This window comes from Amblyomma maculatum, chromosome 1, assembly GCF_055883805.1.
Source record: "Amblyomma maculatum isolate TAMU_Amacu chromosome 1, ASM5588380v1, whole genome shotgun sequence".
NCBI classification, from domain to species: domain Eukaryota; kingdom Metazoa; phylum Arthropoda; class Arachnida; order Ixodida; family Ixodidae; genus Amblyomma; species Amblyomma maculatum.
Genome location: NC_139344.1, coordinates 457,924,878 through 458,069,056, shown reverse-complemented (window position 1 = coordinate 458,069,056; position 144,179 = coordinate 457,924,878). Strand labels below are relative to the sequence as shown.

Sequence of the window (144,179 nt, the reverse complement as noted above, 5' to 3'; positions counted from 1 at the left end):
GTCAAAGGTACTCATGTTTCGGTGTCGTTTTCGCGCAGCGCCCGTATTTTCGCACGGCTGTCGGCTGAAGTTCAGGTAAAAATAACGCGAATCGCCGTCGGCTAAAAGTTCGGTCACGCGATCACGTTAATTTCGGTCCAGTGACCACTGCGCGGGCTTTTTGCTCTGGTGTTCTGTAAACGTCGGTCGGTTACCGGTCACGTGTTACGTAAATTTCAGTCCAGTGGTCACTTGCGCGGCTGTTCTTGTTCTGGTATTTTCTGGAATCGTCGCTCGGCTCGGCTACACCCCGAAGTTTGCACTTCTCCCCATCCGCATAGCTCCACGCATTTCGTCCGGTGCTTCTGGGTTGTACGCACGTGCACTTGGCTCATCCGTTGCGCGCTGCGCTAACCAGGGTGATTTTGTGCTTGGCGAACTTGTGTGTCAATTGCGGATAACTAGAGATGATGGACGAGCTCCTGCAGAGCCACTCGAGCTCGTAAAAGATGAGCTCGCGTCAAAAGGGCTCGGATCAGTGTATCGCGCGAACCTGACAAACGAGGCAGCCGTCAACGAATGGCTGGAAGCCTACAGCGTCGAAACCAACAAGTCTTGGATTGTGCAAAAGGTTCAAAAGGATGGAGAAAGATACGTACTTTGCCGATCAGCCAGTATTGCTCATAGCAGTATATTTCAATCATTGTCAAATAATTTATACTCGGCTAGTGCTATATGTGGGTTGAATTTCAGTCAATTTAACAAAAAGTGGAGCTACATTTCTCGCTTATACACTGGAGTCGAAAGTACACGAGCGCAATATATTAGGCGATAGTTTCCATGCAGACCAATGCAGTTAGCTGGCAAGCGCGAGAGAAGAGGCTTTTGAAGGAAGTCATCACCTCGAAGCTAAATGACTAATTGTAGAAATGATGACACAAAGTGCTAGTCACATGCCGTCAATCTGATAACTTTCCCTTGTAAACGTTCGTAAAATCAGTTTACAGAAAAAAAAATCTTAGCCAAAGAACTTATACTGAGTGAACATCTAGTGAATATCTGCCGCAAATGTTAATAATATATCATTATAGTATACATTATAATGTCCACGTTGAAGAGAGTAGAAAGTGGACATGTACCCAATACCCACATATGCCCACACATCTCTTGATGAGATATTAAATGATATTCTGTAGATATGTAGCCAACATCTTTTTAGGGATCAGAGCAATTGCTGAAAAGTGCCAAAGAAGATAATTGTTTATCCAAGGTAAAAATTTCCTACTGGTTTCTTGCGGGGATCCTACTAGTTCCAGTAGTACTGGTTTATAAACGCATTCCCCATAGCCACTGGAATCGGTAGCGGCTGGGTCTCCCTGCAGAAGGTCGGTTGGGTGCATTGGTTCTGGTGGGCCTGTTGACCTATGAAAATCTTGGTGCAGCAGCTGCCTAGGACCGCACTATCAAAATGAAGACAAGGGCAAAGGTTTCATAAGTATGAATCATACTTTATTATTTTCCATGTCTACAAAAGTTCTGCAATCTGCGTGGACACTTTTGTCTTGCTGTGTGGTACTGCTGCAGGTGTTCCAGCTTCAATCAGATGTTGCAATGAAGTTAGCTGCACAGCAAGATTTTTTTCAGAAAAACATACAGCACCACACTACTTTAATTTGAATATCAACAATTTGGAAAGCAGCCATTCAAGAACAATGCATTTGGATTACGTTTGTGTACTTGCATCGCCAAGGGCTTAGATTACTTCCAACCAAAGCCATCATCTCAGCTTTTAGACATTAGTTGATGGCATGGTACCCTGCCAATTTAACAGTCAAACCATTCCATATGTGACACACCACAAATTGTTAGTGTTGTGCTTCGCATGCTATACAGCTGCTTACAGTGCGATCAATCATGTTTCTGTCTAGTTTGAGCTTTTTCAGAATCAGTGCGTGGCGAGCCTGTGTATGCATTTGGACCAGAATATGAGAGTGAAAGTGTGTGCAATGACAACTGGTGAATGTGGAGAATATGCACTTCATGTGTTATATGTAGACTATGCGAGACAAGTGCAATCCACTGTGCGCGTGGTCTTCTCTATAACTCGAACCAATTCACTGCACTACAACATTGTCATCAACCATTTGTATCCTCATTCTCCTTTTATTTCCCTTTTCTCCCTTCTCTAGTGTGGAGCAGCACGCTAGGGTCATATTGCTGCTGGCTGAACTCTCCACCTTTCTTTTCGTTGAATTATTTTCATCGCTATCTTGCTTATTCATTGTGCTTTGGGCCTCCTTGCAAACACAAATGTGGCTATTTGCAATTCAAAGTAGGTTCTTTGATGGCTGCATGGCTGCCCAGTGTCATTTGTAGAACTGAAGTCACATCTGCCACTTTTTCCTGCCGAAAAGTTGAAGGCATTTGCAGTAAAACAAACTGCTTCTGCATAAATGGTTTACAATGTATTGCTTGCCGTGCATTTACTAAACAGCAAAGGCATTCTTTTACCTAAATTTAGAAGTGTATTTTAGTTTTGTTTAGTATAGTGTCCCAAATTGACTTAGGCTTTGCAGGATTCTGTAGTGTAGGTCTCCGGCTCATTTTTGACCAATGATTTTTTTTTAACATGCACTGACATCACACAGTAAATGGGTGCCTTACATTTTTCTCTATCAAAACATGGTCACTATGGCTGGGATCGAACTCAGGTCCCTCAAATTTAAATGCCTAAAACTGGTTGTTTCATACTCTCTCCTAGACGACTTTCATCGGGGTAGCCTTGTAGTACCTAATTTACTATAGCCACAAGTCCTTGTAGTACCTAATTTACTATAAACACACTTGTGGCACATGATGATGACATTAACAAGCGTTTCTTTGAAATGTTGGATTGCTAGCTGACCAGTGTGCAAACCATAAGGGAGTGATGTCAAAATACTGTGGTTCTCCCCTCTTCAAGTGTTGCTATAATTTGTGAGCTTAATCCTTTAATTTTGTAGCAATGATTCCTTCTTCAAAAAGATTGGTAGGCATAATGGTGCATGTACAACATGTCACCTAATTCAGAAGCTTTTGAAGCGGCTGTAAGATAGTTTTTGAGATGTATACAAGGAATAAACAGTTGTTGTGAAAACCAGCACTTAATAATTATTTGACTCAATATTGAACTGCACCATTCTGCGTAAGCATGTTATGGGGTGCCCACAACTTCAAAAATAAACACTGTTGTTTCTTCTTGCCATGACACTTGAGCAGAATACCAATCACATACATAAAGAGTTACAAAAAACAAATTACACAGCATGCTATGCCACTGCCTCTGCTTAACAGGTGCAGTTAAGTTAGCTATTGCGCTCAACAAATGCCTATTCAACACAGTGCTCTCAAACAAGCGTGAGTACTTTAAGAGGGTGGAAATTCTGGCTGGTTGGTGCATGATCTGTGGCTAAAAACAGCGCTAACACGAGACGAAGCAGACGAAACAGCGTCGTGTCCCCTCTGCTTCGTCTCGTGTCAGCGCTGTTTTTAGCCACAGAAGCGTGAGTACTTGGTTATCGAGTTCACCTAATATCCCACTACTTTCAGAATCAATAGTTTGACGTCGCCAGATTATGCATGGGCTTCAGAAAAGGGCGGTTGCCGCTATGACCAGGGCGCCGTAATCATGCGTGCGTTCACAAAACGAGAGCATGTTTTCATTTCAAGGATTATTACCGCTAATTTCAGAAAACTGGCTTCGCTGTTCCAGCATGTTGCCATATGAAACATTTCCGTATTTAAATGCCGGAAACTGGAAAAAGAAAGAAAAAAAAAACAATCCTGAGTGAAAACAGCTGCTCACAAGGTAGCATAAAATGAGAGACGGCCTTTGAGATGTAATTTAGCATCGATAGTAGTCTGCATTAGCCCTTGGGTAGGCCAGTAGCTTTAGCATCCTTAGCGAAGACCCCCGAGCAGCGATGCAGCATCACAGCAAATGTTGCACAAATACACCACGTAACCAAGTTTTTTTTTTATCTCTTTTTTCCCCCCCTTTTTACCCCCCATATTCCAGCGGTACTTATCTAAATATTGCAGTGCTACTAACCAAGGCACTTTCAACGATCAGTGGCTCCAAGGCATAAGGCGAGCTCCAACGGCGCTGCGCAGCTTTCTTGGAATCGACACACTTGCACATCCAGCACCAGCACAGTCGGCATCCAGCATGTTTAGGCAGCAAAAGTTCAGCAGTCGTGGCTTCACAAAATCGCTTGCTGTCAGAGTCAAACACCAGACTTCGAGATGACGGCCAAGACACTTGTTTCGAACTGCAAACATCACAGTATCCAGCATCCAAATGGCACGGCTTGGGCCACTGCATTTATAAAGCCTCAAAACTGCGGCCGCAGCACCCCATAAGCCACAGGCACTACCACTAAGCCATGGTAGAAGGATACGCGTTTGTCTGGTTAACCAACGCCCCAATGCCAGCGTCGGCGAAGCAACGGCGCGAGCGTGTGCGCCGCCATCTTCCTTTGGCATAAAAAAAATAAAAACAAGCAAAAAACAACTTAAAGGAAGTGACGTCGTGTCACGTGCTTGTGCGTCAGAGCGTCGTCTGCTCGAGTGCTCCTACGGGATATGGTTTGTCAATACGCGACCGGGCGCCTGTTGTATGGCGTCACCGTCGCCTTGGCAGAAAAGCGCCGCCCGCGGCGGAGTGCCGAGGCAGCTGAGCGGTGCAGTCGTTTCCGTTCTGAGTGGCGTACTAGAGCATTTCTCTACCCGTCGTTTTGCAGTGCGGCTTTGAGCTACTTTGAGTAATCGCAAGGAGTATTTTTCTACCAGAAAATCTAGAAAAAGGAAAGGGCCTTCCTCACCAGGGCGTGCATGCGTGTTTTTTTTTTTTTTATGTGTGTTTGTGAAAGCGCTCGGTGCATGTTACTTCTGTTATAACTCGAAAACTCCGCGCGAGCGATTTCACCATGCGCTAGAAACGCCTTCGTTAGGTGCTTGGAGACGACTTCGGAAACGGGTTCTGCGCCTGCACTGCGCGTTCGTCTCATTTGTGTTCTTGTTGAAACCCGCCTGAAGATCAAACACCGCCGAGCCGTGTAGTGTAGTTGTAATGCTCAGCGTTCATGTAAAATGAAAAAGATGCTGCACCTGTCTTTTTTTGGTAATAGGCTCGAATGATTCAGAATAGTGTTATAGCAGATGACATTCCGCCTTCAAGCTTCCAACGAAAGCTGGAAAGGGAGAAACAAACAAGAGAGGCAAAAGTAGGATTATCTTTATGTTAGGAAAAGCAAACAAACATACTTCCAGGACTTCCTGCAAAATTACGCTACAATAGGTCGCTGAACCTGGCCTTATACTATCAAACGTAATCCTAATATAAGCGAAATGAGTAATAGCATTTAAGCATCATTTTTACATATACGACAATGCTCTGATTGAACAGGCCGGATCCCCAGGTGGTCGAAATTACTCCGTAGCCCTCCACTATGGCTCCTCTTTCTCTCTTTCCACTTTCATTCCCACCTTCTTCCCTTCCCTTACGGCGCGGTTCGGGTGTGACAGTTATTGCGCCTTTCCCTTCCTGTGAACCAATTTAACTTTAACTTTGAACAGGTCGGAGCTGCTGCAGATGACTTAGAAAATGTTATGCTATAAATACGTTTCTATCGACATGCTGCGGAGGTCGCGAAAAGAAAAAGATTTCTCTGCAATGAGCGGCCCTATTTTTTCGCGCACCTGCGAGGAAACAGAGGTCTTGGGAGTATTTGGCTTTTGCTTATTTAGGCGTTCTTCCAGCGCAGGACGTTCAATGCGATTGACCGCAGCTGCTTTGAGCATTTCAAGGCAGTAGTTCAATACTGCCAAGCTGTTAAATACAATCTTAAAAAAATAGGACAGTGTGATGTGTTGTAAGATACGCCAATGACAACTACAAAGACGTTATATTGTTGAAGGAATCCCTATGATGGCTCGTTCGCTAAGGTGTTCTACTTTCTCAGCGTACCACGAACTTTCGGGGTATACCTGACCGCGACACCTGATGAGCGTGAGGGGATACGACCATATAGTTAGTTTTCTATTTGCACATCAAGGATTCCGGATAACTGAAAGCCATTCCTTTTACATACCTTGTCACAGCAGCTTGCCGGACTGCCGCTATACCTGTTTACAGAATTTGCCATATAAGAAATTTCTCAGAGGTAAAACGGTTTTGTCTTACTGCACCATAATCAGGAAATCTCGCATTCACTAAAATGCTAATGAGAAACACTGTATTTAGGCGAGCCAGGAAATAGGCGCTGCTGAGAAAATGCATAAACCTGTGCCAAGTACAACGTGAACGCGAATTAAAAAAAAAAGAAATATTTTCTACTTGAGAAGAAATATGTGCGGAACCTATTAACACTCTAAACGGCAATCTGCGTGCCTTAGAAATTAAAAAAAAAAGCTATGTTCATGCGCATTTCCAATAATTAAAATGTGTATATTTCTCGTTCGGATATGCCACAAATAAATTTTAAGAATATCAAAGCAGAGCTCTCAGAGCATTTTCATTGGTTGACAAACGGAGAGAGGAAAAAGGACAAGATCATGGTAATAGGAATTATTCATGTCTCCTATCTGCTCTTTCTCTTAACAGAAAAAATAATTCTCTATAACTATGTCAGCGAAAGCAGCTGCACAAACATTGCATCTGCCCATCACTGAAGATGGTAACGCGGCGCGAAAGACGATGGTGACTGCCTTTTCCTTTTCCGTGCTGGGGTTTTCTTCTCCACAGGCGGCGAAATGCTAGCGTTGCAATCTACGCGGCCGGGTTCCTTCGATTTCCAATTGTCAATAAAGGGACTAGAGATGAAGGAGCGCGACTTCGTCTCTGGCAGTCTTGTGCCGTCACTCTTAGGGAAGGATTTAAAACATCCGGCACTTTCCGCGACCACACAGTAACCAAATACGTAGATGCGTGCCTCTGTCTTTCAAAGAAGCGTACTTAGGTCACCCGCCTCTCATGCTTGTGTGGAAACCCGTAGAAATGAATCGACTTAAAAGCGTCCTACGAATTCGCGTAGCTGCCAGTGCAGCCAACAACTTACCATGTTTCGCCAGCCTTGTTTGGCCATACTTCGTTTCACCAGACATTTTCAGACAACTAGACAAACGTTCTGTTCTCCTGAGGATATATTCACGTACAGCATCATCTAAACGTTAGGATTTCTAATTTCCACACAAACCAACGACAAACAGCGCGCTCCAATGCGCCGGCTCGGGCCGGCGCATGCCAGCAATGAGCGCTGCGCCGAGAGGCGGCGCCACCCGTTCAGCTGTCCGGTCCCTATAACCGAGAGCAAAAGGCGCATGGCTAGAGATACTGGCTTGGCAGACACCTGAAGCTGCCTTTAACGCGTCGTCTTCCTACAACCCGGGATCTGCCGACACCTTATCAAAGGACCTAACCAGAAGTGAAGTCCTGGTAGTCTGACAGAATTCTGCCTATAGTTTTTCACTATGTACCACATGCGCACCTAATAAATATCCATGAAACGAACAATTCTGGCTTTTTTGTGTGAATGCATGTACACTTTCAGCATGCTGTATATATATTATTAGCTGCGTGCAAAATACCTGTACAAAAACAAACTCAACCCTGTGTTTGGCGCATGATGGCCTTAGCTACCTCTGCGCCGTAACACCCATCAAATAAAATAAATATTCACAAAAAAACATTAAACACTACTGGGATTGCCTGGGTGCCAATTACGCAAAGCCTGTGGACAAGCTTGGGTGGGCGATGTTGGTCAGCCGATGAGCCTAGCTGGATAGCACTTATTAAAAGTCAATGAGTAAGCTTGGTTTTAACCATTGGATAGCCAGTGAGAGTGGCTGAATGTAGGTTCCATAGGAGCCAGTGGGTATGCTTGGGTGGAAGGTATTGGCACGGCCGCTTGATGAAAGCGCACTGGGTGCAGCCTGCTGCGTCGCGCCACCATCAATGGGCAAGAGCATCTTTGGAGAGTTTACAGTTGCGCCAGCTATTTCTGCTGAGTTCGCCACTGTTCGGGGACGCGTCGCCGCCGGGGTCTCCGGCTCTGAGCGCGCGGTTTGCTTCCTTTCTGGACGCGTTCGCCTCGTGTCTGCGTGGCAACCGCGAACTTTTTTGTGTGCGCGGGTGCAAGCACGTTAACGTTGTGTTTGTTTTTTAAGCCGAAAGCTGTTCTAGCTCATGGAGCGAAACTCTGCGCAGAAGCTGTGGCTGTAATCGGACGTGCAAGGACGGAGATTAAAAATGAAAGTGATTGATGGTGATAGGTAATCAATAATAGTTATAAATAGACATTGATATAGGTAATTACTAATGCTAATAACTAATAATGATTAATAATCACTAAAATGATTTGTTATGACCAGTGTATCAAACTATGACATGTAATGGCCGCAATTGGTATAGGTAATGACTAATGCTAATAACTAATAATGATTAATAATGACTAAAATGATTTGTTATGACCAGTGTATCAAACTATGACATGTAATGGCCGCAATTGATTAGAAAAGAGTGCATGTGCTCAGCGATGTGTGGTAATCACTATAATAGCTGGGCATGACTCATCATTACTGCTAATGACTACGAAATGACCAATATGTGAAAGGATGACATGTAATGACCACTGCTGATTCCAAATGAGTAACCTGCTTAGTTATGAGTGGTAGGGGCTTCAATGACTACGCAGGCAGACTCATCATGACTGCGAAACGAACAATATATCAAACGATGACTTGAAATGACAAACTGGGGCAAACAATGAGAGGCAAATGATAGGACAAGGGCTTCCGCCGTCCTCCGCTTACGAGCATCTAAGAGGCTCTCAAATTTTATCTCCTGGGCTCGCTTCAGACAAAGGCAGTAGCGAAGAGTGGAAATGCATTCGCTTCCTTTGAAATGAAATCGGCGCTGAGGTTAAAAAGTCCAGATGCTGAAGCATAATGCCCTATCAGCTGACATTGAATTTGCTACAAAGGACATGAGGTAAGATGGAGTCCAAAGTCAGCTCTGCCCGCACCACTAATGTATCGCTCGGAGGGAAAGTTCCGCAATTCGAAAAATAAATGAATAGGTCAATGAGACAAAAGTTCTTGGTTGAAAGTTATTAAATAAAAGGGGGAGGTGCTACTAAAGCGACCCACAGCCGAGGAAGCGGGCCCGGGGAGACCCCACGTATCTCCCAATAAAGATAGTAATAAAAACTTTCGGCGCATATACATAGCACCTTGATGTAGACCGGCTCTATGAAGCGCGCTTAGTTCGGCCATGCAAAATGCGGGAAGCCATGACGGATAGCCTTCCGGCGTAAATGTTTAAGGTCTCCAACTGCGTCGAAGAATCCAGGTTATCATGTAGGTTTAACCTAATAAACATCTTCATATTTCAAACGTAACATTTGTCAGAATGAGATAGAAAGGTGGATTACATGTCGCATTTTCACAGAGGTTGCTCACAGTAGGACAATATATTTTTATTGAATAGCGCGGTCAGCTTAGAACAGGTTGATATCAATTTGTGTATAAAAGCTGTATGCAGGAATGAGTAAATGGTATAAAAATGACACGGAATTCGCGACATAGTTAATTAAGTGGTTATGCATGAGGCTACCATGGCAGCTGAACAGCTTCGAATTGATCACAGCCGGGTGACATTTTCGTGTGACAAACAACTTGATCCGAATGCAACATCACAGTAAAGCGAGCTCTCCAATCGAGCGGCCTTGACCTTCCATCACGTTGTTTTTCGGGGTACACTCCAGTATACATCGTTGCTGAGTAAGCGCTATGTGCTGACATGGTCACACTAGACATGACAGTATATACTAATTCGTGTCGCCAAATTGTGTGAAGCGGAGCTTTTATATCCTTAAAATAAAAAACTTCTACCACGCCGACGCCTCCCTGAAAGCGCAGCCAGGCGCAGCTCTCCGCGCGCGGCTGTCCCCGAACGGTGGCGCCGCGGCGGTGGCGACGCGAAATAGGCGCCTCCTGCCGGTTTCGGGCGACGTAGCAGGGCGCACCTAGTGCGCTTCCATCGAGCGGCCGTGGTATTGGGCAGCCGTTGCGTGACGCTGCATGCCAAAAAATAACGTAGTCTGCCGTTGGTGGCCATTCTTGGAAAGCAGTTTCGCACGGGTAGCGCCCCAATGAAACACCATTATTGGTCCCAATATTGGGGCCGATTTCCCCCAATATTGGGCTGAAGGCGGTCCATTGACGGCGTGCTACTTGGGAAGGAATGATAAATCACTAATTAATGACTAATCAAATAATAAATAATTGATTGAATAATAATTATTTATGTAAGTAATAATCAATTACCACCTATTTCATTATATAGGTAATTAGGTAATGATCTAATTGACCCATTAATAATTGTAATTAGTGCCAGTTGCGTACAAAATGTTGCGACACTCGAGTTTTCGCCTTCGCCCCGCCAGGGTGCAGCAGTGGTAACGCCCGACTACTGCCCGAAGTTCCCAGGTTCGAACCCGACCACGGCGACTGCGTTTCGATGGAGGCGAAACGAAGAGGCGTTGGTTGGTTGTACAACTTTTAATTCCATCGAATACGGGGAGTCGCGTGCCCGCGGATTAGAGGCTGGCAAGTAGCCCTTAAATTCCCTTGATAATTTGAAAGTAGCGACACTCTCCTCCGCGCCGCGCTTTCCTCCTCGATTCTCCTCGCGCGGCGGCGGCGAGCGCTGCGCACGACACGTTTTTTCCCCTTGACGCCCGCCGGCCGGCCGCAGCAGTGAGTGAAGCGCGAGCTTTTGGGCCAGGTCTGCGCTCCAGGAGTGCACAAAAGTTTTGAAAAATTGCGAGAAAAGCATTGAGAATGCCGAAAGTAAAGTTCATGAATTGATTGGTTTCTTCTTAGAACTGTTTGAATGGGGAATACTGATAAACAAAGCTTTCAGGCGAGTTCTGTGCTACAGACACTTTTTAAGTCTCATGATAAGGTTTTACTTTGTGCACTTAATCTAGTACTGCCTCTGACTTTGTGTTTGTTTTTTTTAGAGCGTGAAATCTGTCACCGCGGTAAAACTTCGGAAAATGATCCAGGCTGGTGTTTTGAACTTCAAGATTAGAGAAGGCTAAAGCAGGACTAAGTCTATTTCGCTACTGTCAAGCTATCTCTGTAAGCATAGTATATGTCACGTGATCAACCATGAGATTGGATTATTGGTAATTGTACATGTGTTTCGATCAATTACTGGGCCAAATTAATTGATATTTAGTAAATTGCAATTAAAATCTAAATTTTAGCTACAACATCGAACCGTATACCGTTGGAAAGCTTAGGCCAAGTGTAATGGCACTGTGCTAGTTAGCGATCCGCGATAATCTGCGTTCATTAGTTAATTTTGTATAAAACCAAATTTTGAGCTGTTCCTTGCTGCTTCGAGGCAAGGAACAGGTTTGCCACGGCAATCTTGATATGATGCTGATGGAGGAATTAAATAATTTTATGAGTACGCGGCCCCTCACTGACTTCGCGTGTGGTTAAAAGACAGCAGGGTACACTGGGAGAAGTGGTGGGCCCTATTGCAGATACACTGAAGTTCTGGGGCAAGCATGCTGTGGTCTCATGCGCTGTGTAAAAGAGCTTGATTTCATTGAACGCAACAATCAAATAAAAAAATTACAAGGTGCACATAGGTCTTCAACGTGCGGAAATGAGAAAGAATATAACTGCCAATTCAATAACTATCGCTACCCTATCTATCACTATATCTACTAATGCCAGAGACCTATCGTAACTGTCACTATCCGCAACGAACACTATCACCTCCCTATCCGGACCTATTACTATAATTTACTATTATTATCCGTAACAGTCACCATCATTACCTATCACTATTCATGACCATCACTATTTAATCTGATGCCGTCCCATGACCCATTGATATACTTCAATATTCATTGACTTACGTTGTCAGTCATATCTCTATTATCTCATAATATCTGACGAGACAACTATACATTGACTTTTAATTCTTATACTTTCTTGTTTTCTCATAAATGGAGGTGGGAAAAGACCAAGCCACAGAAATAACTGACTACTATCAGCGCGAGGTTCATGTCTGTCGAGGAGGCTTCTTTTAATTCAGGACAGGTCGGTGAAAGAAAATTGATGGAACTGCGTTTGGCCTGTTTTTTTTTTTCGAGTTCGTATAATATTGACGGCTCAAACTGGTCTTCAGTGAAATGTAGCTAGAACATAGAGCGATGAGATAATTACTCAGGCTAGGTGAAAAAAAAATCTTCTTGCATACAATTGAAATCAGTAATATGTTACAGTGTTAAGAATTGTTGCTCGCAAAATGTTCCCCTATTTTTACATAATAACTATAATCATTATTGATTGTTTAAGTTTCGTAAATACAGAAAATTGATGCAATGACTCCGGCTGATTTGACATCGATGGGATAACTTTTCTCGCAATAAATGAATACGCGGAATCGCGCTTTTAGAGCTCCAGCATTCAAAGCGAAGGTAACCTGCCAACGCCTAGTAGTCATGGTCAAAGTGAAGCGTGTGTGATCATATGAACACCTCCTGCACATTGGCCGTATCCCTGATAAAACGAACGCATATTGTTTAACCCACGCGTGCATCGAAGCATGTCAAGACACATTCAAGAATTGAAAAAATAAATGCCATACGACCTAACTAGTGCAGATTACCCGCAATACCTCGGGTTTACTTGCCAAAGAGTTTTTCAGGGCCAGCATTCATTGCTCCCGAGTAACCGACGCACACTACAAGTGCAAGCTGGAAAGGCTAGCTCCTCTACAAGCCCGAATTTTGATTTTTAGTGAAGGAGGCCAGGGATCCTAGCATAATCGCGACAAATGCAATCGAGAGACTGTAATTTTCCAGTTATTTCTGACAGCAAAAAGCAGATTATAGCGCCCTGTTTCTGACTGTACAGAAGTCGAAGCGTGTTAAATTATGGAGCCTTGGAGCCTCGCAGAATATTCAGCATGCTGCAGAGGACAACCTTATTTTTATACAATGAACATGCTGCCGCCGCAAAAATATTGAGGAGCAAGCAGGAATAAAAAACGCAGCTTCAGGTGACGCGTTATTACGGGGAGTGAGAAAGGCACCCGACGTCGCAAACAACTCTGTTGTTTCTAGGAATAAACGTCTTTCGACTAATCTTGTGAATCCATTGACTCGTGCGCAAGCCGTCACGCTTGCCTTGAGATATCATGAATACCGCATAACCATCTTCAGGCCGCTTGCTGCAGTTGTACGCGCAACAGCACGGCATACAGCTTGCACGCTGCAATAAAAGCACAGCGCGCAATATTCGCTCGCCGAGACTAGGAGAAAAATGGCGCGAAGGAAAAAGAAAACACAAGGAAAACGCCGGACGCGCGTTCGTTTCTAAGGGCAACGGCAGGGAGACCAATCGTCGCTCAGGAAATCGGGCGGAGAGCCGGCCTTCAGCGAAGGGGCGAGCAAGGGGCGAGGAGGAGGCGAGGAGGTCGCGCGGCGGCGGCAAAGTTCAATCGTTGGCGTAACTTTCAAAGTATCAAGGGGTTTTAGTAGCCCTTGGCTTGTTGCGGCCTCTTCCGCCGGATGGACGGTGCGGTGCTGGATCGCAGGGTCCGCGCTTCGCAGCAGGGTATCCCTAAGGTCTGGTAGCGCGTGAAACGCCCAGGCCGGGTTTATGAACGTATTAATTTGTAGCCGCCTCCACGCGACAGCTTCTCTATTACTTAGTCCCAATTTATAATGGTCGATGATTTCCCCCTAATTTTGCAGACGCTCGTCGTATGCCTAGTGTTCGGGGGGCTCGACGGCTACCCGGAAGTAGAGAGCTCGGGCTAGCTCGTGAGCCGCCTCGTTACCATGGACGGCAGCGTGAGCGGGTGTCCAAATTAACTGAATTTTCCTATTTATCGTTCTTTGGGTGAGGATTTTGGCCGCCTCCGGCGATATCCTCCCCTTCCCAAAATTTGGAATGGCAGTTTTGCTGTCGCTAATTATGAACTTGGCTTCTGTTCCTACGCAAGCTAGCGCTATCGCAACTTCCTCCGCAGTCTGTGTTGCGGCCTCTGATGGCTTGCGCGGATACCTGCGCCCCTCGGCCATCGACTACCGAAGCTACCGCCGCACTTCTGCCACTTGCCGCATCAACATAGACTACTTCTTTTGCTCCCATGTTCTTGAACCGTCGCTCTAGAGCTTCGGCTCGTTTGGCCCTTCTTTCGACATTAAATTCTGGATGCATATTTCTAGGGAAAGGGGGACTACCAAGTCATTCCTGATTTCACTATTAATTGTGACTCTTTTTGAACTCCTCTGTCTGGGTTGAGGCCTACTTTCGCAAGAATTATCCTGCTCGTCTTGGTCTTGCAATGTTGGAAAGTAAATTCAAAAATAAAGCGGAATGAGAAAGAGCCTGCACCAGCTAAGCTATATCAGTCTTAAACCAATTGAAAAAATAAAAAGTGGGCACGGTAACACAACTACATCCTAAGGGCTCAACAAGCACAGAGGGTGGGCTTACCTCGCAGAGCTGGTTTATTTAATTTTTTTAGGATAGTAAACAATAAATATGCCCAAGGACACATACATACATACACATAGCAACATAACACTAACAAGAAAACGCACACACACAGAAAAAAAAGGATAATAATGGTTTATTATGACAAGGGAAACCGAATAACTTGTAAGACGCCGAGAAGTGAAATGGACTGGGAATCTGGAAGGCAAGAAAAGAGGGGAACAGAACAAAGGCAGGAAAAGAGCACAGAGAAAAGGCAACGGAATAAAGTGGACAGAATGTAGAGTAGAGGAAATTTAGGAAGATTTACAATTACGGTAACATGGAAAATTTGCTATGCAAAATACCGATATTTACACTATGTAAAATATGTACAGTATCTACACTATTTACATTGCTATGCAAAACAGCGATAATTACACTATGTACAGTGTATACTGTATCTACACTATTTACAATTTATACAAGGCAAAAATTGACATGATGAATATAAAGTAAAAATAAAGCATAGATTCAAATAAAAATAAAGAATTTACACCATCTGAAAATGGCATGAGGGCGAGCACATGTCGTGCCCACCTCATTTGGCTCGACGAGCCCTCAGCCAAGGTCAGAATGATGTAAAATGATTGAATTATTTAGTGTAGATTTTTGAAATTTTATCTTGTGTAATTTGGGAGTGTTGAACTTATAAAGTTAACCAATCTTATTAAACACGCACAATTCTTGTTACTGTTTAGCCAAATTCTCCATATTATGTGATTGTGTTCTGGTGGTGCAGGTGGGATGAGGTGTTGTCTGTATTGTAGTGTTAATGGACATGTGGTGAGATAACGAATGACTGTACCCTCTTGGGCACCGCATGGACAGTGTGATGAGGATGAAAGGCCGAAACGATGAAGATAATGGGGGAATCGGCCATGACCTGTGATGAGTCGTGTAATTGATTTCGCAGGTGGAAACGAGATGGGGAGATTATTCGCATCAGGAATGAAATTGAAAATTCCCGTGCCCTCGTTGTTTTCTCTCCACCAATTGGCCCATCTCGCGGAAACAACTCGACGGAATTCTGCACGGACCACTGCTTTAGAAGCTAGAGCCAATCTGGTCTGGCCCGATCTGTGTGCTCGCGACGCAACTATATCCGCGAGTTCATTGCCAAGCACTCCTGCATGTGCAGAGACATGAAATAGTCTCATCGGCCTTCGTATGATAAGTGATTTAAGCAACTGTTTAATTTCGTGAATATTGGTGTTTGAAGTTTTAGGTGCAGCTAGAGTTGCAAGGATCGACAGAGAGTCTGTGTACACGTGCACAGCCGTCGATCCCTGCAAACTCTGTACATAGCGGAGGGCTTCCTCAAACGCTATTTGCTCTACGCCACATGCACCAGTTGCTCCTTCAACTCTGAAGCGGCCTACAGATGTTATTCGGCCCGCTGGTGACAATATGACATAGGCCGCTCCGGCTGAGACAGAGGTGTATGCGCCGTCCGTGTAGACATGGTAGACGGGTGACCACGCCTCGGCCTCCGCGCCGTCCCTGTCCAGACGAACATGCGCAAACGAAATAACCTCAGCCGGGTGCACGAGCGAATCATCAAAAGGCGCCTCCACTTCGGATGTGCGATGAGGTCGTCTAAAATTGACGTCCAATCTCTGCATGAACAGCGCAAACTCTGCATTGAACCTGTCAAGATCCAATGCGAGCGGCGGCGCATGCATTAGAATTTGGAGCGCCCTTGTGCTCGTTGTTGAATATGCTCCCGTTAACGCCAATAACGGGGCACGCTGCACAGAAAGCAGCCGAGCACGCATACCTGAATGGGCAGTTTCAGTCCAACAGACATGGGACGCATATGCGAGCGACGGGAGAACGACCTGTCGGTATAATACTCTTCTGTGCTGCGGTGCCGGTGTGCCGCTAAGGCGCATGAAAACACTGAGGCGCGCAGCAAGCAGCTCGGATTTCTCCTTGAGAAGGTCACCATGGGGTATGAAGGAGAGAGTCCTTTCGAAGACGACACCTAGTATCCTGACGGAGGGCTTGAATTGCAAGCGCACTCCGCCGAGGCGTACCACAGGTAATGTGCGCCCCATTCCACCCCTTGGGGGAGAAATAAGGACGCACACCGTCTTCTCCCTTGAAATGTTCACTCTCGCCTTCTCCGCCCATGTTGCCACTCTTCCGAGTGCGTTCTCTGCCAATTCCGTCAGTGCTTTGCGGCCATATGCAGGCACAAGGATGACGACGTCATCCGCATACGCCTGCACCCTCTGGCATCGGCAAGTCGAGTAAACCGCGCACCACTATATTCCAAAGCAGCGGCGACAACGGAGAACCCTGCGGGCTGCCTAAGGTGGGACGCGCGACCGCGTCTCCCGCATGGGAGCGGAAAACCACCTCTCGGTCGGATAGAAATGACCGGAGCAGTGCGCAGAGATTTCTCGGGAACCCCCAGTCACCGAGAGAACTCAGGACCAAAGGGTGCCACACGCTGTCGAACGCGCCGCAGAAATCGATGGAGATAAGCAGTGCGTGTAGGCCGCTATTCTGCATGTCTCTTAATTTAGTTACGAGCGCGTGTAGAGCCTGAACAGCTCCGCGCTGTCGCGTAAAGCCGAATTGGTGAGGATGGAGCAAATTTGTTCGCGATAGAAAGTGGTATAGACGACCATACAGTAAACTCTCGAGCACTTTGCCGAGTGCCGAATTCATTACAATTGGCCTATAAGAAGTGAAGATCTCCGGAGGCCGACCTGGCTTTGGCAGGAATATAATGCGTTCCTTCCGCCAAGCCATTAGAAAATGACCCAGTTTCAGAGACACATTAAAAATAAAGAGGTAGAAATTTGGATGACGCCCCCAGAGTTCGCGTACAACGCGCGGTGTTATGCCGTCCAACCCAGACGCCGTTCCCAACCTGACTCGGGACACCGCCATTTCAACCTCGCCAGGTGTGAATGGGACGACGTCCGGTCCACCTAGGGACGGGCAAGCAGCCTTGACACGCATCGCCCTGTGGGCGTCGCTATCATTTTGGGGTGAATCCGACGCAACCTGACTATCTAACAGCGTCTGTGCTGTTTCCAGCACAGAAGATGTCATTGAGCCGTCCGGTTTCTCGATAGAAGGTAAAACGATGGGTGCTGATTGTATTTTGAAAGCAATTTTATACGGTAGCCCGAATATGCCTGATTTGATTGATTGCCTGGCCAATTCTCTTAGGTACGAATTACGGGCTTCCGATACCTGGGAACGAAACTTTGCCAATTCGGTGTAATAAATTTCACCGTAAAATTTGCGAATTTGGATTTCCGATTATCTTTGATAGCGCCTTCTCATAGCGCGCACCCTAGAACGCTCGATAGTCAGACCGGTCGTCCACCATTCATTCGAATTGTTAATCTGAAATCGGGAAGTCGGACGAGTTGTTGTTAAATTTCTTTTCCTAAAATGATCGAATAAGAATTGAAATTTAGTAATTATTAAATCCAATGCCACCTGAGAATTCAAATTTGCTCGAACAACGGCATCCATGAAGTGGGATGTAGAAAGTGCATTTAGTAACCGTGTTCTGCCTCTATATGTTAATCTGCGTTGTTTAGCGTGTGTTGGTTGGCCAAACCGAATTTCAAAGTGTTTGTGTTCAGATAGTGTTCTGGTGTCTGTTACTGTCCATGTGTATCCTGCCCTGACAAGTGTGGGTGAAGCTAATGTTAGGTCTAACCAACTGTCAGTATAACTTGTTGAGTATGTTGGAAGGGATTGAGGGTCGTTCAAAATGACCAGGCCGGAGCTCATTGCGAAACCGAGGAACTCCCCTCCTCTGGCATCGCACAGCTCCGGACCCCAGGCGGTATGCTTGGCGTTGAAGTCGCCTGCCAATACCGCCGGAATCCCCTCCATTGAGATGAGTGTGTGTCGTATAGTGTCGAGTGTTGAAGTGCATATGCTGGTGCATATGCTGATGTTATTGTAAATGATGCCGTTGTTTGTGAGCATTTGATTGATGTAACATTTGATGAGGTGAACAATGAAAAGATGTCGTAGCGTGTTGTTGTAACAATTATTGCGGTTCTTGGGTTGGATGGCGCCTTGAAAATTAACCAATCTGATGGAATCCCCGATATGTCGCTTCGCCTCGTGTACGGATCTGAAATTAATGCAAAATCTATGTCGGCCTCTTTTAGCCTATCTATTAATGCAGGTGTAGCGTTTTTGTAGTGGTCTAAATTGACCTGAATAATTGAGAAAGAAATTTGTGGATTCATTTTAAAATTTTAAAGCCGAATAAGAATTTGAAAAGGGTGTTAATTATTGGTTGATGGAAAAATGTAATTGTAAAAGAGGCGAGAGAAAACGAGGGGAAACGACACAATCCGGATGACAAGCCGCATATCCAATAGTGAAAATTAATCTAAAAAATGAAAATAGTGATCTTTGGAATTTTTGATAAAGGCGCCATCTCTGTGCGTGGTTAAGGTGGTTTGGGGGCGAGAGGGAAGGCCGGGTGCAATGTAGGGTTTCGAGGAGAGCTGTAATTGATTTTAAGAAAGGAGAGAAAGAAAAATGGAAATCGGAGGGCACTCCTTTGCCCAAAGTGAGAAGGAAATTGTGTGTGAAGGTATTGGAAATGGATGGTATAAACCAGCTCTCCTCTAGAAAACGGGGACAGAGTGAATAAATGTTTTTTTCCGTTGCGTGTTGCAGCAACGGCGATGAAAGTAGAGAAAATCAGGAAACTCGGCCTCCCTCTCGCCCTCGTTCAAACTATGTGCCTTAAGTATCGGCATAATCTGTCCTTTGCCGCATCCTAGCTACTCTCTCCTGCAGTATAGGGCAGGATTTATCTCCTGTCCTGTGCGGCTGGCATTGTCTTCCGGCACGGTGGCAGACCGCGCGCGCGACCGCAGCGTCCGATGCGGCTAGAGTGCACGCCGCCGCCATGTGGTTTCCTGCACATTTTGTGCAGCACGCACGCGACTCGTCCGAAGCCGCCCGACAATTTCTCCGCGATTGTCCGTATTGGGCGCAGAATGTGCACATGGGAACGTGGAGGTCCTCGGCCACCTGCGCCGAGGACCGCCCAATAGTGACTCGTCCCTTTTGTATTATTCTGCGGAACGCGTCGGGCGGCACCGAAACGATGTGCGTCTTCGTGCCGTCCCTGGCACGAAAATTGTATCGGCGCGTGCAGGTCGCAGGGTCAAGTCCGAATTTTTCGATATCATGTTGGTTATTAAATTTTCGTCCGCAACGTCGGGATCTACACCCCAGATTCGTACGTGTGGTCGACGTTTTTCGGGGATGCGTATGTTCATCGCGTTATTTGTTACCGCGCTGTTTCGTATGGCTGTGCGCAGGTTTTCGATCGTTTGGCGGTCTTTCGCGACTATCGTAACGCCGGTCTGTGTTGTTCTTACAGTTACGGGCCCGATGCCCGCGTCCTCGGGATTAATATTTGATTTAATTGTCTGAACGACCTGAGTTGGTGTGGTCGCCTCTGGCGACGTCGCAGTTATGAAGGCCATGTGGCCCGCCACTTGCCCATTTGTCGATGTTGGCGCCGTCGCAAGTGGTGGTGTCTGCGCTGACCGTGGCGATGTTCCGACAATTTGGGCGAATGTCGGTTGGGCCGCTGGCGTCGCCAACCGCAGGCGGCACAAAGGCCCGTAGCCGGACCTCCGCCGTCGCCGCCCTCTAGCGCAGTTCGGCACTCTCCCGCCGCTCCGCCGCCTACATGCCGCGGAGAACTTCGCAGCGGCCTCGGGCATCTGATGCCAGCGCATGATAATCCGCGCAGGCAATCACGACGTCCGCGAATACCTGCGTGATATATTTCGGGCTTGGACCCCGACCTTGTGTTCAGGAGCGCTCATAAAATTTATGAGACGCTCCTGAATTGATTTGATGCGATCGAGCCGCGGGAGGGGCTCGATGAGTCTTTGTGGCCGGAGCGACCCTCCACAGGAGGCGAGCCCTCCCTGGCGTCCGTCTCGCCCGCCGCCACGAGCCCGGGCACATCCGCACCGGAGTCCGACGCCCGCGATCCTCCGGCCGGGGAAGCACCGGGCCCAGCAAGCGGGCTGTCGTGTTGGCCACCGCCAAGTGCGGCCGCATCAACGGCGGGGTACGCGGGGAATGAAGGCTGCGCCGGATCAGTTCCCGCGTCAGGAATCGCCAAGATAGCGGCGTGGGCGCCGACCGGGGAAGCCCCGGGCTCAGCGGGCGGACCGGGAGGTTGGTCTGCCGCGGTGGAAACTTGCGGTGGGGAATCACTGGCCGACCGCAATTGGGGCTCTTGAAGTGCCACAATGGCCGCATCGCCGCCATCCGAAAATGGCGACAGCGGCGTTCGGGCCGCGGTCCCGGGCGAACAGCGGCCGGAGCCGGAATCCGGCGACAGCGGGTGAGCCCCGGTGGCACCCGCGCCAGAGGTAGTCACCCGGCCCTCGCTCGGCAAAGCACCAGGCCGCGATGTTGTGGCCGCAGATTGGTGTGGCGCCCCGGAGGGCGACGCAGGTCGCGATGACTTTGTGGTCGGCATGGGAGCGGTCGCGGGGGACCGCCTACCCGGCCACCACACAGGGCAGGGCTGTGTCGAGGAGCCACGCTAGGCCCAGCGAGGCCAGGCAAGCGCAAGTCCCAAGCCCGCGAAAAGCGGGCGAAGGGACGAAGCCGACCTGCGTAGGTCGCGGGCGAGGTCGGAGAGCTTGCGCTGCGCGATGGAGGATAGGAACCTACCGGGTAGTAGACCGGCAGGTGTCCGCAGTGTATGGGCGGCCGATGCAAGGCCACCGTCACAGCCGAGACACAAAGTCCAGTTCCGCAAAAAGCGGGCAAAAATACCGCCCGCGGGTCCGCAGGCCCGCAAGTGGAAGTCGCGACGCCGTCCGCGACCGCAGCAGGAGGGCCCGAGAAGCACCGCAGGTAGGGATAGACTGGACTGTGCTGAAAAAAATTAGGCCTCGCAGCCCGGAGTTAGGCTGCAGGCCGATGGAACACGGACGCGAGCCAAGCTAGCGCGAGCACCGGGAGCGCCGCGAAAACACGTCCGATCTCTTTCGAAGCCGCTTCGAAAGCAATGTTCGTCTCGGTCGTGCACTGCCTCCGCCAATTCTGCCCACGTGTTATGCACCCCGAGTTCGAGCAGTCGTTCGCTCGAGGTACCCATGGGCAGTCCTAGCGCCTTCTTAACGCATCTTCGAATCAAGCGGTCTAACTTCTCTTTTTCGCCTTCCTTGATGTCCAGGTAGGCCGCGGCGTAACTGATTCTGCTTATTACGTATGCCTGGATTAGTTTTAGTAAATTTCTCTCCTTGAGGCCTCTTCCTTTAGTGGCGACGCTCCTCAAGAGCCCGAGGGTTTGCATCGCTAACTTTCTAATTTTTTCAGAACCTCTCCGTTATGGCCGTGGGATTGAATGACCATCCCCAGAATCCTGATCTGATCTACTTTTGGCATCGGCTATCGGCTATTGGCATGGCTATTCTGCTCAGCGATGATCCTGACCGTCAGCACTGGCTGGTGGGGAGGGCCAGCGCAGCAGCAGCAGCCAATGGACTACCGGACTAGGCGGCCCACTCACATGTTCTGAGAATACTGAATAAATAAAGATGTTTTCAATCAATCAATCAATCCCCCCACCTGAATATGAAACTCCCCGCTATTCTTGCAGCCGAGGTACTTTGGGTTATAAACGAACAACTCAGATTTATGCGGGGAGCACGAAAGTCCCCTTTTTGCCGCGTAATCGACAATGATGTCAGTCGCTGCCTGCAGGCCTTCTTCCTTACTCGCATCGCCCCCATGGTTAATCCAGAGGTTAATATCGTCCGCATACATGCTAAAATTTAGCCCCTTCATTTGGTTAAGTTTACCCGGAAGGCCTCTCATTGCCACGTTGAATAGGAAAGGCGGGAGCACTGAGCCCTGCGGTGTGCCTTTGCTTCTTAACTCTATCGTAGGAGATTCTAAATTTTGAAATATCATGCAGGCTTTTCTGCCCGATAAGAAGTCTTTTATGTAGTTGTACGTTCTCTCCCTACTCCGAGCACTTCGAGCCCTTCGAGGATAGCCTCGTGCCTGACATTGTCGAAGGCCTTGGTGAGGTCTAGGCCCAGGATCCCTTTTACGTCTCTCGACCGCGAGTGTATGATATAATGCTTTAGTCGGTGCATTACGTCCTGCGTGCACAAGTGTGGTCGGAAACCGACCATTTCGTGCGGCCGCAGGTTGTTTTTCTCCATGAAGCACGTTAATCTCGTCTGTATTACGTGCTCCAGCAGCTTCTCTACGCATGAGGTTAGGAAAATCGGTCTCAAATTTTCCAATTGCGGGGGTTTTCTCGGTTTGGTTATTAGTATTATGTTTGCCGTTTTCCACTGATCTGGCAACTTGCTCGTTTCCCAAACTTTTCCAATGAATTCCATTAGAAGACTAATAGAGTCATCGTCCAGATTCCTTAGCATTTTATTGATAATCCCATCGGGGCCCGGGGCTAATTTAGTTTTTAGTCTTACAATTTCCGCCCTTACCTCTGCCTCCGTGATGGGGGCGTAAAGCACCTCATTGGGTGTGCCACCGTAGCTTGGGTGTGCCACCGTAGCTCGGGAGTGGGGAGCGCTGGTTGTCTGCAACATACGTTTTTACTAACTTATTCATAAACGCCTAATCGTCTCCTTCAAAGACGTGTCTGACTTTTGCCAATCTTATTCCCGATTGCGTTTTTGAATTTGTTGGGTCCAGCAGATGCCGGAGCATGCCCCACGTTTTGGAGAGATTCATGCCTCCCTCCATTTCGTCGCATCTGCTGAGCCAGTTTTGTTCGCACAATTTGATCGCGTAGCTTTCAATTTTCTTGTTATGCCTCGCGATTCGTCTTCCAAATTCTTGTTCCACTTTTGTTTCTTCGGCCTGCGTTCCATGCATTTAGCGTCCCACATGTGGAGCAGTCGGCTATCTGCTATAGCGTCGTTTCCAACCAGCGTCTTTGACGCCTCACCAACGTGGCGTTTGAGTGCCTCCGTCCATTCCTCAATGTTCTCAATCCGTTCTAATTGTGCGGTTGCCCTGATTTCTCTAAATTGATCCCATTCCGTAACGGCCGGTTGGCACGCCCTGTGCGTCTTCACGCCCTCTTTGAGGACCGAAACGACAATGAAATGGTCACTGCCAAAAGTTTGCTCAGAATTTTGCCAGTCTAAACCCTCTAAGTTTTTTTGAAAATGTCAGGTCTGGGGATGTGTCCGCGCATACACTGTTACCCGTCCTCGTTGAATGATCGGAATCCGTATGGAGGGTGAGACCTAGCTTGTGCGTGTCCTCCCATAGCTGCCTACCTTTGGTGTCCATATAGCATAGCCCAATTCTTGATGTCTGGCGTTAAAGTCAGCAACGATCAGCAAGGAATTATTCCCGGCCGCCTTGATGACTTTGCGCATAAGGGCCCTAAATTTAATTTTATTTTGCTTGGGTGAGCTATAAATGTTAAGAAGGAAGACTGGGATCCTTCTTTAGTCCCATTAATATCTCGAGAAATACGTTCTCGGTATCTCTCGGATACAAATCATGTTCCTTCACCGCTACATCGCTCTTGACAAAGGTCGCCACCGTCGATTTCACGCCTCTATCGCTGTTGAAAACCTGGTATTCCATTAGTTTGGCTCCCTTCCCTGTTTCTTGAAGGGCGATTGCAAGGGGGGTCTCATGAGTAGAACGTATTGCTGCAGTAGCGCTCTCTTGCGCTGCAAGCCGCGACAGTTCCACTGCCAAAATTGGTTTTAATTTACGCGCCTGGCCATTTTTCAGCTGGGTTAGGGTTTGCTCGACATTCTGCTGCCACGTGTTGATGGTTATGAGCTCGGTTCGAACTCTGCACTTCCCTTGCGAGTGCCTGTACCTGGCTCTAAATCTGGTTCATGAATTGGGCCATTTGGCTCATGAATGAATTCAATTTTTCGTCTAGCCTATTTTCGAGTGCTTGGAACGGGTCTCATTCATTAATTTTTCGCTTCACCATAGGCGGGCGAGACGCCTCAGCCGCCATTTGCTCATCCCATTTCGCCGGTGGCGCCGCTTGTGGCGGGGCGACTGGCTGAGCAGATGGCAGCTGCTTCTCGGGAGTGGGAGGCCCTTGCTTTTCCGTATGCTGTTTCGAATTTTGATTTTGCGTCAGCTTTTAATTCACCCCCTTAAGCTCCTCAATTTATTTTTTAACAATTTCAACTTCCTCGTCTTTCTTATCTTTCCTAGGTTTAGCCTGGGAGGCCCCGCTGTTGAAGCTTACATTTTTCCGCTCACCGCTGGCGTTCCGCTTGGTCCATGGGTTCGCCGCGTCTCTCGAACTCGAGCGTCTCCTGGACCCAGACCTGGAGCGTCCCATGGAGCGAGAACTGGAACGCCCTCGCTGCAGCGGTGGCGTCTCGTTGGCGGTAGATTCCAACCTTGGGAAGGAGTCTTCTCTAACGCGGAAGTCTCCTCCTCTTTCTTGCTTGACTTTCGGTCGCCCTCTGTTGTCGTCGTGCGCTGGCTTATCCTTGACTTTTCGCTCCTATTGCTTCTTCTTCACCTCGTACGGAATCCTGTATATTTCCTTACATTTTCGGTCACCAAGCAGGTGGCCCTTGCCGCATAGCTGGCACTTTGCCTCGCACTGGTGACCTTGCGGTGGCCTCTCCATTCGGCAGCTTATGCACTTGAGGTTGCTCGGGTCCGGACAGACGTCCTCCCTCTGACCGAGTCTGCGAGTCTTCCACAGGCATCGCACACTTCATTTTTGTGCGGTAAAGTTGACACCGCTGCGCCATCGGAGTCAGGCGAACCCATCGGGGTACTTCTCTCTCTTCAAAGAGAATTAGTACAATTCTAGAATTTTTGCCCAATCTCCGCACACCCCAAACTGGCGGGTTGCCGTGGATTATCAGCCTCTCCATGATGATCTCGTCGGTGTAAGTAAGTGGCACGTCATTTAACACGCCCTTGCCGCAATATTCCGGCGTCGCCACGTAGGCAGTCAATTCGATCTTCTTCCCCTTGAACACGAGGTGGGTTAGGCTCGCGTAGCGTCTCTTCCTTTCTGCGCTTGTAGTTGCCACGAGGATCGAATGCTGCTTAATATTCGTTGAGATACGTCCTTCCCGGCCTCGCCCGAGTGGATACCAGCTGCCACGATTATTGCGTCAGCCAAGATTGCTTTGCCAAACTTGAGCAGACGCACGAGGCCGCCACGTGGCCTCAAAATGATCTTCTCGGCGCCATCGGGTAGGCGAGCATGCTGCTTTTCCACCGATTTCACATCCATTTTTCTTCCAGCATGCCTCTCAGTAGGTCGCTGCTTCTCAACTTGTTGCACGGTCTTCTCGAGCGGCACATCGCTTCTTCTTGGTGGTATACCATTGGCCAGGCACTTGAAATTCCTCCGGATCTACCGGCGTTCCTTCGACAATTTCCATTTTTTTTAGCTTTAGTCAGCTTCACGAGGCTAGGGGTGGATCCCCGACGGGGCCGCCGCAATCCGCCGCGAGACGCTAAGCCACGTTAGGCCTAGCTTCAGCACGTAGTCCACCGAACAAAAGTCCGAAAAAATCGGAAACGAAGTCCCACCTCGTAAAAACTGGTATTCCTGTGGTCCTCTTGATGCGTTCCGTCGATTCGACACAAAATTCAAAAACGCCGAGCCGATGAATTGCCCAAAGTAACCGAAATTGGCAGTGCCTATGAAAGGCACGTCCGCTCGATTCAGAGGATCGGGCCCCCTACCGTCGAGGAGACGGAATTACGCTGCGCCGTCTGTGGAATGTCAACGCGCGTCGAAGAGGCGTCCGTGTGCTGTGCGGTATACTCCCCTGATGGGGCTGGGGCAGGTAGGTCACCGCCGCTTGCGGGGAGGCTAGCCTGCCACCGAATTTTTATCTGTTGTAGGCCGTCATTGCACCTGCCACCGCTTCGGTGGTGGACGACGGCTGTTGTTGCGGCGCGTGTCTTTCTTTCCCTCTTCCTTTTTTTCTCTATTTTCTTCTCTGTCTGCACGAGGCAGCGGAGGTGGCTCAGCTACAGAGCCAGTAGCAGGCCCGTGCATTTTCTTTTCGTTCTTCTTACAGCCACAACAACAACATGTCAGCGCACGTTAAAGATCCCCAGGTGATCGAAATTACTCCGTAGCCCTCCACTACGGCTCCCCTTTCAGTCGTTCCACGTTCACTCCCTCCATCTCTTCTATAACGGCGCGGTTCAGGTGTCCACAGATCGTGTGACAGATACTGGGCCTTTCCCTTCCTATCAAACAATTATTATTTTTCGCCTTTGGCTACCTTAGTCGCGTCCTTGTGCTGTACGATTTCAGCGCACGTTAAAGATCCCCAGGTGATCGAAATCACTCCGTAGCCCTCCACTACGGCTCCCCTTTCAGTCGTTTCACTTTCACTCCCACCTTCATCTCTTCCCTAGCAGCGCGGTTCAGATGTCCACCCCGCCGGGGTGGTGCAGTGGTAAGACGCCCGACCACTGTGCCGGAGTTCCCGGGTTCGAACCCGACCGCGGCGGCTGCGTTTCGATGGAGGCGAAACGAAGAGGCGTCGTGTGCTGTGCGATGTCAGCGCACGTTAAAGATCCCCAGGTGGTCGAAATTACTCCGTAGCCCTCCACTACGGCTCCTCTTTCTCTCTTTCCACTTTCATTCCCACCCTCCTCCCTTCCCTTACGGCGCGGTTCGGGTGTCCACAGAGCAAGTGTGACAGTTACTGCGCCTTTCCCTTCCTGTGAACCAATTTATTTATTAACAGATCGTGTGACAGATACTGGGCATTTCCCTTCCTATCAACCAATTATTATTTTTCGCCTTTGGCTACTTTAGTCGCTACAGACTGTCCTGATTTTTCTTTTCCTTCTTGTTGTGGCTGTAGGAAGATGGAAAAGAAAATTCACGGGAGTGCTATTGGCCCTGTAGCTGAGCCACCTGATTTGTTTATTTGTTTATAGGAAAGAAAAGGCGCGGTAACTGTCTCACTCGTTTTCTGTGGACACCGGAACCACGCCGGAAGGGAAGGGAGGAAGGTGGGAGTGAAAGTAGAAAGAGAGAAAGAGGAGCCGTAGTGGAGGGCTACGGAGAATTTCGACCACCTTGGGATCTTTAACGTGCGCTGACATCGCACAGCACACGGACGCCACTTCGTTTCGCCTCCATCGAAACGCAGCCGCCGAGGTCGGGTTCGAGCCCGGGTATTCCGGCACAGTAGTCGGGCGTCTCACCACTGCACCACCCCAGCGGGGTCCGCGGACACATGTACCACGCCGTAAAGTAAAGGAGGAAAGTGAGAGTGAAAAAAGAGTGGGAGCTTAGGTGCCATAGTGGAGAGCTACAATCCACCGCGCTAAATGACTTTCGCCTCATCGCACTTCAGTGGTCTAAAGTGCCCTCTAGAATTATTTTATTTTATGTCGAAAGAATAGCGGTGTTTACACATATATTCGCGCGCTTTGATTTTCTGTCAAGGAACTCGATATTATTTCTTGAAGCAGTTCTCATTATTTGTATGCACATCGAAAAACAGTGGTTGTGGACATATATATTCACGCCCCACTTTGAGATCATACGCTGATCAGACGTGCAACCCATTCCTAGCGGTCGATTGCTTATTTACGGATTTGAGGTTGCGCATCTTGTGCATTTATGCTCCGGCGGACTCCAGCCTTAGTTATACCTTCTTCAAAGGGCTGGATGTTTACTTTTTAGACTGCCGCCTTGTAATAACTGTGGGCGATTTTAACTGTTTTATAGACTCATACGTAGATGTTCAAGGCCCTGGTCGAGGGCGACCGACTTGGAACGCACGTGAATTGCGGCGCCTGGTTCAGCATTTTGCGCTTGTTGCCCACGAACTCGTGCATGGGTCGCGTTTCTGCTGGACATGGCGTCGTGGTTCATCTGCGAGCAGGTTAGATCGCGCATATGTGCCACCGTCCCTTTCAATGTATGTGTCGGCTATGGATGTTGTGACCTTGCCTAAGACGCCCATTCATATTTCTGACCACCGGCCAGTCATGCTCAGCCTTCCCTTTCCTAGTGCTGGCTCATTTCGTCCGTGACGTTTTGATGTGCACCTACTACACGACTCGCGTTCGCGTGAGAGCTTGTCGCGAGCTTTACGCGTCTCGCTTTCTGACAGTGCTTAAAATGAATGGGACACGCTAAAATCCATTTGGCCCATGGGCAGTTCGGTAGAGGGCCGTGCATTACGTCGTCGCGTGTCTCAGGAGCTGGTAGACACAGCTGCGAAGATCCGCATCGCACACATAGCGGGTTGGCATACCCCTCTGATGCGCGCATGGTGCGACGAGTTACATAGCCGGTATAAGTGCCTTTATGGAGCCTCGTCCCTTTGGGTGGCAGCCTGGCGTGTAAGACTTAGTCCATCTGCACATCCTGAGGTGCTTCGATTTGCACGGAGAACTTACATCCATAGCTCAGCATTGAGCGGAGCGCCCCACTCTGCGTCCCATAAAACTAGGGACTGTATGCGTTTCTTGGCGCACTTCAAAGGCATGGCGTATTCAGATGCTACGATTGATGTAGGAGCTGTAGACACGCATCCAATGTTAGCTGGGTTGCCGTTGGGCCAGCACGAAATGCGTGATGTGCTTTGTGCACTCTCCTCTTTAGAAGAGGTAAAGACTGCTTTAGAGTCAATGAACGAGGGTCAGCGCCTGGGCCTGATGGGCTCCCTGTGGAATTTTATTTGGGTTTCTGGGACGTTGTCGGTCCAGCACTGACCAATGTCTTTTGACAGTGCTTTGAGCACTTAGATTTTCCGCCCAGTTTTTGAAGAGGACAAAAAATTTTGATCCCAAAACGTAATACTAGATTATCTCGACCGCCCCGCCGGGGTGGTGCAGTGGTAAGACGCCCCACTACTGTCCGGAGTTCCCGGGCTCGAACCCGACCACGGCAGCTGCGTTTCGCTGGAGGCGAAACGAAGTGGCGTCCGTGTACTGTGCGATGTCAGCGCACGTTAAAGATCCCCACGTGGTCGAAATTACTCCGAAGCCCTCCACTACGGCTCCCCTTTCTCTCTTTCTACTTTCACTCCAATCTTCATCCCTTCCCTTACGGCGCGGTTGAGGTGTCCACAGAGCAAGTGTGACAGATACTGCGCCTTTCCCTTCCTGTGGACCAATTATTATCAGATTATCTCGACCAGAAGAGTGGAGGCCGATCACCCTTCTAAACGTAGACTACAAGGCTCTCGCAGCCATCGAGGTTCGGCGCTTGAGGGGCGTGATGGCCTCCCTTATTGGTTGTCATCAGGTGTGCTCTGTTCCTGGAAGGAAAATAGTTTGTCCTATGCCACTCGGGACATTATTGATTACACAGAGGGCTAGCGGCATCCTGGTTTCTTTAGATCAAGAATAGGCTTTTGACTGGATAGAACGTGGCTACATATTCGGCGTTTTGCATGCTTTTTAGTTTCCGAAAAATTTAATATGTTTAATTAAAAGCATGTATGAAGGCATTCAAAGCACATTGGTGATGGATAGGTGGGAAAGTGGCCCTTTCCCTGTGACGCGAAGTGTCCGGCAAGGTTGTCCCCTCTCGCCTCTTTTCTTTGCTCTCAGCTGAGAGCCTTATTTGAGGGCAATAATTGCAGACCAAAGTATACTTGGCCTCCCTCTCCCAGGGTGTCAGACACTGCGCGTGACTGCTTACGCGGATGATATTACGCTGTATCTGCGTGATGAAGCGAGCTTGCTGCACTGCCTTCATTTTTTTACAGATACGACAAGGTGTCTGGGGCAGCTCTCAATTTTGAAAAAAGCAAATATTTTTTAATTGGCAGGCCAGAAGCGTGCCTTAATGGTGCCCTACCAATCATTCAGTGACACCATCCGCATACTTGGCATTGATTATGAGGCATGTGTGATAGCAGCTTCCTTGTGGACTTGCGTCTTAAACGAGGTGCGTAGCAAGGTGACTACAGCCAGTTCCTCTGAACTACCCATGTTGGAGAAACGCTACCTGGTCCACAGTTTTCTGCGGGCGAATATGGTACCTCACACATGTAACGCATCTACCTTTCAGAATTTTGCGTTCCCTTCAGTCTCTTGTAAGTTCATTTTTTTGGGCAGGTCGCACGGAACTAGTATGCCGTGCGGCACTCGGCCAGCCACGTTCGAAGGGTAGGTTTCGCTTCCCTTGTTTATCAGTCTGCTGTCAGCTGCTGGCTCTACGCTTCCTTCTTCGTTTGCTGCACGGTGAGGAGTGCCCAGCACGGAGGCTTGCCTTCTATTTTTTAGGCACAAATGTGAGGGAGCTTGTCCCTGACATACCACTGAATAGGGGAGCTCAGGCTTTCCGAATGCCTGTTTTTTATTCGTGTATGGTGGCATTTCGTCACCACGTCCGCCACGTGAGCCCTGACTTAGACGTCTCGGCGAACAGACTAGTGGAGTCAATGGGAACGCTACCACCGCTGGGGCCTGCGGAACATAGGCGAAGGGCGGATTCCACTTGTTGGTTACCGCTCACAGCGTCGTTTCGGCCAGGGCATTTACGTGACTTTATGTGGCTTTTGGAGGGGGGGTTTTCGCCTGCACGAGATCGGATGCAGCGATGGGGCATTGTGCGGACAGCGCAGTGCCCCAACTGCCCACTTCAGGAATGCAATAGTCACATGGCCCAGCAATGCGTCGTTGCTCGTGTTTTTTGGAGAGCAGTCCATGCCGGTTTCAGATGTCTAGGTATTAATCGATTTCAGATAAATGGTAGATGTCCCCGCGGTCGCTTTGCACGATTGCTGATTGTAGCTGACGCTTTCGCGTTATGGCGCAATCGTTGGGAGGCTGTCGCATCGAGCCGGCGTTGACGTGCGCTCTTTATCCTGGCGCGTCAGCGAAAGGAGATCGTAAGCTTTCTGGCTGAAGAGCTTTTCTACCTTGGTGAACGAGAGTTCCTTCGCCAACGGTCTTGCCCTTTTCTTTCCGTATCGGATAGACGTGTACGGGTGTTTTTTAAACCACCTTGGTACCTGTAATATAATGTAAATATTTATGTAAATATTTATATTATCCCATAGGAGACTGGAATGCTAAGGTCGGGAGTGAAGAAATATCCGGAATTACAGGCAAGTTCGGTCTTGGTGAGCCAATTGAAGCTGGGCAGAGACTAGTAGAGTTTTGTAAAGAAAACAACCTGACCATAGCGAATACTCATTTTCAACAGCACAAGAGGCGCCTTTACACGTGGATTTCACCGGACGGTCTGTACAGAAATCAGATCGATTATATTATTTGCCGGCAGAGATGGAGAAGCGCTATACAAGCAGTAAAAACAAGGCCTGGGGCCGATTGTGGCACCGATCATCAGCTTCTTGTTGCCAAAATTAAGCTTCGATTGAGGAAAACGCAGAAAACTAGAAGGCCTTTCAGGTATGATCTGGATCAAATTCCATTAGAATATGCTGTGGAAGTGAGGAATCGATTTCAAGAATTAGATCTAGAAGACAAAGAGCCCGAAGAGATGTGGACTGATGTTCGTGATATAATACAAGAAGTTGCTACTAAGGTAGTTCCAAAGCAAAAGAAATGCAAAAAAGCAAACTGGTTATCTGAAGAGGCTTTGCAAATAGCTGAGGAAAGGAGGATGGCAAAAGTTATGGGGGAAAGAGAAAGATACAAGGTTCTCAATGCGAATTTTCAGAAAATAGCAAGGAGAGATAAGAATGCCTTCCTGAACATACAGTGCCAAGCAGTTGAGGACAACAGCCAATTAAGGAACACAAGAGCTCTGTATAAGACAATCAAAGATATCAAAGGAAGCTTCTGTGCCAAGCTGGGCGTGATAAAGGACAAACGAGGCAAGGACCTCACTGAAGCCCCAGAGATAAAGAAGAGGTGGCAGGAATACACAGAAGAACTGTACAAGAAGGACCCGGATGTGCAAACCCAACATAAGACGGTTGTGATTACTGATCTCGAGCCGGGCATCCTGAAGAGTGAAGTTGAATGGGCCTTAGCTAGCTTTGCTAAGAACAAAGCTAGCGGAATTGATGGTATTCCAGCTGAGTTGCTTCAAAACCTCAACCACGACGCTGTTAACACTCTGCATACATTATGTCAGAAGATTTGGACAACCCTGCAGTGGCCACAGGATTGGAGGAGGTCAGTTTACATCCCCATTCCAAAGAAAGGCAGTGCCAAAGATTGTTCCGACTACCGCACGATCGCGCTTATTTCGCACGCTAGCAAGGTGATGTTGAAAATCCTCCAAGGTAGGCTGCAGCAGTATGTGGATCGGGAGCTTCCGGACGTGCAAGCTGGGTTTCGCAAGGGCAGAGGAACTAGAGATCAAATTGCCAACCTTCGCTGGATCATGGAAAAAGCAAAAAAGTTCCAGAAACCCATTTCCATTTACTTCTGCTTTATTGATTATGCCAAAGCGTTTGACTGCGTAGATCACAGCAGATTGTGGCAAGCTCTCCAAGAGATGGGAGTTCCAATTCACCTCATCTGTCTACTCAGGAACCTGTATGAAGGGCAAGAGGCCACAGTCAGAACTGGGCATGGTCTTACTGATTGGTTTCCGATTGAGAAAGGGGTGAGGCAAGGCTGCATACTGTCGCCCTGCCTATTTAACCTATATGCAGAGTGCATCATGAGGAAGGCCGGTCTGGACGAGTCTTCAGCTGGAGTGAAGATTGCTGGAAAACGTATCAACAACCTTAGATATGCGGATGATACCACTTTAATGGCAGAAAGGGAAGTGGAACTCAAGAGACTTCTGATGCGCGTACAAGAAGAGAGTGAGAAGTTTGGGCTTAAACTGAACATTAAAAAGACAAAGATCATGGCGTCTTGCCCTATCAAGTCCTGGAGCATCAATGGACAAGAAGTGGAAGCTGTGACAGATTTTCTGTTCTTGGGCTCCAAGATTACCTCGGAGGGAGACTGCAGCCATGAAATTAGGAGACGCCTGCTTCTGGGAAAGAGAGCAATGGTTAGCCTTGACCGCCTAGTAAAGAGCAGAGACATTAGTCTGCCAACCAAGATCCGTATAACTCGTTCTATGGTCTTTCCAGTCGTGATGTATGGATGCGAGAGTTGGACTGTGAAAAAGGCTGACCGCCGAAGAATTGACGCGTTTGAATTGTGGTGCTGGCGAAGACTCTTGAGAGTTCCTTGGACTGCCAGAAGATCAAATCAGTCGATATTGTCGACCATAAACCCTGACTGCTCATTGGAGGGTCAAATTCTAAAGTTAAAGCTCAGCTATTTTGGTCATCTGATGAGAAGAGAGGAGTCGCTGGAGAAAGATTTGATGTTGGGAAAGGTTGAGGGTCGCCGGAGAAGGGGTAGGCAGCGAACGCGATGGTTAGATGGCATCCTCGAGGCACTGCAGATGCAGTTATGTGATGTTAAGAAGATAGTGAGAGACCGGAAAGCGTGGCGTGACATGGTCCATAGGGTCACGAAGAGTCGGACACGACTGAACGCCTGAACTGAACTGAACTGATTTATGTCAACTCACTCCTGTATACATCGCAACACACATGTGCATCCACACGTCGAATGGACGTGTACTTTGTGGTTAACACACCTTAGTACCTGAAATATAATGTAAATATATATGTCCACTCACAGCTGTTCACATTGCAACCCAAATTTTCAATACACACTGCGCATATGATTGGTGTATATGTTAATATTTATTTTATTTGGCAAATTTTCTACACATTTCATGTACATTGCCATTCAAAATTGTATATATCATCATCACGAACTGCCCAAATTTTATTCTGTATGTAATACTGATCTGTGATGTATTTGTTCGTTAAGATGTATTTTCTGTACTTTCCTTTGTTGTTGATCACGTGCAATTGCTGTTTTGGTCATTTGTCGCCGCTCATGTAAATGTCTTCTGTCTAGTAAAACTTTTTCTAAACACGAAAAAGAGAAAATCCACGGGCCTGCTACTGGATCTATATCTGAGGTACCTAATTGGTTCATAGGAAAGGGAAGGCGCAGTATCTGCCACACTTACTCTGTGGACACCTGAACCGCACCGTAAGGGAAGGGAGGAAGGTGGGAGTGAAAGTGGAGAGAGAGAGAGAGAGAGAGAGAGAAAGGGGAGCCGTAGTGGAGGGCTGCGGAGTAGTTTCGACCACGTAGGGGTCATTCCGTGCGCTGACATCGCACAGCACACGGACGCCTCTTCGTTTCGCCTCCATCGAAACGCAGCCGCCGAGGTCGGGTTCGAACCCGGGAACTCCGGCACAGTAGTTTGGGCGTCTTGCCACTGCACCACCACGGCGGGGCTCTGAGGTACCTCCGCTGGCCTCTAATTGATTGATTTATAGGAAGGGAAAGGCGCGGTAACTGTCTCACTTGTTTTTTGCGGACACCTCAGCCGGAGCGGGAGGAAGGTGGGAGTGAAAGTGGAAAGAGAGAAGTAGGTGCCGTAGTAGAGGGCTACGGAGTAATTTCGACCACCTGGGGATCTCTATCGTGCGCTGACATCGCACAGCACACGCACGTCTCTTCGTTGCGCCTCCATCGAAACGCAGCCACTGAGGTCGGGTTCGAACCCTGGTGAAACGACAGAAGAGACGGAGAAAGCGGGCTGTTCCGACTAGCATCTACCGCCCCCAGGAGCCGAGCAGCCTAGCGATTAGCGGCGCTTGCTTTTTCAATGGGCGTCACGTTGGACGCGGCACTAGCTTGAGAAAGCCTATACTACTACTACTACTACTGTTACTACTACTACTACTACTACCACTATTATTATTATTATTAGTAGTAGTAGTAGTAGTAGTAGTAGTAGTAGTAGTATAGAGCAAGACTCGTTTCACTAAGTTGGCACTGAATTGTCTGTAGGTAACGGCCAAATTACTGGCTAAATATTATCTTTCCAGTTTTAATTATTAATGATAATAATATTAATTGGTTCACAGGAAGGGAAAGGCGCAGTATCTGTCACACGTGTCTGTGGACACCAAGGGATGAAGGTGTCCACAGACACAAGTGTGACAGATACTGCGCCTTTCCCTTCCTGTGAACCAATCATTATTATTATTATTAATTAAAACTGTGAAGATACTATTTAGCCAGTTAATTCGGCCGTTAACTAGACAATTCAGTGCCAACTTCGTGAAACGAGTCTTCCTCTTTCCTCTATAGTTACTACTACTAATGATAATAATAATAATAATATTAATAATAACAATTAGCAATAAATATTACTGTGTATTATTATTATTATTATTATTATTATTAATATTATTATTATTATTATTATTATTATTATTATTATTATTATTATTATTATTATTATTATTATTATTATTTAGTAGTAGTAGTAGTAGTAGTAGTATTATAGGCTCTCTCAAGCCAGTGCCGCGTCCAACGTGACGCCCACTGAAAAAGCATGCGCCGCTAATCGCTAAGCTGCTCGGCTCCTGGGTGCGGTAGATGCTAGTCGGAACAGGCCGTTTTCTTCGTCTCTTCTGTTGCTTTGTCCCTTGCGGAGCCACCGTACCGAGCAAACCCAAATACGCAGCCGGGCGTCTTACCACTGCACCACCCCGGCGGGCCCTCCGCTGCCTCGTGCGCACAGAATAGAAAATAAAGAAGAAAAAGAAGAGAGAGAGAAAGACATGCGCCGCAACAACTGCCGTCCACCGAAGCGGTGGCGGGTGCAATGACGGTCTACAATAATAATAATGATTGGTTCACAGGAAGGAAAAGGCGCAGTATCTGTCACACTTGTGTCTGTGGACACCTGAACCGCGCCGTAAGGGAAGGGAGGAAGGTAGAGTTCGAGGAGCCGTAGTGGAGGACTTCGGAGTAACTTCGACCACCTCGGGATCTTTGACGTGCGCTGACATCGCACAGCACGCGGCCGCCTCTTCGTTTCGCCTCCATCGAAACGCCGCCGCCGAGGTCGGGTTCGAACCCGGGTATTCCGGACAGTAGTCGGGCGTCTTACCACTGTACCACCCCGGCTTTTTGTTTTTTCTTCATTGCATGAATTGGTACAAATAAATCAGTAAAAGATCGTGGTTGCCATGCCCCTTGGCTCACAACCGTGTCTAATGAACTTTCATTACCACAAGTTCGCCCATCAGACTCAAGACCTCCTCCGCAGCGTCTTGCTGCTCCAAAATTTCTTTTAGTTTATACACTTGTTCAACAAAATAATCACATACAGATCGTGCATCGACATCACAGTGTCTATAAGCCATCCTACTCCTTCAAATACTGTGAAGGCTCAATAACATGATGAGGTCATGCTGAAAATCATCATTAACAGTTGTCAAGTACCGAATTCCACGTGGCGTCAAAGGCAGGTCTTTTTTAAGTGTCCTTTGTAACACATCCCAGTAAAACGCCGCATCCCAACAATCCAGGAACACGTGCTCAACTGTTTCAGGTTTCCTACATAGACAGTTTGAGCCCCAAGGTACAAAAAGGCCCTTTTATTCCCTCCATGTTTTGACTGGGAGGGTTCCTGTATGCAATTTAAAAAAGAATGTTTTTACGCCCGGTGCAACAGTCATGTTTTAACTCGCTTGAGCACGTGTTTCCCAGGGCTTTCACAGTATAAGGTTCTGTACAATGGAGCTGGGAACAATTTCGAAATAAGATCCTTGTACAGCCGCTTAGGTGGTACCGTCGCTAAATATTCTACAGAGTAGCGCACGCGCAAAAACCTGAACGACCACACCACTTCTCGCAGGAAGCGTGACACAGTGTATCCCCGAGCAGAGCATGAAGAGACTATAAACTCTGGAATTGCACTGGATAGCATGATTTACATAAAGGTTCTCAAGAATGCATCTTTTTGGTCACGTAGCAAACAAAACCTTAAAACCATCTGCCGCACATATAGATGCATTAGAGACAACCCTCCGTCTTTAACTCGCCGAAAGAGATTATCTCTGCTAATTCGTTCCCAGTTGGACGACCAAATGAAGACCGCAAATACACGATGGAACTTTGTATATTGATTCGAGCACAATACAATACTTGAAGTAAATACACCAAAAAGGTATTGCATACAGTTGCACGGGCGAAAATAGAGAAGTTACGTCCCATCCATCCTTTCGTCCTTTCCCGTATTTCTTCCGCTTTTTCATTCCAGTAATTCGTATTTTCCCCGTATTTGTCCAATGGGACTCCCAAATAAACTCCGGGCTTTGTAGCCCATCTTACTCCACAGAAAATTTCCGGTTCCTCTTCCCATTCCCCGTGCCAGACTCCGAGACTTTTCTTTAAATTAACAGCACTACCAGTCTGCCTGCAATACCTTTGTGTTACTTTCAAAGCTTCCGAAACGCTTTCGCGATCTTCACAAAAAAGCGCCACATCATCAGCGTATGCCAATATTTTCACTTCACATACTCCCAGCTTAAAACCACGGATGTATTCGTTAGCAATTACCATTCTACACAATGGTTCCAAATATATAGCAAAGAGGAGAGGAGACAGTGGACATCCCTGCCGCACAGATGGTCTTACATCAATTCTTTCAGATAACACTTTGTTAATCATAAGGCGTGTAGAACATGCATAAGCCATTTTAACTCCTTTCAATACAACGGCACCAACACCAATATGTTTCTGTGTTGAGTCCATTGTTTTGCAAGAACATTCCCAGAACTCGAAGTTTGCTGACCTCGGGCACTTGAAGCCCATCTATGGTGATGTATATGGAGGGAAGTTTTTGCTTGGTAAGGCGGCGGTTTGGGTGCAGCAACAGCAGTTCGGATTTAGTGGGGGAGCACGCTAGACCGATGGATGCTGCGTGCTTTGCCACAACGTCCGCTCCTGCTTGAAGAGTGTCCTCTATGTTTCCTACATTTCCCGTGGTTGTCCACGGGGTAATTTCATCCGCATAGAGGGTGTGGGAGAGGTTTGGGATTTGTGTTAGTTTGTGAGCCATCGGGATGAGGGTGACGTTATATAGTAGGAGGGATAGGACTGATCCCTGGGGTGTTCCGCGATTACATAGAGAGAAGGTGGGGGATTCTATAGGACAGAGTTTGAGTTCCGCGGTGCGGTCGCGGAGAAAGGCTGCGATATATGAGTGGGTGCGTTCTCCTACCCCTAGGCTGGAGAGGGCGTCAAAGATTGAGTCATGTTGTATATTATCAAATGCTTTGGTGAGGTCCAGAGCCAATAAGGCTCTCGTGCGGTTTCGATGCTGCGGATGTAGATTTTGTTCGGAAATTTGGAGCATGATGCCTTGTGCGGATAAGTGGCTTCGGATTTCCAGCATCGTGTGTAGAAAGAGATTGCGAGTATACATGTGGTTGTGTAACCTGTTAAGGATTACATGCTCGAAACGTTCGCCCATGCATGAAGTGAGAGAGATTGGTCAGAGGTTGGTTATGTTTAGTGGTTTGCCTGGTTTGGGAATGAAGGTGACTCTTGCGTGTGTCCATTCCGGGGGGATAGTACCTGCCTTCCAGTGCAAGTCTGTCACGGCTTGGATAGAATTGTCATCCAGGTTGCGCAGAGCTTTGTTTGTTATCCCATCTATTCCTGGGGCGGACATTGTGCGGAGTTTACGCATCGCTGCTAGAACCTCCCATGTCGCTATGTCTGCATCGAGATCGGGGTTGGGCTTGTCCGTGTATGAAGGGAGTATAGTTCGTGGCGTATTTGTGAGGTACTTGACTTTTAGGGTTTGTATCGTTACCGTGTTGAGAGCTTTTTGTGTGATTAGGTTCTAGAAGGTACCTCAGTAGCTTCCACGTGTCTTGAAGTCCGAGGTTGCCTTCCATGCGGTCGCACACCTGTCCCACTGTTGTCGGATTAGTTACGTTGCATGTGCCTCTATGGTCTTAATCAAGGCTGAGAGCCTTCTTTTCAGGGATCGGTTATGCTTGTTTTTGAGCCATCGCTTTTGTAAGCTGTGCCTCCCACATGTGTAGAAGGCGGCTATCGATGACGTCCAACTCTTTGGTGTTCGGGACCTCCGACGTGACCGTGGCTATGTCGCGGGTTAGGTCATTGACCCAATTTACGAGGTGATCTATTTGAGTGGGGGCATCTTTTCGGAGGTTTCGGAACTTGTCCCAGTTTGTTATTTTGAGGCGCTTTTTGACATATGGAGTGATGAAGCTTAGAGAGAAGGAAGTTTGGATAATGTAGTGGTCGCTGCCTAATGATGTCTGCATGTTCGACCACTGGCATTGTGTGAGATGTTTTGTAAGTGTAAGATCAGGTGTAGTGTTTCGCTGCACACTGTTTCCAATACGCGTATGTTGCTGCGGTTCGTTCACCAGTGTAAAGCCCTCGTTTTGTAGGAGCGCCCAGAGTTGGGATCCCTTGCGGCAATTTGATGTGTAGCCCCAACTGGCGTGTCGAGTGCTGAAGTCACCTACCACAATCAGCGGGTGGCGTGTGCTGATCTGCAATGTTTTTCGCAGTGCTACCATGAGGGGAGCTGCTTTACCCTTAGGGTGACTGTAAATGTTTAGGGTAAAGAGACGGGCTCATTCTGGTTCGTGGCAGGAGTACAATGAGATGACAGTCGATGTCTTCTAATTCCATCTAGTGATCTTTAGTGGTGTAGTTGCGGTGTACCAATGTAGCAATTTTATACACGGTTGTGTTTGTTGGTATGGGAGGGTGTAGTTGAGGAGTTTAACAGACGCCCACGTTTCTTGGAGTGCGATGACTGTAGGTATTTCTGCCTCGGACAGAGACTGAATATGGAGTTGCAGGTTGCTGCGCTTGGAGCGAAAACTTCAATTCCACTGCCACACTCTAATTTCCTTGCGGTTTCCTGCCATCGTTAGGTATGTTGCAAGATGGGGTAGTCGATGTTTTGGGGTGAGAGACTATGATGTGATTGAGCTTGAACTGGAATTGACCTACGAGTTTTGCTTGGGAAGATTGCTGCTGCTCTATCGCTGTCAACCGAGTGCTGAGGTCAGTGGACCATGAATTTGTGCTTCGAGCCATTTGCTTTGAACTTTTCGGCCAGCTTTTGTTCGAGGAAAGACAGAGAAGTGAGGAGGTCTGATTTATTTTGATTTGTCGTTTGCTGCGGGGTCTGTTCCGTAGCCTTACGCTTGGTTGGGGCATTGTGGGAGGTGGAAGGTGTGGGGCTTGATGTGGGAACAGGTGATGGGGAAGGGTGTGGAAGGTTCTGTGCTGGATAGGGGGTGAGGGGTTGGACTTCCATTCGCTCTGTGGGGGACAATTTTTCCAGTAAAAGCTGTAGCAGATTGCTAAGCTTGGCGCGCTCTGTTGTTGAATTTGTTGGTTCTGTTTCTCTAACCAGACCTTAAGAAGGGCGTTCTCACGGACGAGGGAGGAAGATCGCAGGCCCCAGCTCACCTGTTTGTCTGGGATGGGCTGGTCTGCCAGAGACGGGAAGGATGGCGACCGGTTCCGGGACCTGGGTGGTTTGGATTCCGTCCTCGCTGTCGATTCAGAGCGGTTGTGAGAGAGGCTGCGATTAGCAGAGTTGGACCGGTGCCTGGTGCGGGACTTCCGGGCAGTCGACTGGTCCGCTGCGCCTTCGGCAGGGGTGGTTGTTGTCCTGTTGTTTCCCGGATGGTTGTAGCGCTCTTGGCAATCCTTAGATCCTGTGAAATGGGTACCGTTGCAGAGAATGCTGCATTTCGCCGCGCACGTAGGTGGTTCCAAGGGTGTGTGAGCGTCTCCACATCGCTGGCGTAAATTGTTCTTTGGCTTGGTGCACACATCACTTCTATGGCCAGCCTGGTGGTAATTATGGCAGGCTTCCGCCTTGGCCTAGAAGGGGTAGCAATTATATACAGCGCCGTAGAAACGGAGTTGCCGGGGGACCGTCTTCGTATTGATGAACGTAACCAGGATTGATTTAGTTCTTCCCAGCTGTCGGGCGTCCGTGATGGTGAAGGATTGGCTTCGGTTGAACATCTGCAGTTCCTGGAAAACTTCTGGTGTTTGGTCGTATATGGCGTTGTATATTATGCCTCTGATGGCGGTGTAAGGTTGGGCGATGTATGCCTTCATCGGGTATTGTTTATCCGCAACTTGGAGGGATGCAAGTTGGACGTAGCGTTTTGCTCTGTCATCGGAGGGAGTACTTATGGTGAAAGAGTTGTTCCGGCGATTGATTCGGGTGACGTCTTGTTGCCGGACTGCTTCCATTGGGAGTTTCAGAGTAGTACTCACTAGGAATTAGATGTATCCTCCGTTATGCTTGCTGATTGATTGATTGATTTATAGGAAGAGAAAGGTGCGGTAACTGTCTCACTTGTTTGCTGTGGACACCTCAACCGCGCCGTAAGGGAAGGTAGGAAGATGGGAGTGAAAGTGGAGAGAAAGAGGAGCCGTAGTGGAGAGCTACGGGATAATTTCGACCACCTGGGGATCTTTAACGTGCGCTGACATCGCACAGCACACGGACACCTCTTCGTTTCGCCTTCATCGAAACCGAGGTCGGGTTCGAACCCGGGTACTCCGGTACAGTAGTCGGGCGTCTTACCGCTTGCTGAGGTCGAGACCTCCATTAGGGCAGTAGATAATCTTCAAATCATCGGCAGGTAGCTTAGGTAACGGGGCTTGATGCCTCATAGTAGTGGATTAAGACTTGCATTGGTGTAGCTGTGCCGGTGTGGCCTGGCCGGCCGGTGGCGGAGGTGGCGGAGGTGGCGAGTGCGTGCTGGGCTGCCCGGACGCGAGTGGCTTCGGGTGATTCAGCGTTCGGGCTTCAATAGCCCTAATCCATTTCGGATCGGTGTCGAATACCTCAGGAGTGATCGCTTCCCCGTCGGCTTGATGGGCCATGCTGCTGTGGGCACGTCCACGTGCCAGGAGAGGGTCCCGGTGCGAGGGAGGCCAGGCACAGCCGCGCCTGGGCCGCTTCTGGTAGAAATTGCTCGGTTTATAGCAAGTTCGTGCGCGAAATTACAAAAAAAGTAGTAGTGGGCAGGTGCAGAGCAGTTTCAGAAACCGTTTGCTGCACTTGAGTTCATAGGGAGTCGATCAGATCGCATAAATCAGTCGAAAAAATGAAGGGTCGATGCGAACGCGTCCGCTCATTACGCGGGCCGGTGAGCCTCCTTCGCCCTCTTACCACTAGGCAGACACGCCACTTTCATGCCCTCTCCTTAGCGCCTTACTTTGCAAGGACTAACTTATACAAATTCTCCTTTTTCCCTAATACAATTGCAGATTGGAATAGTTTGCCTGCTTCTTCTCTCCAACCTTTAGATATGCTGGAATTAAGTATGTAATGAGTTATGAAATTTTGCCTCCTGTCAGTTCTTGGGTGTCGGTTTTGATTGACCAGTTTTTTTTGTTGTTGTTGTTGTTGTTGTTGTTGTTGTTGTTGTTGTGCTCATATTTTATGTGCGGTAACTATAACCGCTTCCACTGGTCTACTTAATGTGTCGGTGTGTTTTGTACCTTGTGCTTTCTTGCTTTTTTGAATTGCCGCTCCTGCTTGGGCGCTCAGCCTGTAGTAAGTTCTAAATAAGAAATAAAATAAAATAATAAAGTAAAGTGCAGTGAAGGGAAGTCTCCAAGATCATCTCTCGCTCTAAAAGCGAGATTACCATTAAGCTGCATGCGCCTTGAAAGGGGTCATGCCACGGTCATCCAATTAATTACAGTTGTGTAGTCTAGTAGATAATACTGGACCTTATTATTCTATTTAGGAAATTTGAGCGCCCTATACGCATTCCTTATTTTTAAATAAATGGTTGAAGTTGACCCCGCAAAGCTCATCCCGCCGACAGCGATCGCCATGTTGAGATGCTTGGTGACGTCACAGACCAAACCGGCCATCACGTCGTCTGCCTGTACCGGCGTCGATAAGCTGCCGATGCACTGTATTGTGTTCGCGCTTGCTAAAAGGCCAGCATGACTTCCTATAATATGTGTACTCGTAACACAGATTGCAGTGAAGCACGATTTAGTTCTTACCAACAGATTACAATTTGTCCTCAACATTTCCAAAAGTATGACCGTGAACCTACGTTATGACCCACGCTCCAACTTGTATCGCATTCAGATTTTTCCAACAAGAGTTTATTAAGGCGAAGGTTATGTTGGTGAGGCCAAACTGCGGACGCAAAAAATAGTCTTGAGACCTAGCGCAGTGTAGTAGCATTACTTTTCCCTACGGCGCGGATCAGGTGTCTACAGAGGAGATGCGACAGATACCGCGTCTTTCCTTGTCTGTAAATCATCTAACGCGAAAGCATTGTAGGCCGTATAAGAAATTAATAAGTAAAATTAGTTATGATTGTAATTATTAATCCTAACAATAAACAATGCTGATTAGAAATAATGACAGTGGTAAAAGAAAACAATGAAATAAAAAGTAAGAAATAAACATAACAAATTAATAACCTATTTTTTGGCTGTGTGGGAGTCCTATATAGACCTCCTTCACTCCGGCTACTTCACGAAAATGCGGTGGCGCTGTCGTCGTTAGTGACTTTCGCGTGGTAGGCAAAACAACGCTTCAGTCGCCTTGCTTCCCGTGATTGTGCGATGGCTTGCTGCTGCCGGGAAATGCAGAGTACCATGCCGACTAATCGCTTCACTATGACATGTGCTGAAAGGCACACAAGAGGAAGTTTAGTAAGCTTGCAAAGGCTTTTTGCCGACAATGGTCGCCGTAAACAGTTGTGGGCCGCCGCGGTGAAGCGCCAAGGCTGCTCATCGAATATGCGGCAAACACTTCGTTACGGCTAAGCTGGAGCTTATTCACCTTTACGCCAGAGTGGTCTACCGGATCAAAGGTCGCGAATCACTCGAGTTTGGCCTTTTTTACGACGCGTGATGGGATCTTGGTGTGCGGGCGCGGGTGCGCTGGTAACATACATAGACGAGGCAGTCATATATATGTTGTATTGCGTAGGCCTGTTTCTTTGTTGGAGCATGCATAGATGTTTACCTATGTGAACTGTTCCTCAAGCCCGTTTTTTCACTTTGGTAATTTATGTATGCGCAGTGAGCTGCTACTCGAAAGATCTGTGTTGCACTGCTCGATCTATGATATATATGTTGCATGGCTAACCTTCGCCACGTTCACGTCAAATTATTTTTATTACTTCCAGATGAAGACTCCCACTTCACGTTAACAGCTAGTGATTTGGAGCGGAGCTGCATTTTTTTTTATTTATGCCGAGCGCTTTTATTTGTATTCACAGCGGCTGATTGTGAATGAGAATTGTGGGGTGGCGAGACCGAACAGGGCCACCCTAACTACGGAACCACGGGTGAAGGTAAAAACGGCCCCTGAAAAGAGGTCCCCAGAAGATACAGCCACGAAACAAAGGCCCCTGGACTATATGGCCCCGGAAAAAAACGTCCAGAAAGGTCCCCTCAGGAAGCGGCCCCTAGGAAAAAATGTCACCGAAGAAATTGACTGAAATCTGCCCGGAACTCACTTCGCGAAAAATTAAACATCTTATGATGCCGTTTTTTTTTGTTTTTTTTTTTTAGAATAGATGTAACCATTGTTTGGGTACTGGGTCCTCTGGGTGTTTACAGAAACTGGAGAAGACTTAGCATGAAAGCATATCGAATAAAAAAAAAAAAGCCCCACCACTATATAATATCCAGCGAGTATTATGCGGTGCATAGTTTCCAGTTTCCAAGCTGGGAAATATCGCTCTTTAATATAGGTCTAATCACCCGGCTAATATTACACATTCGAGAGACGTGCTTGTCCTCCACCGCACAAATTTCGGTGCCATAATGGTTTTCTTTTTTTTTTTTTTGCGAACGCACAGCATCAGTACCATGTTTTGCAAATTTCAAGCGGACGGGTAGAAAGATTCACTGTAGCCTACATTACTGCGGCTAGACTCGAGGAAACTCAGTATAGGCCTTTAGTAAAAGAACTACAGGACGTGAAAAAGAAACAAAAAAAAAAAGACGGCGGGGTTCAAAATATAAATACTGTTCAAGCTAAAACCATAAACACAGATGGCAGATAAAAACAGTAAAAGTTAATTACAATGAGCGAAATTTATCGCTGATAAATCAAGCACCGGGCAAGGCGAAAGCTCGACTTTGTAGTACGTTTAATTGCATCTATTTGGGGACATTTTATCCGAGGCCATTTTTTCCGGGACCACTTTTTCCTGGGACGTTTTTACCGGAACCCACGTAACCACATTGGCCGCTGCAGCTCGTAATTGTAATGTAAGCTAACAGCGGGACTACCCGTGATAAAATTGTTACCATTAACGACGACAGCCGCCCGCGACCAGAGCAGATATAACAGACGCGCAGCGTTGTGATTTTAATGAATAACGAAATGATACGCAAGTCCGTGCAGTGTTAAGGCTACTGTTGCCATGCTGACCTAAATCACCTTACCCATACAGCCGCTCGACGCTAGCGAGGTGCTTCGTGCTTACCAAGAACACTCATTTGCCGCTCGGTGTGAAGAATCATCCGATAACGCAATGATGCTTCGAGCGGACTACCTCGTACGCGGTTTGCGGCGCTATATATCAGCGAAAAAAAATCACCGTCAGCGTACTCGACTCATAGTAGTTGTAAGCATCCGAAGCTTCGTAATTCTCTATGCGTTCCGCGCTTAATTTTCTCGGAGAAAACAGCAAATAGATGTCAACGTCGCTCATTTTTCCTGGCGGCAGCAACGCTTCTCTTGTGCGCCTTGAACCCAATCTCCATCGGTACGGCGTGCGGGTTCGTACGCTGCACGCCGTGTAGGTAGAGTTTTTCAATGTATCGCTTCTGTCCTCACCACTGAGGCTCACGAATACTAGCACATGGTCATTTCGTCTGCCAAGAAGGCGCCTACAAATCACAATAACACGGCCTTAACAAGCTTGGCCACAGTGCTGCGGCCGCGGTCGTGCTTTTTGCCTACCGTGGGATCGCTAACGATAGCAGCGCCACCTCGATCATCTTGTTTGTTTGCAAACATGGAGGAGGTCTATAGCATTATATGATATAGTGCTCGCATAGAGCAACTGTTTTGTTTCGGCGTCACCGCATATGATGCGAAAAACCAAATTCTTCTGATCGAATTAGGCAAGTACCGAAAATGAACTTGGTATAAAACAATACCGGCTACCAAATTCCACCTCTGTGAAAATTTGAAATGTTTAGCGGGGAGAAGCATATCCCATGTTGCGCAACACGCGGTGGATGGTGGATATGTGATAGGCAACTGATAATTTCTCAATTATCCCCACAGTAATGACTGAGGTCCCTCGACAAACCACAAGACTTGAAATATAGTAAAACGTTACACCGATATATAAAATTAAAACGAAAATGCAAAAACGAAACAAACTTTTTTCTTTTTTTTTTTTCTGTAGACGTACTAGTCCAATCCAATCCAACGAGAAACGCAGCTGCTGTTGGTTGCTGTAGGTGCTCCACCGTAGGCGAAGCTGCGATTGCTGCGTGTGTAATCGAAAGTAAACAAAGTTGCATCCTCTAACGTCGCGGCGAAACAATCGCTTCGCGCATTTTGCTTCTCACAGTCGTACGTTGCTTTGGGACCAGCAGGCGTGCGAACGGGCATTCCTATCCCCGATGGGTGGCGACCGGGAGCGGTGATCGTTCCAGACGCTCGTCGACAAACGAGCAGGTGTGCGTGTGTGAGCGAGTTTAGTAGCCGCCGACGCGCATTGTGCACCGTGAAGGGGTCGAGGTCGCAGTTGGTGCCCGCTACTGAAGCTTCCCTTCAACCACCGAGATGCAGGGTCCCGAAGCGCTCCACTTGGAAGACGCATTGGAGGACAATCCGCAGGTTGGTAATAGTTAGTCAACAATTACCGACGACTCTGCACGCTCGGATGATTTCGATATCTCGTGGGCGTTTCCACCGCTCCTCTTAGCCACATTGTTCACCGTACTTTCCTCAGTTGTTTTTATAAACATCGGTAAAGTCGCAACTTTTTAGTTCGATGCCAGCGTGCGAGCACACGTCCTGTCGTGTTTGCCTACTCGTGTTCACGCAGTATGTTTAGGTTCAGCGTCAGAAGCGGCAATACGAATGTTTGTTATTGTCGCCTAATGTTTCATCAAATCCGATGTTGCCACGCCTTTTGAAAAGAATTCGCCGCGCGAAATTCGGCGCGGTAACGTCTCTTGAACGGCAGGGAGCGCGCGATCTTCGTTCACGAAGTCAGTTATCGATGCTCTAACTAGTTTGTGCACTGCAGGAAATGCCGTGATCAATGGTCTGTTGATGGCAATAGCTGGATCAGCTTCCGCTTGTGCGTGTACAGAGAAATACTTAGCTTCGGTTATGTTGCCTGCCAACGACGGGCTGACGTAATTGTCAATACTGTTCTTCGAGCGTAACCAAAAGCTCACGCGTATGTTCCCACCATAAAAAGAACGCGGCTTAAACCCATTTTTGTTTCGTTTGTTCTTAACAGGAACCGTACACCTTACCTTATTCTATGAAGCGAAGAAGTTTTCCGCTGATCAGTAATTTAGGTAACACTTTATTTACTCAGCTTTTAGAATCAGCTGTTTGGTCACTTTGTGAAGAAATGCCGGAGTAGTTTCGTTAACCATTGTAAGGTCAGCTGTCGCTGCAGAGGACAGCCATAGCGGGCCCCTTCATACCACATCTATGAAAGCACTTCATTTCATCTCTGTGAGCTTGTAAAATCAAGAACATAACATGTTGTTCTTGACAACAAATCTTGACAGTTTCATTACTTGCACTGTTGGTGGAACTCTGTGCATAGTTCTCTGGAAACTAATTTGAGCAAATTATTTTTGAGCGAGTTGTTCATAGATCCATCACAATATTGAAAGACTTGAATTGGTTTATTGGTACCCTACATGAAATGCTTGAAATGCAGTCAGCTCAACTCAGGTTATATGCCTTCCAAGTAGGACTAATATGGCTAAAAATACTTATCATTTTATGACTGGCTGTGCCACTTTTAAGCATCCTATCAAATGTCATGAAATGCACATTTGAGAAATAATGTCCTCCACTAGTGTAGAGGCTTGGTCTAGGGGTGGCATGCCATCTTCAGGACAGTGAAAAGGAGACAAGGCTCAAGGAACAGATGTAAATATGGGTGTTGTGTGTACACACTATAAACAGGTCTTCGTCTCCTTATCATGTTTGCACTGATCAGAGAATGATATACCATTCCCAACAAGAGCTCAGAAAAATGTCTTTGTTTTAAAACACAAGTCACTACATTTGTTTCGTAATTTGTGCTCTTCTCTTTTTTATGCTAACACAAAAACAGGCACAAATTTTCTCTATGGGTAGGAACCGGACAGTGAAGGACACAAACAACGATAAAGCCAGCACTTCACAATCTTGACTAAGTTGTGCTAAACTGAAGCAATAATCTTCTGACTGGAAGCAATGTGTCGCAGTCATTTGCGCTCACACACTCTTGCCTGTTCTATTTTCAGTGCATCAGCATTCAACATGATTTGCCTATTTTTCAGACAAATGCATGATATCTTCGTACGTAAGTGACCTTTAGAAATAAGAACCACTACAGAAGTGCCCCTTAACTGCAAATAGTGTAGGAAAAATTAGCAGGCATCTGTAGGTGTTATCAACTTCAACGTTCTTTTTTTCCACTGGTTTACAAACCGTTTTTGAGCTATCTTTTAGGTAACTGTTTTATAGATAACTCGTACAAGCAATTTATCCTACACTCACCAAACGACCTGTTATGAACAACACGCATTAATAATATAATTTTGGCAACAAAAAAAAAATTGCTTGGATACCTGTGACATAGTAGCCGAAACAGTAACCTAGCCCTCAGTAATTGTGTTTTGATACTTGGCATTCAACATCAAAGGCAAGTGAAATCCACTCCTGCAGCTCAGCTTTTGGAGCAAAACAATATGTAGATGAATAATGCAGTTGAAAATCGGTTTCTGTTATCCAATGGGTGGCTTCCGTGGGATTATTATCATTATGCCCCGCTGCTATCGTGCAGCGGTTAGGTGCTCGACTGCTGTGCCCTAGGATGCTAGGTCGAATCCCGGCTGTGTTGGCCGCTTTTTGAAGGAGGTGAAAAGCAAGGTGCATCCATGTGCTGTGCAATGTCCGTGCACATTGAAAAACCCCAGGTGGTCAAAATATTTCTGGAGCCCCCTACTACGGCATCTCTCATAGCCCGAGTCACTTTGGATGTTAAACCCCATAAACCAAACCAAGCCTGTTATTGTTATATCATAGGTGCTGTGGTGGGAGGCCAAAGCTGGTGGCAATAATCAGATTACAGATATCCATAGGTCCTTGCTGTCATCCGTAAACATCTCGTGCGATCTTTTGGTTGTGTTGAGAGGGCAGGAACATCAAGTGCGTTGGCATTTCGGCAGCAGCAAAGAATTTCTCTCTCTTGATGCCTAACGGCCAAGTGTTGATGTACCACAAGAATACTTCATTCTCACAACAGAAGCCATCTTTATAACCAGTCAGTTCAGTCGTGTCCTACTCTTCGTGACCCTATGGACCGTATCACGCCACGCTTTCCGGTCTCTCACCATCTTTCTAACATCACATAACTTCATCTGTAGCGCCTCGAGGATGTCATCTAACCATCGCGTTCGCTGCCTACCCCTTCTCAAGTGACCCTCAACCTTTCCCAATATCAAATCTTTCTCCAGCGACTCCTCTCTTCTCATCAGATGACCAAAGTAGCTGAGCTTTAACTTTAGAATTTGACCCTCCAATGAGCAGTCAGGGTTTATGGTCGACAATATAGACTGATTTGATCTTCTGGCCATCCAAGGAACTCTCAAGAGTCTCCGCTAGCACCACAATTCGAACGCGTCATTTCTTCGGCGGTCAGCCCTCTTCACAGTCCAACTCTCGCATCCATACATCACAACTGGAAAGACCATAGCACGAGTTATACGGATCTTGGTTGGCAGTCTAATGTATCTGCTCTTTACTAGGCGGTCAGGGGCTAGCCATGGCTGTCTTTCCCAGAAGCGGACGCCTCCTAATTTCATGGCTGCAGTCTCCTTCTGGGGTAATCTCGGAGCCCAAGAAGAGAAAATCTGTCACAGCTTCCACTTCTTCTTCCTTGATGCTCCAGGACTTGATAGGGCAAGATGCCACGATCTTTGTCTTTCTAATTTTCAGTTTAATTCCAAACTTCTCGCTCTCTTCTTGTACGCGCATCAGAAGTCTCTTGAGTTCCAATTCACTTTCTGCCATTAAAGTGGTATCATCCGCATATCTAAGGTTGTTGACACGATTTCCAGCAATCTTCACTCCAGCTGAAGACTCGTCCAGACCAGCCTTCATGTTGCATTCAGCATATAGGTTAAATAGGCAGGGCAACAGTAAGCAGCCTTGTCTCACTCCTTTCTCTATCGGAAACCAATCAGTAAGACCCTGTCCAGTTCTGCCTGTGGCCTCTTGCCCTTCATACAGGTTCCTGAGGAGACAGATGAGGTGAATCGGAACTCCCATCCCTTGGAGAGCTTGCCACAATCTGCTATGATCTACGCAGTCAAACACTTTTGCATAGCCAATAAAGCAGAAGTAGATGGGTTTCTGGAACTCCTTTGCTTTTTCCTTGATCCAGCGAAGGTTGGCAATCTGGTCTCTAGTTCCTCTGCCCTTGCAAAACCCAGCTTGCACGTCCGCAAGCTCCCGATCCACATACTGCTGCAGCCTACCTTGGAGGAGTTTCAACATCACCTTGCTAGCATGCGAAATAAGCGCGATTGTGCAGTAGTTGGAACAATCTTTGGCACTGCCTTTCTTTGAAATGGGGATGTAAACTGACCTCCTCTAATCCTGTGGCCACTGCAGGGTTGTCCAAATTTGCTGACACAATGTATACATATCGTTAACAGGGTCGTCATGGTTGAGGTTTTGAAGCAACTCAGCTGGAATGCCATCAGTTCCACTAGCTTTGTTTTTAGCAAGGCTGGCTAAGGCCCATTCAACTTCACTCTTCAGGATGCCTGGCTCGAGATCAGTAATCACAACCGTCTTATGTTGGGCTCGCACATCGGGGTCCTTCTTGTACAGTTCTCATCTGTATTCCTGCCACCTCTTCTTTATCTCTGAGGCTTCAGTGAAGTCCCTGCCTCGTTTGTCCTTTATCACGCCCAGTTTAGCACAGAAGCTTCCTTTGATATCTTTCATTGTCTTATACAGAGCTCTTGTGTTCCTCAATTGGCTGTTGTCCTCAACTGCCTGGCACTGTATGTTCAGGAAGACATTCTTATCTCTTCTTTCTATTTTCTGAAAATCCGCATTGAGAACCTTGTGTCTTTCTCTTTCCCCCATAACTTTTGCCATCCTCCTTTCCTCAGCTATTTGCAAAGCCTCTTCAGATAGCCAATTTGCCTTCTTGCATTTCTTTTGCTTTGGAACTACCTTAGTCGAAACTTCTTGTATTATGTCACGAACATCAGTCCACATCTCTTAGGCTCCCTGTCTTCTAGGTCTAATTCTTGAAATCGATTCCTCACTTCCAGAGCATATTCTTATTGAATTTGATCCAGATCATACCTGGAAGGCCTTGTAGTTTTCTGCGTTTTCCTCAATCGAAGCCTAAATTTGGCAACAAGAAGCTGATGATCGGTGCTACAATATGCCCCAGGCCTTGTTTTTACTGCTTGTATAGCGCTTCTCCATCTCTGCCGGTAAAGAATATAATCAATCTGATTCCTGTACAGACCGTCCGGTGAAGTCCATGTGTACAGGCGCCTCTTGTGCTGTTGAATATGAGTATTCGCTATGGTTAGGTTGTTTTCTTGACGAAACTCTACTAGCCTTTGCCCAGCTTCATTTGGCTCACCAAGACCGAACTTGCCTGTAATTCCGGATATTTCTTCACTCCCCACCTTAGCATTCCAGTCTCCTATGAGAGGAAGGACGTCTGATGATGGGGTGCGGTCTAAAAGGCATTGCAGGTCAGCATAAAATCTCTCAACGCCCGCTTCGTCAGCAGTAGTGGTTGGTGCATAGACTTGGATAACTGTTATGCTGAAAGGGTGACCTTGGATCCGAAGTGAAATCATTCGGTCATTTTTGGGGTCGTACCCTAGCACTGCTTTTTCCATTCTTCTGTTTACTATTAGAGCGACCCCATTCCTTCTTCTGGATTCGTGCCCACAATAAAAGACATAATGGTCGCCAGAATTAAATTCTCCCATTCCGGTCCACTTGAGCTCACTGATACTCAGGATATCAATGTTCAATCTGTCCATTTCTCGCTTGACGACATCCAGTTTACCTTGCGTCATAGATCTTACATTCCATGTTGCTATGTGATATATCTCCTTGCAACATCGGACTTTCCGGTCGCTTCTCGACACATCCACAACTGAGCGTCCTTTTGGCTTTAGCCCAGCCGCTTCATTTGTCCTGGAGCTACTAGGAATCGCCCTTTGTTAATCCTCAGTAACATGTGAGACGCCTTCCAACCTGGGGGGCTCATCTTCCTGTTCTGCAAATGCCACCTGATGATCCTTCAAGAGTATCTGGAGAGTATGTGACCCTATGCCTTAAAATAATTACTAGAGGGCTGCCAGGCCTTCATCATTGTCAGGCGGAGTATACCCACGGCAGGGCGAAGCCCCAGCTGCTTTCCTCCTTTTGGCTTGGCCTTCATCACTGGTAGAATGTCTGACTGCTTTTAGTTTAATGTAGCCGCCAATCTCATTATTTTCCTGTCTACTTCGGCTACTGTACAGATCAGTATTCAACTCCTCGGCTACTTTGACTACAGGCTTTAGCTGCTTTATTTTAACGCCACCCCCTTTTACCTAATATCAGTTGTGTCCTCCTCTCAGCTCGGTAATAGGAACAGCTTATCATGACCCCCTCACGATTGCATGAAGACTATCCTGTTTGTTCATCTGTTCTTCATTCACACAGCTGAAAACTGAAATACTTTGCCTGCAGTATAGCATAGTTAAAGGCTACTGTACAATCTATGGAATGTTTGTCCTAGTTAAAGATATAACCATTTTCCTTTCTCTACATTTTGTTTGCCTCTTTTTCTTCTTCTGTCATCTTAACCTTGGGAGGAATTGAAATTTTTTTCTTCATTACAGTGACCATAGCCCTTTCTGTAGTGCTCCTGCCTGGAGTCTTTGATGTAGGTAAAGTTAGGTGAATCTAGGTTACAAGTGCTTTGGAAGCAAACAGTTAGAGGAAGGAGGCCTTCTTAGACGTCACAGAGCTAAATATTTCGTGCTTTGCACTTAGAATACAAAATGCAAGCTCTAAAACTTTGTTTCGGTTTTCTGTTCTGCTTTTAGAGTGCATCACCAATTTGTACGCACAGCTACAAGCAAAACAATGCTTGTAACTTCTGGCTGCATCTGCCGATGTTACTTTTTCCCTATCGATGTGACAGCTATCACAGCTCATCGCAGATGTTTTGTGCAAAGCAATCCACATGTGTTTTTGTTCTGCATGTTTGTGCTGTGTTTTCCACTTTAAGGCAAAGTACAGGAGTGAAAGGCTGATTTTATATTGTTGTGCTGCACTTTGACTGTGTAGGAGCTGTTAACTGGAATTAATAACAAAAAAAGTGACACAGCAGCTGTTGATAAGCACCTTTCACTTGCAGGTTACTAGTGCGTGCTTGAAATAATGAGCAACTGTAGCTCAGTAAACAAATTAAGCAATAGCTCAGTGTTGAAGGTGTCACTGTGTTCTGTGTGGTTTTTATTACGTAAACTATACACAAACTTTTGCAGTAAAGTGAATTATTATGGAGTGCTGAACACTTCAGTTTATTTATTTGTACTTGCTGTGCTAAGAGCATGACAAAAAAATCACACAGGTATGAATTGGCCATCAGAAAACAATGCTAGGAGAAATGTTGCAAAACATATTACGAACTGAAATACTAGCAGTTGGTTCAGGAGAGCACATCTAATCTGGGAGAGTGGGAGGGGGTGTTCATTTTGTCAACATGTTTCCGTTTGTTAAGTGCATTGTTTTGTTCACTTTACTGGGGCTTAAATATAACTACTTCCCAGAAGTGCACTTATAAATCAGTTTAACATAGATAAATGAATATAACATGCTAAAGTGCACTTCATAGTAAGGTGCTTGAGTCTAGCTTTACTACTCTGCGTAGGCTAGTTTTTGTCTAATCTTTCACCCAGGCCTGTCTTGGTAGCATTGAAATGTGACTACTGTTACTGGAACCAGCAGCAAGGCAAGAATAGGGGGCTTCCAGAGGCTTTTCTTTTTGGTCATACTCCCTCATATCTGCTTTCTTGTCTCTTATCACGATTGACCCCAACTATGCCCTTGCTGCCTGGTTCACATGGTGATTTTGTGTCTTTCTCCTTGCCCTCAGCGTGTGCTCAAGTGGTGGTTTGAGAACATGCCCTGAATGGCAACGCTTGCTCATTGATGTGAATGCGTCTGACTGTAGAAACTGCGACTTAAACAGCAATAACCAAATATCTCTTTGTAATAGTTGTATGTCAACGTGACTGTAAGCTGGATTCTGTGCTGTGCAGTCTGGCTGTCACAAAACACTTTGCCGAAGAAAAGCCATTATTTTTCTACACAGCTCACGTTGTTTTGTTGCTAGTTGTGGCACACCTGGTCGCCACACCATGGTGCCCATTACATAAAGCTTGCAAACATTTTAGTCACCAAGTCAATGAAATGCCGCTGCTGTTCATGCAAAGGACAGTTTTATTATGGGTACCTGGCATTGCTATCCTTGGTCACTTGGGCATTCATCAGCAAAGTTTTCAATATTCTTTGATGAGTATACATACTCCACTTGCAATATGGCACTCCTAAAATGCTTTCACAGGCTTTATGTTGTGACATGGTGCTCATCTAAATAGCCAACAGGAAAACAACACTTAGGAAAGGATGCACGGCACACAGCAGCCTTGTGCCATGTCTTCTCCTTTTGATATTGTTTTCTTGCTTGTTGTCCCTCTATGCTCACAATAGATTGCATGACCAACTCTAGCACTGGGACGGAAGCAGTCACCTTGACGGTGTATTGCAGATTAGTTGCTTTAAAATTTAAAATAATTTGTGAGGAAAAAAATGGATGGTGGCTGCAAAAAGTGCCATATATTTGACACTTCATACACAGTTTTACAAAGCGGCGAAGGGCGACGCCATATTGGGGCGTTGGGCTGCTCCCGTAGCAAACTGGATTTTTTTTAAAGTTGTGATATGGTCTATATGCAGCTAAAGGGGAACACAAAAATTCAAGGACAGGGGAGCTGCAAGAAAACAGGAGACGACAGAAGAAAGTGCGGTAGTAAGGTATAGAATGAAAAAAAAAAAAAGGTCTGTTGCATTCTGTGCACACAATTGCATGCAGACGAGAATGAGAAGAAAGTAGTTTGTTGTATGCATTCTGCATACTTCAGCATATTCTTGAAAGGGAGGCATAACCAGGACAGTCACAAAAAGAAAGATGACACAGGTGCTTTATGAAAAAGCACTTGCGTGGTAGTTCATTTATTTTGCAATCATCCAGACTCGCTCTTCGTTCTCAATTTAAATAAGGCACGTCTCATCCATCCTGCTTCAGCATTCATTGTGAGGTGAGCTCAGAGAATGCTTTATGACCACTTTCTAAAAATGGCTTTCTTAGCCAGATACCACTGCATGCAGTAAATTGCTGTTTTAAGGAAAAGCAATTTTGTTTTACAAAAGGGTCATTCTGCCAAACCATCTCATATGAATACTGAAGATTGTGTTTGAGTACTCATGGATCGCCAGCTTATTTGTCAACAGCCATGGCCCATTTTGACAAGTGTTGTTTCTAAATCTTATTTTCACCCAACTCGTTGAGCTTGTGGTGAACAGTTAATCAGCATTAAAAGTAACAACTTTGTTTCAGGTGCAGGTGCTAGAAAAGAGTGACAGTGATCAATGCTAGCCGTTTTTTGCTGAAGTAGCTTTAGTGCTTTACAGTGCTTGCCTTAGCTATCTTTAACGAAAATAGTATTGTGTCTTTTGTTTTGAATTTCTACGTAATTAAGATAAATTTTTGCCCTGTGCAAATTGGCAATGATTTATTTATTTATCTTTGCCCTCAGGGCCGTACAGGCATTTCAGAGGGGAGTGGGCAAAAATACAGAGAAAACAATGTAAAAAGTAGGTACATAAATAATTGATCCTATATATAGAATCTTAGCTATGAAATCGGCAATAACTTTATTAGTCAATACAAAATTGGCAGTGCTTATACAGTGCAAGCTAAAATTTTGCAAAAATTATTAGTATCAGTAATAGATATTTCATTTGTAAGGTTGTTCCATTCTTTGGAAGTGTGGAGAACAAATGAGCGTAAGAAAGAATTTTTTGCATAAGTGGATGGCTACTTTGCAGGGATGATCAATACGATGAGATATGTAATAGATGTAATAGACTCTGTCAAAAAAATTGTTGTGTAAGACGGAATGATAATATAATTTGTTGAATAGGGTTAGCCGGCAAACTTTTCGTCGTCAAGCCAATGCTGGGGGACTGAGATTAGTTTTCATTCCTGTGATTCTTGCTCCTCGATTATAGTTAGAAAGAATTAAACGAGCAGAGTTATTCTGAACTCTTTCAAGTACAGTAATTAAGTAGTCATGGCTAGGATACCAAACTGCTACTGAGTATTCTAACTTTCAAAGTATTAAAGTTTTATAAAAAACTGATTTCAAAGCAGACGGTGCGCGGGAAAAATTTCGTCGCAGACAACCTAGTGTTTTGTTAGCATTGTTGATAACGTAATCTATATGAAGCCTCCAAGTTAGGTCGGATGAAACTAAAATGCCTTGGTATTTATTCGGTATTCCAACAAATTAGTGTCAATATTTAGGAGAAGTAATTTTTTAAGAAGCAACTAATGACAAACCTTATCAAATTCTTTCCAGAAGTCTAAAAAGATGCAATCAGCAACTGATGACTTATCTAGTAGTATTTGATGTAAGCTATTTGTAAAAAAATTAGTTGAGTCTCACATGAATATGTTTTGTGGAAACCATGTTGGGCGGACGAGAAAAATGAATTGCTCTCAAGAAAGCTAACAAGTGTGGCGAATATGATATGCTCAAGTAATTTGCAACATCTACTTAGAATGGATATGGGACGGTAATTAGCAGGAGAGGACTTGCTCCCAGGTTTGTGAATTGGAACGATCTTCCCAATCTACTTTTGTTCCGGAAATGTGCCAATGTCCAGCGACTGTTGACAATGACTGTTTTGCACTCTTTCTGCCTACCTTGTGTTTATTTTTCATGTGTGTATCTTTCTGTGCTCAACTTGTTCCTACAGTAGTATGCACAAACTCGCTAAACTAGAAATTCTTCTAAACTGTTGAAAGATATGGGTTAAAAAGACTTAGCAATAGGCACGAGTGTTTTTTAAGAAAATCGCATTAACGAAATCATATCCTGGACTAGAGTGGTTTCTTAGAGTATTAATTAGCTGAGCAACACCAGCTGTGTCAACAGTAATTAGAGGCATCACCCTGTAATCGTGTTGACATATATAGGAAGACTGGTACAGATTTGGGAAGAAAAATTATTGACAAAAGCCTCATTTAGTACTGCAGCACAGATATCATTATTAACTGACTCGCCACACGAGTTTAACAAAGCGAACATATTGCTAGATGTGGATTTGATTACTCGCCAGAATTTTCTGGGATTTATTTGCAGAATGTCCGGTAGGGTATGTAGATAAAAACTGGTCTTTGGCATTTTATAGCATTGAGACTGCGTTATGGTGGAGGTGATGAGATAAAAGTGCACATGGTTACTCTGTAGAGAGAAGTGAGAACCTTGACAAGCACCTACAGAACAGATATGAATTATTCACATAACCGTGTTTTTTTTTTAATGCTGTTGATGCATTTTTTCTACTGCTAATCTATGCAGACACGGTCTATGGTGAACCTGTTCGAGCATGACGCGCACCATCTGGACAAGTATGTCAGGGTGATGTACGAACATGCCAACCGCATATGGAACGCTGAGGTGAGTGGTGATGACGTCTGATTATCTTTATGCATTGGCTAAGGATCTAGAAGGAGCCCCGACATGATGCCATCATCCAGGAAGCCAGAGAGTTAAAATCCTGGCGCAGTGTTTTTCGGCTTGCGTCTTCTCAAACCCATGGCATAGTTGCTGTTGGCCAATTTTACTATATGCCTGCATGGCATATGCAGTCTATAAGGGCTCCAATTAAGAAGTTTACGAATAGCTATTGCTTCGAAGGCACAATTAAATTTATACATAAAGAAGTTACAGGGCTGGTTTTGTGTTTTGTCTCGATTAAAATGAATCCCTGTTTCTTGTTAGCTCTTGTGGTAACATGTACTTTGTGTTGCCTCTGTTTTTGAGCACTACAGTCTGTTTTTTTTTTTTTGTTGTTGTTTACTGTTTCTGGTATTCAGTGAAACATCCAGGGGATGCTGCAGGTCTTCTCAGTAAAATTGTGAACTTAAGAAACAGAACTAAAGTTATGCTGCCCTCACTTTGCTTTCTTTTTTTTCTTTTTTTTTTTTTTTTTTTGCAGAATATTCTTTTGCACCCAACTGCTGTTTTATGTTTTCCACTGAAACTTACAGGTATTCTTTAAGCTGTGAGTTTAGAAGCGAACTGAAGATAAGTTTTACTAGCATTAGTTAAGAGCTGAGCAGACATTTGAAACTGAAGGGTACAGTGGTGATCTTGCTAGATGCATCTTTGGGTTTCATGGTGTTTAGCACCTAAGCACATTCTCCATACGAATCCACTTTATCATTGTAATTTGCTTATGAATTAACATATATATACATGTGAATTCATTATGAAAGGTGATTATTTGCAAACTTCGACTACATTGTCTGCAGTTTAAAAAAAGAATGGTAGGCTTTTAATGTAGTCAGGTTGAATAAAACATGCAAAACATTTTGTGCATTGGCGGAAACTGATGAAGATGACAAGGTATAATGCACAGCACGACAGTGTTGTAGTTTAACATGCCAAGTGATCAGCTGCGATGATAGCTATGAGGTTCTGTACTCACTTTCCAGGAGAAATTCCTGGCTTGAAATCTGCTCTGATGGGTTTTCGAAGCATGGAATGCACTTTGCTGTCATTGTCGGTGACCTTGAGGTGGCGTCGAGCCAAAACCAAGAGTTGTCACCAGGGCACCAAATGAGATTTAACAAGATTTAACAAGGCGAATTTTCCAGACTCGTATAGGACCAGGATACAGATGCTAGGTGCTACCAAATTGAATAACAGAAGTCATTGTTTCCAACTCCTTCTCTATGTTCGCTGAGATACCACTCAAGCTGCACATTTAAAGTATGCTAAATTTTAATTTTTCATTTCTGATAACAGCATGCAAAAGGCAGAGACATGGCACCATACACTTCATTGTCATCCATTCACTGCCATAGACCTTTGAGAGAGCCGCTACAGTGCAAGAGGGGTGCTGCATGGAACAACGGTTTTCATTTCCGTCCATTGCCCATAACTACTTCATGCTTACATTTATGCTCGATTATTGGAGAGGCAGTAATTCTTTCTTTATCTCTTCATTGCCTCTTGTGCTTAGCAAAGGCTTCGCACAGGATTTGTGGTTGCATTCGACTGCATTAAGTAGTGCTTCACTAAAGACCTGATGACATGTATATAAACCCTGCAAGATAGTTCTTTCAAAGAAGAAGAAAGTCTTAAATTAGACTACTCTTTTACTCTTGCAGTTTAGTCTGCAGGTGAGCAGTAATTTCGAGCTTCATTTTTTGTTAGCGCCTGCTGGCATGCTGAAATCTCTTTGAAAACATGAAGTTAGATAAGGTCTTTTGCTGTTTTTATAGCCCTCTCTCACTGAGGGGCTCGTGGGGAAAAATGAAGAAGAAATAAACTGTGAAATCAAAGCTTGAAGACAAGACACTGACATGTGCAGCATCAAACATAACAGCTTTCTATTGTTGAGAGTTGGGTCAGCTGTCATTCATCAGCATCATCGCTCAAATAGAAGATTCTGTATCGAAGACGAATTGAACAAATTGCAGTAGTGACTTTCTAAAGACGTACTTTGCATTTTCTTTTTTCTGATCATGTTATTACGCTTGTTTTTATTGGCTAATTATTCGCTGCATGGTTGTGCACATAAGTTTTCTTCTTCTTTGTTGTAACCATTTCTTTTTTTCTTGAATGATGGACCTTGAACATTCTCCATTCAAATGCAAGTTTGGAATGTGGTCTTTCTCGACAGTTAGTTACTTTTTGATGTAGTGCTGAAAAAAGATGGTGAACTGTGTGATCACCACTGCACTGTTACATGCATGCTGTCTTGGAAGAGCATGGGTGGCAGTTTACCTTTGCCTGTTTGCACTGTGTGGACCTCGAATTTTTATGGTAGTGGCAGTTTTTCAGAATGAATGAATATCCAAAGCTGATGCACACCACATGAATCTTATCTACAGTTGATTTTGCTGGCTGCTAAGCTGTAAAGAAAGCCAGCCAAACATCTAGAGTGCCATTTAAACACAGAAATGTTTTTGTTTCATCATTTGATTGAAATTCAAAAACCACAAGGCAGCACTTTTTGAGCGGACTTCATTACTAGCGCCCCTTATGAAGCAAGGCAGGGCAGAAACTGACTCAGTCTTCTCTAGTGAATAACTTGCACCTTTAGTAAAGAGCAAAAATGTTAACAACACTACCAATTTGCTTTCATTTTGAACCTATTTGTGCACAATCATTCATTTTTGCAGATGGACAGGCTCATACGAAAATCAGCTGGCTGATTTTGCAAAGGGTGGTTTACGCGAAGAAAGCTAGATGTTACGTGTAAGGGTTGTGCAAGCTCTTCTGTCTTTGAAAAATATACATAGTACTTTATTCATAGTCTATCTAGTTAATGGTACAAACGTCTGTTTTACATCCGAGAAGTCTGCACAGTTTAGTGTCTGTTTTTGGGCTCCTGTAGTGCTCACAGTTTGATTCACCAGGGTGTCATGCGGCATCTCCTTTTATCTTTTAGTGAAAATTGTTCAATAAAAACTTGCTAACATGGCTTAGCTGCTTGAACTGAACGTAATGGAATGTTAAACCATATTATAATTGCCATTAGCAATTGTTGCCTTCTTTGCTTGTTATAGTCTATTGTCGGAGTTGTGCGATGAGAAGATTATGTTGTAGGGTACAGGTGTTTGTTTAATAAACTGAGTGATAAGCAGGGTGGTAAACAGGCCCTTGGCATGCATTATTTAGTGAAAAACACGTCATGTGCAAATGATGTTTGGTGTCCATTTCTAAGGGGGAGGGCTGCCAAAACCCATTCGACATTACTTTATGCTTGTTTTGAGTTTGCAGAAAAATTAAATGATGGGACAGCTTAACACTACGAAGTTTATTTGCTGTCCAAGCTGTGGGTTTTCTAATGAGAAAAGTGATCCTTGGGGGTGCTGGCTAAAGCATTGCTGCCATGAACACCTGGTATAATCAAGCTGGAATGAAATGCGAACAGTGCTTTTGAAGAAAGCAGTATTTTAGATTTATTCTTTCAGCTTCAGTACGCAACAAGCCCAACTCTTGTTTCTGGGTAAATGGTCAGTTGAAGTGCACATTCCTGAAGTAGTAGCAAAAGACTGTGTTGCAGCAAATGACAAAAGTGCAGCCTATGTGCATTCGTGTGTCTGACTGTACTTACTGTACCCCCTGCTTGTGTTACATTTTTTTCTTGTTTCTGTCTGCTGTACTTCAACAAGCATTCTGCTCAGAGTTGCACTTTGCCCAGTTATCGCATTCACTCCTCCGAGTGTCCCTCTGCATTTCATTTTCCTTCTTTCTCGCCATCCACTTGTGTGGCTCCACTGCTGGGCCTGCAGAAAGAACTGGCGGATGCCACTGCAAGCTTGGCGTTCCACATGAGGCAGTATGACCTGCAGGTGAGATCACTGTGATGCTGCTGCGTTGTATTCTGCGGGGATGCAGATAATGCTCTGATGCGGGAAAGAAGGCTGTACCTTCCCGTGAAGGCACTATGAAAAAAGATGAAGGCTTGTTTCCCTGCGACGGCAGTTTCTAACGTTGCCCCTGAAGGTGTGTATGTCTCTCAAGACTGTTAGGTCATTGCTGTTGTCTCCAGGGTGTGGGTATGTATGAGACTCAAACAAAAAAAATAAGTTTCCTGGAGAGTTTTGATCAAAGCTGGACATGACCATGGGTGCTTTTTCGCTTGCCGTTCTTGCAGTGTTGCTCCCAGACAGCAAGTTTTGCATCCAGATACAGCATCTCGTTGAACCATTCTGGATACTAGGATTACAAAACAGGGCAACAATGAGAACCCGGATCCTCTAATCCATTGACCTGACCTTGCATGCTGACCTTGTGTGTTGCTGGGATGCCGTTTCTCTGCTGTGGCTCACTTCATCCGGAGAATATCATGAGATCAGAATAAGTGCCAAAGGTTCTTGGCACGGTGCGCAGGTCATTGTGTATATATATTGACACCCTCTCTTTATTTTTTTTTAAAGAACCACCAATGTCTCATGCATGCTTAATCCCTGAACTGTCACAGCAGACACTTTTGAAGGTGTGGGAGCAGAACTGAAAAAGAAAGAAAGAAGAAAAAATGGCGCGTATGTGAGGCTGCTGCACTTCCTCCAATTTGGCATATTTTTTGCTTGAGCAAACAGCCTTCATGAATTGTTTATTGCAGTGGTATGCAAGCTGGTTTGAAGAGCGGACTTGCTTGAGCCACCTATACCTTTTTACATTGTTGTTCAGCTTTGCTTGTTGTAGCCAGAGTATTTGCCAGCTACCCCAGTGGAGGCTCCTCGTTGTACATGAAGGGAAGTTATGTAACATTGTGTGTATGTAACTTTAGAAGTAGCTCCCATTCTTTTAGTGGAGTTCTACCTGGTAAAAGCTTACTTTACCTCTATTTCTGAGACCTTGCCTACTTGAAAAGCCTGTAAACCACTAAATACATTACTGTGAACCTAGTGAAGGAATTCACTTCGTCTCACTGTTTTGCATACGCTCTGAATTGCCTCCTAACTTGAAGGCCAATGGCAACAAACGTTTTTTGCTCCTTAGAGGGAGCGTTTTCTAGTAATACATCAAAAGAGAAGACTAAAAGTGAAATATAGCATTTGTAACTGAAGCTAATGTTTCAGGAATCGCTCAGAAAAACCGTCGTTTCTCAAATTGAAACTGGAAAAAGGGCAGCCATTACTAAGAGCCGGAAATGACATAGAAACGGGCGCAATTGGGCCCTCGGGCTCTGTATTTATAGCATACTGACGGCTTGTTGCTTCTTGCCGAAACTTGAGCCAGTTGGCAGGGTTTTATCGGGTATTATGAGAGTCATGAGCATCGATCACATGTATTTACGGCTTCGAACGAAAGCCAACCACCAAAATGGACCACAGTTTGTTTTACCCTATCTTTTCTATACTTCTGAGGCGCACGCAACATGTGCGTTTCTTGCACAATGCACGCTTTTGTGCCTTTGCACACTGCTTCGGCACGGTAATAGCCATGGAAATTGTACAAATTTCAATACTGTAAAAACACCTGGCTCTACCAATCCACACTTCATCCTCAAGCTTTTGTTTCAACGCCATCCACAGACCATTCACACACAATGGGCATGGTTCGAGAATGTTCTTCGGGCACTATTTCTATGTCATATCCGGTATATTCCCCAATTCCGTGAAACTCTGCCAGCTGCATGCACGCAATCTTTGAAATGCTTTTAACTACAGAAATGGTCTCTACAGAGCCTGAAACTTTGTCCGAATCAGTTTTAAGACTCACTGATCACATTGCAGCCAAAATAAAAATTCGTTCCAGTTGGCCTTCAAGTGTTTTTTTGAAGGTGATAAAGGAACTTTCTGAATGAAAAAAAGTGGCACAATATGGACAAGGAGCGAATCAACATTTGCATATGTTAGCCTTCTGCACGCGTTTATCTTTTAGACTTCACATGCCCTCTCTTTGAATCAGTGTCATTGTTGCTTTGCATGTATTGACTTCGTGCCCATATATTAGAGCTACTGTACTACTGTGCAACTTGCAGTGCCAAATGTCCCAGGACAGTGCAGGAGCGTGACATTGTTTGGACTTGTAGGAGCTACTGTTTCCTAGCCGACCAGTGTCACAATGGGCTAAAATACCTTACCGTGCAGGATTTCCCCCTGGATACAGACCCTGACAGCATCCTGCGATGCACATTGAGGCAGCTGTCCAGTAGCCTTGAAGAGGTGGGCAGCGCAGTGCTTCAGCCTTGTTTGTTGTTTGTTTGAAAGCACTAGTTGTGCTTGTCTGTTGCTACATAATGACTCCTTGTATACACTGTGTACCTAGTGCAGCAGGGAAAAAAAAAAGAACTGTGTTTTAAGGCAGTTGATGATGAATTTGGTTATCAAATTGCTCTGCATGGCTGGTTATATGGCTGTAGCGCCTGAAGCTTGGAGGAGAACTCTGGTAATCTATAAAATTTTTCTTCAAGCTTAGGAAAACAGGTCAGTAATGTAAAGAAAAAAAAAAATGAAAGAGTGCATTGACAACTTGTTTTATTTTATTGCATAAGAAATGGACTGCTTTTAAGTAAACAAAAGCCATTAGCAAGTGCGTTGTAATGTGGACGGCGGGGTGTTTTCATATTCAAGCTCGCCAGTGCAGGAAATACTGCTAAAAAGAAAGGCAGGGGTGCGAAGCATTTAAGGAAGATAGAGTTCTGCCTGCTTGATTTTTTATCTTTATCTCGTTTACACTGAATAGTTCGGATACGAATAACCATTACATCCACTAACTTTTTAAATGCTTTGGTATTAACCTCACTAGTGATTCATTATGTACTTACAGCGTTAACTACATAGTAAATTTATCTAATAGAACAATTGACTACCTTCGTCATAACCTACTCATGGCTGCATCTTACCTAAATTATTAACTTGCAAAACACTTGTGTGACCTAAACTTGAATATGCTAGCGCAATCTTTGATCTGTTGAGTGTGCGGTAGAAGTGTGATCATTACTGAGTGTGGTGGTAGAAGTAGGCGGCAGGATAATTAGAGAGGATACCGGTAAGCTGTCTAAGGAGACGAAAGGTTTGATTAAGAAACGCCAGAGTATGAAAGCTTTCAATCCAACAGACCAGATTGAATTGGCCGAGAAATCAAAGCTAATCAATAAGCGCAGGGTGGCCGATATAAGGAAGTATAACATGGAGAAAATTGAGCATGCTGTAAAGAACGGGGGAAGTCTTAAGGCGGTGAAGAAGAAATCGGGCATAGGTAAAAACCAGATGTATGCGATAAGGGACAAGGCGGGCAACGTCATCACGAATATGGACAAGATAGTCAAAGTTGCCAAGGAGTTCTATACAGATCTCTACAGTAGCCAGAGTATTCAGGACCGTAATGAGATTGGCATAGGGAAAAACAGTCAGACGTTCCACCAGTGACGAAGGACGAGGTAAAGAAAGCATTAGAAACTATGAAAAGGGGGAAATCAGGTGGAGGCGATAAAATAATTACAGATTTGCTGAAGGACAAGGGGGATATCATACTAGAAAAACTGGCCACCCTGTATACGCAGTGCCTGGTGTCATCGACGATACCGGAACCATGGAAGAATGCAAACATTATCCTCATTCATAAGAAAGGGGACTCTAAGGACCTTAAAAATTACAGACCAATCAGCTTACTGTCTGTTATGTATAAGGTATTTACTAAGGTAATCGCTAATAGAATCAGGACAACCTTAGACTGCAATCAAGCAAAGGATCAAGCAGGTTTTCGGAAACGTTACTGTACTATCGATCATATCCATACCATCAATCAGGTGATAGAAAAATGCTCGGAATATAACCAGCCCTTATACATAGCATTCATTGATTACGAAAAAGCATTTGACTCAGTTGAAACATCGGCGGTAATGCAGGCATTGCGAAATCAGGGGGGAGACGAGCCGTACATGAAAATAATGGAAGGTATATATAGGGACTGCACAGCAACCATAATACTGCATAAAGAAAGTAACAAAATTCCCATAAAGAAAGGTGTTAGGCAAGGAGACACAATCTCCCCAGCACTATTCACAGCTTGCTTAGAGGAAGTATTCAGAGACTTGGAATGGGAGCAGTTAGGGATGAGGGCAGATGCAGAATACCTTAGTAATCTGCGATTTGCTGATGACATTGCCTTGCTAAGCCACTCGGTAGATGAACTGCAAATAATGATTGATGACCTAGACAGGAAAAGTAGAAAGGTAGGCTTGAAAATCAATATGCAGAAGACTAAGGTAATGTTCAACAGCCTCGGGAAGGAACAGCAGTTTACGTTAGCTAGTCAAGTACTGGAAGTAGTAGGCGAATATGTCTACTTAGAACAGGTAGTAACCGCAGATCCAGACCATGAAAAGGAAATAACAAGAAGAATAAGATTGGGATGGAGCGCATTTGGCAAGCACTCGCAGATTATGACTAGCAGCTTACCGGTATCGCTCAAGAGGAAAGTATACAACAGTTGCATCTTACCTGTACTCACCTATGGTGCTGAAATGTGGAGGCTAACCAAGAGAGTTCTACCTACGTTGAGGACAACCCAGAGGGCTATGGAATGAAAAGTGGTAGGGGTAACATTAAGAGATAGGAAGCATGCAGAGTGGGTCAGAGAAATAACTGAAGTTACCGACATTCTAGTGGAAATTAAGAAGAAGAAATGGGCATGGGCAGGACATGTAGTGCTAAGAGAGGATAACCGATGGTCGCTTAAGGTAACAAACTGGATTCTAAGGGAGGGAAAGCGTAGCAGGGAGCGGCAGAAAGGTAGGTGGGCGGATGAGGTTAAGAAGTTCGCAGGGGTCAAGTGGATGCAGCCAGCACAGAACCGGGTTAAGTGGAGAAATATGGGAGAGGCCTTTGCCCTGCAGTGGGTATAATCTGGTTGATGATGATGATGAAACTAACCTTATCACAGCTCTTGAATTTGTACAGAACCGTGCTACTCATTTTATCCTTTCAAACTACTCACGATGGTTTCTACTCACGATAGCATGTTCAACATACCAACTGTTACGTTGAACATGCTGCACAGGCCATTGTGACAGCATCATCCCGCATCGTGGCCGCACTACTGCATTCCAGAAGTCTGTTTTGGTGCACACAGCTCGCGACTGGAATGACTTTCCCAGCAGCCTTGCGCTAATCTCCGACTTTGCTCATTTCAAGACTTGATGACTGCCATCGAAGAAGCTTCATCGTTTTTGTAATCGCTATACAACAGCTATATTTAACAGCTGTTCAAGTGCCCATCCCTCATATAATGTTCCGCCTGGGGGAATGCAAAGCATAATTATTTCATGTGCTTATGAAATTTTTGTATACGAAAAAAAAAAATACCGTATTTACACAACTGTAAGTCGACTCGAATGCAAGTCGACCCCCTCCCCCTCTCATCCCCTACACCCCCAAATCGCATGTCCCGAAAACAGCGCTAGAACACTGACAGATAGAAAAAGATGAACACACATTATTTATTTTTTCTATTTTTCCATAATCCAGCACTGTTTTAACATTGTGTTCAACCAGCTCAGCCAGCAAGCCCTTCGGAAAAAATATTGCCTGGCTATGCTGCTCGCCTCCACTTCAAGTCACGTATTTCGATTATATACGCTGCAAGCTTGGCCTCCAGCTCTGGATAGCATACCAACTGTATCCTTGAGAAGCTTCTTCACTTGGCATTGAAAATTTTGTCTCACCGCCATCACCATTCCCGCGTAACCCATTTAGAACCTTCGAACTAGTGGCCCACAACGCAGTTCTTTCTTCGGCATAAATGATAGCCACCTGCTTGAATGCTGCGCAGAACAAGCGCCAAATGCATTTTGGACTGAAGAGCTCATGACAAAGCATGTGGCCAGTTGTAAAGCAAAAAGCGCGAACTCAACGAACGATCGTTGTTGGCTCTTCCATCGACCATCAACATTTCCTGGAAGGGCCGCCATGTCACGTAAACCGGCGCGACTGACGCGCAGAAAGTGAGTGTCGCCGCGATTTGAAAAATGGCTCTTCCGTAAACAATCGACACTCCCGCACGTGCAGTTCGTACTACACGGTAAAAGTTAAAGAAGAAAAATTCTCCCTGAGAAGCACGCACAGTAACTTAATTTTGCAATTGAAGCCGTAGAGCAAATAAATTCACTGTATCTTTCCTGATATAGTTTTTATCTTTCTCTTATTAAGAGTGCCATGTTTGGTTTCGATTTTAAGTCGACCCCTCTCACTTCTGATTTTCGAATTTTAAAAAAGACGTCGGCTTACTATTGTGTAAATACAGTAAGCATGCTGTTTATTTCGGATATTGTTTTCAACATTTAGCTCTTTTTTCGTCTTGATAGGTTTTGTATGTTGTTAGCGGCAAAACGAAAAAAGTCGAATTAGCTCCTCTGAACTGCAAACACATTTTGCATGGACGGAATATTGTTGAAGTAGGCGTTTGCACTTTTGGGCATGCCGTTAGTTTGGATGTAAGTACATATATACAGTCGAACCCGGATATATCGAACTCGAAGGGGATCGCGAAATCGTTCGATATATATCGATAATTCGATATACAAAAATCGGCTTGTGACAGCACTTACGATGCCAAAAAACGATACCGTATTTGTTGCGTCAACAACCCACTCACATAATGAACCCACCCTGCACTTTTGCACGGAGAATTTGAAAAAAAAAAAAAAAAAAGGCGTTAAGGCCAGCTCGCTCACATGCAAGCGATTGAGCGATCTCAGGGACGAGCGGCAGCGACAGAGCGAAAATTTTCAAACTTGTTGGAACTGCGTCCCTCTCGCTGCTGGAGCCACCGCGGCAGCTCTAAACTAGGTTTCTGTGTTGCCGCGACAGAAATCGCGAGCGTTTTCGCATGCATGTCGATGGCGCGCGTCACTCCGTTTCGGTCGTCTCATCCACAGCTCATTGGCAGCGTGCCAAGATGCTGCGCAGCGATAACGTCGGGGCGCCTTTATCTTTTGATAGCTCCTGCAGTGGCGGGGAGCGAACTTGGCAGAGTGCCCGTGATGGCTTGATTGCACAAGACTGGTTCGATTTATCATGCTGCGCTTGAGGCGGGCGTCATAATCGCAGCAGCTGACCGCGTGCTTTCGTTGATTCATACATGCAAGGATAAACGACGCCCGCAAAAAAAAAAAAAAAAAAAAAAACTGCCGCTTCTTCACGTCCGAACAGCACAACGATAAGAAAGGATGACTCGAAAAAAAAAAAAAAAGAGGGAGAGCTGCCGCTTTTTAACGTCCGCAGGCACCATAGCTACCTCAGCCGCCGCGCGCGCAGAGAGTTCGCAACACATGCTGGAGAAAGCGTTGACGCCTGTCTGAAAACGGGCTGAGCTGGCTTGGCGCATGCGTAGCGCGTGCTGAAGGAGAGAGACAGCTTGGCAAAAGGATGGGCACACCCGCGCACATGGCTTGCAAACGTCATGTGTTGGCGCGCGGAAAACGATAACTGCAGATGCGCGCGCCTTTGGGGAATGGGCGCGGCGCTGCCTAGACCAGCCGTCGCCGAACTGTTCCTTCTCATTCCTTCCGCTCGTGGCTTGAAAACGGCACGCGGCAAACGGCCAAGGGTGATGCGATTGTCTTTCGGGAAAGCACACTTTCCAGTGCGTGGTGCGGAGTTCGATATATTGAACGACCGGTGAAATTAAGTTCGATATATGATGCGGCTTTCCTATACTTTTACATGGGATTTTCAAGGGGATATTCCGTGAGTTCGATATAACCAAAATTCGATATATCCGGGTTCGATATAACCGGGTTCGACTGTAGCTCCAAATAGTGCACACATCACTTGGTTAAGACAAGCACATCCCTTGCAGATCAGCTCCTGGCACCAGATGTGCAGTGCTCAGATAGGTGATGGCATGGTCTACCCTCTCTCCAGGTTCCTGGAGTCTGACCTTAGAGGTGGGTCCCCATCTACATTTTTACGGTTTGAGCTTGGAGTGAGTGTAGCATGCTCTGAAGCAATGGCCATTTATTGTCCAGTTACAGTGGCTGTTTTTCTGGCACCTTAACTGTGCCTCCTGATAAACGTTTGCTCTATTTTTGCTAAACTAGTTAGCAGAAAGTGTATTTTCAAATGCAGGCGAAATTTGTACCTCAAAGTATCTTTTTTCTTTGTGGTATGGTGTACTGCAGGGATGTCTCCTTTTTTTTGTATAGAAGCAGATAGTTATGCTCTCCTGGTGTATTTATTACGCTGTCATATAAATGTCTGCTTTGTTTTCTGTCTTCTTTGTATGCTTTGGTTTTAGACATCTTCAACCTGGAGGAACAGTACAACAAAGCCACTGCTGGTGAGTTGATGTGATGGCACATTCTCTGGATGGGGCTGAGCTCGACAGTAAGCTAATTTAACCTGAGCTTATTCAGCAGTTTTTACTCTCTTTAGAATATGTTCTTGTAATGGAAAGTTCCAGACCTTTCTCACATGCACTGGCTACTTTCATACTGCATAGTGTTCATGTGCTCATAGAGTACAGGTAGCACCTGCAGTGCCCACTTCCTCATGTTTTCTGCTTCACCAAAGTACAGTATAGTCCCGCTTAAATTAAATCTCATATAAAATTGACAGTTTGAAAATATTTTGTTTCGTTTTTCATAAAATAAATGCAAACAGAAAAATCCACTTAGGGTGATCACTATGTGCGCTAATGGCTTAAGACGGACTTTCATGGCCTAACTCTCTCTACCCATGCAGCCCACGCAGCTGTGTTGAAATGACCATGCAGTACTTATGAGAAAAGGAACACCGGGACAAAATCAGAACTTTCCCATGCAGGCAGTGCTCAGAGATGCCACATTGGCGTTAGAAATGTACTTCTGTGAAGGCAGAGGTGTTGCTGCTCTTCCCACGCCATCTGTGCCCTTTGTCTCCCACATTATATTCGTGAGATTCGTGAGGCCTTTGCCACCGGCTAGTGAGGCCAAAACCAGTAACAAAAAAGTAAAAACTCAGCCGCAGTGACTGTCGCCACTAGAGAAGTGGAGAGATTTAAGAAAGAAAGCAGCCTTTCCTAGTGTGGATCACTTAACCACACATCTTTGGCCTCCTGTCAGCTCCTTATTGCCATCACTTTGTGTCGTGGAACAGTTTATTTCACTTTCATGCACGCTGTTTAACCTGTGAGGGGAAAGAACTGCATGGAAAAATAACCTTCCATATTGAGATAAGAGGAATGCTGGAGGCGACAGCATGTGGAAAGGAAAACTCTAATTTAAGACTTACATGCCAAGAATGAAAAACACGTGCACAAAGGAAAAGAAATAAAAAAAAAAGAAAAAACACGCATGAAAGACGAAGTTTAAAAGGAAGGAAAGGTTCACTCAGATTTAAGTGTCTCGACGCTGAGCCTAGTCATTGATGTGCCTGACGAGATGTGGCGGGGCAGTGACGCAGTCGGTGGTTTCCGGTTACAGCCTGAACGGACGCATAATTTTGACAGTCATGTCTATGTTAGGCATCATTGCTGCAGCATGGGCCAGTCACGGTTGCGCATCTCTGTAGTGGTCTCCAAGTTAGGTAGTCCGGAGTGGAGATGGCAGTAGTCTGTGTTCAGTCAACCGGATAGTAGCCATAATACGATGGCAGCAGGTCACGGGAGGCGCAGGAGGGGAACAGCAGTTCCCGAATCTGGTGACTGGGAAATTGAGTGAGATGTCTGACCATTGTCAAGGGCCTGAGTCTGGTGACTCGGGTCATTGACAATAGTCTGTCCATGTCTTGTAGCCCGGATGTCTGTGGCAGAGGTCCAAGGTTGTGAACCCGGGGCACCAGCAGACACAAGAAAAAAACTCTCCATTGCCGACCACTTTCTCGCTGTTTGCCATGCTCTCCTCATGCCACATTCGTTTTCCACTCATTCTTATCCTCTTTGTGCTTCCCAAACAACCGAGGCGTGGTGCAGGCTTCTTACAATGCCACATTTCCATTCGGCTAACCACTCGGAAATAGCCGCTTGAGCTTTGTGAGATGATTGACATATTGACCAAATATCGCGTTAGCAAGACTGAAATCAATCGCAGGTTTCGCATTGTGAAAACTACCTGACAGATGTTTTGAAAGCTAGAGCGCGAGTTTCAAATGCATTGAAAGGTAGCAAGCTTGCACTGAAACGAGCTGAGATACACAAGCTATACTTTACTCTGCACTAATAGCTTGTTATGCGATTGATTTTTTTCTGGATACCTTATACTACAGATTTGAAAACAGCTTTTGCAACAAAAACGAAGTAAAATAAGCTACTGGGTGGCAGTCGAAAGTGGATAAAGCTTTGAGTAAGTATCAGTGTAAGTGCAGTAGAAGCTGACGATGTTGTTTTGGCTGCTGCAGAGCGGGAGCAGGCCCTGGGGCGCTACTGCAAGCAGTCGAGGCGCAAGGACACCGACCGGCAACGGCTTGACTTGAGTGAGGAGCTGTACCTGGCCAACCGCCGATTCCACACGGTCAGCATCCAGGTTTCTTTGGCAGAAATGAGGCAGTCAGGTTGAGTAGGAAGCTAATGCAGGCAGAGCTTGGCAGAAGTTGTCTAATGCCTGAGCCAAGTTCAAACTTGGTCATTTTGGTGCAGTTCAGCTACGGGTTTCAGGACAAATGGGTGTACAGACGGCTGCATAATTTGCTAATGTGGCGGCGTTATATGGTTATGTCCTATCAGGACAAAGTGTCTGCAAAACTTGCCAGCAAAATTTGTTGGCACAAAAACATTACCCCATATGGGTGAATGTGAAAATATTTAATGGTAGTACAATAATGACCGTGTAATATGAAGTAGTGAGTTGGCCAATTGTAATTCATTAAATTATTGTAATTAATTGATTGTTTTTTCAAAATGGCATCTTCTGTGTGTATGTGTTAGGGAAAATTAGTGTTTATTAGTGTTTAAAAAGATTATTTCATGTGTAAAGTATACTTTGGTAAGATTGAACACAAAATTTGTGAAATAATGAAGTTAAGAGTAAGTAATGAATATAATATGTAATGAATGCAGCTGTGAAGGTCATGGACAAACAACTGCAGCATACGAGTAGTAGCATTATGTCATTGAATTAATTAAAATCAGTTAATTTAACAAATTCAATTTATTCACTTCTTACTTGTGCTATATTCGCGTTACGAAACCACATCATCTGGCAGTCAAATGAACGAGTATGTCACATGACTAAGAGTATCACATAATTACGTCACGTGAAAGCCATCTTGGACAAGAATGTCACGTGGCTCTGAGAATACACACGGCAGGAGCAACGGTGTACCGTCCAATCCTACACTTGCAGGAGCACTGCAACGAATGCTCACCAAGGGAAGGGAGTTCCCATCATGCGGCCCAAGTCCTGGCCTTGCTAGCAAAAGCTCCATAAGAGACGTGCGATATAATTTTCGCATAAGTAACGCTCAAGCTTTTGTATTTCTTCACCGCAGATTCTACTGTAATCTTGGGATTTTTTTTCAGATAAGAGATAGGAGTTCAGTTTTTCAGTAGCATCAAATAATCATTGCCTGGGAATTCCCAGGTGCAAATAGTTGATACAGTCGAACCCGGATATATCGAACTCGAAGGGGATCGCGAAATAGTTCGGTGGAACCCCTTTATAAGGGACATGCACTGGGGAGCACTTTTTGTCTCTTATTTGAGAGGTCCCTTATAAGCAGGGTACCACGTTTACACTTTTTAACAAGACCTCATTTCGGTGCCGGCATCTTGCGGCTAAAATACGCAAAAGAGAATGATACATCATGTCGCAAAAGCGTTATAATAGCTTTCATTTACATACTATTGCATTTGCTTGGTGGACTACCACACTGACTACACCGTGACCTTGCAACTTTCTTACATTTATTTACTGCTGAAATAGTTGTAAATCGTCAGCTTCATGGCTGCATTGACGCTGTTCAACACAGCCTCTCCAAGCTTGAAAATCAGGCCAAGAGCCTCATGGCTGATGTGCAAACTATGTTTGCTGCGATTGCAAAGTGCGATCGTGATGTGACTTGGCACCGCAACTAGTGATTCGCAACTAAGTTATGTGTTCTGGTAGCACTACAAAAATTCATGTAAAAAAAAAGCCACGAAACCATAAAAATAACTAGCTTACCACCAAGGTTTTAGAAGCAGCCAAAGCTATAAAACATCACCTGCAGCAATATCCCTCAGAAATTTATGCCTGTTTGACAAAGGGTAACAGTGGCTGTGAGTAACAAGTCTGTCTGCGAGTGTCGCTATTGAGATGAAAAATAAATGAAAAGCAAACGAGGCATTTCTGAGTGGAGTTGAAACTGGTTGAGCAGTTATTTGTCCTCACCAGAGCAGAACCACTTGTGTTTTTATGTCATTTGTTTGGTCTTGGCTTAGCTATGTTTCACTTTCTAGACACAATGACTTGTTTATGTCCGTGCCATCAGCTGAGCACTTTCTTTGCATTTACTAAATAAATTTGTCACTCATACTGAAATGCAACATAATAGACAATTTTCGCTATATTCTTCAGACTAGTGGATACAACCCTATGATAATTCGTGATAGGAAGCTCTAAAAATTGGAGAATCCAACGCGCACTCCCAATGCTCGCATATGCAGTCGCACTTGTGCTCTTCGTGGCAAGCCTGAAGAGCTTCTCTATGTTGCATTCCCACTGCAGGGGCTTCTTTTAGTCATTTCATAGCTGACTGACTTGTTCTTTGTTTTCTGAAGTTGTAATTAATAATAACGGCACAGGTGTGTCTCTCTTTTATTTTCACCGTAGCAGCTACTGAACCTGGCGATGGATGGTGCCGCATATATTGTTAAAATGTCTGTTATAAGCAAGACTAAGTACTAAACTTTTAAGGCTAATTTGTCCGTTATAGCCAGTTGTCTTCTACATCCTCTGTCTGTTAAAAAGGAGGTCCAATTAATGAAACTCATAGGGTGGCCAACCATTTGGGCGAATGGTGTCTCTTATAGCCGATTGTCTGTTACATCCATGTCTCTTATAACGGGGTTCAGCTGTATATCAATAATCGATATACAGAAATCGGCTTGTGACGGCACTTTCAATGCGAAAAAACGATACCGTATTTGTCGCATAATCAACCCACTCGAATAATGAACCCACCCTCCACTTTTGCACCCGAGAATTTGAAAAAAAAAATGCGTTAAGGCCAGCTCGCTCACATGCAAGCGACTGAGCGGTCTCAGCGACGGGCGGCAGCGACAGAGCGAGAGTTTTTAAACTTGTTGGAACTGCGTCCCTCTCGCCGCTCGAGCCACCGCGGCAGCTCAAAACAAGGTTTCTGTGTCGCCGCGGCGGCAGAAATCACGAGCATTTTCGCTTGCATGTCGATGGAGCGCGTCAGTCCTTTCCGGTCATCTCATCCACAGCTCATTGGCAGCGTGCCAAGATGCTGCGCAGCGATAACGTCAGGGCGCGTTTATCTTTTGATAGCTCCTGCGGTGGCGGGGAGCGAACTTGGCAGAGTGCCCGTGATGGCTTGATTGCACAAGCCTGGTTCGATTTACCACGCCGCGGTTGGGGCGGGCGTCATAATAGCAGCAGCTGACCGCGTGCTTTCGCTGATTCATACATGCAAGGATAAACGATAAAAAAATAAAATAAACATCCCTGCAAAAAAAAAAAACAAAAAAAAAACCCTGCCGCTTCTTAACGTCTGCAGCCGCCATATCCTACGCTACGCCGCGCGTACAGCACAACGATAAGAAAGGATGACTCTCGCAAAAAAATAATAAATAAAAAACAGAGTTGCAGCTTCTTAACATCCGCAGGCGCCATAGCCATGTCCGCCGCCGCGCAGCCGCACGCAGAGTGTTCACAACACACGCTTGAGGAAGCGTCCGACGTCTGTCTGAAAACGGGCTGAGCTGGCTTGGCGCATGCGTTGCGCGTGCTGATGTAGAGAGATAGCTCGGCAAAAGAATGGGCACACCCACGCACATGGCTTGCAAACGTCATGTGTTGGCGCGCGGGAAACGACAACTGCAGATGCGCGCGCCTTTGGGGAATAGGCGTGGCGCTGCCCAGACCAGCCGTCGCCAAACTGTCCCCTCTCATTCCTTCCGCGCGTGGCTTGAAAACGTCACGCGGCAAACGGCCACGGGTGATGCGATCGTCTTTGGGGATGGCACACTTTCCAGTGCGTGGTGCGGAGTTCGATATATCAAACGACCGGTGAAATTGAGTTCGATATATAACGCGGCTTTCCTATACTTTTACATGGGATTTTCAAGGGGATATTTCGTGAGTTCGATATAACCAAAATTCGATATATCCGGGTTTGATATGACCGAGTTCGACTGTATTTCCAGAACCCGAGCTAATGGTTCCTGTCACAGGTGGGAAAGACAAGAAGACTTGGCGTGCAGTACAGCTTAAGCAAGGAGAACCGAAACAGCATATTATGAATTGCTTTGGCAATGCCGAAGTAGATGCTGTCAGCCAGAAAATTACCACTTAGAATTGGTTTCTAGGTTTTTTGATAAGTGAAGCTCATTAAAGACGGCGACATAGCTGTTGGTATTGGTTCGTGAAATGCAAGTATGGATTTAGAAATTCTGCAACGAAGGAAGATCTTCATAAGTCTTTGCAAAGTCATGCAACAGACGGATGCCCTGCAGTGAGTCTCAAGCACAACAATCACAAATCACCAGTCTTAAACAATGTAAGCAGGTTTGTTTGTCGCATTTTTTTTTCAAATGCTAATCCAGAGTACTGCTGCTCAATTGATTATACATGCATCAGCTCATGTTAGGTGACAAAACTAGGCTTTCGCATTTCTCCAGTGCAGATTCTGCAGTGCTGTCAGAAGTTTTTGTCAACAGGCATAGGTTTCTCATAGAAGCGAGCATTGATTGAATTTTGATTTTAAGAAAGTGATAATAAGGCATTTTTGTTGTTAAATTGCTCAGTTCAAGGTGGAACAGTGTTTTGTTTTGTAATTAAGTGAGAAAAATCTTTTTCTTCAGGTGCTAATTATAGTCGGAGTAGTGAAAATTTTTAAAATTTGGGGAATTTTGTAAACAGCGGACCAAAACTGTGCCAAGAAGAATTCACATTGTCCCAGCTTCCTCATTATAGAATTTATGTCCAGACCTGACATCTCCATACCATGTCTCAACTCAAGTTTCACTGTCTCAAACTTAAATTTCATCAAAGCAATTGATATTTGCAAAGAAAAATGAATAAGAAATGGTGCACTCTCAAGGTTTGTACTGAGCTACTGTACGACACTGATGCATCCGCACTAAATGCTATTTTTTTGCTTTTAATGTTTCATTCCTTGCTTCAAATGGCTCTGTAAAGGATTTTCTACATATTAAATCTGTGTCAGATATAGATAGTACTATAATAATAGTGGGTTCAACTTTTTTATGGAGATTTTCTAGTCGTGTAGACGCATTACCTGAAGGTATTATTCTGAACTTTCTTTTATGCTCGGAATAAAGTGTTCCAAGCCTGAGAGGTGCGTTGGATTTTAGCTAAATGCTTAAAAAATCCACTCAGATTGTGCCATCTTAGACACACTGGAATCATGTTCTCTGGTGACAGTTGAACAGGACTAGGGATGTTTTGCTTGGCTGACTGCCAGCATTCTTTCCTAGTAACAGTTTGTTTATGATGTGGGTTCAGCTTGGTCCAATCAGTAGTAACACTAATTTGCTTAAGTCCACAGCTATATACAGTAAAACCTTGTTACAAGAGACACTCAAGGGACCCGAAAAAGTTGTCTCTTGTAAGCAAGGTCTCTTGTAAACAAAAATTCTAAAAATACTGTGTTGATCAGTTTACTGCATATGGGCATATAAATGTATTCACACACATTAACAGGGAATTGTTCAGGAAAGCTTCAAGAAGTTATTCATACTAGTATGTATTTTTGTGAGTGCAGAGTATCAGTTCAGTTCAGTCGTTCAGTCGTGTCCAACTCTTCGTGACCCTATGGACCATATCATGCCACGCTTTCCGGTCCCTATCTTCCTAACATCACATAACTTCATCTGCAGCACCTCGGGGATGCCATTTAACCATCTAACAGTGCAGAGTATATTCATTCCCAAATTCTGGAGGTAAAGCACTTCACTTTGCAAGCCTTCCTGTTGCTCAAATACCTTTGAAGCACTCTTACATGCTCGTCACTCTCAGATGCTGACACTTTTCCTCCAAAATGTTCTCGTTGTCATCCTCTGTGGCACATGTGTCATTTACTTGTGCGAGAATTGCAGTCTGTAAACTCTTTGGGAGCACACAAGATCCACATCTGCAGATATGAATTCCTCAAAAGATTCTGGTACCTCAACAGTCTCTTGGATGCTCGCCCAAGCTTCATTTTCAAGGAAGCTTTCTACAGTATCCGTATATGAACCCTCTTATATCATGTCACCTCATTTAAAGCCTGCTTGTCTGAAACAGTTTTTCGCTGCTTCAGTTCTCAGGCCATTCCAGACACTTGAAATCACCTGAACAGCAAACTTCGCATCAATTACTATTGTACAGTCTTGCTACCTGTCGAGCAGCAGGCATTCTACCAACCTTGTTTTGTACAGCAACTTGACAGAGTGCATAATGGCTTTGTATTTTAGTTGAAGGTAGCGTGTGGAGTTTGGAGGGAAAAAATAGCTGGTGGTTTTGAGTACGAGAACTTTGGTGCTGCTGCAAGCATTGTCCGCAAAAAGAAAGACATCAGGATTCTGAGCTTTCATCTTGTGATCAAATTTTAACAATTCGGAGTTAAAAATGCTGGATGTCATTCATGCATTTTGATTTGCTGCGTAGGTGACGGTAATGTGATGCCAGTGATTGAAACAATGGGATCGTTTTGACTTTCCAATCAATAGGAAGCACTCCTTCTTAGTTCCTGTCATATTGCAACAAAAAGGATGCTGATATGAAACAGAATCTAGCTAAGGGAATCTGAAGTGCATCATGTATGAGTTGGTACGCTTCAGCTGCATTGCATGAGCACACTTGGGTTGTGTCTCTTCTAAATAGTGAAGAATTTACCCTGGGGACCTGAAAAAGTTGTCCTTAGTAACGGAGTGTCTCTTGTATGCAATGTTGTTAACATGGCAGACATAGGAAAACCAACCAAACCATTTTCAGATGTCTCTTATAACCGAGTGTCTCTTGTAACATGTCTCTTGTAATGAGATTTAACTTAGTTGGAAAATGTGGTTAGGCAAGCTGAAGGTACAAAGGCTTCCTGGAAGCTTGCCATTGAATTTGTACACAGTTGTGTGGAACGTGCCAGCTGTTACCTGTTCACATCATTGCCAGTGCATGGCAAAATTCCTCGCGGCTTTTGTTTTTTTGAAGCTGAGAGGTTTTTCTCTACTTGTTTGAGTGAAATGTTCTTCTCAATGATTTCTCTCGGCATCACCATGCTTATATCTGTGTCCTTACAGCTGTGCCATTCAGTGCAGCCAACAGGGAGACCCTACATATTGCGTGCCTCTATTTCTTATTTATGATTGCTTTTAGATGTTAGGTTTAAGTTTCTAGCTACAGGTCATTGACATAATACCTCTGTCACACGAACACTTTCGATCCTCATTGAACTCAATCTGCATCCAAGTTTTAAAGAATGATTGAAGCATCCGGTGCTACACGGATGTTTTGAATAACCATTGAGAAGTCTCCTTCCTCTGCATTAGGTAACGCCGCATGGGTGTCGAGATTTAAAAAAGATGTCTTAATATAAGCAAGCATAATGTCCTAACAATTTTCTGTCATGACTTTTTAGACATTTCTGGGTTAATACAGTAGAACCCCTTTATAGTAAAGTCACTTGGACCAGCAAAAATCTTTACTATATCAATGTGTTTACTATATCAATTGGGGTGACGTGGTCCTGACGATGCTGTCTGGTAATTAAATCAGCACTTACTGAGCACGTCTTGTTGCTTAATGCAAAAAACTCTGAAACACCTTCGATCTCTCTGTTATCATCTCTTTGTGCAATTTTTTTCAGTTATAAAATTTTTTTACATTTTGTGGAAGGTACCTCTTAAGGGGGGACGCGACCTTTGAAAACCGAAAAATCTCGAAAGAGTAGATTTTTGGTAGATTATATATTCCGGTAGTATGTCTTATAAACTACCATTTCTGTAATTATCAATGCTCAACTCGGCGTAGAAATACTCGAAATTAATTATTTAACAAGCGGCGGCAGCCGCGGAGCAGCGAGCAAGCGCCGAAAATTCCCAAACTTCGCGCGCGCACCATTCCTCTCCCGCCGAACTGAGTGCCGCCATCTTGGTCTTGTTTTGTTTGTCAATTCTTGCGCTTTCTTCGGCCACCCTCGGTGGCTGCGATGGCGGCGCGGTCGAAGCGTGGCTTGCTTCCGATTGGGGGCCTCGTGGCAGCTTTCAAGTTTCCCGCGCTCGAATTCAAGGCTGTGATTAGCTAGCTTTTTTTTTTTTTTTTTTTTTTTTTCCCGGCGCTGATGTCGCGGAAGATAACCCGGGAAGTCGCTTGCCGCATTTGGGCCGCTCCTCGTTCCTCCGGTGAGATGCCGCAGTAGATAAACCGGGAAGCCGCTTGCTGCGTCTGCGCTGCCCATCATGCTAGGGCGAAATGCCACGGGGGAATCTGGAATGCCGATTGTCGCGGCTTGCAGAGCACAGGATCGACGGATCTCAGCACGTGGAAAGTGGTCCACGGCACCAAGGCGTTCACTGTAGCTGATAGGCTAGTCACACAGATGTTCGTTGTAGCCAGACGAAGCGCCATAGCCCTAATGTATATTTTGACGGCCGCACCGGACTTGTTTGTGATAAGCGAGTGTTCATCTTAAGTGGGGCCGGTTTAAGTGGGCTTGACTGTACCTGAATAAATTTTGAGGGCAAGGCAAGCCCATGTATTCAAAATATTATGTCTGGAATTTGTTATAATTAGATTAATCAACATAGGTCTAATTGATAACAAAAACTCCAGTGCTATGCTATTTTTCAGCAATAAAATTTAGAAAAAGGGCTTTGTCTTGCCCTGAGGAAACTATCTAGGAATCAGCATGACAAATTTCACAATGCCAGTGCCTTTCGCAATTTCTCCAGGCTTGACATAAAGGACCTATTCGAACCAATTTGATATTCTTCTGTAACTTGAGAACTAGCATGCACAATTCTGTGAAACTTGGTGGTTTTTCATTTGTTAATGTCATGAGCCTGTCCTGAAAATTTCATCATAGTAACATGAGAAACAAAAAAGTTATTGTTCTCTCAACCTTTGAGAGCCGTTTTCTCAGAATCAATTTTTTGCATGTTGTGGCTGCTAGGGAAAGTCATAGCTTAAGAACCGCTTATTGGATTTTAATGAGGTTTTTTTTTTGTTACATACCTAAGTAAATTTCTGAGGGCAAGACAATTTCTTTTTTTCAAAATATTTCACGTGTAACTAGGGGCAGTCAATTAAAATATCGTTAAGTCAGGTGTAAATTTTAACAGTAAATTTGGGGCTGTACTAAAATTTTTCAGAGAGGAAATTTGGAAAAAAGGAATTGTCTTGCCCTGGGGAAACTATCCAGGAATGACCATGACAAATTTCACACTGCTAGCAGATTTTGCAAATTCTCCAGGCCCGCCCCTAGAGACCTATGTAAACTATCTTGATATACTCCTTTAACTTTAGAACCAATGAGCCCAGCTCCATGAAACTTGATAGTTCTTCAAATGTGAGTACTATGAGCATACCCTGAAAATTTCATTCGAATACCTCAAGAAATAAAAAAGTTGGTGTTCAAGGGTAGCCTCCCCCCTTAAGCATGAGGACAATGTGGTTGCGCATACAACCATGTTTGATTTCATGTGAAAACCAAAGCCTTACATGGACACAGTGTCACTATTTGCTGTTTTTGTATTTTAAAAGGCAATAAATGATAATGCGCGTGGCAGTCAAGTGCTGCAAGACCGCACACGCTGCACCTCCACTTCTTGCCTCCGCTGCTTCGTGCTGCACAGTGCTCTGAATGTTGGCCCATTTCTTCCCCTTCCCTTATCTTTGCTTCACTTTTACTCTCCTTTACTTTCTGAACGGACCGCACCACCTCTTTTTCATGTTTGTAGACAGCTTTAATTTTTTTTTTCCTACGCGCTGCGTGCTTTCCCTTACGGCTTTGATTCTTCCTTAAAGTAGGCTTCTCCTGAATGCTGCTAAACATGATGGTAAAGCCACTTTAAAGAATGCTGTTATTTTTTTTTTATTTTTTTTTCAAATACAAAAACATATTTGCCTCGCGATTCAAGGTAGTGCGTGGGTGGTGATGTCATATTATAGGAGTCATCGCGGTGGCCAGGCGCACTTTACCATAACCGATGTTTACGAAAAATGTCTTTACTGTAAAAGGGGCAAAATGTAGTACTGTTGCCTATGGAACATGAACTGGGACTTCAGTTTCACTTATATCCAAGTTGTTACTATATCCGAGTTTACTATAGCGGTGTTCTACTGTATTTGAAGTTTTATTGCATTGCGCAGCCTACGCACGGCCGCCGTAAGAAAAAAATGAAGACTGCGGCTAGCGGTGGCACATGAAGCCATGTCTGGCTGTTCTATTCAGGCCTAGATCCATGTCAGCTGTCTTTTCCTTTGCTCCTGAGGTCCTGAGATGACCCAAGACTACCAACACAATGACTGATCAAGGCAATATACCAGCACAGAGCAGGACTCGCACCCACAGGACATCTCATCGTTGCGACTTCGCCTACCTTCTTCTGGCTCCAGTCTGGATTTTCCAACCTGAAAATCTGGTTTTTCCAGATTGATGCACTGTTTAACCTCTACTGCATTACCTCGAAAATGATGCCTTTTGGTTCAAGTACGTGCGGATGCTTTGCAACTCCACTCAAACCTTCCAGTGCTGCTTGCTGAGGCTATGTTTGCATACATCGATGATGACCTAATCACCATTCCTGCACCTTTTTATCACGAGCACTATCTACATGACCTCCTCCAACACCTACAGCAGTATGGCCCAGTCATGAATGCCACCAAGTGTGTTTTTGCGCATAGCTATAGTTTATGGGCCATCACATCTCATCGCATGGTATCTGCCTCCTCCTATCTCAGGTCAAGGCCATCCACGATTATCCCCAGCCTACAACTCTGCGCCAGTTATGCCGCTTCCTGGAGCTGGTGATTCTTTCCCGCCGCTTTGTACTACACTGCACAGAGCTGCTCCGCCCACTCACAAACCATCTTTGGTCAACCGCTGGCTCATCCTTTGCCATTTCTTGGTGATCACAAGCCCAGGCCGCCTTTGCTGCTACCAAGCTAGCTGTTGCCATCGCCGTGCGCCTGATCCATTCGCACAGCACCGCCCCTACTAGGTTGATGGTGGATACCTCCAGCGTGGCTGTCAAAACTGATAGCAGTGCATCAACTCCGAGCGGCAGCCGTTGTCCTTTTACTCATGCAAGCTACTTCCTGCCGAGATTCACTACAATGTCTTCGGCTGCCAGCTGCTTGCCATATACACTGCAATACAGCACTTCTGACATTTTCTGGAAGCATGAAAATTCCACGTGCTGACTGACCACAAGCCACTGGCATGTGTTCTTAGACCAACCCATTGAAGCATGTGTTCCGCGAACTTTGCTATCTCGCATATGCGGAATTCGCTATTGACATCTGCCACCTGAAAAGTGAAAAACTGCGCCACTGACACCCTTTCTTGTATAACTGCAGTTGACCAGTTGACTCCATCTTCAACCATTGATTGGGCCTCATTCTCGTCCATACAGCAGCATGACAACGAGCTCAAGGCTTTACGAGAGATTCCGCAGAATGGCCATCGGTAGATGGTCAGTTTGGACCGTCTTAAGCCATAGTACTCGGAAACCACAGCGAGTGCCTCATAGTGCCACCTGGCATCGGCAGTCCCCCTTCTGCAGTTTCTGACTCCCTTTTGCCCATCCTGCACAGCCGACTTTCTGTTCGGTTTCAGCACTTAGTCTAGGAGGGGGCGCCTTCCTCTGGTAGCTCCAAGAGCATGGAAGGCAAAAAAAAAAAAAATAATAAAAAAAGATGGCAGCTGCTGGTGGCACCTGAAGGCACAGCTGGCTGTTCTGTTCAGGCCTAGATCCATGTCAGCTGTCTTGTCCTTCACTTCTGAGGTCTTTGACTTAAACATTCATTTACTTTTCTGTTAGAGCTCAGTGATGACGAGGGTGTCGATGCCCGCTGTTGAATGTGCTTGAAAACAGTGATTGAAACTGTTCATATGAGAGGGGATATAACATGCGGTATTCTTTGGAGGTTGTTGCTGCACTTTGTGAAAGGGATCAGCTCTACAGTATTAGCACTGGCACATGCGCGCTACTGCAGCCATGCACTCTTGTTGGTGGGAAAAATACAGTATGTTTAGGTTGCGTAAATCGGTATTTCTCATTGTGATGTGTCCATGCAGGTGGCACTGCAGTTCTATGCCCAGCTGAATGCCCTGCAGTACCGGCGCAAGATGGCGCTCATTGAGCCTCTGCTGGGCTACGTGCACTCCATGAAGTCCTTGTTTGGCATCGCCCACGAGACAATGCACACGGCCGAGCAGGACGAGTTCCTCGCCAACATTGCCACCAGCCTGGGAGAGTGAGTGCAATCACTTTCCTTGGCCACGTTCACAGGTGGTGTTAGATTTCATGACCTCTGGCTGACTGCAAATTCTTGATGAGGCATTGGCATGCAGCTGGAACCTCTCATGGCGGGCACTAGTTAAACTATTCAACCAGCCAATTGCTGCAGTCTCAGCTGAATCGTTTGTCTGTTCTTTCTGGGTGGTTGGTGCTGCTGTTTGCGAAAATTTGATGCGCCATCTCAATTTCATTTTTGATATTGTGGAACTTTTGTTGTCATTTTACAGCTGGGCTCATTAACAGATTGTGTACTTTTTATTTATTTTTTTTTCACTGTCAGATGGATTGTAAAGTTCCGTGTAGCCAGACAAAGTATCTTTATTAACATTTTTCATGGTTATGTCTCATGTCAGTCGCAATAACCGAGTTATTGAAATGCGATCCTGATCAGCCCATTCCAAAATAAATGGCGTCATGCCATGTCACCAATTTTTGAATTGAAGAGAATTTTGTAGAACTGCACAAATAGCAAAATTTTGGGCGCAAAGGAAATTTAAATAATAAAAACTTAGTTCGAATTTGATCGAAAGGTTTTTTTCTGATACTCCCAAGTTAACTTACAAATTAGATGTCCTGCAAACTATGGCTGGGAAGCAAATTTTGTATAGATATACAAATATAGTATGAATTTTTGGGTGCAAAGCAAACATTAATGATAAAAAATATTGCAAAAGAATCTTGGCTTCATTCATCGTCATCATAGTTCACCTGCAACACCTGCAAGGAATATAGAATACAAATGTGTGAACATAGTAAACAAAACACTAGTATCATCCGGTTGATGCCAAGTTTAAGGTCGGACATTTAGGGGAATCCCCCCAAGGTGGAGTAGATTTGTAATAAGGGGCTAGTTACTCATTGACATCTACCCAAGCGTAGCCGTACGGCTACAGAGGAAAGCTATACATCTTTCTCAGAAACCTCGTAGTTAAAGAAAAATTCGTCCCCAGATCAGAATGAATTTTTACTTGTACAGCTTTCCTTTGTAGCCATATGGCTGCGCTTGGGTTGATGTCAATGAGTAATTACTCCCTTATTGCCAAGTTTAAGGAGTAATAGCTCTAAGCCTTATTTTGTAGACCAGTACCCTATTTCTAGTCAATAGAAATAACAGTTCATATCAGTTAAAAGGTCTAATATCATTGTTTGACTACTTTGGAAGAAGGGAGCTTACTGAGTGCTGCCATGCGGCATTGCAAATTGCATGCTTTACTGGAGGATTGACTTCAGCGGTCGATTTATGGCTTGGCAAGGCATCTCCGGCAGAACGCAACAAGATTGCTCATGACACAGACATACGAGTGGCCACCTGAAGCTACAGTGCAACGGATACGTTGCTTCCACACTCCTTTGCAACGTTTGAAGACAAAGAGTTACCTGTGGAATGCCAACTGAATCTTCACACCCATGACAATGTGTAGCCCACTTAGCCTTGCATATTGGCTTTGCCAGGTTGTAGCATGGGTGACCGGCCTCAGCCATTCTAATGCTGTCGGGAACCGTGAAGGCATAAAAATGAAGTCATGCGGTTAGGTTCACCCAAGCACAGAGTTGCACTTGCTTGCTTTGAGTGCCAGTGTTCTGTCGTAAGTTATTTTCTTACCAAGTTATTTATTATTAGTTAGTTAATATTGGTTAGTTATGACTTTCTGCTGCCTAGGATGCATAGTTTGTATGTTCTAACTGGCGAAAATTGAGAATGAGCAGTGTACGCAGTGCCTTTTCCACTTCACAACCTTCCCCACTAATGCCACTTTCGTGCACATGCATTTGGTGATCGGAAATGGGAGGATCGGTGCGAGTCAGTCTTGCTGCCAGTTGTTGGCTGCATTGTGGCTAGACGCATTGACAAGCTGCTTGGTGGTGCTTTACTTCATTTTCCTACCCGCGAGCACGCGGCATCCACGTGGCAGTGGCCCTCGATAGTCGTTATCATGTTTGGGTTTTGCTGCATGCTGGCAGAAAAAATTAAAAAATAACAACTCTGAGGTACTGCCATTTGGAAATATTGTAATGTTAGGCTCCAGTTTAGGTGAACTAGAAATACGTAATAGAGTCAAACGATGAGCTAGTTGGTCACACATCTCTTGGAAGAAGGCAGCAGAGCAGGTAACACCAACACAAAGCACAAGAGGCACACACACGCACACAAGGACAACGCTGCACTGACAACTATATTAACTGGAAACTGCACATCTTCTTCCTTGACTTTACCTCTGCAGCCAACTTCTTTCTTGTCGTTAACATCCTGCCGGTTTGTGCAAAAATTCTACTTCCTTCTTCAACAAAACCACCGATGGCATGCTGACACATTGGTCTCCCAAGTCACAGATTGCATATGCTTCATAAATCTCTCTGGCTAACTTGTCCTTCATCCTTTTCATAACCTTAACATTGTGAAGGTCAGGCGGACATTTTTGGTCTCTACAATCAACGCACCCTTTGCAGTGCGGCAGCCAGATTTGTGCCAGACTTGTCCGATATTGCCTTAGCATGCTCTCTAATCCTTTCATTGACAAACAATCAGAGATGAAATCAGGTTTTTGCGATTATGTTTTGTTAGTAGACTGCCGTGTATGAAGCTGCTCTTGCTTAAGTCTAGCAATTTTTGTTATTTTCTTAAATTTAGGAAGTAGCCATCTTTAAAGTAAAGCTCCTCCATGCAATCTCAGCTCAAACGCATTGCCTGCCCAAACAGGCCCAAATGTTCAGTGAGCTTTGTCTTTTTTACTGGCTGCTGAGTGCAAAATTTACAGCATTGTGTGGACTATGTAATCTTTTATGGATCTGCAGACTGACCATCGTTGGCCTTGCAGGGTGCAGAGGGAGCTTCAGCTGCAGACGGAGCGGGCTTCGCTGCAGGCTGGGGCGTTGGCACGGCAAGGGGAGGAGAGCGCTGCCTACCTCGCCGAGGGTGCCTCCCCTCCTGCCCAGACAGGCCTCTCACACAAGTCGGGATACCTCTTTCAGCGCACGTGAGTAGCCAGCAACATGGGAAAAGGGGCTCGCTATTTCCAGCCACTGCCACTTTGCATTTGGGATTGCTGTCTCGAATTTTATTGTTTCTGTTCCAAAGTTTTGCTTGTTGCAGGTCATTTACATGGCTCAGTACATTGTTGGTTGTGAGTTGTAGCAAAGGCTATTTCAAGATCTTGAAGTGTGCGAGAGAAAGACGTTTGTCATAGCAAATCAGAATAGCCAAAAGCTGCCTTGTATCAGTGGCTATGGGATGCACGTGCAGAGTCAGAGCGACCGGAAGAGCCATCGCAGGCACTCATACGCACATGTTGGCACATTCATTCCCATTCCACAATTAATACCATCAGCTTCACCGCAAGTACAAACAACTTGGGAGCTGTTTATTGGTGCAACTAAATTAAATTCTGTAATGTTTTGCACACATTAGTTAGGATGTCTAAAAAAAAAAAAAAAGAAGACTGACAACTTACTCGCAAAAACATTATTGAAGCATAACCTCATTTTCCAGATTGCTCATTTCGGGGAGAATAAATTGCATTGGCATGTATAGTTTGTCAACAGGGAAATGGAATTCTTCTTCACCGTGGAAATTTTGTATGGCAGTGGTGGACTGCGATGTTCCTTGATGTTTTGGGAAGTGTTTGCATTGTTGCTTAGACCTGTGCACAGGTTGCATTTTGTAGTTTCGGAAATGTGGGGCTGCAAGCTCAATGAGCACTTTCCCTTGCCATGCAGGAAAATAGCCGGTATGGTGAGCCGCTGGGACCGGGCGTACTTCTACACTCTTGGCTGCCACCTCATGCACATCCCAAGGGGCGAGGTGAATCTCCCCTTTTCTGTACTGCCTGTCAACACGTGGAATATGCGAAATTCATAGGGTGAATCATGTTTCACTGGTGAACTAATTTGTGATAGCTGACTTTTAAACTCTTCCTGCAAGATGCTTGGTTGCAGTCGGAGGTTTGTAACTAATCTTCTGCGACAGTCGCATCCCCTTTTTAGTATTGGTGTGTGAATGTTCAAAACATTGAATAGTTTGTTAATAGCATTTGCTATTTTGTTTGCACCACACTTTCACTATTCGGCTTAACATTCAGAGGTTAATAACTCATGCTTTTGCAGAATTGGTGACGAAACATCGCCATACTTCCAAATGGCAGTATCCTACACTTGCCATGGGGTTTCACATGCTCCTTCAGAGTTGACAACCAGCACATAGCTAAAGTCTCTGTGCGGTAATGCAGCAACGACTGTCAAAAGTTGCCACGGTGTTGCCGCTGCATGCTCATGGGCCAGAAAACAAAGTGCAGCAACATGTGGCTCGCCAATTCATTATTCACAAGGAAGCTGACAGTTGGCTACAAGCCAAACAATTCTCTCATTCTAGATCGCTGGAATAAGAGGCCAAATGCATGCAGAGGCAGCCTGGCTTGGGCAGGAAGGGATCATACATGCACTGTTTTGGAAGCAGTTGCTCTCAATTTGTGCCATTTAGAAACTAGGAACTGCATACCTTTAGATGGGGAAGCAAATGCATGCAACAGAACGTAGGCTGAAATGGAAGCCTGCACAGCCGCGACACATTCGGTGTGATATGCATGCTGCAGGCATCTACTGGCACAGCTTTCACACCATCAGGCCAGTTTGCAACAGTGTTCGGATGCATTGCAGGGCTTGTGCCACATGACTTTCCTTTGCTCTCTGTACTCACTATTGCTCACCACTGCTTTTACTGCTTCGCAGCATGGGATGGAAAATCATAAAAGTGCTGAATGTAAACTGTGATATTCCTAGCACTGCTTCTTCTCCTGCGGCACGCATGTGCTGGTAAGCCATCAGCACGTTGGGTACCATGGAGATTCCACAATACATTCTTGAACCTAATGGCGCATTCACGATTGTTCTAGGAATTGATTCATTCTAGTGGGCACAGCTGTTCGCACAGCATGATCTCTGTATTGATAATTGGTAGGTATCTCTTGTTGAGTACAATCTTAAGAGACTTCTAAGTATACCAAAAGGGGGAAATTAATGGGTCAGGAATTTTCTTGTTTCTGCCTTGTGTTCTGTGCTGTGATGCTTGTATTGCAAGCCTCTCTTAATGTGAAGCCATTCAAGTAGTGTTCTGTGCATATAACGTTTTGAACTGTGGTCATCAGAAAGAGTTCATTTCTTGATTCCTGTTGTTCCATCTCTCTATCAGAGTGTTGGCAGTGCTGTGATGGAAATTGACCGGGGCACAGTGGCACACGCGCTGGACGAGGATCGGCGCAATGTCTTCCAGATCAACAATGGCAAGAGGTGAGCCTCATCGTTCTATATTTCTCTAAAGGATGAGTTGTGTCACATGTAGGGGAAAACATTGTGCTTTATGTGAGCACGTCGACAGTGCCTTCATCCTGCAATGTGCCAATGAAGCGAGTTCCGAATTGCTGTGTTGCTGTATTGAAAGGAGGACGGGAAAAACGTTGACATGATGAAATTAATAAAAACTATGACATTTATTAGCACGCTCCAGGCAAACATAGGACATCATCGTACTGGAAGGTTCTCTGAATCTTTCTGCTTAGCTTTACGTTGCATGTAGCAATGTCAGTTTGTGCTAGGTCCCATATTCTGTAATTACCTACTCATTACGAGTACCTTTTTCTGAGTACATTGTGATTAAGTTCTGCGCATCTGTTGCTTGAGGAACAGCCCACTCTTGTTGTAATGCCTCACTTTTGAGGCACTTGAGGTGTATCTTACGTAAAATAAAATAGATCTGTGCCAACTCTGAAGTAAACAATGGAAGCATTGTGCTAAGAATGCTTGCATGAGCGTTTTCACTGTCACTTGGCTGCCCATATGAAAGACTTGTGTAATGTAAGATTGGCACTGGGACTTTTTCTTGGAGGAAGGTGATTTTGTTGAGTGGCGAAATTATTAGAGGATTAGAATGGGCTCCGGATTTTGGAATTTTAATCCTAACGTGGCATGGATGGTAATTTAAAGGGTGAACAGTGCGTTTAATTCAAGGGTGCTTAATTAATTTATTAATTGCATGAATTAGTGGTGACCTATTCAAGAAATCCTTTAGGAGTACCGTAGGCATTTGTTAATGCCTACGGTAATGCGTTTGCGTTTTGGTATCAGCCACTCTTAATTGGCAGGATGGCTCTTTTAATTCATTTTCTTTTCAATGTGGCACAGAGGGGGAGCAACACAAAAGTGACAAGTCCTGGGTAGTGCATGACATACCGTAAAACCGGACTATAGGTCAGACCGGAATATAGGTCGACCCCCTAACTGACCAATTCTAAAAATGAAAAAAAATCTTTTTAAGTGGCAAAAGTATCGAAAGACACCCTTACCTTGAAACAAATGCGACTCAACCGGTTGCACAGTGGTGACAGTATTTATTTTCACTTAAATGCTGCTCGTATCACCCGGCCAATTTTTCAACAATATTGCGCGACCATTGACCCGTGCGTTTGTCTGCACCTTATCATAATGGCATGGAGCTGCGAAAGAAGCGAGAGTAAGCGCAAGTGTATACATACCTCGTTTGTTTCATCACTCAGCACCGTTACTAAGGCGCTGACAAGCACACGGGTCGATGGTCACACAATACTGTTGAAAAATTGGTCAGGTGTACGGTACACAGAAAAGACCTGAAGTGCGCAAGCATTGGTCTACTCAGAGTCATCAGAGTCGTCCAAACTCAAGTCGGATGACGAGCGCTTGTCACTGCCCACGTCCCACAGAGCATCATCCTCTGTGCCATCCAGCGCATTGCTGATGCTGCATTTTCTAAATGCCTTTAGCACCATCTCTTCGGGCACAGATTTCCACGCCGACGACACCCAACTACAGACAGTCGCAAGCGGTGGACGTGGCAGGCGGCCGGTGGGGGTGGTCGGGTTGTCGCCCAGCATCCGTTCATTATAGAGCTCGCACACTTATCTTTAAAAGGCTTGTTTGGCACAACGTCTAGTGGCTGCAGCACAGACGTCAGCCCACCAGGTATGACCACGAGATCAGTCTTGCCATCGCACAGGGCCCGTTTTACGTCAGCTGTAAGGTGGCCTCAAAACGAGTCGAGAACGAGCATGTTCGCTCGCTCAAAGAGAGCACCAGGTCGCCGCTTCCAGACGAGCCGGATCCACTCCAGAATTAACGCTTCGTTCATAAAGCCCTTTTCATTGGCTCGGACGATGACATCGTGTGGGAACTCCTCCTTCGGCAATTTTTTTCTCTTAAAAATGATGAAAGGGGGCAGCTTCTTCCCATCGGCTGTGCACGCGAGCATTACAGTGAATCGCGAGTGCTCGTTTCCCATAGTTAGAAGCTTGATCTGCTTCGCCCCTTTCTCAGAAACAGTTCGGCTTGAGGGCAGATTGAACCACACGGGTGTTTCATCGGCGTTTCCGATCTGTCCCATCACATACTCGCATTGGTGCCGGAACGCAATCACATAGCGCTGAAACTTGACGAGTTTGTGTTCAAACTCTTCGGGCAGTTTCTGGCACACAGAAGTACGGCGCCGTAGTGCAAAGCCCTTCCTATTCATGAAGCGTCGCACCAGGATGGCGAGCCCTTGAACTGCGTCCTTGTGAGCCCCGAGGTACGCGCAATCTCTACTGCTTCCACGCGGATGCAATCGGCAGTCACAGGCAACGACCTTGCACGCAGCTCCCGGACAAAATCCGCAACCTTGGCTTCTAGTTCTGGATACGGTGCAGTTCACCCATGAAATGATGGTTTCTTCTGGTTGCTGCAAGTAGCAATACGCAGATTCTGACTCCGCCAGTACCGTACGCTCTTTTCGGATACTCCAAATTCACGCTGTGCTGCCAGGTTACCGCGAAGCTCCGCGTACTCAATCGCCTTTTTCTTGAAGGCAACGGTGAATTGTCGTCGGCTTCCGCTCATTTTGAAGCAAAAAAGTCAAAAGCTGGCTTTTAGCAGAATAACTCTAGACTATAGTGGCTAGCTCCAGACAACGGAAACGCAAAATGGCAATGCCACGCCGTGCTGCTGCTGATGGCGATGGTGATGGAGATGTGATGGAGGCTGTTGACTTCAGCCGCCGATTGTTGCAAGACCTCCGTAGTTTTTCCGCCAATGACAGGTATATAAGACGAGGGTCGACTTCTCGCCACAATGTTTTGAAAAAAAAATTCAACCTACGGTATATTTTTTTTCTCTGGTGCGCTTCGAAATGTAATGCAGGCAGCGGGCCTCGAGATAGGAACAGTCTTCACAAAGTCAGTGATGTTCAACCATGCCAGTGTAGATTGGTGGTCACATGTGGGGCTCTAAAAATACTATCAACAAGAGTTATGATGGTAAAGAGATTCATCAATTTGTTTGAAATACATTTTCGGGGTAAAATAACTGACTCCAATTTGTTGTGTGAGGTGATTGAATAGATAAGCCATCTGTGCTTTCTATTGACCTTCCTTCTTTTTTTTCTGATATGGATCTGTTAATTAAATCCTTTTATCCAAATTATCTTTTTGTCAGTTACAGTTATTTAACCTGCTGTGCCATAGGTTGTTTTGCAAACCATGATAAATCTGTCAACAGTGCATGCAATTGCACATCTGGGAAATGCTTCATGCCGCAAGTGGTTGTTGCTTTCACTATGCACTTCTGCAGATAGTGATGTTGTAACTGGCAGTCGTGAGCAGAATGTGAAACTCTCCTGTAGCATCAATAAAGTTTTGCAATGATTAATCATTAAAAGGCCCTGATAAAAGGGAGGCTGTATTTATAATACTAGTGCATCTGCATTCACAGAGGTAAATGATGTAGCCTCTCTTATTCTGGCTTTAGAGAGCAAGTTTCATTAGCCATTGATAATTGGAATGAATGAAGTTTTAGTGTTTGTGCACTTTGGATTGGCGTGCAAGTGACGTGAGTACAGGAAACGAGCGCAACATATTTAGCAAAGCTTCAGCAGGTCTCTGGCCCAGTATCTAAACCCTAATTCTTGTTTGCTGTGCCGCTGGCCCTCATATAGTATCAACAAGCTTAGGGGTAAGTTCCTAGGAGAATGGACTTGTGCTGTGGATACACTCAAAGGGAACTTGCCGACTTTGAACGTCTGAGTTCTTCTCTCCGTTTTCCCCTCTGCTTTTCTTTTCCTTTTTTTTTTCTTTTGCCTTCTAGCCTCAGCGTGCACACTTCATTGTGCTAGTACCAATTTACCTGTGCTCATGAGGTTTTGGTCACTTGCAAATAAAAGGCAGTGCATGAAGGAAATTTTTGCTCAAAGGCATTCAGGATGAAATGAATCAAGTGTTGAATGGCTGGTACCAACTTTTGCACATGCTTCACTTCTGATCACTGTCGCCATGTTGGCTTTGCAGGTCAGTAATTCTTCAAGCTCTGAGCGAGCCGGAGAGGGACGAATGGATCACCACAGCGATGAACATTGCTGCCGAGTGTCATCCAGGTGGCCGGTCGCACTCCGTGCCCAAGGAGGCACCTGCAGCCAAGGTGGGCAGCTTCAAGAAAGATTTAGAATGCTATGTGGCACTCCTGAGCTATAGCTGCCATCTTTAAAGACTTAGATGGCATATTTTTTTTCGGCAAAAAGTTATCGTGACTCTGCTATGATGCTTAGTGCGTGAGGGCGCATAGAGTGCTTGTGAAGGGACCCTGGGTTAGTCATCAGAGAAATGTATAAAATCTAAAATGCACTAATTATCAATCAATCAATCAATCAATCAATTTTTATATTCACTGAAACAAAAAACACATGGCGAAAAAAGGAGGTGGGAGAAAAAGCTGCACAATAGCAGCTTGACAAAGCTCCAACCACCCTGACAACAATGACAGCACTGTAACATTTCAGATTTTTGTTCAGTGTACTAGGAACTGTACAAAACGAAAGTAAAAAGAAATCTAGTTACACTAATGCTAGTTTATAAATAACTGCTCTATGTCCCTTTTGTTAAGTTTCGTAGTGAATGTGTCTTGCTTCGCAAAGCCATTGAGTGTGTGGGGGAGTATGTATTCAACGCGTTGGCGGCCATAACCTGTGTTATCTTCTGCTAACAAAAAGTGGCTGACAGAAGCAGCATTACATTTTAGAAAGATGCTGCTGTCCAAGTAGTCAAAATGTTTAATATGGATTGGAGCTGTTTGTTATTTGGTTCGTATTCAGTTTGAAAAATGGATGTTTGATTATTAGCAATCACATATTTGGCAGTGATAGAATGCAGCCTAATTTTGTAAATCTGGATGCTATGGCAAAACTATGATAGCATCCGAATTGTCGAAAGATGCCTTTTTACATGTCGGGAAAATGTGCGTCCTGTGTCTTCACTAATACATGAAAATGTGCGTCCTGTGTCTTCACTAATACATGGGCTGGTGAGATTGGGCTCTACTGCACTCGTTGGCAACTTATTTTGGCAACAGAGAGTGATCTATATGCAGAGGGCATCTTTAATGGGCCACTCCATGAAATGTTTGTTCGCACGGCAGTTGCCCAGCACTTTCCTCGCTGACTGGTTGAGGCACTTCACTGTTGGTGCAGCTGCTTCCATGTGCGGAAGCTTCTCTTAACTGAGCAAGCTAAATGATGCTTTATAATCTGAGCAGCTCTTTTTTGGCTTGACTCGATGACAGTTGCACCCATGTTAGAAGTATATACCCTAAAAAGGATTTCCAATCTGCTCTTCTATAACAAGAAAATGTTAGCTGTAACTCTGAAGCCTGTTCTGCAGCATAGAAGGACGAGGCATGTTTTGGCTCTTTAGCATCGCGAGCGTTGCCATGAAAAGTTGTTGCACAGTGTAAGCTTGGACCATTTGCGGAATTCTGTGAGTGGGCTTTTCTACACACAAAAACAAGGTGGCCGACCTCGCGATTCAACCAGTCACACCACAAAAGCATGCTCCTTTCGTGACGATTTTTATAATGCCCACATCTGCGACTTATCCTGTTGCCATCACAGATCTGCCAAGAGCTGCAGATTATCACACGGAATTTCTGAAGTTGGGAAAAGTCAACTTGTCACTGCCAGGCCAAGCAACTGTGTAGAACTCCCACCTCCTCAGAAGGCTTCTGCATTTTTGCCGTATATTTCTTCAAGAATGGGGAATTTCATAACTCAGTGACAACTCGGCTTTCGGATAAATCTTGCACATCTTTCGGTGCCTTGAAGTCCGAATTAGTAAGCTTTTATTAACCATCAGGTTATCTTTAGTTTGCAGTCATGAGTCATGAATTTCATATTTTGTTTTCGGTGCTCTCTCTTGACGTACTACAAGAAAACACTCCATTTAGGGAACAGAAGATTCGTTGCAATAGCCCCTTAAACTCCTGTACTATCATACCATGCTGTACTGTTCATTACCCTACCATGTGGCGCATGGGTGCAAGAGTTATTGGTGTCGCGCATTCTTTCTACAGTGAAATCTTGATATAACGAACCCCGATGGGGTAATGCTAGCTGTTTGCAGAGGCCGGTTTGGTTTTTCTCTACATCGATTTCTTGTAGTGAAAGCTGCATTCCTATCTTCTTGGCACTTCGCTGGCTGCGATCATGCACAAAGTTCGCAATAAGGTAACCCGCGACAAAAAAGAATACTGTCCTGCACGTGCGAATAGCACGAACAACTGATCTGCGAACGATACACAGCACTAGAAGAAAAAAAGGCAGGCTGCTAGGCGTGCTGGCTACTGAGAAATAAACGACATCTTTGTGGTGGCACTAGGAGCTAGCACTAGATATGCGGATGATAGCTACAGCCCACGGACCATACACACAGAAACGGCGGTTTGTTTCATGCGAGTTGCGAGCTGTGGCGCTGTTAATTTTAGCCGAATTCGTAATACAGTCAAACCCGGATATATCAAACTCGAAGGGGATCGCGAAATAGTTCGATATATCGATAATTCGACATACAGAAATCGGCTTATGACGGCACTTACGATGCGAAAAATCGATACCGTATTTGTCGCGTAATCAACCCACTTGCATAATGAACCCGCCCTCCACTTTTGCACCCGAGAATTAAAAAAAAAAAAGCGTTAACCAGCTCGCTTACATGCAAGCGATTGAGTGATCTCAGCGGCGAGCGGCAGCGACAGAGTAAAAGATTTAATACTTGTTGGAACTGCGTCCCTCTCGCCACTCAAGGCACCGCGGCAGCTCAAAACAAGGTTTCTGCGTCGTCGCGCGATGGCAGAAATCGCGCCGCAGGAATCGCGACCGTTTTCGCTTGCATGCCAATGGCGCACGTCACTCCGTTTCGGTCGTCTCATCCACCGCTCATTTCTTGGCAGCGTGCCAAGGTGCTGTGCAGGGATAACGTCGCGCCGTGTTTATCTTTTGATAGCTCCTGCTGGGGGGGGGGGTGGCAGGGAGCGAACTTGGCAGAGTGCCCGCGATGGCTTGATTGCACATGCCTGGTTCGATTTATCGCGGCGCGCTTGGGGCGGGTGTCATGATCGCAGCAGCTGACCGCGTGCTTTTGTTGATTCATACATGCAAGCATAAACGACTCCCGGCAAAAAAAAAAAAAATTGTTGCTTCTTAACCTCCGCAGCCGCCATATCTTACGCTACGCCGCGCATACAGCGCAATAATAAAAATGAAGGACTCTCGCAAAAAAAGAAAAAAAGAGAGAGAGATCTGCCGCTTCTTGATGCCTGCAGGCGCCATAGCCACGTCAGCCGCCGCGTGCAGAGGGTTCGCAATACACGCTGGAGAAAGTGTCCGACGTCTGTCTGAAAACGGGCTGAGCTGGCTTGGCGCATGCGTAGCGCGTGCTGAAGGAGAGAGCTCGGCAAAAGAATGGGCACACCCACGCAAAACGTCATGTGCTGGCGCGCGGGAAACGATACAGTAAAACCTCGATAATTCGAACTCGGTTAATTCGAAATCTTGGATAATTCGATGGTTTTCTGCGGTCCCGTATTTTCCAATGTAAGTTTGGCCGGATAATTCGAACAGGCGGCCTGCGCCAGCCCGGTTAATTCGAAAATTTGGACTGCTATGCGGCAATGCCTGATCCATGTTTCGCCGCAAACCCGGCGAAACGACGGCCCTACGGAGCCGCGAGGTAAAGCCACATAGTAATGGTGATGATTTATAGGCGAAGCGCCCCAGCCGGAGCACTCTGTGCACAAAAATCGGTCACCGCCGAAACATGCGCCTGCAGAGGAGAAGACGTGCTTCACTGCAACACGGCGGGCATACTGGTTTTTATCACGCGACCTCGCCCCCACTCCATCCCTTGGTGTGCTTCGCCCACTCTTCCCCCGTGCCTCCGACGCTGCAAGTACGCCACCACCACCGCCACGCCGGTCTCACCTGCGCCATTTCTTTGTGTTGTGCGCTGTGGTTAGGGGTCGGCTACTGTGCCGTTTTTTTGGGCGGGACTGTGCAGAAGTGCTGCTTTGTGACCGTAGCAGTGCAGAAATGCCAAAGAACAAGACTTTAACGCTGCAGCAGAAGTTCTGCTTGATCCAGGAAGCAGGCAAGAGCGCTTGTTCGAAGACCGAGTTGACCGCTTGTTCGAAGACCGAGGATGAGTCCAACGCAGTCGGCTTCGCCGAGTATATCAACATTGAGAGCGAAGAGCAGACTGGCTACTCTGACTTGGAGAGTGAGATCACTGCTGGTACGAAAATGCGCGATGACAGCGACGATAGCGACGACGACACCGACGAGCCTCCCCGAGCACCTGCTCTTGGTGAAGTTATCGGATCGCTGAACGTTATCCGCAGTTTTGTTGAGTGCCGCGGTGGAAGTTCAGAGATGTTTCGTCTATTTGACCAACTCGAGAGCATGACCTTAGGAGCCGCAAACTACCGGACGCGGCAAACCAGCATCTCTTATTACTTTCAGTAGTAATTCAAAATATGCTGAATAAAGGTAACACGTTCCTGCAACGAATTTTTTTGCCTAAGTCTTATTTCTTGGTGTGTTCGGTTAATTCGAAAACCCGCTTAATTCGAAGATTTCTCGCGGTCCCGATGACTTCGAATTAACGAGGTTGTACTGTAACTGCAAATGCGCGCGCCTTTAGGGAATGGGCACGGCGCTGCCCAGACCAGCCATTGCCGAACTGTCCCCTCTCCTTCCTTCCGCGCATGACTTGAAAACGTCACGCGGCAAACGGCCAAGGGGGATGCAATCGTTTTTGGGGAAGGCACACTTTCCAGTGCGCAATGCGGAGTTCGATATATCGAACGACCGGCGAAATTGAGTTCGATATATGACGCGTCTTTCCTATACTTTTACATGGGATTTTCAAGGGGATATTCCGTGAGTTCGATATAACCAAAATTCGATATATCCGGGTTCGATATAACCGGATTCGACTGTTCTGATGTTCCTTTATTATATAAGAAAAATAAAATATCTACATTATTTCGAAATTCGTAATTCTAAAATAATTTTACATTGAAACATAAGAAATCTACTGGTGATTCTTAAAAAATTTGTTAATTTGAAAAATTTATTAATGTGGTGTTTGTAGTAATGAGATTTCACTGTATACATATTGGTTATTGAAGTGAGCAGGTCAATCCCAGTGACAAAAAGAAAGCAATGGTAATTGAGCGGAAAGGTGAAGACGTCTGTCTGGCTTTTGTGTCTTCAGGGCCTTGCAATTTAAAATTTAAATACTAGAAGCCTGCTTAATAAATTTACCGACCCTAACGCCTTGATAACTGCTCATTCCCCTCACATTATTGATGTTACTGAAACTTGGTTACATGGTAGCATATACAACTCTGAAGTTGCGTTAAGCAGATTCATGTTGCTGAGAGCTGACAGACCAAATGGTAGAGGTGGTGGTGTCGCCCTCTATATACAGTCACACTTGAAGTTTTCTGTCCTTGAGTCTCCATGTGAAATTGAATTACTTTTGTGTAAATTTATTTGGAAAACACATTCACATTAATTGGAGTACTTTATCGACCTCCTGGCTCTGATGATAATCTATTATTTCTTCTAAGTAAACTTTTGCATGATTTGAATCCAACAAATATAATACTTATGGGAGATTTTAATGTGCCAGGTTTTCACTGGCCTTCTCTTAGCAATACCGGCCATGATGTCTCTTTGTCAAGAAAATTGTTACACCTTTCCTTATCACTTGGCCTCAGACAAATTGTTCATGCGAACAACAGGCAAGCGGCAGTCCTAGATCTAGTTTTTCTCAGCTCTAATCTATTCGGAAATGGTTTTCAGTGCTGTGTTATTGACGGCATATCGGACCATAAGGCTGTATTATTCTCAATCAACTGCACTGTTCCCAGATCTCGGTTCGAGTACAGCAGTTTTCGTGACTTCAGCCACGCCAATGATGTTGGAGTAATTGACGCATTAAGTGAATCCTTCGAAATGGTTGAAGAATTATCTCTGACCAGTGATGTTGATGCTGTTGTGGGGCTTTTTGAACATATTGTTAAAGCATGTATTAATCACTTTGTTGCGCTGAAAACAAAAAAGAAAAATAGAGATTTACCATGGATAACAAGAAACTTACTGCATTTATCGCGTCGTGTTGCAAGATTGCGTAAGTCAAAAAGAAATGGCAATCCTGTCAGAATTGCAGAGTTCGATGATGCCAAGGAGGAACTACGCGTCAGGTTAAAGTCTGCCAAGGATTTTTATTATTCTGTTACATTGCCAAAATTAATGAAAACGAACCCTCACAAATTCTGGAAATCGATACTACCCAGTAACAGTACTTGCAACAGCTTTATAGTTAACGGCGTTCCTGTTTCAGAGTCGCTGACAATTGCTTCTGCATTTAATTCCTATTTTCATTTTGTATTCACACTGAATAACTCTATCGTACCTTCTTTTAGCTGTGACTCTTACCTTCCCATCAAAGATGTCGTCGTCTCTGGTACAGGTGTTCTCAATATTGCCGCGGAACTTTCAAAACTATATTTGTTTTTTTAACAGCCGCCGGCATGCGGCCTTATCACTGTGATTCTGGCACGCGTATCAGTTCTGTATCCCGTGTTTGTTCATGCTCGTTGTCGCGATACGACGCGTTATTATTTTATTTGTCGCGAAAGATGCGCCGAGATCTGTCTCGAAAATTCCATCACTTGTGTATGTTTCCACAATGTTCCAGGGTGTACTAGTAGCAGTTTGCGACGTCATCTAGATTGTTTTGAGCAGCCTTTAAATTGAGCATTGACGAGTGTGACGGGCATTCTTTGTTTGACGATCGACGAGCGTGTTTGTTGCTATCGCCGCCGCCGAGTTGCTTAGTTCTTTTGTGGGCGAAAGTCAGCCCAATAAAGAGTTTCTTTAGTGCAATCATTGACCCTTCATTTGTGTCATCGACCTTGTCACCACCACGTGACAGTATGATCCTCCAATTGGATACTAAAAAGAGCTGTGGTCCAGATGACATACCTAACTCCTTCCTTGTGCGCTACTCACTTTAGACAAGCCGACATCTTACTACAATCTTCCGTAAATCATTATCCACCAGCACTGTTCCCCACTCCTGGAAGCTTGCCAAGGTGATTCCATTGTACAAATCCGGTAGTACTCAACTACTGCAGAACTACAGACCTATCTCCTTAACAGCCCATTCATGCAAGTTACTCGAACATGTTATTTTCAAACATATCATTGAATTCCTTGATACCCACAGCATCCTAAACATTTACCAGAATGGTTTCCATCAAGGCCTGAGCACCACTACCCAACTAATTGAATTTGCGCATGACATTTCTCAGTCATTAGATCTAGGTAGACAGGTCGACAGCATTTTCGTTGATTTGTCCAAAGCTTTCGACACTGTCTCACACCCTAAACTCCTACACAAACTTAACTCTGTTCTAAAAAGCCCTTCCCTGGTTGGTTGGATATTCAGTTTCTTTAATCAGCGTTCGCAGTCTGTACACTTTAATTTATCTATTTCCACTCCTGTTAGTGTTTCATCCAGCATTTCGCAAAGTTTCGTTTTAGGCCCGCTTCTTTTCTTATTATATATCAACGACCTTCCATGTTGTGTATTTGTAAAAATTCGTCTTTACGCTGATGACTGCGTCTTATATCATGACATTAATACACCACTTGACCATTAAATACTTGACTCATTTGCAAATTTTTGTAGATGGTGCAAGGAATAGCAAATGAATATTAATTTCTCTAAAACTGTTTCCATGTCGTTTTCTAGACACCCATCTCCTTCACATTTCACGTACAGTTTTCACGGTCAGAATTTAGAACGAGTCACGGAATATAAATACCTCGGCCTTCATTTCTCTCATGACATGTCATGGTCTAAACATATTGACATCATATGTAACAAAGCTTTTAAACGTCTCGGATACCTCCATCGTACACTGCGTAAAGCCCCAAAGGATACCTAACTGCTCACATATAAAACGCTTATCCGCCCCATTCTTGATTTCGGCTGTATTGTATGGAACCCTTATACGAAATCCGATATCAAAAAATTTGAATCAGTTCAAAAGAAACCAGTACGCTTCATCTTTCACAACTACAGCCGAGATTTTTCTCCTTCTTCCCATTACACAGATTTAGATCTCACAGCCCTATCATCTCGCCGTCAAATAGACTGTTTGAAGTTTTTGCACATACTGGTTCACTCTCAGCACCTTCCATCACTAAATAATTATTTGAACATTAGCAAGCCTTTCATAACTAGAAGTTCACATAGCCTGAATCTCATCCCTTTCTTTTCCCGCACTGGGACGTTCAAACACAGCTTCTTTCCTCTCACCATTGAACTCTGGAATTCGCTGCCTGGAAACGTTCGCTCGCTACCAATTGAATTTTTGACAGCCATTGCTTCCTAGTGCCATTTTTTATTTTTTTTTTATTTTTCTTTGATTTTATATGTTTGTATTTTCTTGATACACGCCATTGCTTCCTAGTGCCATTTTTATTTTATTTTTTCTTTGTTTTATATGTTTGTATTTTCTTGATACACTTTTCTTTGTTTGCGCACTCCTGCCATAGCCTCATTGAGGCTGCAGTATGTACAAATAAATAAATATAATAAGGCAAGCAAAGAGGAGCATTTCCAGTGACCTCAACGGAGAAGAAGAAGTGGTGTTATCAGACAGAAATAATAGTACCAGCTTACACGCGTCCTACTTCTCTCTTCTTTGCTATGCAGACGGAACGCACCCCGTCTCTACCCAACGCGCCACCGCTGGGTGCCACACCAGCTGCAGCTGCCGCGCCTCCGGCCCAAGAACGGTGAGTGTGGGTTCAGCTTGGTTTCGTTGCAGCTGTCCCTTCGCAAAAAGGGCAGGATTTTATATTCTGATCTCCCTTAATGAGAAACACTGGTGCATCAGTATCTTGTGGATACAGTGGATTCATTGCACCACTAAGGGCAGTGAGCGCTGATGAGCGCTGAAGTGAGCACTTTCATCCTGCACCTGTGTCTGTCTTGCGTCTCACCTGCTGGAACTTTAAGCGTGGCTGTTTTTCTATCAGATTCTTTGAAATGCACGAGCACAGATTGCTTGCGCATCCCATCGCATTTCTTGCGCTGCGAGTGGCATCGCCTCTTAATTTGCCATTGCCCAACTTTTTACTGGCCTTGAATGACCCCAAGTTTGTTTTCAACCTTGGGACCCCTCCTTTCCTTGGTGTTTGATGAACCTTGTTCACTTGGTATATCCTGGAGTTTTTAACTGACCTTTTGCACAAGCTGCGTCTATATACCTATTGAATGTACTACTGCTTGCGGAGGTAACTGTGGGCAGGAAGGTGGCTGGATCCAGAGACTGTGTTGTAACATCTCTAAGGTGATGTTAAAGACAGATTTACTGATCTGGTCATTTATTCTTCAAGCTGTAATGAGAGCAAAATTTCTGTACAACAAAGTGATTGCAACAACTTATGAAGATCCGTTAGTTAATGTGTCATGGGGGTATCCCACTGAAGCCAGCTATACACTGGTGAGCCCAGCTACATCTTTATTATCTGAGTATACAATTTAACGAGACCTTTACTGTGTTGGATGTTTTGAAATAGAATCACGAGTGCACATCTCATCTCTTGCAGCGTGGGTGCAGTGCGGCCCAAGCCAGCGACCCAGCAGGATCTGAAGGAACTGGCCAACACCCCGATTCAGTTCGACATGTTTTCCCCCTCCGAGGACAAGACTTCTTCGGGGCAGTCGCCAAAAGATGCGCCGGCTGTGTGTGTACAGCTTCCAATGCGGCTTCCTCTCTTAAGGCGAAATAAGCTCATAGTGCGTTGGAAGAAAGTAACCACCCGACGTGACCGCCGAATATGTCGTCAGGAAATGTCCATCGTATGAAGAAAGATTAAAGAAGGAAAAATGATTGGGGATTAATAGAGGTTGTAATAGAGATTGGTAGTGGTTATCATGACTAAGAATGACTTGTGATGAGCCATATGTCTAATGGCAACTTGTAATGACTATAATTAATTAGAAGTTACTAAAAATGCTCGTAATGAATTTTAATCACAAATATGTCTAACGATGACTTGTAACAACTGCAGTTGATTAGAAATTACTAAATATGCTAAGTGATGAGTAGTAATGACTAAAATGGCTACTAATGACTGCTGCTACTACTACTAGGTGTTTGCCATTCACCTCTTAAGAGACATATTAGGAGATCCAGTAATTGTTTTCTTGAAGGTTTCCACCGTTAACAGGTGTAAAAGAAGTATTTAATAAAATCTCACTATCAAAAAACTTTTTTTATTAGAGCAAAAGTTATGATGGAAGTGCTAGTAAGAAAGTAGTATGCAATGGTGTGGGTAGCATAATGTCGGTGTAACATCTTGCAACCAATATTTTGCTGTTCTTATGAAAAAAATAGTTGTGGTTTAGCACTGGCTAAACCTAATTGAATTGCAAAAGCAACGGCGGAAGCATCTTTTGCCTGCTACATTATTCCCCTATCACGCCCTATCAGTGTAAAATGCTACTTTATTGGGGACACTTAAGCTCATCCTTTAAGGGTATGACGCGAGAGCATAAGCCCACATATAAAGTCACGCTTCAACCAAGCCGTATGGACGTACTTGCGTGTCGTAGGGGTAACAAGAATGCAAACAGTTCTGGTAGGCTGATTCTGATATCACCCTCCCATATGAAAGGAGCAGCCCAAGTTGGCAGCTCTTGCCCATGGCATAGGGGTAACGTGAATTCAAATGTCATGGCAGGCTGATTTTGTTTATGAAGAAACTGTAGCTACGCCTCTTTTACAGCATAGCTACGATCACTCGAGGTCTCGCTTTGGCTATCGAGAGTGTCGCTTTCATAACAAAATGATAGTTTTCAAAGGGGTAGGGCAAGGCATCGATGGTTGACATGATCATAACATCATGAAACATGATCATGACAACAGTGAAACACCATGAGAGGAACGTTGGCGGTACAACGTGATGCGCTCTGGAAATCCGTGGTGTGGTGGTCGCTGACTTGGGTATGTAGAAGAGAGCCCAAGATGATCTGTGCTCTGATGAGGCGACTTCTTGGACCGCAGTGTTTGTTGCTGATTAAAACTGTGCCATCTATTATAACTAGCTGTTCTGAGATTTTTGCTGCAGTGCATCTCCAGCACCTGTTTTTCAGTCGTTTACTTTCTTGATGGCAGGCGCATCAACCCATTTGACCAGTGTGGTTCCTCTATCGCCATGGAGTCGGCCAAGGACGCGTCGTGCTCCTTCTGGGAGGCCTTCACCGTGCGATTCCTCGGCTCCATGCAAGTGCCCTGTGACAGGGGAGACCAGCTGGTCTGCGAGACCATGCGCCTCATCCTGGCGGCCCGCATGGCACACAACGTGTTCAAGATGGCCGAGTCCCACATGGTGGTCAGCCAGAAGGAGCTCAGGTACGGGATTAGTGGATTAGAACACCACTCGGCTCTGGGATGGCAGAGGCAACAGTGTTTTCCCTCATTAGATGTTGTTTTTTCTGTTCAGGATTCTGGACCCTTCCCACCAGGCTGTGCGTGCCTGCTTCCCGTTGGCTGATGTCTCCTTTTGGACTGTGCACAAGGAAAACAACAGGCAAGTCATGCAATTGGCTGTCAAGGGGAGACTCATTTGGGCTTCAGTGTATATGATGTATGCTCTGTTGAGTTCATTTTGTGGTTGGCGGAAAAATGTTTTGACATTCCAATGTATGTTTTTATCAGAGGTATGTGATCCAGCTTCAAGACATCATGGCTGACTGTGTCCAAGTAATGAAGCGTCAGGTTCTACAAGCCAAAGGTGCTATGTGTGGATTAGGTGATCTTTCACTTGGTTTGATTCTGTAATGATGCGATGCAGAGCTGAAGTTCGGCAACTTTATGTAATGGATGTTAAGTCAACCAATTTTGGTTAGGTTGGGAATGAAATTGTAGGAGTGCAGACAGTGTAGGAAGTTTAAGATAAACCTTTTTCTGCCAGTGCTTTTTGACGTTGTGGAATTGTGTTCTTCAACCATGCATAAGTTTAGAGCTGTAAAAGTCATTGAATTACTGCAAAGCACATTTGCAGAACGTTTTACTCCAACACGATTTCTATGAGTGGCAGCATCAGAAGCAATGGACTAATAAATTGCTGTTTTATTCAATACCGCTGAAGCACGTTTTGCATGCAACCCATGCTCAAATGCATGCACATCCTTTCGTGCATATACCAGGAATGTTCAGACGCCATTTGCGAATGGTTTCATGTACAGTTTAGTATATTACAAATCCAAGCCAGTTTAGTTAAGTACTGTAAAACCTCGTTGATGCATTTTTTTCTAATGCGAGGGACAAGAGGGTATCCAAGAAAAAGTATGATCTGAACTGCCCAATTTTAACAATTTAGCTGCTGAATGAGGTGCACAGGCATATAAAAATGAGATCACTGCATAAAAATGTACATTAGCATTTATAGACATCAAGTATGTGCAGCTCCTTTTATAGCTCTCGCAGAATTTAATCCATATTAGCATTATCCTGAGCACGAGATAGGTTTAGCAAGGTAACAAATCTGGTTCGTAGAAAGCAATGATGAGCTGGGGTAGCTTCCTTGGGTGTTTTTGGATGCTTCGCCCGCTTACACCAGTGATATATGGACAAGCCATTGCGTTGGGTTACAGTCGCCGCATTTTTGCTCATGCTGCATCGTTCCCTTGACCCAGTTCACTCGAATACCAGTGAACAGTTGCAGTTATCAAAAAGTTCACCCCTGTACCCCCAAGGCACTGCAAAGAAGTCATCGCGTTTCTCCCCATCAAGTCTTGTCCCGCATGAACAAACGCCTTGTATGTTGGCTCGTTGGCTTTCTTTGATGCTTTGCCTCTTTGCACTTAATCACTGCAGGAGAGCAGTCGTGGCGAAAGCCGCTGGTCAGTTTTTATGTCGGGAGTGCTCGTTAGCTTATGTCCGATTGATCACATAATGTATTAGACGACCACAATTTGTTGAAATTTTGAATGTAGTAACCGGGAAATCGTGTTATCTGGGGAACATATTACCTGGGCGAAAAAGATGTTTCATTGCCTGCGATCTTAAGCGTATGAAACAGAAAATCGTATGAACAAGGAATCTCTCGGTGCGGTTCTACTGTATTTACCATAAGTTACTTCTTTTTATTGAAGCAGCATCAGGTTTTCTGATATACAGTGATCATTTTGTGAGCCGCAAACTGCTTCATATGAATAAGCTCCTTTGGCACTCGTAAATTTGAAGGTGTAAGGTTCCCATCAACTTTAAAAACAGGTGTTTATTCTCATAGAATAGAAATTTACGTAATTGAAAAGGTGAAACATTTTCTGTTTTTCTACATAATCGTCATATTTTTCTACGCATTTTTGTAGACGATGCTCCCATTTCTGTATCCCAATGTCATAAAACTGTGCCGCCAACCCATTGAGGAAGTATTTCACCTCTTCTTTGACTTCATCGTCGCTCCGGAACTGTTGGCCACTTGAATGTTCCTTTGACTTGGGAAACAAGTGATAATCACTAGGCGCGAGGTCTGGACTGTACGGTGGGTGGGGCATGACAGTCCATCCAAAGTTTGTCAAAAGTTCCTGGGTTTGACGAGAGATGTAAGGTCAGAAGTTTCCATGAAGCAGCGTTAACCAGTTGCCAGTCGTCCTCGCCGGCGGCTCTGGATAGCTCGCCTGAATTTTCTTACTGTTGCATAATAATTGTCTGAGTTGATTGCTGTCCCACATTTCATGAAATCGATCAGCAGTATCCCCTTATGACCTCAAAAAAAGCTGGCCATGGCTTTGCCAGCTAAAGGAGTTTGTTTGAACTTCTTTGAGACTGGTGACTCTGAGTGATGCCACTGTTTGGATTTTTGTTTCGTTTCGGGAGTGAAATGAAGCACCCATATTTCGTCTCCCATAACAATGGAGCCCAACAATCCTCCGTATCTTCTTGACACTTTTGAAGAAACTGGTGAGCACAGTGAAGGCGTTTCTCCCTGTGGTCTGATGTCAATAGCCATGGTACTCATTGAGCACAACACTTGTGATATCCCAATTTTTCAGTCAAAGCTCTTTCTATGTACTGTAAGAACTCCCAGGAATCTGAGAAACAAGTTCACGGATGGTAGTCCCCCTGGTTTGAACCACTTCACGTTGGACCATCTCGATAACTGCCTCCAAAACTGACGGTCTTCCTCTCCGTTCTTCATCGTGGACTTCCGACCAGCGCTAAACTCCATTCACCACTTTTGGATGTGTTGAATAGACATACATTTGTAGCTACGCGCCTTTGTTGTCAACTGACGATAAATATCCACAGGTGGAGTCCCTTTGATGTGCAAAAAGTGAATTATGAAGCAAATCTTGCACTTGATGGGATCAACAATGGGAGCCTCTGTATTAGACTGCTGCTGAGCCAAGAATGAGCGGTGTAGCTAAGTGCGGCCATGGGGAATCTAGAGTGGTGGAACAGCTGTGTGCAGCAGTGTTGCCAAATTTCTCCTCGCACCTTCCTACGTGGTGGAGTTATTTAGGAACCTTATTTCTGGATCAACCCTCCTAGTATAGTATACAGCAGAGGGTGTTGTTTGAAATTACTGTGTTATAGCAAAATAAAAGCAGGTTTAGTATGCAGTATGTTTCCAAACGGCTCTCTCAGCACTTCTGCAAAGTTGGTAATTTCATCTTGGTGGTTGGAGGTGACGGTTTTGCGATGCATCAGTTTGTCTGTGAGTGTCATCAAGGTCGTTAAGACAAGGTCAGGGTGTAAGTCCTCATCAGGCTCGTTTGGTGTGGATGGGTGCTAAAACGTTTTGCAGAGGAAAAGTGTTAGTTGTAAGATAGCAGCTATTGAGTGGTTTCCTGCATGCAGGCTGTTGGGATTCATCACGATAACGCCAGGTGAAGGCCCGCCTACCTACAGGTGCTACGTTTTCGAAGTCAACACAAGTGCAGAAGAGGTGAGTGTGGCGAAAAAAAAAAAGTCTTTTGGCATTTTTCCCGCTCCACTTTTGCCCTGTTCGCATGCAGCTAAACAATCCTGATGCACGGTTAGGACTAACTGAGATCACTAACTGAGCTGGCATAGGACTCGGTTGATTGAAGGGATATAGGAAAGGTCTTACAAACTAATCAGCTTACTATCCATTACGTACAAGATGTTTACTAAGGTATTCGCTAATAGAATCAGAATCAGGGCAACCTTAGACTTTAATCAACTGAAGGATAAAGCATGTTTTTATAAAGAGCACTTCACTATCGATCATATCCATACCACCGACCAGGCGATAGAAAAATACACAGAATATAATCAGCCCTATGCATTGTGTTCATTGACTACGAGAAAGTATTTGACTCGGATGAAACCTCAGCGGTCATACAGGCATTGCAGGATTAGGGTGTAGATGAGCCATATATGAAAGTACTGGAAGATATATATACAGTCAAACTCAAAGGGGATCCGAAATAGTTCGATATATCGATAATTCGATATACAGAAATCGGCTTGGGACGGCACTTACGATGCGAAAAAATGATACCGTATTTGTCGCGTAATCAACTCACTCGCATAATGAACCCACGCTCCACTTTTGCACTCGAGAATTTAGAAAAAAAATAAAGCGTTAAGGCCAGCTCGCTCACATGCAAGCGATTAAGCGATCTCAGCAACGAGCGGCAGCGATAGAGCAAAAAATTTCCAACTTGGCACTGCGTTCCTCTCGCCGCTCGAGCCACCATGGCAGCTCAAAACAAGGTTTCTGTGTCGCCGCAGCAGAAATCGTGAGCGTTTTCGCTTGCATGTTCATCCACAGCTCATTTCTTGGCAGCGTGCCAAGATGCTGCGCAGCGATAAGGTCGCCGTGTGTTTATCTTTTGATAGCTCCTGCGACAGAGGGGAGCGAACTTAGCAGACTGCCCATGATGGCTTGATTGCACAAGCCTGGTTCGATCTATCACGCCACGCTTGGGGCGGGGGCGTAGTCCACTGCCATAAAATCATTGGAAAGCATGATACAGTAGCTGCAAATCATGTTTGAAGCTAAAAATACTAAAAGCCGGTGTCATGATCGCAGCCGACTGCGTGCTTTCGTTGATTCATACATGCAAGGATAAATGACTCCTGCAAAAAAAGAAAAAAAATGCCGCTTCGTAACGCCTTATCTTACGCTACGCCGCACGTACAGCACAACAATAAAAATAGACGACTCTCGCAAAAAAAAAAAAAAAAAAAGAAATCTGCCGCTTCTTGACTTCCGCAGGCGCCATGGTCAGCGGCACAGAGGGTTCACAACACACGCTGGAGAAAGCGTCCGACGTTCTGTCTGAAAACAGGCTGAGCTGGCTTGGCGCATGCGTAGCGTGTGCTACTGCGAACGAAGGCCGGGAAAGAGGAAGGAGAGAGATAGCTCAGAAAAAGAATGGGCACTCCTTGCGGTTCGCTCTGTCGCGTTTTTATTGCGAAAGCAATACTGCTAGCATTTTTCTGCCGTCGGTGGAGGTTGTTCCTTCGCTCCGGCTACCACGTGACAGTGTGACGTCACTACCAGAGGAGAGCAGGGGCCCCAGCTCGTCTCTTCGGCCGTAGTCGTTCCTTCGCTCGGCGTGGTGGCTACCACGTGACGGCCTTCTCGGCCCGCCGCGTGAGGGCACTCGCTAGGAGAGGATAAACGGGGCGCTGCAGGTGCGCTCCTCTTAGTCATGTCTGAGGAGTTGTACAAGGCGTCGTTGGCGCGACGTGCTGCGCGCAAATGCCGGCGCCGTGCTGAGGAGACAGATGAAGAAAGGCAAGAGCGGTTGGCTAAGCAAACACGCCTGTGCTGCAGAATGGCGAGCGCGGCGGCGTTCTACAAGTTCAGTAAAAGCCATGTTGTGTCCAGAGTAAATCATTTAGTTGCACAAAAGGCGAAGCCATGCCAAACTACCAGCAGAGCCAAGTGCAGCCAGGGAGGTATTGCTTTCGCAATCACTCAGGCTTAACCAGAGCTAAGCCACAGGTAATTTTCTCCTCTCAATCCCACCGATTCTCTCTGGTTCATTCACGCACATGGCTTGCAAACGTCACGTGCTGGCGCGCAGGAAACGATAACCGCAAATGCGCACGCCTTTAGGGAATGGGCGCGGCACTGCCCTAGCCGAACTGTCCCCTCTCATTACTTCCGCGCGTGGCTTGAAAACGTCATGCGGCAAACGGCCGAGGGTGATCCACTCGTCTTTGGGAAAGGCACACTTTCCAGTGCATGATGCGGAGTTCGATATATTGAACGACCGATGAAATTGAGTTCGATATATGCCACGTCTTTCGTATACTTTTACATGGGAATTTCAAGGAGGTATTCCGTGAGTTCGATATTACCAAAATTCGATATAACCGGGTTCGATATATCCGGGTTCGACTGTATATAGTGGCTGCATAGTAACCATAGTGCTGCATAAAGAAAGTAACAAAATTCCTGTAAAGAAAGATGTTAGGCAAAGAGGGACGATCCTCCCGGTACTATTCACAGCTTGCTTGGAAGAAGTATTCAGACTTGGAATGGGAGCAGATAAGGATAAGGGTAGATGGAGAATACCTCAGTAATCTGCGATTTGCTGTTGGCATTGCCTTGCTAAGTAACTAGGGGATTCCAGAAGAGGGCAGATACGGGCTGGTTGGTACATGCTTAAGAATCGAGTAAAACAGCGCTATGGGAGACGAAACATGTGAATGACAGACACATGTGCTGACTAGCAACCAAATGATTTATTGTTGCCTGTGAGGCAGCAATATAAAGGAAAAATGACAAAAGGGAAAAACACAAAAAAGGAATGCGCGCAACCACATTACCACATGAAAAAAACCAAGTCACTGATTCAGATCAGAAACGGAGCTGCTTTCTCTTGTACGCACAGCCGCAAAGAAGGCAGCTACGGTTGACGCCAACAGGTGCATCATGTAAGGCGCCTAGTCGCTTCTACGAGACGTCAAGAAGGGAAGCACGCGCCTTGTCACCACTGCCGTCGCGGCCCTCAGGGATGCTAAAGTCAAGCTGCTCCAGTCTGACAAGGAGGGTGGCTTTGTCATCGTACCTAATGACCTGTACGAAGAAAAAGCTCGCGAAGCAATACGTGCTTACTTCAGAGAAATTAAAGTCGTCAAGCCAGCGAAACTGCAAGATAAAGCGGTTCAGCTCTGCAGACAAGCAGGCCTGTCAAGATTAGCATCGTCTGTGAAAGGTTCAAAAGGAACAAGCGTGTCGCTCTTCTTCAGTGCCAAGACCTACTAAGATCAGCGCCCTTTCCGCGCGATTGTGTCTGAAAGAGGTATGTGGCAGTGCGAAGTCTCTGTCTTCCTGCAGAAATGCCTTTCGCACCTGGAAGTGGACGACCCTTTCCTCATCAAGAAGCCAGAAGCTGTTTCAAACTTCTTTCTGAAGGAATGCCCTCCCAATGTGTCTTTTCAGTTGACGTGAAGGACTTGTGTTATTCTTTGCCTCAGAGTTCCGTGACTGTGGAAATAGGTCTTTGCATTGATTGCTTCGGCATAACCAAATTCCAAAACGCATGTGGTATGGACGCTAGTAGATTTTTAGAATTGCTAAACCTTTATTTGGAGTTGACCTTTGTTACGATGGACCAAAAATATTTTATACAAAAACAAGGAGTCTGTATTGGATCCAGCATCACTCCTGCATTAAGTGACCTACTTCTGGCTTGTTATGACAGACGTCTTCAAACATAGCTTGAAGATGTGACGGCGATATGTCGATGACTTTTTAATTGTGTATTGCACTAATGACTTACAGCAATCTGCTGCTCGTATTCTTGACATGTTCTTGACTGCAATTGACTACTTACTGACTACTGAGCCTCAGGTTTTTAGACTTGGAACTAATAATTTCTGACAACCATGTTTGTTAGGCATGCTCACCACAGTCCAGGAAGAGCCTTCTTCCTTTCAAGTCAGCTCATTCTAAGATTATTAAGCGAAATATTGCAAAGACATGCCTAAGAGCCGCACTACGAAGGTCTTGCATGCATCAAACAAAAATCAGTTTCTCCGCTCAGGTGAACAGGCTCTCTGCAGCTGGATACTCAAAGAAGTTTATATCAAGTATAACCGAGTCCTTGCTGGCCGAATGTAGATAGAAAAGGAAGCGCACCGGTGCTGGTCTGACAAAAATAAAGAAAACGGCGTGTATCCAGTACGTGCACAAAGTTTCGCACAATCTCAAGAAAATTGTCAGCAAAGCTAGTATTAGGTTGTTTTTTTTCGGCCAAGAGCACATTGAGCGGTTTGTGCAAAACAGCGAATGACAATGGAAACACAAAAAGAGGCTGCCAGAAAAAAACACAAGAAGTTTGTTGACTGTTGCGTCGGTGTGGTGTACAAGATCCCGCCGTCATGTGACCATTTCTACATCGGCGAGACAGGACGCTGCATCAATGATAGACTAAAAGAACATGCTAAAGATATGAGAGCAAGTCACCTAGAAACCATCTTGCCATTCATTGCACAGAATCTAATGACTGCGAAGTGCATCTCAAGGAAACGACCATCATCGCAAGATACAAAGATGAAACCTCCAGGCTTATCTTCGAGGCTTCCAATATAGAAAAGTTAGGAGGCACCTGCATCAGCAGCCCATCGATAACATTATACCCTAAGGAATATGACTATCTGAATCAGTGACTTGGTTTTTTTTCATCTGATAATGTGGTTGTGTGCATTCCTTTTTTGTGTTTTTTCCTTTTGTCATTTTCCCTTTATATTGCTGCCTCACAGGCAACAATAAATCATTTGGTTGCTAGTCAGCACATGTGTCTGTCGTTCACGTGTCTCGTCTCCCCTAGCGCTGTTTTACTCAACTCTTCTCAGGGGATGTACTGCAAATAATGATTGATCACCTAGACAGGAAAAGTAGAAAGGTAGGCTTGAAAATCGATATTCAAAAGATTAGGGTGATGTTCAACAGATTCAGGAAGGAATAGCAGTTTACGTTAGGTACCAAAGCACTGGAAGTAGTAGGCCGATATGTCTACTTAGGGCACGCAGTAACCACACATCTGGACCATGAAAGGGAAATAACTAGGAAAATAAGGTAAATGTGGAGGCTAACGATAAGTTCTACTTAGAATCAGAACAGCGCAGAGTGCTATAGAACATAAAATGGTAAGAAATAGGAAGTGTGTAGAGGGGATCAGAGATATAACTTGAGTTGATAATACTATTCTAGTGAAATCACTAAGAAATGGGCACAGTCAGAACATCTGGGGTGAAGAGAGGATAACCAATGGTCAGTTAGGGTAACAAATTGGATTCCAAGGGAAGGAAAGTGTAGCAGGGGCAGCAGAAAGCTAGGTGGGCAGGTCAAGTCAAGAAGTTTGCAGGGGTCTTGTGGATGCAGCTAACACAGGACTGGGATAATTGGAGGAATATTGGAGAGCCCTTTGCAGTGCAGTGGGTATAGTCAGGCTGCTAACTGCGGTCGTGGTGATGGTGATGACAAAATTGTGAAAATAGGGCTCTAGTTTGCAGTGCACCTTAAAATCAGTCTGTGGGCTTATCTGCATCAACAGACGTAAGGCATACCTCAAAAAATTTGTCCTTGACCATCGTCAGCATTGCCAAAGATTGCTTTTTTGTAGGGCAGGTTCCCAGTAGATGCCTGCAATAAGATTTATGCTTGGAATGAAATTGTGCCAGTGAGCAGCAAAAATAGTTATAAAGGCCCGTTTACACTAGGCAGAGCGACGCCGATGCCGATGCGACAACGACGTCGGCGGTCGGCGGATCGGTCAGCCGATCCTGTCGTTGATGCACCGGTCAGTCCCACTAGGCCGACAATGACGCCAGCACGACGAACAACCGCCTGTCGTCGTAGTGTGACAAGTTCCCAGATCAGCAACGCCGACAAAATGCATCGGCCGACGGTCGCTCGATCAGTCCTCAGCAGATCGTCGAGCAAGCGAAAATGAAATGCCAATGAATGACGTACTGTGCATGGCTGCGCTTTCCTGTATCATATACATGCTAAAATATCGACAAGGGAGGATAGCGACAATACCAGTTGTTGGGCGCTGTTGTTATGGATGGAGGATAGCGGTTCATATTTTCACACTTCGACACTCGTCGGTGTGCTTTTTTCGTTGAACATGAGTCAACGCTGGCCCCGTCGAAGGCGAGTAGGCCTAGCTAGCCCGCAGGAATTGTGTGTGTGATTTCGACGATTGTGGGGAGCAAATTATTGTTTTAATGAGTGCAAACGGTCATAGAGGTAAGTTGGGTTATAGTGACCTAAGACCGACGTTTGCTTTTAGGCTGAATCGCATGCACGCAAAAACTCACGCGAACGCGACGGCGGCACGCGTCGCGCGAAGCCTTCGCGCGAACAGAAATGCATGTGTCGCTTGGCTTGTCGCTTGGATCTGCCGAAATAGAAAATTTCGCTCGTTCACCCGGAAGTGAGCGTGCGTCACTGCCGCTCATTTTGCACGCTTTCTTTATTTTGCTGTGTTGCATTGTGATTGTGCATTACCGCGTAAACATTTCGCTTTGTACGAACAATGGTGGATAGCCAAGGATTCAAAGAACATCTAATCGCAACCGAAACAACAATAGAAACAAGGGGTCATGTGACTATTCGTGCCGATTACAGTGCAAGTTCACACACATTCGATATGGTTTGCTGTAAATACATTTTACTTTGCCATGTTGTCGCAAAATAACTTTAATTCTTGCAATCGTTATGACTGCTGTTGGATTTGGCAATAGTTTTGCGGTGTACTAAGCCACTATGCCAGCCAAATGCCAGCCACACAACCTACACAGAGCGTTGTCGCCGTTTCGCTCGGTTCGCTCTGTCGCGTGCATGTGTCTTCCCCAGTAGGCGACGGAGCGAACCATGATCGCTTACGCCGCGCCGCCTTGTCGCTTCGTTCACTTTTTCGCTCACATGCGTTTCCCGCTTTTATCACGGGACGCCGGTACAGAAAGTGGTAAGCGCTGGTGTAACCCGGTCTGCTGAGCAATGTTGAGGGCAGCTGGTAGTAGTCGGCGGTGCTCGTAGGACACAAATAACACCGTTTTAATTAATGCAAATGGTTGACGAACATACTTCTGGGTAAAAGGAACCAGAATCGAGCACTGATGGCATCGAAGAAAGCAAATACAATTAGCAGGAAGCGCCGCTCTCGTGCGATGTCAACAACCAAATCCCAAACGTTTCTCATGCGGTATATCGCCTCATCGGCGGTTCTTGCAGAGTTATCGCATTGCGTAAATGCGTAATGTGCAGCCGTAGCACGAGAAGAGCGAAAACCCGAGTAAAGAACAGCCCGGCAGGCGGTTGTTTTGCCATGAAAACGAGCAGCCTGTGTGTATGCAAACAGATGTAAACTGCAGCAGCCATGGCATGCACTCGTCATCATCGGCGCATTCCCGATAAAATTTCTTGCTCACACGGAAAATGGCAAAGCGTTTACTATTATCATGAAGTATTCATTTAGTGAATGCGGGCACTATTTGGTGAACAAGTGGTAAAAAGCGAAAAGCAGGTACAGTCGAACCCGGATATATCGATAATTCAATATACAGAAATCAGCTTGTGACGGCACTTACAATGCGAAAAAATGATACCGTATTTGTTGCATAATCAACCCACTCGCATAATGAACCCACCCTCCACTTTTTCACCGAGAATTTGAAAAAAAAAAAATTAAAAAATTGGTTAAGGCCAACTCGCTTACATGCAATCGATTGAGTGATCCCAGCGACGAGCGGCAGCGACAGAGCGAAAAATTTTCATCTTGTTGGAACTGTGCGAGCACACCGCGGCAGCTTAAAACAAGGTTTCTGTGTCGCTGCGGCAGAAATCGCCAGCGTTTTCGCTTGCATGTCGATGGCGCGCGTAACTCCGTTTCGGTCGTCTCATCCACAGTTCATTTCTTGGCAATGTGCCAAGATGCTGCGCAGCGATAACGTCGAGGCGCGTTAATGTTTTATAGCTCCTGCGGTGGCGGGGAGCAAACTTGGCAGAGTGCCCGTGATGGCTTGAGTCCACAAGCCTGGTTCGATTTATCACACCGCGCTTGGGGCGGGCGTCATGATCACAGCAGCTGACCGCGTGCTTTTGTCGATTTATACATGCAAGGATAAACGACTCCCGCAAAAAAAAAAAAAAGAAAACCTGCCACTTCTTAACGTTCGAACAGCACAATGATAAAAAATGATGTCGCAAAAAAAAAAAAAGAAAAGAAAACCAGAGAGCTGCCGCTTTTTAACGTCCGCAGGCGCCATAGTCACGTCAGCCGCCGCGCGCAGAGGGTTCGCAACACACGCTGGAGAAAGCGTTCGACGCCTGTCTGAAAACGGGCTGAGCTGGCGTGGCGCATGCGTAGCACGTGCTGAAGGGGAAAGATAGCTCGGCAAAAGGATGGGCACACCCACACACATGGCTTGCAAACGTCATGTGTTGGCGCGTGGGAGACGATAATTGCAGATCCGCGCGCCTTTGGGGAATGGGCGCGGCGCTGCCCAGACCAGCCGTCGCCGAACTGTCCCCTCTCATTCCTTCCGCGCGTGGCTTGAAGACGTCACGCGGCAAGCCGCCAAGGATGATACGATCGTCTTTGGGGAAGGCACACTTTCCAGTGCTTGGTGCGGAGTTCGATACATCCAACGACCGGTGAAATTAAGATATATGACGTGGCTTTCCTATACTTTAACATGGGATTTTCAAGGGGATATTCTGTGCGTTCGATATAACCAAAATTCGATATATCCGGGTTCGATATAACCGGGTTCGACTGTATCAAAATAGTAGCCCCGGAATCTGCAGCAGACGAGAGACCCGGCTGTGGGCGGGGCGAGGTGAAGGCAGTAACTGCTATTGGTCGGCGCGGGCAGTGAGGCATCGCGTCGTAGTAGTATGACTAGGAAATCGGCCGACGGCCGCCCGATCGCTTCGCTCTCGGCGTCGGCCGACCAACATCTTTGTCAGTCGGCCATCGGTGCGCTGTCGGCGTTGGCGCCGTGTGACAAGCACGACGACCACGTAAAAAACGCGTCTGGCGATGGTCGGCCAACGTAGATCGGCCTAGTGTAAACGGTCCTTAAGAAGACGATCTCACTCTGAGAATAGGTACAGAGGTTTGTTCTTACTGCAAAGGCTTTGCATCAACTAGTAAACAGCTTGGTGCTGTAAAGGGTGTCATAGTTTTCAGCTTAATTTCTAAGCCTTTTGCAAATATAGTTGAGCCTGGTTCATATCGAACCTGAGTATTTCAAGTTATTAGAGATAGGCCAAGAAATGTTACTAATCATGTTGATCTTATCCTTTTTCTTGCCTATTTTGCCAGGTATGCAATGCCTTGTCAGTGGCTGCCAACATTGCCCTCAAGGCTCTCATGGTAAGCTGTCACTTGAGCAGCCTTGCTTATGCTTACACTGCTGTGAACGAGCAAGCGCTCACTATTCGCACTCATCACTGCCATTTCACTCATTCATGTTTCATTTAGAGTTCTTAATTGACTTGTTCCTTTCTGTCTACTTTTGTTTGTTTTTAATTAACTTATGGATTTATTTTTTTATATTTACTCCGTTAATTTATCTAATTGCAAATGCATACACAGCACAACATTTCTGAAAAATAGAATCCTTTGCAACAAATGGAGTTTTATCAGAAATGGGAAGGCCACAGCCGGAGCTCTTAACTGTGGCATCTCTCAGCCCTCATAGATGTCCTTGGGATATTAAATCATACGCGCTAGCACTTGTAGAAATCCTTGCTGTATCACCTTTTTTCCTTTATTTTCGTAGGGCCAACAGCAACAAGAAAAGCAAGCACAGAAGGAAGATGAAGAGGTAGGCACCTGTTAAAGACAGAGCCTTTTATTGTCTTGTATAATGAATAGCAGAGCCATTCCTCCAATTTTTATCATTATCATTGAGAGGCTTGAATAGGATTTCACAGGTATAAAAAACTGAATGCAAGAATTTCGCTGCTTGTTAATATTTACTATTCATTCTCACACATAGATCCTGTGGTCCTTGCTCTCTAAGGATCATACCAAACGAGCATCCAATCAGTATCTGAAAGACGCAGCTATTCTTAAAAGGAATCACGTTTTTTGTTGTAAATTATGTTGAGTAAAAGCATACACTCAAGGACTCATTTCTAGTTGCCAGATCTTAAAAGATTTTGTGCTTATGTTTCACTGTGCAAGTGGCAGCAGTAGCGGACAATTCTTCAGAGTGTAGGAAAGTGCTTGAGGTGTCCACTTCTACACTCTCATTCTACTAGGGATATTTAAATGGTTTAGAATCTATTTGGCAAGGGCACATGGTAGCATGCCCCTCGCTTCAGCAGGCTTGGTAAAGAACCAGGTTGTAGCTAAGTGTATTTTAGGCCTCTATGGGGTGTATAATGCAAGGAAGGACAAATAAGTGATTCATGTTAGATGAAACAAGGTGCTTTATTTTCTATTAGAAACGCAGTTTTTTTTTTTTCCTCTTTAATGGCTATACCAGTGAGCTTAGCAGCACTGAGGAGAAGCCAACTTTACGTAGGCCTGTAGCTGTGAGGGAAAGCATGCAGGGCGTTGGGAAAAAAAAAGTAAATCTGTCTGCAAATATGGAAAGAAGGCGGCGCGTTTTGATCAGAAAGTCAAAGAGAGTAAAAGTTCAGGGAAGGGAAGAAATGGCTGAGCATTCGCAGCACTGTGCAGCACAAAGCATGAAGCAGCGTTGGCAAGAACTGGAGACGTGGTATGTGCAGGTTTGCAGAACTTGACTGCCACGTGCATTTCTCATTTATTGCTTTTTAAAAGACAGAAACAGTGGACTATGACACCGTATTGATGCAAGGCTCTAGTTTTCACATGAAATCAAACTCGGTTGTGTCCATAGCCTTAATGCCCTCATGCCTAAGAGGTACCTCCACCAGATGTAAACAAGAAATGTTATAACGGTAAAAAGAAAATGGCATGAAGAGATGATAAGAGAGAGATACAAGGTATTTTAGAGTGTTCCTTCATGAAGCAACAAGACACATTCAGTAAGTGGACATTTAATTACCAGACAGCATCATAAGGTCGTGTCATCGCCAACAACTGATACAGTAAAGACCCTGATGTAGCAAAGATTTTCGCCGGTTCCAGTGACTTTACTATAAAGGGGATCTACGTACTTCAAAGTTCACTGCTTCTTGTATAACTATGTGGTATGTTGTGGTGACAGGCAGTTGAGGTGAGAAGACAGAGGGGTTGAAAGCAGACTTCATTTAGGTGAAAGAGAAGGGACTTGGTGCTGGCAGCATCCCAGCAAAAAAAGAGTGAAAACAGAGAATTGGACACCCACATCCCATAGCTCAGTTTGTAAATCACTGCCATATGGGCATTGTGGAAATTGGATCCCACTGATGACTGTTAGTCATTCTCAATTCTGTTTTCTAATCAGTCATCTTTAAGTCTAAATTAATTACTTGCTAATTTTCCATTCTGAACATAACATATTAAAAAGAAGGCTCATGTCTGTTGGCTTTATAGTAAAGTCACTGTCTTGCTGCTTAATGAAAAAAAAAAACTGAAACACCTTCTATCTCTCTCTTATCATCTCTTCATGCAATTTTTTTTTTACATCTTGTGGAAGTACCTCTTAAGCATGAGGACACTGTGGCTACGAATACAGCCAAGTTTGATTTCATGGGAAAACCAGAGCCTTGCATGAAAACTGTGTCACATTTTGCTGTTTCTGTCTTTTAAAAAGCTATATATGATAAATGCGCTTGACACTCAAGTGCTGAAAGACTGCACATGCTGCACCTCCACTTCTTGCCTCCGCTGCCTCATGCTTCGTGCTGCACAATGTTGTGAATCTTCGCCTATTTCTTCCCTTCCCTATTTCATGCTGCACTTTTACTCTGTTTACTTTCTGAACGGACTGCGCCGCCTCCTTTACATGTTTGTAGACAGCTTTACTTTTGTTTTTCCTATGCGCTGTGTGCTTTCCCTCACGGCTCCAAGGCCTCCGTAAAGCAGGCTTCTCTTGAATTTTGCTAAGTCTAGTGGTAAACCCATTCAAAAGGACACAATGTTATTTTTTTGTTTTCAAATACACAAAATCTTTTCCTCGCGATTCTAGTAGTGCACAGGCGGCAATGTCGTATCATGGGAGTCTTCGCCGTGGCCAGACACACTTTACTATAAACGATTTTTACCAACAATGTCTCTACTATGAAAGGGGAAAAATGTATACTTGAAGATGAACTGGGATTTCAGTTTCACTTTACTCTATCAGAGGTTTTACTATATCCCAGTTTACTATAGTGGGGTTCTAGATAGTATTGTGCTCCTGGATAGTGGCAGATGCATATTGGCTGCTGTTCTCAACTAGGCCCCATATTAGATGTGACCGACAACATCATGTGTAATAAGTGCTATTGTCAGCAACAGCCTAGAGCAGAATTGAAATACAGTAGAATCTCGATAAACGGAACCTCAAGGGACCGGGAAAATATGTTCCGTTTATCAGGAGTTTCGTTTAAAGAGAGAATAGGTTCAGCATTGCGCAATCCGGTTCCGCGTGAACCCTACGCGGCTGGCGCGCGCGGGCGCAGTTGGCAGTCTCAGCGGATCTCAATTTGCGAAATCTAGGTAATAAGGAGAACGGTACACTATGAGAACAAACTTTATTAGAGAAAAATAAGCAGTGAATTTTTGTTCCAGTAGTACTAGTACTGAAATTTAAAAAAAAATGTCAAACGAGTGGGAATTACCACTTATTGGCTAGTGAAAAAGGATTCCTGAAGAATTCCTGAAGAATTCTTGTTAGGCCGCTTTTGGGGACGGCGTACTTCGTCGCTAGCGCCGTTTTCGTGAAGCCACCACTGTCGAAGTCGTTGATGATCTCCATCTTCCTTTCCAACGCAAGTGCATTGTGCGGTCGTTTTTGCGCTGCCATCGGACCGAACAAAAGCTCTAGGGCTCTAGGGCTTAGGCCTAACTGAACACAACCGCCGTGAACGCGAGCGAGCGATGCGGAGGGCAGTGTACGAGCAAACCGGAAACCGCCGGAGATGGAAACCGGAGTGGTGATGCGGGGAGGAGAAGGAGGGGAGCATTGATGCGTACCGCGATGGCACTGCGCTTGTCCAACTAGTTGCGGTTTCGAGTTTTTCGGTTCCGTTAACGCGGTGGTCGCAAAATTTGAGTTCCGATTAACGAGATTTTTTTTACATTGGCTTAATACAAAACCAACCAATCGCGAGGCGTTTGTTCCGTTTAAGCGGTAGTTCCGTTTAACCGATTTCCGTTTATCGTGATTCTACTGTACTACACACGCGGGTTCGTTGCAGTCATTTACGAGAAAGCTAGTCATTGGATTATGTTCAAGCACAAGGCTATACGTATAACTTGCACTATGAAGCAAGGTTAATTTTGTAGTAATAATACTGTTTGTCTGGCAATGGCATAATCAGATAAAAGTATAGCAAATTGTGTAGCAATATGACAAAGCAAAGTGTCATCATAGCATGTGTTTATCATAAACTATGGACCATCAACTTGCGAATATAAGTACTACACCATGGCCAGGAAGGACTGCGGACAAGGAACCACTTGTAATACCAAAACACAGTTCCTGGAATGCAGGGGGTGGGACAGAGCGTTCGGCTAATGCCTGAAACTATCTCTTATTTCATCCACTTCCTTATATGCAGAGTGTTGTGCATTACTCAAAATGTGTGGTGGACTGTTAATAAACTTTTTTTGCTGTCTTTCTGGTGACAGAGTAATGTCAGCCTAGTGATTCCGGTGGATAAATAGGGGCATGCACCGGCAGTTACAAGAAAGGAGACAGGTGCTACGTTTTTCACCTGCAAAATGTAGCACTGAACCTGACCATAGCTGCTTTGCATGGTGAAGGAAGTGAAGTGTTACTGCGTACAGACCAATTGTTTGCACAGATGGGTGCGGCCATCTTGGGCTTTTAGGATTCAAGATTTTATGGCTCACCTGCCGTGTTACAGCCAGTGTAGAAAATGCCAACAGGGTCTCAGAGACTTTCTTGATTTTCTTTTTTCCTTTTTTGAGTTCCTTCTATTAGCTGACCATAAATGAAACAGTCTAAATATTCCCCACATGCTTTATTGCAGTGTCTAGATTATTGCTCATCACCGCTCACAGCTGTGCCAAGGGTTTGAACAACACGGGACACAAAGTGATTGATCTCTGCGGTCTTTCTCATCGTCATTGTTGTACTCTGTAATATAGCTGATGTTAAACGTGTTGTTGGTGGTTTCTTTGATGGTGTGCTGCACTTTTTTCACTATTCTTCTTTTCTTTCCCTCATAATCCTTCCTATTACCTCACGGTGCTGAACTGCGTTAGGCACTCCTCCCCTTTTTTAGCTAAAAATATTAGAGATAATTGCATAGCCCTTTTACTGTGCTTGGATTGGTGTTACTGGTATTTCTTTGTTTGAAATACTGCATATACTACTGCATATTGGGCAGCTGTTCTGAACACACTAGGCTTACTACGATTGTTCCAACAGCTGCTCCCTTCTCATATGGTAAAGGTTATCTCAGGATTTCACATACATTGCTACACGAGCATTGCCATCTCCTTCCTCACTTTGAGCTTGGCTTTTCACTCGGGACTTATTTGGGAGAATGTGTGCAGAGTATTATGCACTCTTGCGAGTTTACTTTGCCGTTTTCTTGAAGGGTAATGCGGCTTAGGAAAAAAAAAAAAAACCTTAGTACATCCCTTTACATTTTTTTTTCTGCAGCAAAGTGAGGAGCTTTTGCAAAAGCTGAAGCTTTCAGCCGACGAAAATGCCCTTTTTCCGTCAGCAGCCAAGAAAGTTGAGTCAGCTGCTGCTGGAGACGGTGGGAGCACGCCACAGGAAGTAGGCGACGTCAAGACAGCCTGACCACATGTGTGCTTTTGAGCGAGTAATTTTTATTTGTATTGTAAATCTCCTTAAGCTCGTCGCTATTAAGCTTTTGTCGGGGTGTTATTGTTGACACCCATTGTGCACAGCTCTAGGAAGTCATCTCTGTGCTCACCACCAAAAGTGCGACCGCGCGGGTTGGTGGCAACTGTACAAGCTTCGTGGTAGTTGTCGATGGCGGACATTATTTAAGAAGCAGATATGGCAGAAATTGTCTCTCTCACAGAAAACAACAGCTGGGTTGGCTCTTTTGTCATGGTTTTTAGTTGTTGCTGTTCTTGTTATGTTGATGAATTCACTGTGGGAAGATGCTTTTTGGTGTCTTGGTGCTTGATAAAGCTGCGCGGCAGTTTGGAGGTTGCACGAGCCAGAGTCATTGGCTGTGATTTTCTCTTCAAGCTCTGTATGTGTCTTAAGTGTGCTCGTTATGCCAATAATTTGAAATGGTCGTCATACCTTGTCTCATGATATGTCGTATTGACTGCTGATTGTATTCATGATTGATTTATTGGCAGCTACGACCTTGTCTCGTGATATGTCGTATTGACTGCTGACTGTATTCATGATTGATTTATTAACAACTGCTGTGTGCTAATGTGTGTTGCGAATTCTGAAAAACCCGTGAGATATTCGTTGGCATTCTGAATCAGGGCCCATATTTTATAGAGATTGATAACTTTTTCACTTGAAAACAAGAACTCTATGAGATAGAACATCACTCGGTGACCTCATTGGTGATTTTCACAAAGTAAGCGCCACACTGCAGTGGTGCTTGGCAGGTTGCATAATTGTTTGCTCTTTTGTGAGTACATCGTCAGCGTACTTGGGTGTTGTTCTGTAAGTCTTTTTATGAAACTTATTGGCGATTTTCATTCCATTGCCAGTTTGTTATCAATTACTTATTTTACACCAGCTAATAAAAGACATTTCTCTAAAGCTAGGCGGTCACCTTTATTTAAAGCATGATTTTATCGTGTACTCAAAGAAACTTCTTACTGCACCCAAGCTGATCATAGATAAAGTCTTTCTTATTGCCATATTGGCCCGACAGCGGCATTACCTATAGTTTGTGAAAATTACCCATAAGCTATCTCGGGCTTTATATTACAAGCATAGGGATGGAAAACTGTGGTAAGAGGCAAACAGCCTATATTGGCCCTTGCTTTTTCCTGGAATTATGAAGCTTAAGTTCGCATACTGGAAAAATGGGCAAGCCTGTGTAGTTGTTTGGAAATTGACGTAGTGATCTTTCACTCCCTGTTTGGCTACGTTGTAAAGGTCTGTAATTTTTGCTCAGGTTTCAACAAACCTTGTCAAAAAAAGCTTTCATCGGCATCTCTTAAACCTTGTCACCCTGGTGAAGAAAGGCTGGGGCTGCCTGTAATCTGTCTTTTTTTATCCTTTGCTTAAACAATGTAATCTGCGAAGTATCAGATCTGTATGTTTTAGTTTCAGGCATGGAAGTAGTGTTATCTTGCCACCTGCAGGTTAAAATTTCTTCATGCTTAGTTATTGTTTGCCATCTGGTCGGATTACCTTTGTTTCCAGTTGAAAGTAAGGATAACTATCATTTCTTTAGAGTTCCTGGCTGGACAGATCAAAACGAGAGGGATGTTTTAGGTCCCGCAAACAGGAGTCAGTTCAGAAATCCCTGTGTCATTGTAGACCAGGCAGCGAAAAGTGGTGAGGAAAGGTTTGGATGTAGACCACTGTGTCTTTAACTGCCTTTGGTAGTGCATAGATTACTATTCACTGTCAGTGTCGGGGGGAGACATTGCAATGTGAGACTACATGGCTTTGTTCTATCTGTGTTCACCTGCAGTAGGATTTTTAATTTCTGTCAAATGCCGCTTTTGTTTGGTGCATATAGTACTTTTGAGCTCCGATGTAGTCATTTGCAGTCATTAGTTAGTTTGTAGTCATTCAGATTACTAGTGCCATAGCTTTGATGTTGTACTGAAAAATATAGAGACAAGGTCTGCATTGCGTTCAAAAGAAATCAGGTGAGAGCTGCATTGACACCTGGCCTTTTTTGGCATATTTTATTGAGACTGAAGCTGTAGGTGATAATTAATGAAGCCTGTCCTGCACAAACACTGGACAGATCAAGCAGCAATGTCATATGATCTTAAATGACATTCGTGAGTTTTTTTGTTTTTTTTCCTAGAAATTAAAATTGTGAATGATTTGCAATGCCATTTGAGCTTTATGTTTTCTTACCTTGGCAGCTAAGAAACTGGGGTCACTCATGCTCTGCCTTTGGAGGTATGACGCGACATCACTGATGGCTTCCATCAGCAGCTTCTGTTGTGGATCCTTGTTTGCATACATGGATTTTGCTAACTGCTTAATTACACTATTTCCTCATGTCGCCTCTATAATCTCACACTAAACATTTTTTTTATCGGTGCAATGCATGTACCCCTGCTCCACTTATGATGTCAAGCCTTTTCAATTAACGCATATTTTCTTTTTCTTGATCCAGTGCCACTACCTTCAAGGCTGAAGGGGGGCACAGTTTTAACACTGTTGAATTAAAACTGAATTCATTTGGGCACTTTTTTTTCTGGCTTTAGCAAACCTACACTCTGTAAGTGCGACAACCAATTGGGCTGTTCGTTATGGAACAAACTGGTTGCATGTGTGGTCACGAATATTGGAAAAGCAAATGTGTCGAGGACTTTTCTCACGGCTTTCCTTTTATTTAACTTTTTTTCTTTCATGCGTCTTATTGCGCACATTTAACGTATCTGACACCAATTCAGAGAGTGATGGCCACTCGAAGGTGGTTGCATCTAAGTGGCAGCATTCCGAAATTTCCACACTAAGTACAAAGCTGCATGCAAATGATGACTTTATATCTGAATGAAAAGTCTACCCCATGCATTGAAATTGTGGGCCTGGCATACATGAACCACCTAGCCATTACCACCATGTCTAGTCCCTAGAATCTGCTTGGCCTGTCAAGATCGATCACTCTTAAATGTTTGGATATCATACTTGCGTGTAAAAAAAAAAAAGATGTTGCAAACCTCTTTATGCCTTTAAGCTTGATGCATTTTTTTTTCACGTGTACTCTTTTTTCGGGAGCAAGATGTGTTGGGCTGCTTAAAAAGGGGCCTGTGTTGAGCTAGCAAGCAGGTTTCAATGGAGGTGGTAGTACCTGGTATCAAGTATATTTATTAACGTCACCAAGTGAAACGTGGGCTATCGATGCCTGCCTGTGAGAGTCGGGACGTGTTTATGAGTTTGTTTGCAAGGCTTCGCAGGTTCATTTTTCTACTTACTAGAAATTAGTGAGTGTCCTTCTGGGACACTTAGTGTAGCATCATGTTTTGTAAAGCGTATGCAAGGTGAATATACCTACAAGTGTACTAAAAAATTGCAACTATGGTACGAAAATCGCTCACCAAAGTAGAGACAAGAAGAACAATATAGGTGATCCTGTACTGGAGGCACTTCTGAGCTTTCAGTCATGAAAAGGTCTCGAGGTAGATGTTGGTGGAAGATGGTTATAAATATTGTTTATCTCTCTGTTTACCATTTATTGGTGTGTAGAAAAGTTCTCCCTTCCCTATAGCCTTTTCTGATGTTTTTATTCACATGATGTGATGGGTACACACTGTGCATACAGCAGTTTTAGTCTTGCTGGATACGTGACAGTCAATGGGGAACGCTGCTGGAGAAACTAATGCAGGAAGAAAAACAATACATTTGTTGTGGTTTAGCTCTGGTTAACCAGAGTTGAATTGCGAAAGCAACAGCGGAAACTTCGTTTGCCTGCTACATTACTCCCCTATCTGTGTAAGGTGCTACATTATTGGGGACACAAGTTCATCCTTTAAGGGTATATGACGCGAGAGCGTAAGCTACCAGCCCACATATAAAGTCGCGCTTCAATTAAGTCGTGTGGACATGCCTGCGTTTCGTAGGAGTAACGAGAATGCAAACGGTTCTGGCAGGCTGATTCTGATATCGCCCTCTCATATGAAAGGGGCGACCTGAGTTGGCAGCTCCTGCCGTGGCATAATGGTAATGGGAATTCAAATGTCATTGCAGGCTGATTTTTTAACGAGGAGACCATAGCTACGCCTCTTCACAGCGTAGCTGCGGCCACCCCAGTTCTTCCTTTGACTATCGTAGTATTTCTTTCGCAATAGAATGAGGCGGCAACAAAATACAGAGTAAATTGCTCTGTAAACATTCTCTGCAGCTGTTAGCTCAATGGACTCTGTCTGGCTTAGAGAATAAGCAAAACGCAAGTCGCCCAGAACAGACTAGGCAGTCTGGCACCTGGGATGGGCTAGTGCAGGAAGAGCCTAGAAAGTTTATCACACTTGTCTGGAGCAATAGGGCAGTGCTGTACAGAGGAGATAAAATTAAATTCTAAATCAGGTACTGACTTTTGCTGCTAATACATGCTCTTCATTGCAGCTACAAAATCATGCATACCTCACAGATACAGCACCCTGTTGCTAACATAGCAGCTGTGTTCAGATTTGACTTTATTAGCTCCCCAGCACACCACCCCAATGCTCTAAACAAGTGTGATCAACTCGATACGTTTGCAGCCATTGTGTGACTGTCAGATGCAGAGGCTATTGGTCGCTGCTGTACCATCACATTAATTTGCAGCAGATTCACCCTGGGTGGTGAGCTAAATATGATGATAAAACTCCATCGCAGTTGTAACACATGCAAAAGAAGTTATAAACAGCTGCCCCTGGTTTTCCCAAGCTGAGTGAATGGCATAACACGAGTTCCCAGAACTCCTTACACTGTATAAAACGCATAAGGGAGAATGTTTTGTTTAGAAAATTATACTGAATGTAGCCGCATTTGTGAACTTGTCTCCCTGTTGCTGCACCATGCAGGGTGCATCACACATGTCAGCACTGCTTCCACCTTACAGCATTGCATGCATGCATCAACATTGTTTTGTTTTTTTTCTCATTCCTTGTCTGGTTTCTTCAGTGTCCCTGATGTCACTAGGGTGTTGCCACTGTTTTGTACATTTGCACAGCTTCTGCACGCTGTAGTAATTGTTTCCAGCGCCAGAGAAAAAAATTACGACCTTCGCTTGCTTGTTGCTTTGTAGGTGTTTAGTGTTTTGTACAGTTGCCCCAGACAGGGTTTGAAAACATTTTCTCAGGTTTTGACTCCTGTACGTGTGTTGTTGTCGGCCTTGGGAGTCGTAGTTAATGGAAGTTCAATGTTTGCAGTCACATTCCGCTTTATTGAAACTAGCGTTCTATTTATAGTCGCCAGCATTTCAGCTGCATTTGTTGCTTCTCAACGCACAGTGGCCCTAATATGTGGAAGCTTTTCTGCCAGCAAGCTGGTCAAGGTGCAGTTCTTATACTCTCTTTTCAGCTCTTTCTTCTGCTTCTCTAGTTTCCTTAGAATTCAAAAATGTTTGGCAGCCTCTTTTCCTGTTCTCATTACTTATGCTGAAGGCTGCATATCTTGGGAACACTTGTTATCTATATTATACTTTTAATACAGTTTCAGTTTGTTATTGCCACCTTCCTAAACTGACGTGTTATTTCCACTCTGCTTCTCTTTGCTGGCCGTGCCTAACGGGCAGATCTTGCAAAAGTGTTATTTTTGCTAGTGTGTTAAATGCAAATTGGTAAAATTGCAGCCTGGGCTTTGGCTGTGTTTCTCAGTTATCTCTATTTTGTTTTTTTCTTTTTGATGCTGCAGTGGGAGTAGGAATACGAGTATATCTAGTTCCATTTTTTGCTAACTTGTGTGCCATCACCTTAATTGCAAAAGGTCTTTATGTTTTGCCTTGTGGTCTAAAATTTCTCCATTGAAGGGCGCATTTGAAAAACATGGCATTGAAATGAAAGTTCCGACTGCCGTCTTTTGCAGAAGCTAATCTAGCTATTAAAGACATTCCTGGGAAGTGAGCTGAACATAGTGAACACCACTCGTTGCTAGCTGGCTTACATCATGTGTGCTTGCTGGTTTTAGTCATCACATCATGTGTGCAGTTAGAACCACATGTGTGATATGCAGTTGAACATTGATAATTACGACTTAAAGGCAGGCCAAAATTTGTAGCTTCAAGTAAAGCGATGCTTTGCTTTATATGATATATAAATGCAGTTCACACAGTTCAGCATGCACTTCGCTGTTTTGCACCTCTGTGACAGCTATGCACTTCGGTTGTTTGGTGTTACCGTTGCCTTGGAAGTGGGCCTTCGTAATGTCCGTACCTCCCGACCGGTTCAATGACCTGGAGTGATTGCACCGACAAGCACATGGGAGGAGTTCAAGAAGAAACAGGCAGATTTGTGACTGCCTTGTCGGATGCTCAAGAAACAAAAGAAAGTTGTTAACACTGAGCTTTGGTTTACTGCGCTTGTGTCTCCATGTGTTGTGCTTAGGCTTACCATGGGCTGCATGAGTTAAGCATTGCATTCACTCCCACATTTAAATTATCGCATCCTTTGTCCTATTTAATTGCACTTTTGTTATAAGGCTGGATCATCAGTTCTAGTAAAGAGGAAGTTTGATTTGTTGCATTTCAAATTAACAAGATGCCCATGGGGAATATAGTATCTGTAATGGAAGTGCTTTTGAGTCGTCTTTAGTATTCCTAGTTTTAATTCTAGTTTGAGCTTTACTAGATACCTCCTAACAACACTGGCAAGAAACCACCGAGCAGAAAAAGCGGGTGGTGTAGAAACCATTCACAACGGCTGAAGCAGTGCCTCCTGACACTGCTGCAGTGCACTTTTGTTATTTTTCGTTTAACTAGTCAGAAAATGTGTACAAATCCAGAGCATTTTACCATTTTTTCTTGCTGTGTTCAGGTTGCTTATCAGGGTATAATGGTTCTGGTTCGGCTGATTTCTTTTACTTTTGTATCGGTGACTACTACATGACAATTATTAGCCTTTGAAAAATGGTCTTGAGTGAGCACTAATTCATTAAGAACTGTGGCACAGCATTGCTGCCTCAAGGTGGTCAAGGCAAAGATGGTGCATGTGAGAAGTTCCTTAAATCCCAAAAATGGTATGGTGCTCTTTTAAGACCCATAATTAATTGTATCCATAACTTTAATATTTACAGTATCAGCTTTCACTAAACAGTGATTTGTAATAAGATGGCAGGGGTGGTAGTTATACTTGTTTCAAATGGTAATGTACAATTAATAACCAAAATTAAGGGTACAACAGGAGATCCTAGGAGGAGATTTGGGGCCTCAGCCCTGTTTGCACTGCATTAGTGAACTCCTGTTTTTTTTTTCTGCATGTGGTACAGAAGATGGCCTTGCCATTCCCTTCCCTGTCTACATATACTACTTGAATTGCTGTTGGTGTTGTGCATTTTAATCTGCAGGTGTAGACGGGCATGAGCATGCACTGTTACACATTCCCCACTGGTGTTGTGTACCTCAAGTGCACCATACTGCATTTTTGCTGCTTTTATCAGCAATGCTGTTTTAGCCACTGGTTCAGTCTATCGTGCGCAGCTGAAATGTGGTAGCAGTAATGACGTCACCATGGCATCACATCTGGTCATATGAAATTGATCTTGCCGGGCGTTCGATCCAGGCATCAGTGCGGCACCTTTAATTTATTGCTTCCTCAAATGTCGCACCACACAGCTTATAAAAGCAGACACAGAACAGCAGGCATCAACAGCGTTTCAAATCTGTTACAGCAAAGAAAAGGCACAGTATCTGTCGCACTTCTCCGCTGACAATGACAGATAGAATTCTATCACGAGTCTCGAAGTATAATCATGGATAACTTAGTAAACCAAATGCAAATAACATCGCGGTGTCATCAGTCTTACATGGCAGTGCAATCTGCCCCAATTTTGTTTTTTAGCACAGTAGCATAGCAGCACAAAACTGAAAGGCCAAAAAGAAAAGAGAGGGTTGCGTACCAATCCTTTCTTTTGTTTCATTCCACATGCAGAGATGCGTGCACTGAATATAGTATTTAAGAGCAAAATACTGCAGCATTGTGAAACTGGAAATTTTCTTATGTCGCTTGCCAGCTTTTTGTTCGTTAGCTGGACCACATGAGTGAGTCTAATGGTTGTTCGTACAGACTCCTGTTTGGTTGCGTCTAAAATGTGCCCTTTGAAACTTCTTTGAGAAGGGGTCCTGTTCACACACTACAGCATCTCATTGTAGAAGGTATGTGTGCAAGCGCAATTGTTTTCTTTTATGCGTCGCAGACAGTTTGTCTTGACCACCGCGGTTTGGAGCACCAGGGCACTAATATGGAAAAAACTGAGTTGCTGCACTGGCATCAATGAACATATGGTAAGAAATACTGTGCAAGGCTCACAACTCACATTTGACTCCTGTAGCATGCATTAGTTGGAAGAGAAAGCTTCTGTATTCCAAGCCGGTGCCTGCAATAGACTCCACTTAATGTTGTTCCTCAGTAATGATGGTAAAAACGTCAATTGTTCTCTATGCATCATTCAGTATTGCTCACTGGGATTATCTGAGTACTGTGATCTAGACAAAACAAAGGAAAAGGAGGGAGAACTTTTAGCTGTGCGCTTATCACTTTTTATTCCTTCCTTTCAGTGCTTGGAAAAAAGTTTGACCCTCCTTAGAAAAGCTCAATGGAAAGTTAAGGGGAGAGGGGCTGTACTTTCTTTTCCAGGGGTTGTAAACTGGCTGATGCATTCATAAACTGTAGCATATTGCCAACAGTGCTTAGCTGCGAAAGTGTTCAGGTGCTTTAGTCTTCTGTGGCCACGCTGGTGTTTGATATGTCGGCAGCCGCAGAATAGTCTGCTTTTCTTTTTAATTGAAGGCTTTCTTTTCTTTTTCTTTTTTTAAATTTATTTGCATAGTGCACACTAACTTCTTGTGATCATTGAGTACAGAAATGAGTAATCTGTCACGCAAACACTTAGATCATTATTAAACTCGATCTGCATTGAAGTTTTCAAGAAGGATTGAAGCATCCGGTGCTTCAGGGTAGTTTTGACAACCATTGAGAAATTTCCTTCGCGTGCGTTAGGTGACGTCGAAAGTGGCAGCGTTCGCTCTCAAATGTGCTTGAAAACTCGACAGAGCTTGTGAAAGTGGCTTCGAGCCAGCCAAGCAGGCTTGGGCGCAATTGCACTTGGAAAGTTCCCGTGTGACAACCTTGATCTTCATTGAGTTGAATGCAGATCGAGGTCAATGAGGATCGAAAGTGTTCGTGTGACAGAGGTATAAGTGGACGGAGACTCTTGAACACTTCATTTAAGACAGCAGAGCAGGATGTTTATTGTGTGATGCTTATCCTGGCCCATTATTTTTCTTGTGCTGGTGATTAGTTTTGTACACTGTCTGCCTAGATCCACATTAGCATAGGGCACGCATGCGCATTGTTAGCATTGTGCACCTATGCAAGAGTATATTAAGGACAAACTTCCTCATCAGCGCAGGCAGCAATGTCTGTTTTTCAGTAATGCATTTTGCTGCTCGCATTCGCAGCTGAATTGTTCAGATTCTGTGCGTTGGCGTCATGTGAACTGTACGTGGTGTATGCGCTAAATCTGGTTGTAGCACCACCTGGAGCGTCTTTCAGTTAAGGCAGAAATTGCGCACATTCCGCGGTGCTCGTAGCGTTCAGATAGTTGTGTTCTCGTCTTTGCAAGGGTCTTTGTGTGGATCTCTTATGATGGCCATGTATGCATGCATAGGAGTGTTTTGCGAGAACCATTGATTTGGAATAAACTTGAGTGGTTGCATCTGTAGTTGCTGCAAATGTCTTCTTCCTTGTTTAGAATGTTCTTTGAAATTTTTGAGCAGTTTCTGGCTTGCGTGCAATCTGGTGGTACATGCCCTAATTTTAGCTCAATTTCACACCGACTCACAACTATGACCGTGCGAATATTCGTAATCGCGAATTGTATTTCCTATATTTGGCGCCGCATTCACTATACAAACTAGTATTTGCGAATAGTTCGAGTAGAGAACGTGTAGTTCACTAACCTCCTAAATACCTTGAAATTACCAATTTCTAGTTTGTATCTGATCCCGATCGGAGGGGCGGCGGCGACTCGCACATGGCCATAAAGAATTACGCCAACGGTAAAATGCGAAATAATCAAGAACTTGAAACTCACCGGACAACAAAGTCGAGCTGGTTTGGTTCCCATACACATGGGCAATGTCTCCGCATCTCACCACCTTAATGAAGTCTCTCACTCCATTGTACGAGATCTTGCATACCGTGCCAGACAGTCATAACAAAGAAGGGGGAGAGAGAGGCTGAAAAGCTTTAATGACTTAACCAAAGCCTTCTATCTGGCCCGCCGGACCTTCCCTCTGCCTAGCAGCAAACTACGCAGAGCTCAGGCAATCACCTGGAGACAATTACAAACATACCCGAACACGCTGCAGTACAACAGGATTTATCCTGAAATATGACACCAACACTAGAAAGGTGTGCCAGACAAACATAGCAACACGTAAGCACATACTCTGGGAGTGCAAGGCACAATTGAAAGGAGCTAATCCCTAAACCTCATCGAGGTTGGTCCAACACTCTGCGCAGCTCCAGCCTTAACGACCAACTGTATCCGGGCTGTCCAGCAGGCCCTAGTGGCGGCAAAGAGACAAGATCTCAATGTTCCCATGTGGGAGACATAGGCCCAGTCGCGTTAAACCCTGCCGCACGCCAAATAAAGTTATTCCTCCTCCTCCAATCAAAACATAGCAACATCTCCAAATGGGCACTGCCTTGCACTCGTCACATAATGTGTCTAAGCTCCGATGCAGTTGGTAACTGCTGTAAGCGTCATTAACAACGGCCCTCGTTTTAGCACACGCACAAAAGCGTAAAGCGATCCAGCTTGTTGAGGGCAGGGGGGGGGGGGGGGGGGGTACATGTTGTGGCTGTAGGAAGAAAAAAAATTACACGGGCCTGCTACTGGCTCTGTAGCTGAGCTACCACCGCTGCCTCGTGCAGACAGAAGAGAAAATAGAGAAGAAAAGGAAGAGGGAAAGACGCGCGCCGCAACAACAGCCGTCGTCCACCACCGAAACGATGGCGGGTGCAATGACGGCCTATAACATAAAAATTCTGTGGCAGGCTAGCCCCCGCCGCAAGCGGCACTGACCCACCTGTCCCAGCCCCATCAGGGGAGTACCAGGACCCTATTGAGGGACGCTGGAGGTACCTGGCAAAGTCGCGGCCTCTGTTCGTTGTGCGGTGTTTCGCAGCTACCGCTTTTGTCGTTTCTAATGTTTTTTCAGCATGAACAACTACGCATCTTAGGCCACATTGGGCAAGAAAAAATGGTAGCTGTACTTAGTGACACTAGCGAAAGCTGCGAGAGTAGCCCCCTGTAACGCCGCCTTTCCAATCCGCGATTATTTTGAAGCGATAGCTTCACTACGCTATGTAAGCCAAGGTCACCGTATCCTTCCAGTGACCTTCAAACAGCTTCGATGTCAAGTTGGAACATAAGCCACAGCCACTTCAGGTAGCTATGTTCCAACCAAAGGTAAGGTCAAAGGTGAACTCACGTGGGAAGTAGCTTAGCGCGTGAGCAGCTGCGTAGCGAGACGCACATGATGGCTGAAGAAGAGCAGCCGTGCTCTTTATGGTCGTCGGTTGGCTGTGCCTGATGATCCGGAGAACTGAAAGTTTGAGGAGGAAAAGAGAAAGGACTAAAGCCAAAAGAGCGGCGGAAACGCCGGAACGGCACGAGCCTCTTGCGAGACGCCGCCGCGACAATTGGCGTTAGCTACGAGCACGGGCTACGAGCAACACACTGTCGCTGCTGCTTCTGCGTCAACACCGATATGTTGTTGTGGCTGTAGGCGAAAAGAAAATGCATGGCCCTACTGCTGGCTCTGTAGCTGAACCACCTCCGCTGCCACGTGCGGACAGAAGAGTAAAATAGACAAGAAAGGAAAAAGAAGAGGGGGAGAAAGACGCGCGCCGCAAAAGCAGCCGTCGCCCACCACCGAAGCAGTGGCGAGTGCAATGACGGCCTACAACATGAAATTCGGTGGCTGGCTAGCCCCCGCCGCAAGCAGCGTTGACCTACCATCCCAGTCCCGTAGGGCCAGGAACAGCCACCCTCCTCAAAACGGATAGCAACAACGATTCAATTCACCTAAACACTGCCAAAGCTAGAGCTCTTGTTCGCGCTCATCGCATCCGCGATGAAAAATAGTGCCTGCTCTTGACGAGCGGAAATAATAGTTGCGTTGTATCCAAGTTTAATACATCTAAATTTGCCATCAACTCCATAAAAAGCTACTTTTTTAGGAAGATCGAATTTGGTGAATTTGTACGTTTTGTTTGTCGTTTTCGTTTGCGTCTCGTTTTCGCTGGCCCGCAACCCTGCCAGCGGTACGCTCTGCGCAACGCAGCGACCTCGGCTGCCTCTTCGGAGCATTTTTTTTTTTTTAGATCCGCACTGCGAGGATCTCCAGGCGAAGGAAATTATTGCAAACGTGTATGCTCAGGATAGAGCCGGCCCTTTTCCGCGGAAACCACTCGGCCACGAAATGAGCAATTAGTGATATGCCTCCTTATTTTATTCTTGCGGACTACTTGCGTAGCTTTCGCTGCGTTGCACCTGGTGGATGAAACGGAGTATAGAATTAATAGAAGCTAACCCAAATTTTTGTTTTCCAATTTTTTCTTTATATTAAATTACATTGGTTTACAGGAAAGCAATGGCGTAGTATCTGTCACTTTTTTCTGTGGAAACTTGAAATGCCGCTGCTCACCTCGTCCCTTTCGCCGTGGCTGTGCCGGCGCAGTCACGCCGACGGCTCGAAAACCTGGCGTAATGTAGCTCTCGCTACGAAACATCTTCCTGCCTGACGCACCGCGCAATTGCTATGGCACTATAGCACATCAGGCCAGGCCAAAATGCCGAGTGAGCCGGGTCCTACAAGCGCGCCATGTACGTCGGGCTGAGTTGGAACGGGAGAGAAGACGCCGTAAACGTGAACACGTTGTCTAATATATGTATATCCTACAAATCGAAACTTTAAAGCAAAAAAAAAAAACATACGTGGCCAACAGCTAAACCGAATTAAACCATGCATTCGCACGTCCAACTTGGTTCTACCTTCGTTGAAACCCTGCTATTTTTTTATATTTTTTTTTTGCGCTGAGGCTATAGAGGAGATTGAGAAACTTTATTTTCCACCAGAAGAAGCCGATGACCCCCGCCTCCGTCACGTAGGCCTGTGAGACGGGGGTCGCCGCGTTAAATGCTGGCTAGCTATGGGACAAGGCCTAGCCTTGGCACATAGCCTTCTCCGCCAGGTGGACGATGTTCCGCTGGAGCTCAGAGTTCGAGCTTGGGAGCAGGGTCTCCCAGTTCTTTAACTATATTTTATCTCACCCCTGGAGAGCGAAATTCCCATATGTGGTCGAGGGTCCCTCTTGCCCCACATGTCCACTACATCTATCATAGTGTCTCTCGTCTCGGGGTACACATTAATGTACGCCAAGACCGGATTCATGAACATATTAGTTTGCAAGCGCCTCCACGCAGCAGCTTGTTATTCAATTTTGGGTCTGGTGGGGGTTACCAGCCTACGTGCCAATCGATAATGGTTGATTATTTCCCCGTAATTTAGCAACCGCTCCGCGTTACTCCAGTTGTCGAGGGATGGCGGCCCGGAAGTAGAGTGCTCGAGCTAGCTCATGGGCCGCCTCGTTGCCACGGACGGCAGCGTGTGTGGGTGTCCATATTATCTGAATTTTCCTGTTCAGTGGTTGTTGGCTAAGGATCATTGCCGCCCGGCGAGATCCTGCCTTTCCCGGAATTTTGAATGGCAGTCTGTTGCTTATGATGAATTTTGCTTTTGTTCCCGTGCAAGCTAAAGCGATCGCCACTTCCTCCGCCGCCTCTATATTGCGTCCCCGGGTAGCCGCAGCAGAAACTGGAATTTTTCGGCCGTTTCCGACCGAAGCCACCGCGCCGCCCCGATTTGGCCTTCGGCCACGTCGACGTAGGCTATCTCACTGTCATCCATGTTTCCGATCCTTAAGGCCTCAGCTCGCTTTACCCTTCGTTCTTTATTAAATTTCGCATGCATATATTTAGGAATTGGGGATATTAACAAGGCGTTCCTTATCCCCCTCTGTATCCCCCGCTCGCTTACGTTGGAACCCACGGCAGTTCCACTGCCAGATGATTGAATCGTTAGTTGCGTTTTTGGCCATTTTGAAGCTGTGTAATTTTTCTCGGTGTATCGCTGCCACTTTGTATGGTTAATAAGTTTTGTTCTTTGCAGTCGCAGTTCAGCTGCCATTTGTTCCTGCCTCTGCTTTACCTGCTCCATCTTTTGGTGCGTCTGTTCCTGTCTCTGGTGCAATTGGTCGAATTTTTAAGTCATCTCTTATCAGAATGATTTCTCCCATAATTTGTGTCATGAACGTTTTGACCTCAGCATGTTTGGCGTCTACCTTTATAAGTGCCACAACCGGGTTAACGTCTCCCTCCCCCTTACGTTTTGTCGGGGGTGGTCTAACAGGTTCCATTATCATTTTCTCGGTCTCCGGGGTCGCTGGCGGCTTGGGGTTTGCCATAATTGGAGCCGGAGGATTTGTTTTGGCGATAACATTTGGCGGTGCACTGTGGAGAGTCCGGGTCTCCGCCCGCATTTGCATTTTTGGTTTCTGTTTTTTTCGTGGGTAAGCTTTGTAATCAGTTCTTTAAGCTCCTTCACTTCTTATCTATCTTCCTATCCTTCTCGTCTTTTGCCTGGGAAACGCTCGGGTTCCGCTTCTTCGTCCACGGATTTTCCGGGTCCCGGGATGAGGATCTCTCCCTGGTTCTGGAGTCGCAATGCGGCCTGGTCCTGGAGCCGGAGCTTCCACCGGTCCGGGAGCCTGAACGCCCTATGATACGGGAGCTCGAGCGTCGCGCTCCCGTCTCTTGGCATCCGCCTACTCTCCCAGCCTTGGTAACGATTCATCTCTGACGCGGAACGCGTTCCCGCGCCTTTCCTCAGAGTGGCCTCGGCGGATCCCTCCGGTGGTTGCTCCCTCTGTGTGATGAGATTGAAGTTCTAGCTGCTCTTGTTTCTCGAGTTTTCGTTTACAGAACTGCTTTTTCACTTCGTACGGGACTCTGTAGATCTCTCTGCATTTTTTATCTCCTAATGAATGTTCCTTCCCGCATAGTTGACATTTGTTCTCGCATTTGTGATCTTTTGGTGGGCGTTCCATACCGCAGCCTCGATATTTCATGTTGGCTGGATCCGGGCATACGTCCGCTCTGTGCCCGAGTCGGCCGCATGCGTAGCAGACTTAGTACTTCTTGCGGTAGAGTACGCATCTCATCGCCGCGGTTGAGAGAGGCACCTCCCATGGCACAACATTATCTTCAAAAAGTATTAATATTGATGTTGACTCTCGTCCTAGCCTTCTCACTGCCAGGACTGGAGGATTTTCGTAATATTTCAGTCTCCTAATGATCTCCATCTCAGACAAATGATAGGGGGACCTTGTGCACTACGCTTTTTCCGCAGCCTTCTGGTGGGGCAACGTAAGTGTTCACTTCTATATCTTCTCCTTCAAACTTGAAAAGCTTCACTGCTGCATACTTGTCTCACAGTTTCTTGCTGGTGGTCGCGACGAGGATGGAGTCTTGCTTCACTTTTATCGGAGTGATATCTTCTTTGACTGCGTCGTTGCTGACTACAGCCGCTGTCATAATGACGTCCGCTAAAAACGCCTTTCCGTACTTTAGCAGGCGTCCGAGGCCTCCCTTGGGTCTCATAATAATCTTTTCGGCGCCGCGTGGAATCCGGGTATATTGCCGCTCCACTGACCGCATTTTCCTCCCGCCGCGCTTCTCTGCCGCTCTTTGCCTTTCAAGATGGCGCCTATCAAGGCGGCTGTCTTCACTCTCGCCTATTAACGGGACTGCTTTCCCGTTCTTCTTGGCTTGAAGCCACTGGCCTGAGATCATTAGGTCCTTCAGATCGATGTCTGTACCGTCCACGATCTCCATGGTGGTCCCAGTTATCTCTGAACGGGGCTCTCGCCTCCACCGGCGGTATGCGTCCTCTTCGCGACTTTAGGCTTAGCTCCCCTCGTAGGTTGACGTGCACTCAAAGTCCCTAGGAAAGAAAAATCACGGGCCCACCTTGAAACCTCGGTGTCCTCGTCGATCGTTCATCAATTGCTGTTGATTCCAGTGGAAAGACCGGTACCACTGTGCCTAACTTCCACTCGAGCTGCCATACTCGATGGAGCCCATAGAACGCACGTCCATTCGCCACGAGCGGTAATCGCCTTGTGACATTATAGGCAACCTGCAATGGAGTTTGCTGAGACATGTGGCGCCACCTGGCAACCGACGGGAGCTAATACTGAGGCGGCGCAGAAGCAGACGCCGTATAAGTTGCGGCCGCTGTGTTCCTTCTGCGTTCGCGTTTTGTTATCCCAGTGAGTATGATTTACTCATTTAGTGACTTCAGTGGTCTCGCGCGATGCTTCGACTACTACGGATATGAACAAGAATAAAAATAAGCGCAAGGGCGGCGAGAAAGACTGCCACAATCACGAATGAAACCTAAGCGTACCGCTTGCTGGGAGAACCTGGGGAGAATGATGAGAGAAGGAGATATTGGCTGCGAGAGAGTAATGTAGCTGATATTCGTTTTGTTATGGGGCCATTGGCGTACAGACGCCAAGAAGCTAAAATACGACGATTGCCCGTGAGCGGAGGAAACGGTATAAACTTCTGACTCGGGGAGTCGCACGCTGGTTGGGGCACACTGCTCAGTACGTGCTCCGCGCTGTAAAATGTGGCGTGTACTGGTATATGCTGTGCAAAATCGAGTGGCATACGTCCAGAAAAGCAAAGGCGCGCAGCCGCAGCATTTTATTCCAGCCGCATTTCAACGGAGGCGAAAAAAAAAAAAACATGTTCGTGGATCTGTGAACCGGATTTCTAATGCGGTGTCTATTCGGAACCACAAAGGCAAAATATCTTCAAAACTTCCAATTACAGATTTCAATAAGCATATTTATCTGTAAATTATTTCTTAAGGTGCTGAAAAAGTCGAAGTGGCGGAGTGTAGAGCCCCGTGATACTGTGTATGCTGAGGAAGGAACTTCGTTCTATCGTTCCGCGCCAAATATTTCTTTCACCGACTGCTCAAGCTACTCAAGAGTCTCTTGTCCCAGACGATAGACTATTTCATCATTAGTAGCAACAGTAAAAACTTCTAACTCTTAACGACCTCCTTTACGAAAGCTTTGCCGTTGAGTGCCAGCATTACCCGCCGGCTTTCCCCAAGATTGAGGTGCGGAGGTACAAATGCATGCCAGTTGTTAAGAGCTTTATTTTTTCAACGGTGTAGGAGGCCCCCTAATCCCCGCCCCCGGCACGCACAGTTTTCGGTGATGACGCACGTTACAACCGCACAGTGCTTGCAATCGCCACGACATCCGTAGCGGGTATGTACCGCACCATGCCTCCTGTAACTTCCGCGGCACTGTCGAAAGGTGCACCACGAACAAAAGTGTTCGTCATGGTATTAAACTGTAAAGCAAAACCGCGAGGAAATTATTATGCTGCTGTAATCAAACAGCAAGAACAAAAAAAAGAAGAAACGGCGATCAATCTCCTCTCAGGTTCTCTCTGCACTTTCAATGTTTGGGCATGAGGTGTGAACGCAATAGGTAAATGAAAAGCTACGTTTACTACATTTTTCATTCATTTAATTATTTCTTAATTCATCATCACATATCCGACCGATGCCCTGAGGGAATAAAGTTCGTTAAAAAAAATCAGTCTACACACGCGAAATTCAAAGCTGTGCGCGCGGGTGTTCCGTCGCGAGCGGCGCGCACTTCGCGGTGACGTCGACACAGTTTACGTTTTAAACGTGACCATTCTCGAACAGGCGGTGTCCTTTCGTCAGTATTATAGTTTTCGGAAGTAGCTCTGAAGACATTCGATTGCCTTAAAACCGCAGAAAATGAGAGCCGAGATGCTTCCAGCCGTACAACGCGAACGCAACCCGACCGCGCCGGCCTACTCAGATTACTCGGCGCCGCCGTTGGCGGCGCTGAACGCTGCGCTCCACTAGCGCCGCCTGGCCACTGCAGGTTGCCTATGACCTGTCGTGACGGTACGTCGCGCGCCCCTTGTCGAACACAATAGCGATTGCACCCGCCCCCGCTTCGGTGGTGGACGACGGCTGTTTCGACACGAGTCTTTCTCCCTGTTCTTTCCTTTCTTCTCTATTTTCTCCCTTGTCCGCACGAGGCAGCGGAAATGGTGGTGAAGGGTGGTTGTTCCTGGCCCTACGCCACCTCCTCTGCCTCGTGTGGACAGGGGAGAAAACAAAGAAAGAAAAGAAAGGGGGTGGTGGTGAAGGGTGGCTGTTCTGACCCTACGGGGCTGGGATGGGTAGGTCAACGCCGCTTGCGGCGGGGGCTAGCCTGCCACTGAATATTTATCTGTTGTAGGCCGTCGTTGCACCCGCCACCACTTCGGTGGTGGACGGCGGCTGTTGCGACGCGCGTCTTTGTCTCCCTCTTCTTTTTTTTTCTCTATTTTCTATACTATCCGCATACTATCCGCATGAAGCAGCGGAGGTGCCCCGCCGGGGTGGTGCAGTGGTAAGACGCCCGACTACTGTGCCGGAGTACCCGGGTTAGAACCCAACTTCGGCGGCTGCGTTTCTATGGAGGCGAAACGAAGAGGCGTCCGTGTGCTGTGCGATGTCAGCGCACGTTAAAGATCCCCAGGTGGTCGAAATTACTCCGTAGCCCTCCACTACGGATCCTCTTTCTCTCTTTCCACTTTCACTCCCACCTTCCTCCCTTCCCTTACGGCGCGATTGCGGTGTCCACAGAAAACAAGTGAGACAGTTACCGTGCCTTTCCCTTCCTATAAATAAATCAGGTAAGCAGCGGAGGTGCCCCGCCGGGGTGGTGCAGTGGTAAGCCGCCCGACTACTGTGCCGAAGTTCCCGGGTTCGAACCCGACCTCGGCGGCTGCGCTTCGATGGAGGCAAAACGAAGAGGCGTCGTGTACTGTACGATGTCAGCGCACGTTAAAGATCCCCAGGTGGTCGACCGTCCATCTGGCGGAAGAGGCCGCAACAAGCCAAGAGCTACTTGCCAGCCTCTAATCCGCGGGCGCACGACTCCCCGTTTCCGATGGAATTAAAAGTTGTACAACCAACCAACCCAGGTGGTCGAAATTACTCCGTAGCCCTCTACTACGGCTCCTCCTTTTCTTTCTTTCCACTTTCAATCCCACCTTCCTCCCTTCCTTTACGGCGTGGTTGAGGCGTCCACAAAAATAAGTGAGACAGTTACCGCGCCTTTCCCAATCATCAAGCAGCGGAGGTGGCTCAGCTGCGGAGCCAGTAGCATGCCCGTGCATTTTCTTTTCCTTCTTCCTACAGTCGCAAAAAGGCAGCGGAGGTGGCTCAGCACCGGAGCCAGTAGCAGACCCGTGCATTTTTTTCTTTCTTCCTACAGTCGTAACAACGAACACAACAGTATTCCATTGAACGCATCAAAGTTCACCGGCGTTCTATAATTCGCTTACAGGAAAGGAAAGACGCAGTATACATGTCTTTCGGCTACAAGTGTGCGTTTGGACGGTACAGTCTTTCAAGCACCAAACAAGGACATTGGATACTTCAACAAGTTGCACTCAAACCCATTGACCTCCCTATCATTACCCCTCCTTCGCTACTCCCA

General features: G+C 45.5%; 1 protein-coding gene and 1 long non-coding RNA gene across 2 annotated transcripts in view; both read left to right on the top strand.

Moving 5' to 3' along the window:
* The window catches only part of LOC146209747 (uncharacterized), a 23,059-nt gene extending 907 nt beyond the window's left edge, over positions 1 to 22,152 (top strand). The window contains exon 3 of the long non-coding RNA XR_014703469.1: positions 21,949 to 22,152. This is a non-coding gene — a long non-coding RNA (uncharacterized LOC146209747). The remainder of the gene's footprint in view (positions 1 to 21,948) is intronic.
* A 24,733-nt stretch (positions 22,153 to 46,885) lies between these two features.
* LOC146209746 (DCC-interacting protein 13-alpha-like) lies at positions 46,886 to 134,217 on the top strand. The gene is made up of 20 exons (XM_084603416.1): positions 46,886 to 47,296; positions 58,387 to 58,485; positions 62,337 to 62,396; positions 64,644 to 64,718; positions 70,357 to 70,444; positions 70,795 to 70,836; positions 72,873 to 72,985; positions 84,936 to 85,114; positions 87,975 to 88,133; positions 88,873 to 88,957; positions 90,341 to 90,438; positions 94,494 to 94,623; positions 103,266 to 103,348; positions 104,165 to 104,302; positions 105,736 to 105,972; positions 106,064 to 106,150; positions 109,429 to 109,516; positions 118,893 to 118,943; positions 119,353 to 119,397; positions 124,324 to 134,217. Exons 1-20 carry the CDS (start codon positions 47,243 to 47,245, stop codon positions 124,465 to 124,467), a joined length of 2,055 nt encoding a protein of 684 aa, XP_084459542.1. The 5' UTR covers positions 46,886 to 47,242; the 3' UTR covers positions 124,468 to 134,217.
* Positions 134,218 to 144,179: the final 9,962 nt, after the last annotated feature.

Bases quoted from the DNA above. Each gene is read 5' to 3' on its own strand.
- LOC146209746 (XM_084603416.1), top strand. From the start codon at position 47,243: ATGCAGGGTCCCGAAGCGCTCCACTTGGAAGACGCATTGGAGGACAAT. The intron at 58,486-62,336 runs GTGAGTGGTGAT...CTGGGCCTGCAG, and splicing joins ACCGCATATGGAACGCTGAG to AAAGAACTGGCGGATGCCAC. The intron at 94,624-103,265 runs GTGGGCAGCTTC...TTTGCTATGCAG, and splicing joins AGGAGGCACCTGCAGCCAAG to ACGGAACGCACCCCGTCTCT.